Raw genomic sequence first — 144179 nt, forward strand, 5'->3', positions numbered from 1 at the left:
CTCCCGAGTTATCAATCGCATCAGGTTCCACAGACTCAACCACAGGGAACGAAAGAACACAATTTAAATGGTGAATTCAGAAAGTTCATTGACCATTATAGAACATAGAACTGTACAGCACAGTACAGGCCCTTCGGCCCACAATGTTGTGCCGAACTACTCTGAAACTAAGATCAAATCAACCTATTCCCAATCATTCTAGTGCACTCCATGTGCCTATCCAATAACCGCTTGAAAGTTCCTAAAGTGTCCGACTCCACTACCATAGCTGGGAGTGCGTTCCACGCCCCAACCACTCTCTGAGTAAAGAAAATACCTCTGACATCCCTCCTATGTCTTCCACCATGAACCTTATAGTTATGCCAACCTTGTAACAGCTACATCCACCCGAGGAAAAAGTCGCTGAATGTCCATTCTATCTATCCCTCTCTTCATCTTATACACCTCAATGAAGTTACCTCTCATCCTCCTTCACTCCAATGAGAAAAGCCCTAGCTCCCTCAACCTTTCCTCATAAGACCTACCCTCCAATCCAGGCAGCATCCTGGTAAATCTCCTTTGCACCCTTTCCAATGCTTCCACATCCTTCCTATAATGAGGTGACCAGAACTGCACACAATACACCAAATGTGGTCTAACCAAGGTCTTGTTAAAAAGGTAACAAGTCACAAAGATAAAAAGCAAAGCGTCAATTAACCATAATTAGCTGTAATTAACAATAAGAAGAGAAATATTAACTTTTAACGAATGAACAGCCTTCTCACCACCTCTTCACAGACCAGGACATGAAATGAAGTTCCCCATCAGCCCGATTTCCACCGGCGCGCCGTTCGCTTGGCAATGGGATTTCCCATTGAAGCCCCCCCAGGCTGCTTGGAAGCACACAGGTGGGGTGCGCTGCCAGCGGAGAGTTTCGACCAACATGTTCCTACAAGTCCTCACAAGATGGCTTCTCGAGATCCCTCTTTTATACCTTAAAGGAGTTGAAAGTCCACCTTCGTCACTTGTTAGATGTTATGGGCCAGGGTTTAGAGAACCCCAAAGTGTATCATGCGTTCACCTGACCCACAACATTTACTAGATTGTGGTATGTGGAGCACACGGCCCACTCTACAGGGGTGGTACAGCAGAAATGGAAAAGTATTTTTTTTAAAGCAAAACAATGTTTATTCTATGAACTCAAGTTAACCTTTTTAAAACATACAGTGAACATCTTAGCAACCATCAATTCAAATACAACTCCCAAAGAATACAACACTAAGTAATCCTTAATAACTTCCCAAACAGCATCCAGTAGACAAAAGGAACACCTTTTAACAGAAGCACATTAGGTTTACATTCACTACTGAGAACATTTATAATTCTGAATTAACCAAATGATCAAGAGATAGTCTTTTCATAGCAGAGAGATCAGCAGTACACCTGCTCTGTCTGGCTTCAGCTCCAACACTGAAAACGAAACTAAAACACACCCTGCAGCAAACAGCCTAAAACAAAAGTAAAAAGCTGACAGACAGCCCAGCTCCACCCACACTCTGACATCACTGATAAACACCCATTTCTTAAAGGTACATTTCTTAAACACCCATTTCGTAAAGGTACTCTCAACTGACATTGGAATATAGCCAAACGGTCTATAATTTGCCAATAATGAAATATCGGCTAGCCCATTGGCTTTAGCTAATTACTCACGTTGTCTTCGCTTTAAGACAATGGCTTCCCTTAAGCTATATCTCTCATCTTGAGTTCGCCTAAGTGCTGAGCAATAATTAGTTAACGTATCTCTTTGTCATTTATAATTGAAACATCTTGAAAAGAGGTCTATTTGTTCCATTAGTCAAGGATAAAGGAAAGTCGAGGGTTCATGTTATTCCTGCAGCCTGACTGGGAACGCATTACTTTACAATTCTCATAACATATAAGAATTATATTAACATCAAGTGATAAGTGTTCATAATGTAAAAGTCACAAACTCCTTGTGTGTTGTCAACCTAACTAATATGTATATTAAGGAATTATTTATTCTTCTATTGTTTCACAGTTAGGCTGGGCATTTAATCAGTCTGGCTGGTTTCCAATAACCCAGGTTTAGTTTTCAAGATGGACTTTTTTCAATTTAACACACAATGCTAAATAACATGTTAATTCAGACCACAAAATGATAGCCACACGAAGGCTGTTGATTTTGAAACCAACAACAGTGTCTGGTCATTATCACGTTGCTGTTTCTGGAAACTTGCTCAGCTCAAGTTGTCTGCCATGTTTGCTAATTTATACATGGGGGGGGGCACGGTAGCATAGTGGTTAGCACAGTTGCTTCACAGCTTCAAGGTCCCAGGCTCGATTCCCGGCTTGGGTCACTGTCTGTGCGGAGTTTGCACTTTCTCCCCGTGTCTGCGTGGGTTTCCTCCGGGTGCTCTGGTTTCCTCCCACAGCCCAAAGGTGTGCAGGGTAGGTGAATTGGCTGTGCGAAATTGCACTGAGTGTCCAAAATAGGTTGGGTTGTGGTTACTGGGATAGGGTTGGGGTGTGGGCTTAGGTAGGGTGCTCTTTCCAAGGGCCGTGCAGACTCGATGGGCCGAATAGCCTCCTTCTGCACTGTAAATTCCATGATTCTATGATACCAGTGACTGCACTTCAGAAGTACTTGAGTGATATAAAGCACTTTGAGTTAACATCGGGTTGCGAAAGGTGCTCTCCAAATGCAAGAATTTTTTTTCAAGCAGCCAGAACTGAAACTGTGGTTGAATGTGTATAGAGACAGACAGATTGGATGGTGGGGATAACAAAGGGCGTTAAAGCGCTGTTCTCTATGGTCAGGAAATAGTGCTGTTTAGAGGAAAGCAAAATCACCAACCCCTTATCTGAGAGGAAGATGGGTTCATTGGTGGAGATAGAGGAGATTATTCCAGCTCGGTTATCTTTCGCGCAACAACTGTGAGCAAGAACTGACTGTGAACTTTTGCGCTCAATATTTGCAGACGAGCCAGGCTGTACAAAACAGATTGCAAAACTTGATAACTTCAGAAGCAGCCTCCAATGGCCAGAATGTATGCTTGCAACTGGTGGCCTCAATCTCAAAGTGATTTGGCTGAAGGTGATATATGGACTCATCGAATTTTTCAACAGAGAGCGAGAGGCCATTCAGCCCACCTGGCCTATACTGATTCATTGGGAAGAGCTATCAACTAGTCCCATGCCTTGTTCTTCTCTTCCCCATACCCCCTTTCCCCCTGCCCCCTTGGCCCGGCAAATGTTGTCTTTTCAAGGGCCTGGCCAATTTATTTTTGGAAGCCAGCACTGAATCTATTTCTATCATCTCTTCAGACAAAATATTCCAGTTCACAATAAGTCTCTTCATTATTCATGGTATGTGGGAGTCGCTGGCTGGACCAGTATTTAATTGCCCAACCCGAATTGCCCTTGAAATGAATGGTTTGCTGGGCCGTTTTAGAGGGCATCGAAGAGTCAACCACCTTGGTGAGGATCACAGGTCGGCCGAACAGGTAAGAATGGCGGATGTTTCTTTCCTAAAGGGCACTAAATTGGCACACCACTCGTCACATCCTGCCAACCCTGGAGAAGACTCATTTATGCCAACTTTCTGTTTTCTGTTAGCCAGCGACTCTTCAACCCATGTTAAAGTGTCACCCCCCCCCTACACCATGAGCTTTTATTTTCCGTAATTGCCTTTGTTGTGCCACCTTATCAAATGCCTTCTGGAAATCTAAGTCCAGTTCATCCACAGCACATGAAGCTCCTTCAAAGGACCCCACTCAATTGGTCAAACATGATTTCCCTTTTACCCATGCCGACTCTGCTTGATTTCCTTGAATCTTTTCAAGTGCCCCGCTATAACTTGTTTAATAATGGCTTCTGACATTTTCCTGTTACGTCACCCTGGACAAGGGCGGGGTCAATTCCAGCCCCACCTGCCCCAGAATCACAACACGAGCGACTTAACCCAATAATTCCTGTAAAAATTCCCGAAGTCGTTGGCCCTTGGCTGCCCAGTAATTACAGTCACCAGGTTTGTAACTTGAAACGCAATTACTTTTTATTTACAACATGAATAATGAGGAAATATGCAGTAAATGCAACTGGATAACAAGCTAACCCTTTTACTGACTCACCTCCTACCCACACGCACAAGACAGGCTGATGTTCGGCTTACCTGTAGTTTCCTGCATTCTGGCTCTCTCCATTTTCGAATAAAGGAGTCACATTATATGCCTTCAAATCGAATGGAACTTTTCCCAAAGCTCTGGAATTTTGGAAAATTAAAGCCAATGCATCAACTATCCCTCTAGGTATTTCTTTCAAGACTTTAGGGTAAAGGACACCTGGACCCCAGGCTTAGTCAGCCCGCACCCCCAACAATTTGCCCAGTACCACTTCCCTGGTGATTGTAATTTTTCTGAGTTCCTCCCTCCCTTCCAGTTCCTGATTTATAGCTATTTCTGGGATGTTACTTGCATTGTCTATAGTGAAGACAGATGCAAAATACACGATGAATTCATCCCCTATTTCCCTACTTTCCATTATCAATTCTCTTGACTCACTTTCTATAGGACCAACACTCACTTTGTTAATTCTTTACTTGTCGAAATAGCAAAAGAAATTCTTATCACCTGTCATTATGTTACTAGTGAGCTTTCTCTTGCACTCTAATTCCCCAAGGCTTCTCAAAGTGCTTCAAATGAATGTTAACAAACATAATTTCCCAATCAAGCCACCTAAGGAGCTATCAGGAGCGGTAACCAAAAGTTCACCCAGAAAGTTAGGTTTTAAACAATGTCCTAAAGGAGGAAAGAGGTCAAGAGGTCAAGAACAAAGACCAATACAGAACAAGAACAGGCCCTTCGGCCTTCCAAGTCTGCGCTGATCATGTGTCCTATCTACCGCCTGCATCCTTCTATACCCCCGTGGTTCATGTGTCTATCGAGCTAAGTGTTAAAGGTCGCTAACATACCTGCCTCAACCACCTCACTTGGCAGTGAATTCCAGGCCACCACCACCCTCTGTGTAAAAAAACTTTCCCCGCACATCTCCACTGAACATTTCCCCCCTCACCTTCAGCTTTTGTCCCCTTGTAATTTTCAATTCCGCCCTGGGAAAAAGCCTCCAACTGTTCATTCTATCTGTACCGCCATCTTTCTAGGGAGAACAATCCCAGTTTATTCAATCTCTCCCCATAGCTAATACCCTCTATACCAGGCAACATCCTGGTTAACCTTTTCTGTACTCTCTCCAATCCTCAGAAGTCACTCACATCCTTCTGGTAGTGTGGTGACCAGAATTGGACACAGTATTCCAAATGTGGCCGACCAATGTTCTATGTAACTGTAACATAATTAGTCTGGAAATTCTAAAACTGAAGAGCTGGACAAGTTAAGGCATGGCCGGCCATCGATGGTGGAGTGATTAAAGTTGGGAATGATCAAGAGGCCAGGATTGGAGCAGCAAAGACATCCCGGCGGGTTGGAGGTTACAGAGATAGTGAGAGGGTGAACCCGGGGAGAGAGATAAAAAGGAGGGTGCAAATTTTAACCTTGAGACTAGCCCAGGGGCCAATGTATTTCCGGGGTAAATGGGGCACCGACCAGGTGAAAAGGACAAATGATGCGCAACATCAGAAAAAGGGTATTTATTGCGCATATAGGACATTCTTACAAAAAAAGTGCCCAGTCCATCACGCAAACCAGCCTCCCATCCATTGACTCTGTCTATAATTCCCAATGCCTCAGAAAGGCAGCCAGCATAATTAAGGACCCCACGCACCCGGGACATACTCTCTTCCACCTTCTTCCGTCAGGAAAAAGACCCCAAAGTTTGAGGTCACGTACCAACCGACTCAAGAACAGCCTCTTCCCTGCTGCCATCAGACTTTTGAATGGACCTACCTCGTATTAAGTTGATCTTTTCTCTACACCTTGCTATAACTGTAACATTATACTCTGCAGTCTCTCCTTCCTTCCCTATGTACGGTTATGTATTGTTTGTACAGCATGCAAGAAACAATACTTTTCACTGCATACAATAATAAATCAAATCAAATTTTTAAAAAAGTGATGCGGCACAGGGTGAATTGTTCTCGATAAGCAGAGAAATTAAAATTAAAGTGAGACTTTGGCAGGTCATCAACTCAGAGGTCCTGGAACGTGATAATTCCATCAGCAAACACTCACTGGAAGCCAACAATGTTGGCTCGAACACCGTGGTCAGATTGATAATGGCCGCACACTCAAAGACTTCGGCATGGGAACGGGTCGCTTAGTTATGACTTCCTGGGCTGTCCATACATCCGCTGCTGAGACGCTGTTGCAAGGGCGCCTACTAGTATGGTATGAGGATGACGGACATTAGCGCTGTGAATGAGCCTGGAGACAGCAGTAGGGGACAGCAGTAGACAGTCTTCAAAGGCCTCAATTGGTATTTCAGGTATCGTAGATATATTTTGTAACAGGGGGTACCTTCCATATAAACCATGTGTGTTTGGTAATTCATACATCTTAATTGCGTGAGAGTAGAGTTGTTCTGTTTCTGTGTATTAGTCTTGATTTAATAAATAGTCTTTAATAATTGTTACACGATGACTGGGTTATTTATTCTCACTGGAATTTCACTTGTGTCCTCACACCAAAACAAAACAAAGCTCCACCCCCCCACAAACCGCTCTTCCAAGCTGGGATACCCTCACCAATATCATCAGCGTGTTTCTTGACAGCTGACACTGACAGCCGTGTCCTCTGCCGGCGAACTGTTTAGATTCACAGAACCTCTACAGTTCAGAAAGAGGCCACTCGGCCCATTGAGTCTGCACCAACCCTCTGAAAGAGCACCCTACCTAGATCACACCCCAACCCTTTCCCCGTAACCCAGTAACCCCAGCTAACCTTTCGGACACGAAGGGGCAATTTAGCATGGCCAATCCACCTAACTTGCACATCTTTGGACTGTGGGAGGAAACCGGAGCACCCGGAGGAAACCCGCGCAGACACGGGGAGGACGTGCAGACTCCACACTGAGGCCAGAATTGAATTGGGGTCCCTGGCACTGTGAGGCAGAAATGCTGACCTCTGTGCCACCGTGATGCCCCTCTGCAAGGGCACCCAGGCTCAGCAAGGGCAGAAAGCTCAGTAGGCAGAGAAGGGGGCCCAGAGAATGAAGGGCCAGAGAATAGTGCACTGTCTCAGCTAACTAACCGCCTTCCTCTGCAGAAAATGGGGTGGCGAGCGTGGCTGGTCACCCACACCAGCCGATGCTTAAAAGAGAGCTTGTCGACCACGGCAGTGCAAATGAGATGGAAGGCTGTCAGTATTAAGTTGGCGGAGCCACATTCTTTGTGGTTTGAAAGACAGAAAAAACACGTCCGTCACAAAACGTACACCACCAATCATAACTGAGCGCATATGAATATCTAAACTTGAACACCGTACCACAGCACCACCACACTTGAGCTTGGCAGTCGGTTTCACTTCCTGAGGCAGAGCGAAGCATCAGGTCGAGGTGGTGTAGGGAAGCTCAGTTCCGAACCGTGGTTTCAAACGCAGCGTGTGACCATCGAGTTTGAGACGATGGTGTTGCTGCTGTCGGCATGTTTGATTTGTTTTATCTTACGCAGTTCCACATTCATGGTGTCCAATCAATCCTATTTCTTGCGGGGTAATGTCATGATATTCAGGGAAACATCATGGTGCAAACATACATACATACTGATGGACAGATCAACGGACCAATCAATACACACACAACACCACAGCCAATCACAGGCAAGAGCATACGCACTATAAAACGGGGAACACGACACTTCCCGCTCATTCCAGCAGGAGACAGCTCAGGGCACAGAGCTCACAGCAAGCGACTCAGACATCCACCATGTGCTGAGTGCTTCTCCTAGTTAGTGTTAGGGATAGGTCCACAGATTCAAGGGTAATGAACGAACCACAGTAACCAGTTTACCATTGTAAATATTGTTAGTAATAAAACTGAGTTGTACCATCCGCAACCGTATTGGTTCGTCTGTGTAGCAGAGCACCCAACACGACAGGTAAGTGCGCCATGTATGAGATGCAAAGTCCGATTGTGGTAGCCCCTGCTGCCTCTACCTCTCCTCTCTTTCTTTCTTCTTCTGTCTCCGTTATTCTGACCTTTTCATGGATCGTCGATCCATTGATTTCTCTTCTCCATCTCTAATCGTTCTTGAAGTTTTGACTATTCCAGTTGTTGGGAATATGAGACGGGAAATAGTAAAATCGCTGATTCTATTTTATCGCTGTCTCTCCTTCTGAAACCAAGCCAGTGCTTTTGTTTCATTTGTTTCCGTAGCTGGTCTTTCCCGGAACAGATCGCTCGTCTGTTTCCGTGGGCTTCTAGCTTGATGTGGCGCCACTCGACATCCTGCGTGGTTGACCAGGAATCTCTCCCACTCTCAGTGCCAGCCATTGGCGTGATCGAAACAGGTTGGCACTCAAACCGCTTGCCCGTGTTGTGAACCCACCTTCCTTGACCATCAAGCCCTGGGGTGGCATGAACCTGGAGCGTCTGGCTCTGAGGAAGGGATGTTAACACACAGCGCCACACGACCTCCACCATAATTCTGCACTCATATGTTACTACGTGATCTTTTCTTGTCAGTGTGCAGACAACTTTGTGGCATTTGGCATCACTATTTAGGATTACTGTATTGGTTGGCGTAGTGGGGTGATTTTCATGGGATTCCCCAGCTGGCTATTTGGATGTTACTGAGCAGATATTAGGATTGCATGTCCCCCTGGGGATTTTTCCGTAATTCTTGGCGGCCACTTCATGGCAACATGGATGGGCACCAAGATCTGTCTGGTGGAGGGGCAGCGGAGGGGGAAAGGAGATTGATAATGGAGACAGAATTGAGGGAAAGTGTGGGAGAAATTACGGAACGGTAATAATAATAATAATCTTCATTAGTGTCACAAGTAGGCTTACATCAACACTGCAATGAAGTTACTGTGAAAATCCCCCAGTCGCCACACTCTAGCGTCTGTTCGGGAACACGGAGGGAGAATTCAGATTGTCCAATTCACCTAACGAACACCGCTTTGCGGGACATGTGTGAGGAAACCGGAGCACCCGGATGTGGTAGTCACCACTGTTGTATTGTATGTACCGCATAAGAGGGGTATTATGGTAAGGCCCCTGTACTACAGGTACGGGGGTAGATCCCTGCCTGTTGGCTCCACCCAGTAGGCGGAGTATAAATGTGTGTGCTCTCCGAGCTGCAGCCAGTTCGGCAGCTGCTGTAGGAGGCCACACACCTCTGTGTAATAAAGCCTCGATTACTCTCTACTCTCGTCTCGCCGTAATTGATAGTGCATCACCGGAGGAAACCCACGCAGACACGGGGAGAACGTGCAGACTCCGCACAGACAAGCCGGGAACCCGGGTCCCTGGCGCTGTGAAACAACAGTGCTAACCGCTGTGCTGGTAACGAGAACAGATGAAGAAAAAGCTGATTGAAGTGGACCAAAGAGGGAAGTGTCAAAGGGGGCAAGGAGCAATAAGGGAAGAACGCAGAAAGAAAACGTGGCGGAGAGCAGAAAGGAGAGGAGGGCTGAGAAAGAGCAGGCAGGGGAGAAGAGAACTCAAATCAAGAAGAGCAGATTCAAAACAGGGGGAAAGAGCAGCAATGAGACACAAGCGGATTGCGGGAGGACCTCTTCCAGTTGGGCTCATCAAATCGTGGCACTAGATGAGAAAATTGCTCCAGAAAATATCAGGAAAAGTGTAGAATGTTTCAGTCTTCCTTAGCATCAATTAGGGAAATATTCAGAAAAACATGAAAACCCCAGGAAGCAGGAGCGTGACAGGACTTACATAGGAGCAGGGAGGAGGTGCAGTAACATTTTTATGCTTCCATTTGGTAATGTTGCCCGGTCTAATCCTCCCAAACAACTCTGGCTCTGACTCACCTGATAGACACAGATGTGCATTCGTCCCCAACATTGAGTCAAAGGTTGAAGTAAACTCTGCTCAAAAACCACAATAGAGTCACTGGCTGATTCTCTCTCTTTTAATTGAATTGTAAAGTGCGTGTTGGGTGAAAGTCGCCCAAAGTTTGTAATCATTGAATTTAAGAAGTGATTGCACAGAATTCCTACAGTGCAAAATGGCCCCCTTGTGGTGGAAGCCTTGTGGTGCTGTGGGTTAGCATCCGTGCCTTTGAGTTTGCACTGACCCTCTGAAAGGGTCAGACCCCCCCCCCACTACCCTATCCCCATAACCCAGTAACCCCACCTGACCTTTTGAACACCAAGGGGCAATTTAGCACGGCCAATCCACCTAATCCGCACATCTTTGGACTTGTGGGTGGAAACCGGAGCACCCGGAGGAAACCCACGCAGACACGGGCAGAATGTGCAGACTCCGCACGGGCAGTGACCCAAGGCCGGAATCGAACCCGGGACCCTGGTGCTGTGAGGCAGCAGTGCTAACCACTGTGCCACCGTGCTGCCCTATTGCTGATGGTGGTCCCCATATTGTTTCTTGTCCTTTTCCTGGAGGGCCACAGTTTACCGCATCTCCACTTGGCCTTGAATCCACTGAGAAGGCTATTTTAGAGTGTCATGATATTCAGACACACACATAATGATATACAGGCAGGCACAGACAAGCAGCTAATGGACACAGAGAACAGGACATGACCAATAAGCAGGCAGGACACTCAGGGGTGGGATCTGACAATAAAAGACATGAGGTACTCACACTCCGCCTTTTCCGCTGATGAACATCTCGAGAGTCAGTCAAGGGTGTTGTTACAATCTCACACCTCCAGCACGTGGCTAAGAGCTAGTCTGGTTCAGTCAGACAGAGTGACCACACTTAAGTTAGCAGAGAGTCAAACTCACAGAGAACTGTGCTAACTGTGCTATTAGTTCAGTAAACCTGATTGAACTAAGTTCAAGGTCTGGAGTATCTTTCTGATCGAAGCTGCATCCAGTTGCAGCCTGTGTTTTCCCAGTGTACCGAACACGACATGATACCAGGAGACTACTAATTTAAGGTCGCTTACCTCAGTTTGTTCCGTGACGACCAGCAAATGTATCCCGGCACCATGGAGAAGATTCAGGCTCCTCACCAGCTCAGGAACTCTGGCAATCTCAGTGACAACTGGCGGGCATTCAAGCAAAAGTTTCTGCTGTACATCGCAGCCTCAGACCTCGAGGGTGCGTCTGATGCAAGAAGGATCGCGCTTCTCCGCTCAACAGCGGGTGATCAAGCCATCCAACTCTTCAAGTCGTTTAACTTCACCGAAGGCCAGGACAAGACAAAGTTTCACACCATCCTGGACAAGTTCGATAGTTACTGTGACGTGGACACCAATGAAATCTTTGAGTGCTACACATTCAAACAAAGTCTTCAAGGTAAAGATGAATCTTTCAATGCCTTCTTAACTAACCTCCGCCTGCTAGTGTTGTCCTGCAACTTTGGTAATATTGTTGACTCCATGATCAGAGACCAAACCGTGTTTGGAGTTCACTCTGATCCTCTGAGAAAGCAGCTCTTAAAAATCAAGCACATGACCCTGCCAGTCGCGATTGAAACATGCACAGTGCATGAGCACTCAAAAAATCGGTATTCCCAATATAAATCGGCTGAAAATGAGAAACTTACCTCCCACGAGGCAGAGAGTGTGCAGGCCATCTCCCGGATGCAGCGCCTCAGCATTGAAGACAGCGGCCATCTCGCGCGCTTTTCCTCGGAGCCCCACGCATGCGCGATGCGAACGGGATAACGAAGCTGCCGACACCCACACTGCGCAGACGTCTGCCGACCGCACTGCGCATGTGCGACGACATATACTGCGTCACGACGCCGATGTCATGACGTGCCTGAACTGCGGCAACGCCCACTTAAAGGGACACTGCCCTGCAAGAGGCAGGTGATGTGCCACACCTAACTCATCTCGCATTCAGTCCATCCTCGCTGTGGATTCGGGGGACGAATGGCGTGCGGTGATGCAGGCCAACCGCTGCTCCAGCCAGTTCAAGCTGGACACAGGTGCTTCTGCCAACCTCCTCTCACAGGCAGACTTCAAACGCATCAAGAAGCCCCCCAAGGTCCTTCCAGCAGCCTGCCAGCTCCTGGACTATAACGGTAATGCCATCACGGCACTGGGGCCCTGCCATCTACTCGTCTCCAACCGGAGCACCCATGCACAGCTAAGGTTTGAAATTGTCAAGCTGGACAGGGCATCCCTACTGGGCGCGCATGCCTGCAAAATCTGGTGCAGCGGGTTTATTCAACGACTTACTCCAAAGTGGATCTTCAAGCTGGCATCGCTCAGTATCCAGATGTGTTTGACGGGATGGGCACTTTGCCATATCGGTACAAGATCCTAATGCGACCTGATGCCACGCCTGTGGTCCACGCACCACGCCGCTTCCCGGCTCCGCTGAAGGAGCGCCTGAAGGAACAGCTCACTGAGCTGCAGCAGCAGGGGATTATTTCCAGGGTAACTGAACTGACTGACTGGGTCAGCTCGACGGTATATGTTAAAAAACCCTCTGGAGACCTGCGCATTTGCATTGATCCCAAGGATCTCAACCGGAATAGAAAACGGGAACACTACCCCATCCCGAAGCGAGAGGAACTCACCAGTGAGATGGCACACGCCCGGTTTTTCACGAAGTTAGATGCGTCACATGGATTCTGGCAAATCCAGCTGGATGAGTCCAGCAGAAGGCTCTGCACCTTCAACACACCGTTTGGCAGGTACTGCTATAACCGTATGCCGTTCGGCATCGTCTCGGCATCGGAGATATTTCATTGCATCATGGAGCAGATGATGGAGGGCATCAAAGGGGTTCTTGTGTACGTGGACGACATCATCATATGGTCTACGACCCCTGAAGAGCATATTTCCTGTCTCCAGCAGGTATTCCGCCGTGTCCACGCCAATGGCCTGAAGCTGAACAGGGCCAAATGTTGCTTTGGCATGTCGACACTCAAGTTCCTAGGAGACCAGATCTCTCAGCAGGGCGTGCGCCCCGACACAGACAAGGTCAAGGCCATCGCAGCCATGAAGGTCCCGGAAGACAAGAAGGCGGTATTGCGCTTCCTGGGCATGGTCAATTTTCTGGGCAAGTTCATCCCAAACATGGCCTCACACACCATGGCCCTACGAAACCTAGTGAAGAAGTCCACTGCCTTCGAGTGGAAGACGGCCCATCAGGCAGAGTGGTTGGAGCTGAAAGCCAAGCTCACCACTGCACCCGTATTGGCGTTTTTCGACCCAGATAGGGAAACGAAAATCTCGACAGATGCGAGCCAGGATGGCATCGGTGCGGTCCTGCTGCAATGCGATGACACCTCATCCTGGGCACCGGTTGCCTACGCAGCAAGGGCAATGACGTCCACCGAAGAAAGGTAGGCACAAATCGAGAAGGAATGCCTCGGCCTCCTCACTGGCACTCTCAAGTTTCACGACTATGTCTACGGCCTGCCGACATTCACAGTCGAGACGGATCACAGGCCCCTGGTCCACATTATCCACAGGAACTTAATGAATGACGCCTCGGTTGCAGCGCATCCTCCTCAAACTCAGAAGGTACGACTTTGACCTGGTCTACACGCCTGGCAAGGAGCTCATCATTGCCGATACACTGTCCCGCTCCATCACCGTACCTAGTGAACCACTGAACGTCATCCGGCAAACTGAGTCACAGGTTGAGTCACAGATGCAGCTGTGTGCTAGCACCCTCCCGGCATCTGATGAGAAGGTGATTCATATCCGTGAGGAGACAGCCAAAGACCCCCTCTTGCAGCGTGTTTTGCAACACCTAGCCAATGGCTGGCAAAAAGGGCAGTGCCCTCAATTTTTCAATGTAAAGGGCGACCTGACAGTGGGTGATGGTATCCTCCTCAAACTGGACCGGATGGTGCTCCGGCAAATCCTGGGTGTGGAAAAGTGCAGACGCAGAGCCAGGCAGGTTGTCTACTGGCCAGGGATCAGCCAGGACATCGCGAACATGGTCCTTAACTGTGCGACCTGTCAACGCTTCCAGCCAGTGCAGAGTAAGGAGACACTTCAGCAGCATGAAATCGAAACCTTTCCGTGGCCCAAGGTTGGCATCGACCTCTTTCATGCAAATGTTAATCATTGATTACTTTTCCAATTACCCTGAAGTCGTGAAGCTCTCAGACCTCACATCTCGGACCGTCATCAAGGCCTATAAGGAGACGTTCTCCAGGCATGGTATCCCACTCACTGTCATGAGTGACAATGGCCCGTGCTTCAGCAGCCATGAATGGTCTCTGTTTGCCCAGTCGTATCAGTTCAAACACGTCACTTCCAGCCCACACTATCCGCAGTCAAACGGAAAAGTTGAGAAAGGGGTGCACACAGTGAAGCAACTCAGCTGCAAGGCCGCGGATTCTGCGTCTGACACTCACCTCGCGCTGCTTGCGTACAGGGCGACCCCACTGTCCACTGGCATGTCGCCGGCTCAACTCCTGATGAACAGGAATCTGCGAACGACACTTCCAGCCATACACTTGCCCAACCTGGATCACCTCCCGGTGCTGCAGAAGGTGCAGCAACTCCGAGACCGGCAGAAACAGGGCGATGATTCTCATGCCACCGATTTGCCCATGTTATCCCCGTCAGACACTGTTCGGGTCAAGATCCCTGATGGAGGCTGGTCAGCTCCAGCCGTCATTGTTCGACAGGCTGCCCCCCGCTCGTATGTTGTGCTTCTGGCTGATGGTTCTGTTGTGCGAAACAGACGAGCACTGCGCAAAGTTGCCTGCCCGCAACCACATTCTTCTCCGTTTCCTTCTGTTGTTTTGCCACCTCCTGATACCTCGACTCACGAGGCCACCAGTCCGGCTTCAATCCCGCCTGTTAAGGTGCCGTCGTCCCCACTACCACCTCTCCGGCGGTCGACCAGGATCAGACGCAAGCCCCAGAGACTGGACTTATGAACATTTGTTCTGTTTGCTTTGTTCTGTGTTCTCGCATTAGACAGCTGTCTTCACATGTACATATGTTCACATCCACTGCATGTATACATGTTAATATTGGCCGTTAATACGTTCACTGATGTCATCCAAACATAAAAAAAGGGAGATGTCATGATATGCAGACACACACATAATGATATACAGACAATCAGCGAACGGACACAGAGAACAGGACATGACCAAGCAGGCAGGACACTCAGAGGTGGTATCTCACTATAAATGACACGAGGTACTCACACTTCGCCTCTTTCCACTGATGAACATCTAGAGAGTCGGTCAAGGGTGTTGTTACAATCTCACACCTCCAGCACGTGGCTAAGAGTTAGTCTGGTTCAGTCAGACCGAGTAACCACACTTAAGTTAGCAGAGAGTCGAACTCACAGAGAACTGTGCTAACTGTGCTATTCGTTCAATAAACCTGATTGAACTAACTTCAAGGTCTGGAGTATCTTTCTGATCTAAGCTGCATCCTGTTGCAGCCAGTGTTAGACCAGTGTACCTAACACGACAGGACCCTGGCGCTGTGAAGCAACTGTGCTAACCACTGTACTACCGTGCCGCCCGTATCACCACACGCGCAATCACATGAGCTTTAATTTATCATATTAATCTGCTATTGAGATCTTGTCGAAGGCCTTCTGAAAGTCCAAATAGTAAGTTGCATTGTACTTAACGCTACTGTAATTATCTTCAACAAATCCCTGAGAGAGTGGCAATTGATAACATCAACTTCACAATCATCGTGTTCAGTAGGAAGACGTTTGACTCATCTCATCAAAACCCTGCATATTATCCATTTTGTGGCTGTTTACGTATGAACCTATCGTCAAGACGCTGCCCCCTCACCCCTTCAGATCAAAACAACCTTCTGAATTAAAACAAAATGCCTCCCACTTATCCACTGTCACTTTTGCCTGTTATCCTCAACATGTGCCCTCTGAACGCCAATCCTCCCACCACTGGACACGGTCCCACCCCTTCCATGTTGCAAAAACCTTTCATCATCTTGGGCAAGTCTGCTCAATTTGTAATCCTAGTTTTTGACCAACATTCTCTGTGAAATTATGACCTCACATCCCTCGAGTGGTACCTGGACCTTGTCGATGTATCAGCATGACCATTCTCATCGAATTCCTACAGGACAGCTGGAGGCCCTGCAACCCATCAAGTCTTCCCTGAGCTCAGAAAAAGCACCCTACCTACCCGCCGTAACCCCGTAATCCCACCTAACCTGCGCACCTTTGGACACTAAGGGGCAATTTTAGCGTGGCCAATCAACCTAACCTGCACATCTTTGGAGGAAACCCAGAGGAAACCCACGCACCATTGGGGAGAACGTGCAAACTCCACCCAGTCACCCGTTGTCGGAATCGAACCTGGGTCCCTGGCATCGTAGGACAGCAGTGCTAACCACCGCGCCGCCCTGCCGCTTATGAAGATTGACATTTGCAGAGACTGGCTTTACTTCATGTTTTGTCACCGCTGACGCAGTCCCTCTGGCACAAAGAGGAATGGATCCATTAAATCGTCCCTGATGACTGATCTTCCTGTCTTGTGTTCACAGGATCTCCCAAAGCTGTTTGAGATTGACGTCATCACCTACATCAGATCAAGCATCTCGCTGGTGTGTCTGTTCCTGGCGATTGCCACGTTTGACACTTGCAACTCCATTCAAGACACAAGGCGGACCATCCACATTAGCCTGTGCCTGAGTTTGTTTGTCGCTAATTTAGTCGCCTTGTTGGAATTTCACGAACGGAAAATCGGGTAAGAAATCCTATGATGGTTCATTCCATGTCCACATGGGGAAGGGAGGTGGCAGAATATGCTACACTGTCCTTTTATGTCCCTTACAGTCTTGTCAGACACCCAATCTCACCAGGCCGTCAATGGGGAAGAAATGGCGGTATTCTTAGATAAAATACTCCTGTTCTGAAAGCTTGACTTCATTGATCAAGACAATGGATATAAGCTATTACTTGGACCTGCTGTAGTAACAGCCCCATCTCATGGCCAATTGTCATAACTTCAAGCCATGTGATCGTCCCTTAAATCGTTTGACAATCTGTGGTTCCGGGGTATATTTTATACCTATTGCAGTAACGTTAGAGAAGCCTGGATTAAGGTTTATATTTGCTGCAGTAATATTATTAAAGAACCTAGGTTAAGGATCCCAGACTGTGTGTCTGCTTAAACTGTAATTAAGGAGTGGTAAAAGGTCAGGTCAAGATTTATTCCAACCATTTACTTGTTTACATGTAGAGCGCTAATGGAACATTGTGATGATTTCTGGAGATCCCCTGGAGAGTAGATAATTTATGAAGGATTGTATTTAGTCTTAGGTAAGCAGGTCATGTGACATCTTAATGGGATACAATTATCGGGAGGCGACAGGTCTGTCTGTAGTTTTGCAGTAGATTTTTAAGTTGAACAGCAGTTTGGCCAAATGCTTTGAGGTTGAGCAGAAATGTACTTGAAGTTAATTTTGGTTTTGAACGGATCTCTCTCTCTCCAAAAGTCTCTGCACAGCTAAGCAAGTGATTTGTTCGTTAACTTTATTTATGAGTGGCATTTGAACTGTATTGGGTTGCTTAATTGGGCGTGGTAGCAGGTATAGATAGTAAGTTCAAGTTTTTCCTTTTGTTTAAGAACTGTTTCACTGATAATTGTAAAGCTATTTCTTTTGTTAATTCTGTGTTTGCGCTAAAGTTTCTTTTAACATAAAAGATAACTTGTTGGTCAGAACCATTACCCCTGGGGTGAAGTATCCTTTCCTCACAGTTTTACAAATTTTTAAAAAAATGTTTGGGGTTCTCATCTTATACACTGACAAATGTCGGGGCCTGATTTGGTATCCTAACACATTCTCGCCTGCACTGATCTCAGAGAGGGTGACAATCAGATGGCGGAATGTAACATCAGTCTCCCCAATCTGGAGGGGACCCTAATTTTCCCTGCCTGATCAACAGCCTCTTTCCATGAAAGCTTCAGGCAGTTTACATGGGGTGAAGTTAGAACCCTGAAATTTCAACACATGGAATTTTTAAGATTCATTTATGGGATGTCAGCTTTGCTGGCTGGACCAGCATTTATTGTCCATCTCTAATTGCCCTTGAATGAGTGGCCCAGATAGGCCATTTCAGAGGGACAGTTATGAGTCAATGAAATTGCAGAGGATCTGGAGTCACGTATACAAAGAACAAAGAACAAAGAAATGTACAGCACAGGAACAGGCCCTTCGGCCCTCCAAGCCCGTGCCGACCATGCTGCCCGACTAAACTACAATCTTCTACACTTCCTGGGTCCGTATCCTTCTATTCCCATCCTATTCATATATTTGTCAAGATGCCCCTTAAATGTCCCTATCGTCCCTGCTTCCACTACCTCCTCCGGTAGTGAGTTCCAGGCACCCACTACCCTCTGCGTAAAAAACTTGCCTCGTACATCTACTCTAAACCTTGCCCCTCTCACCTTAAACCTATGCCCCCTAGTAATTGACCCCTCTACCCTGGGGAAAAGCCTCTGACTATCCACTCTGTCTATGCCCCTCATAATTTTGTATACCTCTATCAGGTCGCCCCTCAACCTCCTTCGTTCCAGTGAGAACAAACCGAGTTTATTCAATCGCTCCTCATAGATTATGCCCTCCATACCAGGCAACATTCTGGTAAATCTCTTCTGCACCCTCTCTAAAGCCTCCACATCCTTCTGGTAGTGTGGCGACCAGAATTGAACACTATACTCCAAGTGTGGCCTAACTAAGGTTCTATACAGCTGCAACATGACTTGCCAATTCTTATACTCAATGCCCCGGCCAATGAAGGCAAGCATGCCGTATGCCTTCTTGACTACCTTCTCCACCTGTGTTGCCCCTTTCAATGACCTGTGGACCTGTACTCCTAGATCTCTTTGACTTTCAATACTCTTGAGGGTTCTACCATTCACTGTATATTCCCTACCTGCATTAGCCCTTCCAAAATGCATTACCTCACATTTGTCCGGATTAAACTCCATCTGCCATCTCTCCGCCCAAGTCTCCAGACAATCTAAATCCTGCTGTATCCTCAGACAGTCCTCATCGCTATCCGCAATTCCACCAACCTTTGTGTCGTCTGCAAACTTACTAATCAGACCAGTTACATTTTCCTCCAAATCATTTATATATACTACAAACAGCAAAGGTCCCAACACTGATCCCTGTGGAACACCACTGGTCACAGCCCTCCAATTAGAAAAGCATCCCTCCATTGCTACCCTCTGCCTTCTATGGCCTAGCCAGTTCTGTATCCACCTTGCCAGTTCACCCCTGATCCTGTGTGACTTCACCTTTTGTACTAGTCTACCATGAGGGACCTTGTCAAAGGCCTTACTGAAGTCCATATAGACAACATCTACTGCCCTACCTGCATCAATCATCTTAGTGACCTCCTCGAAAAACTCTATCAAGTTAGTGAGACACGACCTCCCCTTCACAAAACCGTGCTGCCTCTCACTAATACGTCCATTTGCTTCCAAATGGGAGTAGATCCTGTCTCGAAGAATTATCTCCAGTAATTTCCCTACCACTGAAGTAAGGCTCACCGGCCTGTAGTTCCCGGGATTATCCTTGCTACCCTTCTTAAACAGAGGAACAACATTGGCTATTCTCCAGTCCTCCGGGACATCCCCTGAAGACAGCGAGGATCCAAAGATTTCTGTCACGGCCTCAGCAATTTCCTCTCCAGCCTCCTTCAGTATTCTGGGGTAGATCCCATCAGGCCCTGGGGACTTATCTACCTTAATATTTTTTAAGACACCCAACACCTCGTCTTTTTGGATCACAATGTGACCCAGGCTATCTGCACCCCTTTCTCCAGACTCAACATCTACCAATTCCTTCTCTTTGGTGAATACTGATGCAAAGTATTCATTTAGTACCTCGCCCATTTCCTCTGGCTCCACACATAGATTCCCTTGCCTATCCTTCAGTGGGCCAACCCTTTCCCTGGCTACCCTCTTGCTTTTTATGTACGTGTAAAAAGCCTTGGGATTTTCCTTAACCCTATTTGCCAATGACTTTTCATGACCCCTTCTAGCCCTCCTGACTCCTTGCTTAAGTTCCTTCCTACTTTCCTTATATGCCACACAGGCTTCGTCTGTTCCCAGCCTTTTAGCCCTGACAAATGCCTCCTTTTTCTTTTTGACGAGGCCTACAATATCACTCGTCATCCAAGGTTCCCGAAAATTGCCGTATTTATCTTTCTTCCTCACAGGAACATGCCTGTCCTGTATTCCTTTCAACTGACACTTGAAAGCCTCCCACATGTCAGATGTTGATTTGCCCTCAAACATCCGCCCCCAATCTATGTTCTTCAGTTCCCGCCTAATATTGTTAGAATTAGCCTTCCCCCAATTTAGCACATTCATCCTCGGACCACTCTTATCCTTGTCCACCAGTACTTTAAAACTTACTGAATTGTGGTCACTGTTACCGAAATGCTCCCCTACTGAAACATCTACCACCTGGCTGGGCTCATTCCCCAATACCAGGTCCAGTACCGCCCCTTCCCTAGTTGGACTGTTTACATATTGTTTTAAGAAGCCCTCCTGGATGCTCCTTACAAACTCCGCCCCGTCTAAGCCCCTGGCACTAAGTGAGTCCCAGTCAATATTGGGGAAGTTGAAGTCTCCCATCACCACAACCCTGTTGTTTTTACTCTTTTCCAAAATCTGTCTACCTATCTGCTCCTCTATCTCCCGCTGGCTGTTGGGAGGCCTGTAGTATACCCCCAACATTGTGACTGCACCCTTCTTATTCCTGATCTCTACCCATATAGCCTCACTGCCCTCTGAGGTGTCCTCTCGCAGTATAGCTGTGATATTCTCCCGAACAAGTAGCGCAACTCCGCCTCCCCTTTTACATCCCCCTCTATCCCGCCTGAAACATCTAAATCCTGGAACATTTAGCTGCCAATCCTGCCCTTCCCTCAACCAGGTCTCTGAAATGGCAACAACATCATAGTTCCAAGTAGTAATCCAAGCTCTAAGTTCATCTGCCTTACCCGTAATGCTCCTTGCATTAAAACATATGCACTTCAGGCCACCAGACCCGCTGTGTTCAGCAACTTCTCCCCGTCTGCTCTGCCCCAGAGCCACACTGTCCCTATTCCCTAGTTCTCCCTCAATGCTCTCACCTTCTGACCTATTGCTCCCGTGCCCACCCCTCTGCCATACTAGTTTAAACCCTCCCGTGTGACACTAGCAAACCTCGCGGCCAGGATATTTATGCCTCTCCGGTTTAGATGCAACCCGTTCATCTTATACAGGTCACACCTGCCCCGGAAGAGCTCCCAGTGGTCCAGATAACGGAAACCCTCCCTCCTACACCAGCTGTTTAGCCACGTGTTTGTCTGCTCTATCTTCCTATTTCTAGCCTCACTGGCACAGGGAGTAATCCCGAGATTACAACCCTCGAGGTCCTGTCTTTTAACTTTCTGCCTAGCTCCCTGAACTCCTGCTGCAGGACCTCATGCCCCTTCCTGCCTATGTCGTTAGTACCAATATGTACAACGACCTCTGCCTGTTTGCCCTCCCCCTTCAGGATTCCCTCTACCCGTTCGGAGACATCCTGGACCCTGGCACCAGGGAGGCAACATACCATCCTGGAGTCTCTTTCACGTCCACAGAAGCGCCTATCTGTGCCCCTGACTATAGAGTCCCCTATTACTATTACTCTTCTGCGCTTTGACCCTCCCTTCTGAACATCAGAGCCAGCCGTGGTGCCACTGCTCTGGCTGCTGCTGTTTTCCCCTGATAGGCTTTCCCCCCCGACAGTATCCAAAGGGGTATATCTGTTCGAGAGGGGGACAACCACAGGGGATTCCTGCACTGACTGCCTGCCCTTTCTGGTGGTCACCCATTTCTCTGCCTGCACCTTGGGTGTGACCACATTTAAATAATTGCGATCTATGACGCTTTCCGCCACCTGCATGCTCCCAAGTGCATCCAATTGCTGCTCCAACCGAACCATGCGGTCTGTGAGGAGCTGCAGTTGGGTGCACTTTCTGCAGATGAAGCCATCCGGGATGCTGGAAGCCTCCCGGACCTGCCACATCTCACAGTCAGAGCACAGCACCCCTCTAACTGACATTGTGTCAATTAATTAAAATTAAAATTTGTCTTTTTTTTTAAATACTTTTTTTTTAAATTGCAAAGTTACTGTCAACTATCTGTTTCCTAGCACTAGATTTCTAATAGAAATGCGATAGCTAACTATAATACTCTCCGATCTCTGGCTTAGATATCCTCTAAATTATAATTAAGTTATGATGTTTAATTAGTTCCCAAATACTCAAATTTTTTTTTAAAATTTAGGTTAGAATCCCAACCAGCCACTCTGGCCACAGCTTTTCTGTGATGTCACTTCAGTTTCCCCCCGACACACACAATTTGAAAAAAGGTATAAAAGTAAAAATAAGTAAAAATCACTTACTTACCTTCTTACCTTCTGAGTGTCTGAGATGTTCTCAGGTTCTCTCGCTGACAGAGACTGCTCCTCCACCTCAGAACCTTGACCTGCACAATGCTAATAATATAATAATAATATAATATGGCACTTACCTTACACCAATGGGTCTTATTATTAGGTTAGAGGAGGAGGGCGGGTGGGAGACACTACACCTGTAGTGTCTCGGGTTTCCTCTCCACCAGAATTTATTGGTTGGGGGGGGGGGGGGGGGGGGGACTTGCCAGAGGTCGAACTTCCGGTTCCCGCCTGATATAAAAACAAATAAAACAGAAAAGAAGAACAGACACGGGACCAGGCAAGGCTTTTTAAATTCACTACTCACCTCCCAGAAGGCCCCTGCGCGCCGCTGCCGCCGAAATCCAAAGGGCTGCTCCTGTAAAGGTAAGGTTTTTAAATACACTACTCACCTCCCAGAAGGCCCCTGCGCACCGCTGCCGCCGAAATCCGAAGGGCTGCTCCTGTAAAGGTAAGAGCTTTTAAATTCACTACTCACCTCCAAGAAGGCCCCTGCGCACCGCTGCCGCCGAAATCCAAAGGGCTGCTCCTGTAAAGGTAAGGTTTTTAAATTCACTACTCACCTCCCAGAAGGCCCCTGCGCACCGCTGCCGCCGAAATCCAAAGGGCTGCTCCTGTAAAGGTAAGAGCTTTTAAACTCACTACTCACCTCCCAGAAGGCCCCTGCGCACCGCTGCCGCCGAAATCCAAAGGGCTGCTCCTGTAAAGGTAAGAGCTTTTAAACTCACTACTCACCTCCCAGAAGGCCCCTGCGCACCGCTGCCGCCGAAATCCAAAGGGCTGCCCCTGTAAAGGTAAGGTTTTTAAATTCACTACTCATCTCCAAGAAGGCCCCTGCGCACCGCTGCCGCCGAAATCCAAAGGGCTGCTCCTGTAAAGGTAAGGTTTTTAAATTCACTACTCACCTGGTAGTGTTCAGTCTCTTTTGGCCCCGGCGCACCGGCACTCTCTTGGCCTCGGCTTACGCACCACGACCAGAAGACAAGTTCAAGACCAACGATCGCTGCCAGATGGATGAGCCCAGCAGAAACAAAGTCGCTTCTCCAGACCCAGCCACGCAAGATCCGGACAAAGGCCTTGTTCCTCTGCATAAAGCCGGGTTCCTGAAGTTAAGTACAGGTTGTTGTAGTGTTAGGTGCAATTTAGCTTGTAGTGTTTTATGTTGCATGTCGAAGTAATTCTTGTGTGTAAATACACCATCATTCAACTTGAACTAACTAACTGGTTGTTTGGTCTTTGATCGATATCCGGTAAAACCTTGTGGTGGTATCATTTGATACCTGGCAACTCTGAAAAGCAATATCATCATCAATAACTATCAGTATCCAGTTAAAAAGAGCAACATTATTGGCGTCTCCGGTGCGAATTGGCAACACAAGCCCCCTGAGAATCCGATATGTCTCAATAAGGTCGCCTCCCATTCTTCTAAACTCCAATGAGCAGAGGCCCCTTCCTACACAACCTCTCCTCATAAGAAAATCCCTCCGGACCAGGGATCAACCTCCTGAGCCTTCTCTGGACTGTCTCCAGTTCCAATATATCTTTCCTAAAGGTAAGGGGACCAAAACTGTTCACAGTATTCCATGTGTGGTCTAACTACTGCCTTGTATAGTTTCAGCAGGGCTTCCCTATTTTTATGCTCCAATTCCCTTGGCTTGGGTTAGGTGAGAAAGGTGACGTGAAGTGGGTTCCTGAGGCCTTCCATCTAGGGCAACATCAGAGGAAAAGAAGCCATGCCTGCTTTTTAAGGCACCAACTGCCATAAAACAGATAAATATAAAGGTGCCAGACACTTTGGGAAGCCAGGGAGAAAATAAATGTGTAAGTTTAGTCGGCAGGATTAAGGTTGGGGGAGGGGGATGGTTTGGAAAACAGGCGTTCTTCGGAGGGAAATTGGGTAGTCATAATGGGGAGGGTCAGGTGGACATTGTGAGAGTAGTGGTGGGCTTGGGAGGTCGGGGGGGGGGGGTATGCGGAGGGTTGGGTGGTCAGTGGGGACATCGTACGGTTCGGGGGAACCAGGAGGTCAGTTGGGGGTAAGATGGATTGGGGGCGGGTTGGGTGGTCGGTGAGGCGATATGATGGGTCGTGGTGGGGTCGGTCAGGTGGTCATTTGGGTGTTGACGGGGTAGTAGTGGGTTGTGGGCATAGTTAGGGTGCCCGGAGGGTAGTTGGAGGATTTGAGAGGATAGTCAAGAAAGGATGGAGATTCAGTCAAGGGTGGGAGGGGTTACAAGTCAGAGGATCCAGTGGGAGCTAAGGGGGTAAATAGAATAGTTGCCGAGGAGTTAGAAGTGATTTTAATTCTGCTAATTTTTCCTAGCCAGCTGGTAAGATAGTAGGAACCGTCTGACGTTTCTGATTTAAATCGGAGTTTTGGATAATTTGCGGTACATGGCGATTGCCCATTGGCAGTTTGAACTTCCCAGGAAATTCCCGTACAGTCCTTGTGTAGAGATTTCCAGAGAGTCCACCAGCACATTGCCTGCGGTAGCTCCAGGATATGAACAGTTCGGAGATCAGAGGATATGTGCCTGGGTTATTAATGGTGTGCCAAGTTCATAGTTACTCCTGAACAGCCTCTCTGGCCCTGCCACTCATATTTTATTCTTGCGAGATGTCCATTTTCTCACTGTGATATTTGTAAAACATCTTTTAAAAATTTTCTGACGCAATTTTAGATTCTACTTTAATCCGACGGGCTACTTCCCAATCTTTATTTCACTCCGCAAAATTTTGATGGAAATGAAACCATGTGGTGCTTTTTGTTTCCTGGTTTGCTGTCTGTTAGAATACTTCAATTTGATTGGCTGCCTATCCTGATTGATGACAGCACTGCTGTTGGATGCCTGGAGATCCACTTGACTTGGCACTCGTTTCAAACTAACATTATGAAGAGGAGAAAGTCACGGCACAGAGACCTTTGTGGGAAGTTTTCAGCAGGGATACTGTCGCAGTGACCACAGGATCCAGACCGCAATGTACTTTTGCTTGTGTAATCAAGTGTTTAATTAGTGGTGTAACATCCATATGTATTATATGACAACACAACTTGAGTAATGGAGGTGTAATAATCCAATCACTATGTATTCCGACCTGTAATATCTCACAACATTAAATTAAAAAAAAAAAAATTTAGAGCACCCAATTCTTTTTTTCCAATTAAGGGGCAATTTAGCGTGGCCAATCCACCGACCCTGCACATCTCTTTGGGTTGCGGGGTGAGACGCACGCAGACTTGGGAGAATGTGCAAACTCCGCACAGAAAGTGACCCAGGGCCAGGATCGAACCCGGATCCTTGGCGTCGTGAGGCAGCAGTGCTAATACCTGCGCCACCCTGCCGACCTCTCACACCATTAAATAATAATGTTTGAAGTTCAGGCAATATATTTGCCCCTTACGTAGTCATGTAATTCAGCACGGTAGCATGGTCGCATTGTGGATAGCACAATTGCTTCACAGCTCCAGGGTCCCAGGTTCGATTCCGGCTTGGGTCACTGTCTGTGCGGAGTCTGCACATCCTCCCCGTGTGTGCGTGGGTTTCCTCTGGGTGCTCCGGTTTCCTCCCACAGTCCAAAGATGTGCAGGTTAGGTGGTCTGGCCATGATAAATTGCCATTAGTGTCCAAAATTGCCCTTAGTGTTGGGTGGGGTTACTGGGTTATGGAGATAGGGTGGAGGTGTTGACCTTAGGTAGGGTGCTCTTTCCAAGAGCCGGTGCAGACTCGATGGGCCGAATGGCCTCCTTCTGCACTGTAAATTCTATGAAGACCTCTATGAAGTAATCTGTCTGATGAAGGTGCAATTATATAAAATAGTAATGACACAAAATTTAGATGAAATCTATATTTATTCCATTCCACGAGCATAGTGTACATCTTTAGCATTTGTGTTTACAGTTTATACTTTAATAAAGAATCTCCTATCATACAAATATACATTAGTACGAATATTTAATCTCATTCTCACAGTACTAGATTCTTTCATATTTACACCATCTTTATCTTTTAATTTCCCGTTTGTCTTCGCTGCAGTTGCTGTTGGGAAAAGTCAATTTTTACATCACCTATGATTATCTCTCCATGGGTCACAGATTAATTCCGCCTTCCTTTATTCCTGCCTTCCTCTCTTTGCTTCCCTCCCTTGGTCTCCCTCTTTGCCACCGCGTTGACCTGCACCCAATGTCTCACTTTTCATGTTAATACCCCTTGATTCATTCAGCCCCAAGAACTATATCTCATTAATTCTCAAAATTACACAATGTTTTGATCTCAACTACTTTCTGCGGTAGCGAATTCCACCGATTCACCACTCTCTGGGTGAAGAAGTTTCTCCTCACCTCAGTCCTAAAAGGTTTACCCCTTCATCCACAAACCATAACATCCCCCCCCCCCCACCGCCCCACCCCCCGTTCTGGGCTCCCCCACCATCGGGAACATTCTTTCTGAATCTACTCTGTCTAACAATTTTAGAAGTTTCTATGAGATCCCCTCTCATTCTCCTAGACTCCAATGAACATAGTCCGAACCGAATTAGTCTCTCCTCATATGACAGTCTGGTTAGATTCCCGAGTCTTGTGTCCTTAGCAGTGTTGGAAGTGTGTGTGTTAATGGAAGAAGGAATCTTAGGAATGTAAGACTTAGGGGCAGGTGGAGGCCATTGGGCCCTTCGAGCCTGCTCCGCCATTCGATAAGATCATGGCTGATCAAGTTGTGGCCTCAACCCCACTTTCCTGTCTCCACCCCCCACCCCCACCCCATAACCCTTGACTCTGCCTTAAACAAATTTGATGACAGCCTCCACTGCTTTGTGCGGAATGAGAGAAGAAACATTCTCTTTATCTCTGTCTTAAAAAGGAAACCATTTCTTCTTCAACGTATCCCCTGGTTCTAGTCTCCCACAGAAGTGGAGAGATCCTCACAGGAGCTACCCTTCAAATCCCTTCCAGATCTTATATGCTTCAATTATTCTTCACAGGAGGAGCATCAGGCACCAGTTATGATGTATTCTTCAGTTGAATAGTATTGGGTATTATGGGACCAAAGTGGGTAATGACCCAACTCAATTGCTCAGTAGGCCTGAATGGGTAAATAGCCAACATCCTTTCCTATCCTGGAGGTCCTGTGGCGTAGTGGGTTAGCATCCCTGATTCTGAGCCAGGAGCTCCGGGTTCGAATCCCATCCCAGGACATGACGGCCAAAGAAGATGCGTTCATAACGCGACCAAACAGCTTGAGTGTGTCAACCTGCAAAATGCTTCCAACAAGTCAATGGCTGGCGGTAGGGGCAGGAGAGACTCCCGGTCCGCCACGCTTGGTGTGGAGTGGCGCCCCTCGGGCTATAAGCCTCTGGCGACAAGTTAGTGATCTGCCCCGGGAATAACTAGCTATGGAAACGGACAGAGGTCTTCCTTACTGCACCGCTCGGGGAGGGGAGGGAATGGGAATTGGATTATTCTCTTCAGTAGCCTTACAGATGAATATTGGATGTTTTACAAGGGCCTCCTGCTGCCTCTGTCATCAGCCATCCACTTGACCCGGGCGCGAAAACAAAGAACTTTTTATTGTTGATTCTCAGGACCTGGGCATCGCTGGAAAGGTTATAATTTATGAAATGGAAATGAAAATCACTTATTGTCACAAGTCGGTTTCAATGAAGTTACTGTGAAAAGCCCCTAGTCACCACATTCCGGCGCCTGTTCGGGGAGGCTGGTACGGGAATTGAACCGTGCTGCTGGCCTGCCTTGGTCTGCTTTCAAAGCCAGCGATTTAGCCCAGTGTGCTAAACCAGCCCCTCGTTTATCGCCCATGTCTTGGTGTTCTGAGAAGATTGTTGTGGGTCTTCACCGTGAGCCAGACTGGGTAAGAGTGGCTCCCTAAATGCCCACCTTTGACCAACTGGGTTCTAGGACAGCTCGAGAGCTTCATCTCGCTTTAACCGTTATTTCCAGATGTTCCAGTCTGTGGACTCTTGCTCTCCAGATTATTGGTCCAGGCAGTGGGTGCAGGGATACACCAGGGAATTGGTCCGCCTCATTCAGTCACCACCCCCAACCATCCAACCCCAGGGATCTGAATTCAATTCGGCAGAGAGAGAGAGAGAGAGTTTAAACCCCTCGAAAGCTAACTGCGCCGCCGTATCTTGCCATCGGTGAGTACTAAATGGAAAATTACCCTTTATAAGTTTTCACACATCAAAAAAAAAACATTTAAAAAGGCACAGAATGAGAAGGGAAATCATGATCCTTAGTTACAGAGTTTAGAGCAATACAGACGTTGACAATCTTTAAAATTCATCAGAAGAACAAATTTACATTGACACGGTGATAATCTGAGGACGCTCCATCACGCTTTTCAGACAATAAGGTACTTTTGAAATTGCAGTCACCGCTGGAATGAAGTCAACCCTGCAACCAATTTACGCACAGCAAGACACCGCCGCCTCTCCCCCCCCCCCCACCACACGAAAAAAAAAACAATGGAGTATGTCTGATGTGAGATATTGGTTGCGGGATGGTCAAGGCTCCTAGGAGAGCTCACTGTGATTGGTGAGGTAGCTGATCTCGTGCCACGTCCACGTTTGGGCCTTGGCGATTCTCTAAAATGAGCAGCGCTGCAGAGAACGAGAGTGGAAGAAAGGAACGCTGTGTAACATGAGCTGGCGCATTACAGAGCACCACCCCCCCCCCCCCCCCCCCCCCGCGCCGCCGTGCTCAGTGAGCGTGTGGCAGCATGCGATAGAAACCTGCAGTCGCGGAGGTGTTGACTGAGGCGTGGTGTGAAGATGAAGCACAACAAGTCCCCCGCTGCATCATGGGACTGTGCCAGACGTCGTGGACTCTGTTTCTTGGACACTTCTCTTCCCCTGAGAAAAGAAAAGTACAGGCGCCAAGTTAGATGAGGAAAGTCATTCTCGACTTCTAGAAGCAATGCCCATTTTAAAATCACTCAGAGGTCAGCCGTGGATAGAAGTGTCCGTTGTGCTTCAATAAGAACCAACCTTGCCTCTGAGTGGCAAGATTGTGATTGGAAAAGAATTTATAACTCAGAGACCTGAGCTTGGAAATCTAGACTGACACTTCCAGTGCAGTAATAAGGGATTGTTGCACTGTCTGAGGTACTGCACTGTCTGAGGTACTGCACTGTCAGAGGTACTGCACTGTCTGAGATGCTGCACTGTCTGAGGTGCTGCACTGTCTGAGGTGCTGCACTGTCTGAGGTACTGCACTGTCTGAGGTGCTGCACTGTCTGTGGTACTGCACTGTCTGAGGTACTGCACTGTCTGTGGTACTGCACTGTCTGAGGTACTGCACTGTCAGAGGTACTGCACTGTCTGTGGTACTGCACTGTCTGAGGTACTGCACTGTCAGAGGTGCTGCACTGTCTGTGGTACTGCACTGTCTGAGGTACTGCACTGTCTGTGGTACTGCACTGACTGAGGTACTGCACTGTCTGTGGTACTGCACTGTCTGAGGTACTGCACTGACTGAGGTACTGCACTGTCTGAGGTGCTGCACTGTCTGTGGTACTGCACTGTCTGTGGTACTGCACTGTCAGAGGTACTGCACTGTCTGTGGTGCTGCACTGTCTGAGGTACTGCACTGTCTGAAGTGCTGCACTGTCTGAGGTGCTGCACTGTCTGTGGTACTGCACTGTCTGAGGTACTGCACTGTCTGTGGTACTGCACTGTCTGAGGTACTGCACTGTCTGTGGTACTGCACTGTCTGAGGTACTGCACTGTCTGAAGTGCTGCACTGTCTGAGGTACTGCACTGACTGAGGTACTGCACTGTCTGAGGTGCTGCACTGTCTGAGGTACTGCACTGTCTGAGGTGCTGCACTGTCTGTGGTACTGCACTGTCTGAGGTACTGCACTGTCTGAGGTACTGCACTGTCTGAGGTGCTGCACTGTCTGTGGTACTGCACTGTCTGAGGTACTGCACTGACTGAGGTACTGCACTGTCTGAGGTGCTGCACTGTCTGAGGTACTGCACTGTCTGAGGTACTGCACTGTCTGATGGACTGCACTGTCTGAGGTGCTGCACTGTCTGTGGTACTGCACTGTCTGAGGTACTGCACTGTCTGTGGTACTGCACTGTCTGAGGTACTGCACTGTCTGTGGTACTGCACTGTCTGAGGTACTGCACTGTCTGAAGTGCTGCACTGTCTGTGGTGCTGCACTGTCTGAGGTACTGCACTGTCTGAAGTGCTGCACTGTCTGAGGTGCTGCACTGTCTGTGGTACTGCACTGTCTGAGGTACTGCACTGTCTGTGGTACTGCACTGTCTGAGGTACTGCACTGTCTGTGGTACTGCACTGTCTGAGGTACTGCACTGTCGGTGGTACTGCACTGTCGGTGGTACTGCACTGTCTGAGGTACTGCACTGTCTGAGGTGCTGCACTGTCTGTGGTACTGCACTGTCTGAGGTACTGCACTGTCTGTGGTACTGCACTGTCTGAGGTACTGCACTGTCTGTGGTACTGCACTGTCTGAGGTACTGCACTGTCTGAAGTGCTGCACTGTCTGAGGTGCTGCACTGTCTGTGGTACTGCACTGTCTGAGGTACTGCACTGTCAGAGGTACTGCACTGTCTGAGGTACTGCACTGTCTGAAGTGCTGCACTGTCTGAGGTGCTGCACTGTCTGTGGTACTGCACTGTCTGAGGTACTGCACTGCCTGAGGTGCTGCACTGTCTGAGGTACTGCACTGTATGAGGTACTGCACTGTCAGAGGTACTGCACTGTCTGAGGTACTGCACTGTATGAGGTACTGCACTGTCAGAGGTACTGCACTGCCTGAGATGCTGCACTGTCAGAGGTACTGCACTGTCTGAGGTACTGCACTGTCTGAGGTACTGCACTGTCTGAGATGCTGCACTGTCTGAGGTGCTGCACTGTCTGAGATGCTGCACTGTCAGAGGTACTGCACTGTCTGAGGTGCTGCACTGTCTGAGGTACTGCACTGTCTGAGATGCTGCACTGTCAGAGGTACTGCACTGTGTGAGGTGCTGCACTGTCAGAGGTACTGCACTGTCTGAGGTACTGCACTGTCTGAGGTACTGCACTGTCTGAGATGCTGCACTGTCTCAGGTGCTGCACTGTCAGAGGTACTGCACTGTCTGAGGTGCTGCACTGTCAGAGGTACTGCACTGTGTGAGGTGCTGCACTGTCAGAGGTACTGCACTGTCTGAGGTACTGCACTGTCTGAGGTACTGCACTGCCTGAGGTACTGCACTGTCTGAGGTGCTGCACTGTCTGAGGTCCTGCACTGTCTGAGGTACTGCACTGTCAGAGGTACTGCACTGCCTGAGGTGCTGCACTGTCTGAGGTACTGCACTGTCTTATGGACTGCACTGTCTGAGGTGCTGCACTGTCTGAGGTACTGCACTGTCTGAGGTACTGCACTGCCTGAGGTGCTGCACTGTCTGAGGTACTGCACTGTCTTATGGACTGCACTGTCTGAGGTGCTGCACTGCCTGAGGTACTGCACTGCCTGAGGTGCTGCACTGTCTGAGGTGCTGCACTGCCTGAGGTACTGCACTGTCTGAGGTGCTGCACTGTCTGAGGTGCTGCACTGTCTGAGGTGCTGCACTGTCTGAGGTACTGCACTGTCTGAGGTACTGCACTGTCTGAGGTGCTGCACTGTCTGAGGTGCTGCACTGCCTGAGGTACTGCACTGTCTGAGGTGCTGCACTGTCTGAGGTGCTGCACTGTCTGAGGTGCTGCACTGTCTGAGGTACTGCACTGTCTGAGGTACTGCACTGTCTGAGGTGCTGCACTGTCTGAGGTGCTGCACTGCCTGAGGTACTGCACTGTCTGAGGTGCTGCACTGCCTGAGGTACTGCACTGTCTGAGGTGCTGCACTGTCTGAGGTGCTGCACTGTCTGAGGTGCTGCACTGTCTGAGGTACTGCACTGTCTGAGGTACTGCACTGTCTGAGGTGCTGCACTGCCTGAGGTACTGCACTGCCTGAGGTACTGCACTGCCTGAGGTACTGCACTGTCTGAGGTGCTGCACTGCCTGAGGTACTGCACTGCCTGAGGTACTGCACTGCCTGAGGTACTGCACTGTCTGAGGTGCTGCACTGTCTGAGGTACTGCACTGCCTGAGGTACTGCACTGTCTTATGGACTGCACTGCCTGAGGTACTGCACTGTCTGAGGTGCTGCACTGCCTGAGGTACTGCACTGCCTGAGGTACTGCACTGTCTGAGGTGCTGCACTGTCTGAGGTGCTGCACTGTCTGAGGTACTGCACTGTCTGAGGTGCTGTACTGTCTGAGGTGCTGCACTGTCTGAGTGCTGCACTGTCTGAGGTCCTGCACTGTTTGATGTGCTGCACTGTCTGAGGTGCTGCACTGTCTGAGGTGCTGCACTGTCTGAGGTGCTGCACAGTCTGAGGTGCTGCACTGTCTGAGGTGCTGCACTGTCTGAGGTGCTGCAAGGTTTGAGGTGCTGCACTGTCTGAGGTGCTGCACTGTCAGAAATGCTGCACTGTCTGAGGTGCTGCACTGTTTGAGGTGCTGCACTGTCTGAGGTGCGGCACTGTCTGAGCTGCTGCACTGTCTGAGGTCCACCACTGTCTGAGGTGCTGCACTGTTTGAGGTGCTGCACTTTTTGAGGTGCTGAACTGTCTGAGGTCCTGCACTGTCTGAGGAACTGCACTTTCTGAGGAACTGCACTGTCTGAGGTACTGCACTCTCTGAGATCCTGCACTGTCTGAGCTGCAGCACTGTCTGAGGTCTTGCACTGTCTGAGGTGCTGCACTGTCTGAGGTCCTGCACTGTCTGAGGTCCTGTACTGTCTGAGGTGCTGCACTGTCTGAGGTGCTGCACTGTCGGAGATGCAGCACTGTCGGAAATGTTGCACTGTCTGAGGTGCTGCACTGTCTGAGGTCCTGCACTGTTTGATGTGCTGCACTATCTGAGATGCTGCACTGTCTGAGGTGCTGCACTGTTTGATGTGCTGCACTGTCTGAGGTGCTGCACTGTCTGAGGTGCTGCATTGTCTGAGGTGCTGCACTGTCTGAGGTCCTGCACTGTCAGAGATGCTGCACTGTCTGAGGTGCTGCACTGTTTGAGGTGCTGCACTGTCTGAGATGCTGCACTGTCTGAGGTCCACCACTGTCTGAGGTGCTGCACTGTCAGAGATGCTGCACTGTCTGAGGTGCTGCACTGTTTGAGGTGCTGCACTGTCTGAGGTGCTGCACTGTCAGAGATGCTGCACTGTCAGAGATGCTGCACTGTCTGAGGCACTGCACTGTTTGAGGTGCTGCACTGTCTGAGGTGCTGCACTGTCTGAGGTCCAGCACTGTCTGAGCTGCTGCACTGTCTGAGGTCCACCACTGTCTGAGGTGCTGCACTGTCTGAGGTCCTCCACTGTTTGAGGTGCTGCACTTTTTGAGGTGCTGCACTGTCTGAGGTACTGCACTGTCTGAGGTACTGCATTGTCTGAGGTGCTGCACTGTCTGAGGTACTGCACTGTCCAAGATGCTGCACTGTCTGAGGTGCTGCACTCTCTGCGGTGCTGCACTGTCTGAGGGGCTGCACTGTCTGAGGTACTGCACTGTCTGAGGTACTGAACTGTCCAAGATGCTGCACTGTCTGAGGTGCTGCACTGTCTGAGGTACTGCACTGTTTGAGGTGCTGCACTGTTTGTGGTGCTGCACTGTCTGAGGTACTGCACTGTCCAAGATGCTGCACTGTCTGAGGTGCTGCACTGTCTGAGGTACTGCACTGTTTGAGGTACTGCACTGTTTGAGGTGCTGCATTGTCTGAGATGCTGCACTGTCTGAGGTCCTCCACTGTTTGAGGTGCTGCACTGTTGAGTTGCTGCAATGTCTGAGGTGCTGCACTGTCTGATGTCCTGCACTGTCAGAGATGCTGCACTGTCTGAGCTGCTGCACTGTCTGAGGTCCTCCACTGTCTGAGGTACTGCACTGTCTGAGGTGCTGCACTGTCTGAGGTCCTCCACTGTCTGAGGTACTGCACTGTCTGAGGTGCTGCACTGTCCAAGACGCTGCAATGTCTGAGGTGCTGCACTGTCTGAGGTGCTGCACTGTCTGAGCTGCTGCACTGTCTGAGGACCTGCACTGTCAGAGATGCTGCACTGTCTGAGGTGCTGCACTGTTTGAGGTGCTGCACTCTCTGAGGTGCTGCACTGTCTGAGGTGCTGCACTGTCTGAGGTCCTGCACTGTCTGAGGTCCTGCACTGTCTGAAGTGCTGCACTGTCTGAGGTCCTGCACTGTCAGAGATGCTGCACTGTCTGAGGTGCTGCACTTTCTGAGGTACTGCACTGTCTGAGGTGCTGCATTGTCTGAGGTGCTGCACTGTCTGAGGTCCTGCACTGTCTGAAGTGCTGCACTGTCTGAGGTACTGCACTTCCTGAGGTGCAGCACTGTCTGAGGTACTGCACTCTCTGAGATCCTGCCCTGTCTGAGGTCCTGCACTGTCTGAGGTGCAGCACTGTCTGAGGTCTTGCACTGTCTGAGGTGCTGCACTGTCTGAGGTCCTGCACTGTTTGATGTGCTGCACTGTCTGAGATGCTGCACTGTCTGAGGTGCTGCACTGTCTGAGGTGCTGCACAGTCTGAGGTGCTGCACTGTCTGAGGTGCTGCACTGTCTGAGGTGCTGCACTGTTTGAGGTGCTGCACTGTCTGATGTCCTGCACTATCTGAGGTGCTGCATTGTCTGAGGTGCTGCACTGTCTGAGGTGCTGCACTGTGTGAGGTACTGCACTGTCTGAGGTACTGCACTGTCCAAGATGCTGCACTGTCTGAGGTGCTGCACTCTCTGCGGTGCTGCACTGTCTGAGGGGCTGCACTGTCTGAGGTACTGCACTCTCTGCGGTGCTGCACTGTCTGAGGGGCTGCACTGTCTGAGGTACTGCACTGTCCAAGAAGCTGCACTGTCTGAGGTGCTGCACTGTCTGAGGTACTGCACTGTTTGAGGTGCTGCACTGTTTGTGGTGCTGCACTGTCTGAGGTGCTGCACTGTCTGAGGTACTGCACTGTCTGAGGTGCTGCACTCTCTGCGGTGCTGCACTGTCTGAGGGGCTGCACTGTCTGAGGTACAGCACTGTCCAAGAAGCTGCACTGTCTGAGGTGCTGCACTGTCTGAGGTACTGCACTGTTTGAGGTGCTGCACTGTTTGTGGTGCTGCACTGTCTGAGGTGCTGCACTGTCTGAGGTCCTGCACTGTCTGAGATGCTGCACTGTCTGAGGTCCTCCACTGTTTGAGGTGCTGCACTGTTGAGTTGCTGCACGGTCTGAGGTGCTGCACTGTCTGAGGTCCTGCACTGTCAGAGATGCTGCACTGTCTGAGCTGCTGCACTGTCTGAGGTCCTCCACTGTCTGAGGTACTGCACTGTCTGAGGTGCTGCACTGTCCAAGACGCTGCACTGTCTGAGGTGCTGCACTGTCTGAGGTGCTGCACTATCTGAGCTGCTGCACTGTCTGAGGACCTGCACTGTCTGAGGACCTGCACTGTCAGAGATGCTGCACTGTCTGAGGTGCTGCACTGTTTGAGGTGCTGCACTCTCTGAGGTGCTGCACTGTCTGAGGTGCTGCACTGTCTGAGGTCCTGCACTGTCTGAGGTCCTGCACTGTCTGAAGTGCTGCACTGTCTGAGGTCCTGCACTGTCAGAGATGCTGCACTGTCTGAGGTGCTGCACTGTCTGAGGTACTGCACTGTCTGAGGTGCTGCACTGTCTGAGGTCCTGCACTGTCTGAAGTGCTGCCCTGTCTGAGGTACTGCACTTTCTGAGGTGCAGCACTGTCTGAGGTACTGCACTCTCTGAGATCCTGCACTGTCTGAGGTCCTGCACTGTCTGAGGTGCAGCACTGTCTGAGGTCTTGCACTGTCTGAGTTGCTGCACTGTCTGAGGTCCTGCACTGTCTGAGGTGCTGCACAGTCTGAGGTGCTGCACCGTCTGAGGTGCTGCAAGGTTTGAGGTGCTGCACTGTCTGAGGTGCTGCACTGTCTGAGGTGGTGCACTGTTTGAGGTGCTGCACTGTCTGAGGTCCTGCAGTGTCAGAGATGCTGCCCTGTTTGAGGCGCTGCACTGTCTGAGGTACTGCACTGTTTGAGGTGCTGCCCTGTCTGAGGTGCTGCACTGTCTGAGGTCCTGCACTGTCAGAGATGCTGCACTGTCTGAGGTGCTGCACTGTTTGAGGTGCTGCACTGTCTGAGGTGCTGCACTGTCTGAGGTCCTGCACTGTTTGAGGTGCAGCACTGTCTGAGGTCCTGCACTGTCTGAGCTGCTGACCTGTCTGAGGTGCTGCACTTTTTGAGGTGCTGCACTGTCTGAGGTACTGCACTGTCCAAGATGCTGCACTGTCTGAGGTGCTGCACTGTCTGAGGTACTGCACTGTCTGAGGTCCTCCACTGTTTGAGGTGCTGCACTGTTTGTGGTGCTGCACTGTCTGAGGTGCTGCACTGTCTGAGGTGCTGCACTGTCTGAGGTGCTGCACTCTCTGAGGTGCTGCACTCTCTGAGGTGCTGCACTGTCTGAGGTCCTGCATTGTCTGAGCTGCTGCATTGTCTGAGGTGCTGCGCTGTCGGAGATGCAGCCCTGTTGGAGATGCAGCACTGTCGGAAATGTTGCACTGTCTGAGGTGCTGCACTGTCTGAGGTGCTGCACTGTGTGAGGTACTGCACTGTCTGAGCTGCGGCACTGTCCAAGATGATGCACTGTCTGAGGTGCTGCACTGTCTGCGGTCCTGCACTGTCTGAGGTGCTGCACTGTCTGAGGTGCTGCACTGTCTGAGGTCCTGCACTGTCAGAGATGCTGCACTGTCTGAGGTGCTGCACTGTCTGAGGTCCTGCACTGTCTGAAGTGCTGCACTGTCTGAGGTGCTGCACTTTCTGAGGTGCAGCACTGTCTGAGGTACTGCACTCTCTGAGATCCTGCACTGTCTGAGGTGCAGCACTGTCTGAGGTCTTGCACTGTCTGAGGTGCTGCACTGTCTGAGGTCCTGCACTGTCTGAGGTCCTGCACTGTCTGAGGTGCTGCACTGTCTGAGGTACTGCACTGTCTGAGGTGCTGCACTGTCGGCAGTGCTGCACGGTCTGAGGTGCTGCATTGTCTGAGGTGCTGCACTGTCGGAGATGCTGCACTGTCGGAGATGTAGCACTGTCGGAAATGTTGCACTGTCTGAGTGCTGCACTGTCTGAGGTCCTGCACTGTTTGATGTGCTGCACTGTCTGAGGTGCTGCACTCTCTGAGGTGCTGCACTGTCTGAGGTGCTGCACTGTCTGAGGTGCTGCACTGTCTGAGGTACTGCACTGTTTGAGGTGCTGCACTGTCTGAGGTGCTGCTCTGTCTGAGGTCCTGCACTGTCAGAGATGCTGCACTGTCTGAGGTCCACCACTGTCTGAGGTGCTGCACTGTCAGAGATGCTGCACTGTCTGAGGTGCTGCACTGTCTGAGGTGCTGCAAGGTTTGAGGTGCTGCACTGTCTGAGGTGCTGCACTGTCAGAGATGCTGCACTGTCTGAGGTCCACCACTGTCTGAGGTGCTGCACTGTCTGAGGTGCTGCACTGTTTGAGGTACTGCACTGTCTGAGGTGCTGCACTGTCTGAGGTGCTGCACTGTCAGAGATGCTGCACTGTTTGAGGTCCTGCACTGTTTGAGGTGCTGCACTGTCTGAGGTGCTGCACTGTCTGAGGTGCTGCACTGTCAGAGATGCTGCACTGTTTCAGGTCCTGCACTGTTTGAGGTGCTGCACTGTCTGAGGTCCTGCACTGTCTGAGCTGCTGCACTGTCTGAGGTCCACCACTGTCTGAGGTGCTGCACTGTTTGAGGTGCTGCACTTTTTGAGGTGCTGCACTGTCTGAGGTCCTGCACTGTCTGAAGTGCTGCACTGTCTGAGGTACTGCACTTTCTGAGGTGCAGCACTGTCTGAGGTACTGCACTCTCTGAGATCCTGCACTGTCTGAGCTCCAGCACTGTCTGAGGTCTTGCACTGTCTGAGGTGCGGCACTGTCTGAGGTCCTGCACTGTCTGAGGTCCTGCACTGTCTGAGGTCCTGCACTGTCTGAGGTCCTGCACTGTCTGAGGTGCTGCATTGTCTGAGGTGCTGCACTGTCGGAGATGCAGCACTGTCGGAAATGTTGCACTGTCTGAGGTGCTGCACTGTCTGAGGTCCTGCACTGTTTGATGTGCTGCACTGTCTGAGGTGCTGCACTGTCTGAGGTGCTGCACAGTCTGAGGTGCTGCACTGTCTGAGGTACTGCACTGTCTGAGGTGCTGCAAGGTTTGAGGTGCTGCACTGTCTGAGGTGCTGCACTGTCTGAGGTCCTGCACTGTCAGAGATGCTGCACTGTCTGAGGTCCACCACTGTCTGAGGTGCTGCACTGTCAGAGATGCTGCACTGTCTGAGGTGCTGCACTGTCTGAGGTGCTGCACTGTCTGAGGTGCTGCACTGTCTGACGTCCTGCACTGTCAGAGATGCTGCACTGTCTGAGGTACTGCATTGTTTGAGGTGCTGCACTGTCTGAGGTGCTGCACTGTCTGAGGTCCTGCACTGTCAGAGATGCTGCACTGTTTGAGGTGCTGCACTGTTTGAGGTGCTGCACTGTCTGAGGTGCTGCACTGTCTGACGTCCTGCACTGTCAGAGATGCTGCACTGTCTGAGGTACTGCATTGTTTGAGGTGCTGCACTGTCTGAGGTCCTGCACTGTCAGAGATGCTGCACTGTCTGAGGTGCTGCACTGTCTGACGTCCTGCACTGTCAGAGATGCTGCACTGTCTGAGGTACTGCATTGTTTGAGGTGCTGCACTGTCTGAGGTGCTGCACTGTCTGAGGTCCTGCACTGTTTGAGGTGCAGCACTGTTTGAGGTGCAGCACTGTCTGAGGTCCTGCACTGTCTGAGCTGCTGCACTGTCTGAGGTCCACCACTGTTTGAGGTGCAGCACTGTCTGAGGTCCTGTACTGTCTGAGCTGCTGCACTGTCTGAGGCCCACCACTGTCTGAGGTGCTGCACTATCCAAGATGCTGCACTGTCTGAGGTGCTGCACTGTTTGAGGTGCTGCACTTTTTGAGGTGCTGCACTGTCTGAGGTACTGCACTGTCTGAGGTACTGCATTGTCTGAGGTGCTGCACTGTCTGAGGTACTGCACTGTCCAAGATGCTGCACTGTCTGAGGTGCTGCACTCTCTGCGGTGCTGCACTGTCTGAGGTGCTGCACTGTCTGAGGTACTGCACTGTCTGAGGTGCTGCACTGTCTGAGGTCCTGCACTGTCTGAGATGCTGCACTGTCTGTGGTGCTGCACTGTCTGAGGTCCTCCACTGTTTGAGGTGCTGCACTGTTGAGTTGCTGCACTGTCTGAGGTGCTGCACTGTCTGAGGTCCTGCACTGTCAGAGATGCTGCACTGTCTGAGCTGCTGCACTGTCTGAGGTCCTCCACTGTCTGAGGTGCTGCACTGTCTGAGGTACTGCACTGTCTGAGGTCCTGCACTGTTTGATGTGCTGCACTGTCAGAGATGCTGCACTGTCTGAGGTCCACCACTGTCTGAGGTGCTGCACTGTCTGAGGTGCTGCACTGTTTGAGCTGCTGCACTGTCTGAGGTCCTGCACTGTCAGAGATGCTGCATTGTCTGAGGTGCTGCACTGTCTGAGGTCCTGCACTGTCAGAGATGCTGCACTGTCTGAGGTGCTGCACTGTTTGAGGTGCTGCACTTTTTGAGGTGCTGCACTGTCTGAGGTACTGCGCTGTCTGAGGTACTGCACTGTCTGAGGTGCTGCACTGTCTGAGGTACTGCACTGTCCAAGATACTGCACTGTCTGAGGTACTGCACTGTCTGAGGTGCTGCACTGTCTGAGGTCCTGCACTGTTTGAGGTGCTGCACTGTCTGAGGTCCTCCACTGTTTGAGGTGCTGCACTGTCTGAGGTGCTGCACTGTCTGAGGTGCTGCACTGTCTGAGGTCCTGCACTGTCTGAGGTCCTGCACTGTCAGAGATGCTGCACTGTCTGAGCTGCTGCACTGTCTGAGGTCCTCCACTGTCTGAGGTACTGCACTGTCTGAGGTGCTGCACTGTCCAAGACGCTGCACTGTCTGAGGTGCTGCACTGTCTGAGGTGCTGCACTGTCTGAGGTCCTCCACTGTCTGAGGTGCTGCACTGTCTGAGGTGCTGCACTGTCGGCAGTGCTGCACGGTCTGAGGTGCTGCACTGTCTGAGGTGCTGCACTGTCTGAGGTGCTGTCCTGTCTGAGATGCTGCACTGTCTGAGATGCTGCACTGTCTGAGGTGCTGCACTCTCTGAGGTGCTGCACTGTCTCAGGAGCTCCACTGTTTGAGGTGCTGCACTGTTTGAGGTGCTGCACTGTTTGTGGTGCTGCACTGTCTGAGGTGCTGCACTGTCTGAGGTCCTGCACTGTCTGAGATGCTGCACTGTCTGAGGTCCTCCACTGTTTGAGGTGCTGCACTGTCTGAGGTCCTCCACTGTTTGAGGTGCTGCACTGTTGAGGTGCTGTACTGTCTGAGGTGCTGCACTGTCTGAGGTGCTGCACTGTCTGAGCTGCTGCACTGTCTGAGCTCCTGCACTGTCAGAGATGCTGCACTGTCTGAGGTGCTGCACTGTTTGAGGTGCTGCACTGTCTGAGGTGCTGCACTGTCTGAGGTACTGCACTGTTTGAGGTGCTGCCCTGTCTGAGGTGCTGCACTGTTTGAGCTGCTGCACTGTCTGAGGTGCTGCACTGTCTGAGGTCCTGCACTGTCTGAGCTGCTGCACTGTCTGAGGTCCACCACTGTCTGAGGTGCTGCACTATCCAAGATGCTGCACTGTCTGAGGTGCTGCACTGTTTGAGATGCTGCACTTTTTGAGGTGCTGCACTGTCTGAGGTACTGCACTGTCTGAGGTACTGCACTGTCTGAGGTACTGCACTGTCCAAGATGCTGCACTGTCTGAGGTGCTGCATTGTCTGAGGTACTGCACTGTCTGAGGTGCTGCACTGTCTGAGGTACTGCACTGTCCAAGATGCTGCACTGTCTGAGGTGCTGCACTGTCTGAGGTACTGCACTGTTTGAGGTGCTGCACTGTTTGTGGTGCTGCACTGTCTGAGGTGCTGCACTGCCTGAGGTACTGCGCTGTCTGAGATGCTGCACTGTTTGTGGTGCTGCACTGTCTGAGGTGCTGCACTGCCTGAGGTACTGCGCTGTCTGAGATGCTGCACTGTCTGAGGTGCTGCACTGTCTGAGGTACTGCACTGTTTGAGGTGCTGCACTGTTTGTGGTGCTGCACTGTCTGTGGTACTGCACTGTCTGAGGTCCTGCACTGTCTGAGATGCTGCACTGTCTGAGGTCCTCCACTGTTTGAGGTGCTGCACTGTCTGAGGTCCTCCACTGTTTGAGGTGCTGCACTGTTGAGGTGCTGCACTGTCTGAGGTGCTGCACTGTCTGAGGTCCTGCACTGTCAGAGATGCTGCACTGTCCAAGACATTGCACTGTCTGAGGTGCTGCACTGTCTGAGGTGCTGCACTGTCTGAGCTGCTGCACTGTCAGAGATGCTGCACTGTCTGAGGTGCTGCACTGTCTGAGGTGCTGCACTGTCTGAGGTGCTGCACTGTCTGAGGTCCTGCACTGTCAGAGATGCTGCACTGTCTGAGGTGCTGCACTGTCTGAGGTACTGCACTGTCTGAGGTGCTGCACTGTCTGAAGTCCTGCACTGTCTGAGTGCTGCACTGTCTGAGGTACTGCACTTTCTGAGGTGCAGCACTGTCTGAGGTACTGCACTCTCTGAGATCCTGCACTGTCTGAAATCCTGCACTGTCTGAGTTGCAGCACTGTCTGAGGTCTTGCACTATCTGAGGTGCTGCACTGTCTGAGGTCCTGCACTGTCTGAGGTGCTGCACTGTCTGAAGTGCTGCACTGTCTGAGGTGCTGCACTCTCTGAGGTGCTGCACTCTCTGAGGTGCTGCACTCTCTGAGGTGCTGCACTGTCTGAGGTACTGCACTGTCTGAGGTACTGCACTGTCTGAGGTACTGCACTCTCTGAGATCCTGCATTGTCTGAGGTCCTGCGCTGTCTGAGGTCCTGCACTGTCTGAGGAGCAGCACTGTCTGATGTCCTGCACTATCTGAGGTGCTGCATTGTCTGAGGTGCTGCACTGTCGGAGATGCTGCACTGTTGGAGATGCAGCACTGTTGGAAATGTTGCACTGTCTGAGGAGCTGCACTGTCTGAGGTGCTGCACTGTGTGAGGTACTGCACTGTGTGAGCTTCGGCACTGTCCAAGATGCTGCACTGTCTGAGGTGCTGCACTGTCTGAGGTCCTGCACTGTCTGAGGTGCTGCACTGTCTGAGGTGCTGCACTGTCTGAGGTCCTGCACTGTCGGAGATGCTGCACTGTCTGAGGTCCTCCACTGTTTGAGGTGCTGCACTGTCTGAGGTACTGCACTGTTTGAGGTGCTGCACTGTCTGAGGTGCTGCACTGTCTGAGGTCCTGCACTGTCTGAGGTGCTGCACTGTCTGAGGTCCTCCACTGTCTGAGGTGCTGCACTGTCTGAGGTCCTCCACTGTCTGAGGTGCTGCACTGTCTGAGGTGCTGCACTGTCTGAGGTCCTGCACTGTCTGAGGTGCTGCACTGTCTGAGGTCCTCCACTGTCTGAGGTGCTGCACTGTCTGAGGTCCTCCACTGTCTGAGGTGCTGCACTGTCTGAGGTCCTGCACTGTCTGAGGTCCTGCACTGTCTGAGGTCCTCCACTGTTTGAGGTACTGCACTGTCAGTGATGCTGCACTGTCTGAGGTGCTGCACTGTTTGAGGTGCTGCACTGTTTGAGGTGCTGCACTGTCTGAGGTGCTGCACTGTCTGAGGTCCTGCACTGTCTGAGGTACTGCACTGTCAGTGATGCTGCACTGTCTGAGGTGCTGCACTGTTTGAGGTGCTGCACTGTTTGAGGTGCTGCACTGTTTGAGGTGCTGCACTCTGTGAGATGCTGCACTGTCTGAGGTCCTGCACTGTCTGAAGTGCAGCACTGTCTGAGGTGCTGCACTTTCTGAGGTGCAGCACTGTCTGAGGTACTGCACTCTGTGAGATGCTGCACTGTCTGAGGTCCTGCACTGTCTGAAGTGCAGCACTGTCTGAGGTGCTGCACTGTCTGAGGTGCTGCACTGTCTGAGGTGCTGCACTGTTTGAGGTGCTGCACAGTCTGAGGTGCTGCATTGTCTGAGGTGCTGCACTGTCGGAGATGCTGCACTGTCGGAGATGCAGCACTGTCGGAAATGTTGCACTGTCTGAGGTGCTGCACTGTCTGAGGTCCTGCACTGTTTGATGTGCTGCACTGTCAGAGATGCTGCACTGTCTGAGGTCCACCACTGTCTGAGGTGCTGCACTGTCAGAGATGCTGCACTGTCTGAGGTGCCGCACTGTTTGAGGTGCTGCACTGTCTGAGGTCGTGCACTGTCAGAGATGCTGCACTGTCTGAGGTCCTGCACTGTCTGAGGTCCACCACTGTCTGAGGTGCTGCACTGTCTGAGGTGCTGCACTGTCTGAGGTCCTGCACTGTCAGAGATGCTGCACTGTCTGAGGTGCTGCACTGTTTGAGGTGCTGCACTGTCTGAGGTCCCGCACTGTCAGAGATGCTGCACTGTCTGAGGTACTGCACTGTTTGAGGTGCTGCACTTTTTGAGGTGCTGCACTGTCTGAGGTACTGCACTGTCTGAGGTGCTGCACTGTCTGAGGTACTGCACTGTTTGAGGTGCTGCACTCTCTGAGGTGCTGCACTGTCTGAGGTGCTGCACTGTTTGAGCTGCTGCACTGTCTGAGGCCCTCCACTGTCTGAGGTACTGCACTGTCCAAGATACTGCACTGTCTGAGGTACTGCACTGTTTGAGGTGCTGCACTTTTTGAGGTGCTGCACTGTCTGAGGTACTGCCTGTTTGAGGGGCTGCACTGTCTGAGGTACTGCACTGTCTGAGGTACTGCACTGTCTGAGGTGCTGCACTGTCTGAGGTGCTGCACTGTCTGAGGTGCTGCACTGTCTGAGGTCCTGCACTGTCTGAGGTACTGCACTGTCTGAGGTCCTGCACTGTCTGAGGTCCTGCACTGTCAGAGATGCTGCACTGTTTGAGCTGCTGCACTGTCTGAGGCCCTCCACTGTCTGAGGTGCTGCACTGTCCAAGACGCTGCACTGTCTGAGGTGCTGCACTGTCTGAGGTGCTGCACTGTCTGAGGTCCTCCACTGTCTCAGGTGCTGTACTGTCTGAGGTACTGCACTGTGCAAGATGCTGCACTGTCTGAGGTGCTGCACTGTCTGAGGTGCTGCACTGTCTGAGGTGCTGCACTGTCTGAGGTGCTGCACTGTCAGAGATGCTGCACTGTCTGAGGTGCTGCACTGTCTGAGGTGCTGCACTCTCTGAGGTGCTGCACTCTCTGAGGTGCTGCACTGTCTGAGGTACTGCACTGTCTGAGGTACTGCACTGTCTGAGGTACTGCACTCTCTGAGATCCTGCATTGTCTGAGGTCCTGCGCTGTCTGAGGTCCTGCACTGTCTGAGGAGCAGCACTGTCTGATGTCCTGCACTATCTGAGGTGCTGCATTGTCTGAGGTGCTGCACTGTCGGAGATGCTGCACTGTTGGAGATGCAGCACTGTTGGAAATGTTGCACTGTCTGAGGAGCTGCACTGTCTGAGGTGCTGCACTGTGTGAGGTACTGCACTGTGTGAGCTTCGGCACTGTCCAAGATGCTGCACTGTCTGAGGTGCTGCACTGTCTGAGGTCCTGCACTGTCTGAGGTGCTGCACTGTCTGAGGTGCTGCACTGTCTGAGGTCCTGCACTGTCGGAGATGCTGCACTGTCTGAGGTCCTCCACTGTTTGAGGTGCTGCACTGTCTGAGGTACTGCACTGTTTGAGGTGCTGCACTGTCTGAGGTGCTGCACTGTCTGAGGTCCTGCACTGTCTGAGGTGCTGCACTGTCTGAGGTCCTCCACTGTCTGAGGTGCTGCACTGTCTGAGGTCCTCCACTGTCTGAGGTGCTGCACTGTCTGAGGTGCTGCACTGTCTGAGGTCCTGCACTGTCTGAGGTGCTGCACTGTCTGAGGTCCTCCACTGTCTGAGGTGCTGCACTGTCTGAGGTCCTCCACTGTCTGAGGTGCTGCACTGTCTGAGGTCCTGCACTGTCTGAGGTCCTGCACTGTCTGAGGTCCTCCACTGTTTGAGGTACTGCACTGTCAGTGATGCTGCACTGTCTGAGGTGCTGCACTGTTTGAGGTGCTGCACTGTTTGAGGTGCTGCACTGTCTGAGGTGCTGCACTGTCTGAGGTCCTGCACTGTCTGAGGTACTGCACTGTCAGTGATGCTGCACTGTCTGAGGTGCTGCACTGTTTGAGGTGCTGCACTGTTTGAGGTGCTGCACTGTTTGAGGTGCTGCACTCTGTGAGATGCTGCACTGTCTGAGGTCCTGCACTGTCTGAAGTGCAGCACTGTCTGAGGTGCTGCACTTTCTGAGGTGCAGCACTGTCTGAGGTACTGCACTCTGTGAGATGCTGCACTGTCTGAGGTCCTGCACTGTCTGAAGTGCAGCACTGTCTGAGGTGCTGCACTGTCTGAGGTGCTGCACTGTCTGAGGTGCTGCACTGTTTGAGGTGCTGCACAGTCTGAGGTGCTGCATTGTCTGAGGTGCTGCACTGTCGGAGATGCTGCACTGTCGGAGATGCAGCACTGTCGGAAATGTTGCACTGTCTGAGGTGCTGCACTGTCTGAGGTCCTGCACTGTTTGATGTGCTGCACTGTCAGAGATGCTGCACTGTCTGAGGTCCACCACTGTCTGAGGTGCTGCACTGTCAGAGATGCTGCACTGTCTGAGGTGCCGCACTGTTTGAGGTGCTGCACTGTCTGAGGTCGTGCACTGTCAGAGATGCTGCACTGTCTGAGGTCCTGCACTGTCTGAGGTCCACCACTGTCTGAGGTGCTGCACTGTCTGAGGTGCTGCACTGTCTGAGGTCCTGCACTGTCAGAGATGCTGCACTGTCTGAGGTGCTGCACTGTTTGAGGTGCTGCACTGTCTGAGGTCCCGCACTGTCAGAGATGCTGCACTGTCTGAGGTACTGCACTGTTTGAGGTGCTGCACTTTTTGAGGTGCTGCACTGTCTGAGGTACTGCACTGTCTGAGGTGCTGCACTGTCTGAGGTACTGCACTGTTTGAGGTGCTGCACTCTCTGAGGTGCTGCACTGTCTGAGGTGCTGCACTGTTTGAGCTGCTGCACTGTCTGAGGCCCTCCACTGTCTGAGGTACTGCACTGTCCAAGATACTGCACTGTCTGAGGTACTGCACTGTTTGAGGTGCTGCACTTTTTGAGGTGCTGCACTGTCTGAGGTACTGCCTGTTTGAGGGGCTGCACTGTCTGAGGTACTGCACTGTCTGAGGTACTGCACTGTCTGAGGTGCTGCACTGTCTGAGGTGCTGCACTGTCTGAGGTGCTGCACTGTCTGAGGTCCTGCACTGTCTGAGGTACTGCACTGTCTGAGGTCCTGCACTGTCTGAGGTCCTGCACTGTCAGAGATGCTGCACTGTTTGAGCTGCTGCACTGTCTGAGGCCCTCCACTGTCTGAGGTGCTGCACTGTCCAAGACGCTGCACTGTCTGAGGTGCTGCACTGTCTGAGGTGCTGCACTGTCTGAGGTCCTCCACTGTCTCAGGTGCTGTACTGTCTGAGGTACTGCACTGTGCAAGATGCTGCACTGTCTGAGGTGCTGCACTGTCTGAGGTGCTGCACTGTCTGAGGTGCTGCACTGTCTGAGGTGCTGCACTGTCAGAGATGCTGCACTGTCTGAGGTGCTGCACTGTCTGAGGTGCTGCACTGTCTGAGGTCCTGCACTGTTTGAGGTGCTGCACTGTCTGAGGTGCTGCACTCTCTGAGGTGCTGCACTGTCTCAGGAGCTCCACTGTTTGAGGTGCTGCACTGTCTGTGGTGCTGCACTGTCTGAGGTGCTGTACTGTCTGAGATGCTGCACTGTCTGAGGTACTGCACTGTTTGAGGTGCTGCACTGTCTGAGGTCCTGCACTGTCAGAGATGCTGCACTGTCTGAGGTCCTCCACTGTCTGAGGTGCTGCACTGTGTGAGGTGCTGCACTGTCTGAGGTACAGCACTGTCTAAGGTGCTGCACTGTCTGAGGTGCTGCACTGTCTGAGATGCTGTGGTTTGGGTCAGATAAGTGTGGCACAGTGGTACAGTGGTTAGCACTGCTGCCTTACCGCACCTGTGGCCCGGGTTCAATTCCTGCCTCGGGTGACTGTGTGGAATTTGCACTTTCTCCCCATGTCTGCATGGGTTTCCTACAGGTGCTCCGGTTTTCCCCCACAGTCACAATAATTTGATCGAGGGGCATGTGTGTTACCACCTGATGCCACAATAATAGCAACAAATTAATATAACCGTGAACTTCCAGAGTCACTTTTCAACAGTGTCTGATTTTGTCAAGAATGTTAATTTCGGGCACCTTCCTGTCAAATATAACTTATCAGGATGTCCCGATCTGGGATGAGTTATATGGAAACTGTTGGCTAAATTTGTTGAGGGACAAAGGCAGGATGTCCTAGCTGTGGTATTATAATAGCTGTAAGTACAGCCGTGGTTAATGAAATGTCTAGAGAAGCCACCAGAGGGAGCTACAGTATGTAAGGCATTGATGTTAAGGCATTGATGCTAAGCCTTGTGGGAGAATGCAGTGCCGGAGTTAGCTGGAGACAGACAGAAGTATTGATAGTGTGAGTGAGAGCAGATCATAGTTTATAACAGTATTAAGATTTGTTGTGGACAAGTGTAGTTTATATTTTAACATCAACTGTGTATTATTTGGAAGTACGTGTCGAATCCAAATGAGTAGTGTTAATAAATTTATAGCTCTGTTTAAATTCAAGCTATTTTGTGGTCTTTGTGAACACGATACCAACCATCCTGAATTAAGCGACACAAAGAACACCACACCAGCTTTTCACACAAGTTTCAGTGTACGGCTCATTGGATTTGGTAATCTGGGGCCTGGGAGTCGACCAAATGGTATGGAGATTTTACCTGGCTGAATGATGTTCGAAAGCTGGAGTTGGAAACCGGTCTCCATACATGTGATTTCCTGAAACACTTCGCCAAACACCGACCATAGGCGTCTCTCACCTATTAAAAGAAAAGATGAACAGGGTTTGTAGCTGATCTATACGGTGGCACAGTGGTTAGCACTGCTGTCTCACAGCACCAGGGATCCGGGTTCAATTCCAAGCTCATCTGACTGTCTGTGTGGAGTCTGCACGTTCTCCCCATGTCTGCGCGGGTTTCCTCCAGGTGCTCCGGTTCCCTCCCACAGTCGAAAGATGTGCAGGTTGGGTGGATTGGCCACGCTAAATTGCGCCCTTAGTGTCCAAAGATGTGCAGGTTAGGTGGGGCTACGGGGAAATGGTGGGGGAGTGGGCCTAGGAAGGGCGCTCTTTCGGAGGGTCAGTTCAAACCCGATGGACCAAATGGCCTCCTTCTGCAGTGTTGGGATTCTATGAAAAATAAAGTAAGTGAATCGAGGGAAGGGTGGACCTCCTGGTCTATAAAATAATGAGGGGCATAGATAAGGTAGATAGTCAACATCTTTTCCCAAAGGTAGGGGAGTCTAAAAACTAGAGGGCATAGGTTTAAGGTGAGAGGGGAGAGATTCAGAAGGGCCCAGAGGGGCAATTTCTTCACTCAGAGGGTAGTGAGTGTCTGGAATGGGCTGCCAGAGGTAGTAGTAGAAGCGGGTACAATTGTGTCTTTCAAAAAGCATTTAGATGGTTACATGGGTAAGATGGGTATAGAGGGTTATGGGCCAAGTGCGGGCAACTGGGACTAGCTTAATGGTAAAAAACTGGGCGGCATGGACTGGTTGGGCCGAAGGGCCTGTTTCCATGCTGTAAACTTCTATGATTCTATGATTCTATGATCCAGACCCAGTGCGAACAGTCTCAATTTCAATGCTGGTCATTATTGAATTAGTTTATCTTGGGGCATCACTGGGGGAGGAAACCTATCCACGTGCCTTACCCACCAAATTTTCAAGGACAAATAACAACACCTGCCTTTAATGCTGCTTCATAGGACAATTACCAGAAAAAATCTGACCCCAAACAGGGAGACATTAAAATGGGTGAGCAAATGCTAGGTCACAGAGTTGGATTTCAAGAGGAAAGCAGGAAAGATAATGGTGGTGGTGGTGGTGGGGATTTGGTGGGGATGAAGGGGGGGCTGTTTGAGATAGCTTGTTGATGGTAGTTGGGCTCTGTTGACTGTGCTCGGGGAAGGAATGTTCTACAGGGTTCTATTTTCTGATCCAGCGCCCTCTGCTGGAAGAATGCAGATGTTGCACACTAGCTGAACCTTCGGCAAGGAGCCTCCCAACATGGAATGTACAGCAGAGAGCCAGGATCCTTGCTTCACCACTCCCCGAGTAAAGAGGTCCCCCCTGAATTAATGACTTGATTTATGAGCAACCGTTTTATGTTGGTAACGCCAGCAGCTGCTGCCAAGGCTTGAAAATGAAGACAGAGCATTGGACTGCACTGACATATATCCCTGGAAAAGAGAGCGACCAAGGTTTCCTGCTGTCTCTTTTCCCGGGTGGGTGTGGCGACGAGGACATAAAATCTTGTGAGGTGCCCACGTCGCGTTTCACACTGATGTGAAAGCGTTGATTGTCCCCCCCCCTCCTCCCCGGCAGTGACGGAATGCGATTCTCGACATTCAACACCGGGAACGTCACTTCCATACATTAGTGTAGAATTATCAGGTCTCTCCGCCCGGGATCATTCCCCCCACACCGCCCCCTTTCCCCCCCCAACGATCCTGTGAGAAAGTCCCTTCATGTCGGAGCGAAGGCTGGACAGCGTGAAATCCGACTGATCTCCCGAGGCGCGTGTAGTGATCTCTATATGTGCATGTACACAAGGAGTTAATGTGTAATCAGTAGCACCACATGATCACTAGAGGGGCGGACCAACAGGGGTATAAAAGGCAACCACATTGGGTCTCTCTCTCTCTCTGCTATCACACTGTGAGCAGGGCGATAGCAGACTAGTTCAGATGGCGAGTTGAGTTACGTATAGTTACCGTAGTTAGATCTTGTTAACCTTATCACTAGTATCAAAGTTAAACTAAAGAACTCATGTAAATATTGTTGGAGTTACTCAATAAACCTTTTGTTACGACTGGACGAGTTTGAATCTTCTTCATTGAGATTCAGAAGACCTCATCACTAACCAAGGATTGAGTAGCACATGTTACCGACCACGCAGGTAACACAACAGCGCGTACCTGGTGAGCCGACCTCCCAGAGGAGCTTGGGGCGGGGGGGGGGGTGGTCATGTCCTGACACTGCCGGGGAAGGGGGGGGGGGGAATTATGCGGGAGCAATCAGAAAGCCTGACCCACTAGCATGACACCGTGGGACCCATCCCTTGCCATTTTCTGTTCTATGTCCTGTGGAGAAATCCATTGGTGCCGGTGGCTTCAACACCACTTTTCCCGCCCGTTAGCAGCTTTTGCCAAATTTGGGCAACATCCCGCTTCAGGAAAGCACCACGGGTGCACGATTAAGGTACCAGGTTGGGTGGACGAACACGTGAAGCAAACGGAGACAAACCTTCTTATACATCAGGCAGTGCATGATGAAGATGAACATTCCCTGGAAGCTGTTCAATATGGTGAAGATGTACATCATTGGAATGGTTGCTTCCTGGATGTAAAAGGCCCCAAAAATCCAGGTAGAGCCCAGGATGACTGACTGACCAATGGCCGTCAGGGTAAATACTCTGAAAAAACAATGATCACAATTTTCAGAGTCCCAGCACGGCAATAGACTAAACAACAACACAGCAGCAGTGTTTAATAGTAATACCTGAAATATGAAGATCTTTATGATAATGGAAGCAATTTTGCGGTGGACAGTTTATCACATCAGGCATAACTGGATTAAACAACAACAAAGAACAAAGAAATGTACAGCACAGGAACAGGCCCTTCGTCCCTCCAAGCCCGTGCCGACCATTCTGCCCGACTAAACTACAATCTTCTACACTTCCTGGGTCCGTATCCTTCTAAAGAACTGTGAGTCTTTACCTGGTTCCGAAAACACTCTGGACGGGATTCTGCATTCCCACAGCCGGCCAATGGGGGTCCCCATTGTGGTCACCCCGGGTAACCCGCGGGTGTGGGTGCGCTGCCGGCAGAATGGAGGCTCCACCGATGGAGAATTCCGCTGTATGCCAATAGGCAGCTCAATATTCCAGCCCCATGCTGACCATTCCATTGCTTGTGAGTTTCCACTTGTGGGATCATTGAACCATAGAATTGCTACAGTGCAGAAGGGGGCCCATTCGGTCCATCAAGCCTGCACCGACCCACTGAAAGAGCACCCTTACCGAGGCCAACTCCCCTGCTCTATCCCCGTAACCCCACCTAACCTGCACATCCCTGGACACTTAGGGGCAATTTAGCACGGCCAATCCACCGAACCTGCACATCTTTGGACTGTGGGAGGAAACCGGAGCACCCGGAGGAAACCCACGCACACACGGGGAGGATGTGCAGACTCCACACAGCCGGCCACCCGAGGCCGAAATCGAGCCCTGGTTCCTGGCGCTGTGAGACAGCAGTGCTAACCACCGTGGCACTGTGCAGCCGCTCCAGCAGCACGGTAGCACAGTGGTTAGCACTGTTGCTTCCTAGCTCCAGGGTTCCAGGTACGATTCCGGCTTGGGTCACTGCCTGTGCGGAGTCTGCACGTTCTTCCCGTGTCTGCGTGGGTTTCCTCCGGGTGCTCCGTTTTCCTCCCACAAGCCCGAAAGACGTTGCTGTTAGGTAATTAGGTAATCAGGCATTCTGAATTCTCCCTCAGTGTACCGAACAGGCACTGGGATGTGGCGACTAGGGGCTTTTCACAGAAACTTCATTGCAGTGTAAAAACAACCTGGGTACAGGCTTGCTCCCTGTGCACCCGAACCGGAAGTTCTAAGACCCACGTTTGGTATCGATTAGTCATTACTTTGTGACATACATTTCCCAGTATTTTAAATCTTAGTGTCCTGCGTGATGAACATAGAACATAGAACATACTGTGCAGAAGGAGGCCAGTCGGCCCATCGAGTCTGCACCGACCCACTTAAGCCCTCATTTCCACCCTATCCCCTGAGCCCTTCACCAATTTAATACGAAGCGACTAAGATGTTAAGACGCACTTATTAACGCGTCTGTTTTAGTTCCATGTCAGCCAATGGCCCCAGTCCAGTTTAGGCGGCGAATGCGTTTATGCAGCATCTTTCACAACCCCAGGACGGCCCAAACCGTTTTGCAGCCAATGAGGTACTCTCTGAGGTGTAGTCACTGGTGTCACATCGGAACAGCGGCGGCCAATTTGAGCAGAGCAAGATCCCGCAAACAGCAATGCGACAATGGGGCAGATGCTCTTGTGTTTTTTTCTTTGACTGTGAACTTGGCCGAGGGATGAATGTTGGCCGGGACACTGAGGAGAGCTTCCCTGTCCTTCGTTGAATCAGTTCCCCTACGTCCGCCTGAGAGGGCAGACTGGGCCTCTGTTTAACGTCGCGTCTAAAAGAGTCAAGTTTAGTCAAGTTGGCTACAAATCATTTACCTGTGCTTCTTCCTGTCAGCCATCATGTTTGACAACTCCACTTTCAATCTCATTAATGTTTTGAAGAGGAAGAGAAAATTGATCTGCAATTTAAATTAAAGATGACACATGATATCGGACATCTTTAAAAAAACGGCAGTGCTCAAATGGTTAAACAGGCCTTGATGGTCAATGTTTTTATTTTTTCCAGCCCAGTGTCAGCCCCCTGTATATGCTGAGTTAGCTGAGCTTAACTCAGAGATGGTTGGTTCTTCAACTGGGTCTTAGCATTCCTGGTTAGGGGAAGAATGCATCCCCTACGACTCCCCGGTCATTATCCCAACTCCCATCCAGAAGGGAATATGCATGGATATAGAATAAGGATAAGATTGGGAGAAGATTGGCTTTGGGTGAGCAACTTAACGTAGGTCTTGCGGCGCAGTGGGTTAGCACCCCTGCCGTCCCTGGCTGCGTGCCAGAAATTCCAGGTTCGAGTCCCACCCCAGATCTTGATGGCCGAGGAAGGTGCGTTCGTAACTAGGCCAAGGGCCAAGTTTCAACCTGTGGGGTTGAGTTTCAATCAATAAAATCCTTCCAAATTCACCAATGGCTGGCGGTAAGAGCAGTAGTGACTCCTGGTCAGCCACGTTTGATGTGGAGTGGTGCTCTTCAAGGTATAAGCCCCCGGTGACACCCTAGCGATTGCCACACTTGTAAGCTTGATTCAACAGAAATTCGGAGTCAAGATGGCCACCAGCTCTTGTCCCTCTACCAAAACCAATCCATCTCTCCCTCCACCTGCCCTCCCCACCTGCGCCTCCACATACACTCCCTCCATCCTCCCTCCCTCTACCTCCCACTCTCTTTATTATAGCTAGCTCTGAGGCACAAAATGGAACATCTCTTTGATGCAACCAAGTATCTGATCAATATTTTGTTAAACTTACAATGCTGATCACCAGGGCAGGCACATAAAAACTGCAGACAAAGCAATTCTTCGTGTCAAGCCAACACCTGTGGTGAAAAGATAAAAGGTGGTTAAAACTGGTCATGTTTATAGAATCACATAATACCTACAGTGCAGAAGGAGGCCATTCGGCCCTTCGAGTCTGCACCGGCCTTCCAAAAGAGCACCCTATCCAGGTCCACTCCCCTGCCCATCCTGCCTCATCCCTGTAACCTAACCTGCACTTCCCTGGACATGAAGGGGCAATTTAGCGTGGCCAATTCACCTAACCTGTACTTCTTTGGGCTGTGGGAGGAAACCGGAGCGCCCGGAAGAAACCCGCGCACACACGGGGAGAACGTGCAGACTCCGCACAGACAGTGACCCAAGGCCAGACACGGACTCAGGTCCCTGGCGATGTGAGGCGGCGGTGCTAACCACTAAGTCGCCCAGTGTCATTGGGATTGCGTCAGGCAGTGTTAGATTACATCACATCAATCCCAGTTAACGGCCCCTGTGACCTTGGCGAGATCCCATTGACCAATTCCACTGGTTCCCTGAGTTCCACCAGAGTGAATCAAGAATTTTCAAATCCTTCATTGCCGCACACCCATCCCACTTGGGGAATCTACTTCAGCCACAGGGGCTGGACAGGGTCGATGTTGAGAGGTTGTTTCCCCTTGTGGGAGAGTCTAGGACCAGAGGGCATAATCTCAGAGTAAAGGGGTCGTCCATTTAAGACAAAGATGAGGAGGGATTTCTTCTCTCAGAGGGGAGTGAATCTTTGGGACATCGCAGGTACCGGAGATGCTGGAGGGCAAGGGGGCTGATGTCTTGGCCTTCGCCTCTCGGATCGCCCGGTGACGAATACTTTTGAATTGGAGTTGGGCCACACCGCCGTGGGCCACAGCTTGGTTGGGAGACTAGAACGGGTTGGAGAAAGTCAAATTTGCCCTAAGGAGGTACGGTGGAAGCCATTCATGGCTTTGTTTGAGGAGCTGTTTGTAAAAGGGGGGGGGGGGTGCGGGAAGGGGGGAGTAAATGGGGGAACTGTACTAAACGTATACCCTGTTGGATGTTCAGGTTGTATTGAACGTGTTTGGATTAAAATACCTTTTTTAAAAAACAATTATTCGTCCTCTGAAAATGCCTTCCGGAATCCCATTCAGTAGCTTTATGACCATGAGGGGGAAAAAAACAACAATCACGAAGGAAATGCCACCACCGTCTTTTGAAGGCAGCCGAGGGTGAGTAGTATGTCCGTTCTTGGAGAATTGTGCACAGTTTTGGTCCCCTTATTAGAGGAAAGATGTAGTGGCATTGGAGGCAGTTCAGAGGAGGTTTACTAGGTTGATTCCAGAGGTGAGGGGTTCGTCGTATGAGGAGAGATTGAACAGTTTAGGCCTGTACTCTCTCGAGTTTAGAGGAATGAGGGGAGATCTAATTGAGGTATACAAGATGATCAAAGGCATGGATAAAGTAGACGTGGAGCGGATGCTTCCTCTTGGGGGGCATTCTAGAACGAGAGGTCATGGTGTTAAGATAAGAGGTAGCAAATTTAAAACAGAGATGAGGAGAAACTATTTCTCCCAAAGGGTTGTCAATATAAGGAATTCACTATCCCAGAGTGCGGTGGATGTTTGGGCGGTAGCATAGTGGTTAGCACCGTGGCTTCGCAGCGCCGGGGTCCCAGGTTCGATTCCCGGCTTGGGTCACTGTCTGTGCGGAGTCTGCACCTTCTCCCCGTGTGTGCGTAGGTTTCCCCCGGGTGCTCCGGCTTCCTCCCACGAGTCTAAAGACGTGCAGGCGAGGTGGATTGGCCGTGCTAAATTGCCCTTAGTGTCCAAAAAGGTTAGGAGGGGTTATTGGGTTACGGGGATAGGGTGGAAGTCAGGGCTTAAATGGGTCGGTGCAGAATCGATGGGCTGAATGGCCTCCTTCTGCACTGTATGTTCTATCTTCTATGACAGTGAGTAGGTTTAAGGAGGAGTTAGACAGATTTTTAATTGGTAATGGGTTGAAGGGTTATGGAAAAAGGGCAAAATTTGGCCGCAGGAGCCCGGCCCCATGGACAGGAGGGATCAGTCATTGCGTGCCGTCCCTTGCTACGAAGTAGTGCTTCTGTCTGGGGATTGGGTGGGGCTGCCATGCTCTTCCTCTTGGCCCATTGGTTGGCTATTTGACTTCAGTATATCCTACGTGCAAAATAGCCAATTGGGTTCACCGACCAGAGGCTGGCTGGAGCCTGGGGTACCAATCCGCAGCGAGGAATCAATACTTACCATCGGCTAATGAGGGGTTTGTAACATAAAAGCAATGGATCAACAATTGCGTCCCAAGTCAGATGTGTCGTTCGTAAGAAGACACTTAAGAATGTACACTCACTGCGATTTGGTGCCATATCCTTCGTGATTGATCGCTGCCGAAACCCCCACGATCAGAAGCGGAACCCCGTAGCCAATCCAGTAAATGAACTTCTCGAAAGGAACCTTGGGGGCAAAGACCACCTGCACCATCAGGTAAAGCTGGATTCCTTCCAGAAACATCCAGGTGAACACTGACAGAAAGGAGTAGTGGAGAATGGCTGCGATAAATCCACACAGAACCTAAACAGAAACCGTCAGAGTGTTAATCCAGTGCACCAGCGCTGGAATGTGCAACACATGTGTCATGACGTGCAGACACACACATAATGATATACAGGCAGGCACGGACAAGCAGCTAATGGACACAGAGAACAGGGCATGACCAATAAGCAGGCAGGACACTCAGGGGTGGTATCTCACTATAAAAGACACGAGGCACTCACACTCCGTCTCTTTCCACTGATGAACATCTACAGAGTGAGTCAGGGTGTATGTACAGTATCACACCTCCAGCACGTGGCTAAGAGCTAATCTGGTTCAGTCAGACAGAGTAACCACACTTAAGTTAGCAGAGAGTCGAACTCACAGAGAACTGTGCTAACTGTGCTATTAGTTCAATAAACTTGACTGAACTAACTTCAAGGTCTGGAGTATCTTTCTGATCTAAGCTGCATCTAGTTGCAGCCAGTGTTAGACCAGTGTACCTAACACGACAGCACGAGGGAAGGATTTGCCTTCGCGCGGCACATCTCGTGACCGCAGAGCGTCCTGAAGCGCTTGACGGCCGTCGAGGTACTTCTGAAATGTACCGCTGCTGTAATGCAGGAAACGCAGTCGCCATTTTGCCCACAGCAAGGTGGCACAGAGGGCGAGGTGATAACGGGCCGGCCATCAGTTTCAGTGACGTTGGCTGAGTGGTAAAGAGGGATTCCGAGGTCAACCTCCCCCCTTCGCCTTGCGGATGGCGTCATGGCAGCTTGTACCTCCACCCGGAAGGATTGCTCTGCTTCATTCACAAGACTGCACCTCTGACAGCGCAGCGCAGCACTCCTTCAGTACTGCACTGGAAAGTCAGCTGAGAGTTTGAGCTGAGGTTTTTGGAGCAGGACATCTGAAGAAGGTGGGAAGGGAGGAACTGGACTCGGCCACTCGGCCCCTCGAAGATGTTCTGCCACTCAATGCGACCACAGCTCATTTGTACCTTAACTCAATCCCCGGACATTGGTTCCAGATCCCTGATCACTGTTGTGTTAGGAAACGATTAATTGTGTGGGAAAGAGTTGCACTTGTCAGAGGTGAAGCCTTTTTGTGAAGAGGTTTTTCCTTCTATCCGGAATGGCCTGGCTTTGATTTATATGTTCGTCACTGAACAATAATTAAGGCCCAGGGTGGCAGCAGGAGGTCCCGGGTATGGGGGGCAAGCACAAAAATAATAATCTTCAGGCCTTGGGTGAGGATGTGGTATTATCAGGTATTGCAGTACCCAAGAGGCTGAAGTTCCATTGGTTAAACCTGGGGGTTTACCATTGGCTGTATAGTATGCAGCTCTGCCCTGATAGGCGGGGTATAAGAGTCAGTGCCGTCCCAGCAGCCCTCATTCTGTACCTGAGCTGCTGGGGAACAGTTCTAGTCTGTTAAAGCCTTCAGTTATGTTACAACCTTGTTTTAATGGTTATTGATCGTGCATCAGAGGATTCTCGTGACCACACGAGATGGTGTCCATAAGAAGTCCCCCTCTTAACTTTGGGCAACCTCCCCCTCCTTTAAGGTCTAGTAACCACAGATCCTCCTCCCATCCCACCCTCTCAGTCCCTCCCCCGATACCCATCCCCTACTATCCACCTCCCCCCGACACCCCCTCACCAGTCTCTCCCCCGGCACCCCGATCCCCTACTATCCATCTCTGCCCCCGTCCTCCCCATCCCCGCCCAAAGCTCTTTCCCCCCCCCTCCCTGCCCTGAGACCCCCAAAACTGACCTCTTCCTAGAATCCAGCCCTTGTGGGTGCTTCCTACCGGCGGGGGTGGGGGTCTTCCAGTCCCACCAATGGTTACCCCCGCCCCCCCACCCCCTCCATGAGCAGCATGTCCCTCTGAGGTACGGCGGACGATCACGCAAAAAGGCCGTAGTCATCAGTGGGACTGGAAGATGCCACAGTGGCCAATAGCAAGCTTCCTCCACCATCGGGAAACATGCCACGAGGGGAGGGTGGGGCAGAAAATCGCGCCCCCCCCACCCATGGAGCTGAAATAGTTAATCACCTCTGCCACTTTGTCAAAAGTTCCTGTTTAATTGCAATTGCTCACCTATTTGTAAAATAAATGGTTTAGCAATTTGCACTCAAAGGGACTTAAGCCAAACGTGTTAATGAGTAACTAATGTGCAGAGGCCTGGGGGAGGAAATGAACAATTAAGAAGTGGTAACCATAACATTTTATGGTCAGTCGTAAGTCCAGGGACATGAATATAGGCCCTGTTCGAGTTAGAGTCTGGGCAACTTCCAGACAGTCCTTCAAACCTCGATAATCAAACTTTATATTCATTCCAGTCAGTAAAGATGCTTCAAGTGCCCTTGAGCTTATAAATGGAGGCACAGAGGACGTAAGCGAGCAAGTGCAGAAAACCACTACGAAACCGGGCCTTGCCCAGCTGTAGCATTGAGTCCAACGCTAGGTGTCGACCCTTTAGAAAGCATGCCAGCTCATAGAGAGGGGCTACAGAAAGGACTGGGGCTGCCAACGGCGATGAAATGCATTCCTCGCGATTCAGGGGAGGTGGTGGCATAGTGGCATTGTCACTGGGCTAGTAGTGGACCCAGGGTAATGCTCCGGGGATCCAGGTTCGAACCCCACCACAGCAGATGGTGGAAATTGGGTTCAATAAAAAGAAATCTGGAATTGAAGGACTAATGATGACCACAAAACCATTGCCGATTGTCATAAAAAACCCACTGGTTCACTAATGCCCTTCAGGGAAGGAAATCTGCCGTCCTGACCCAAACTGGCCTACACATGACTCCAGACTCACAGCAAAGTGGTTGACTCTTAAATGCCCTCTGAATGTGGAAGGGCAATTAGGGGTGTGAATCAAATGCTGGCCTTGCCAACGATGCCCAAATCCCACGAATGAATAAGGGGGAAAATACAGGTCTTCCCCACCCACTCTCCAGCCAATAGACGGCCAACACATCCCTTGCGAATTGGAAAGCAACATTACCCAATTGGATGATATCCCCCCCTCCCCCAACCCCCCCCTCCCCCCCACCCCTCCACCCCGCCGCCCCATGTCCTTTTCAATATTTCTACAGCTGCTAAAGAGGAACGTTCAATGAAAATGACAAAAAAAATGTCCTGAAGATCTTGGGTTGGATTCTCCGCCGTCGGAGTTCTCTGTTGTGCCGGCAGCTCGGAGGGGGGGGAGGGTCCCGATGGCATGGGGCTGCCCCACAATGGGAAACCCTATTTGCCAGCTGGTGAAACGGAGAATCCTGACGGCATGTCGCGCCCCGGAATACATAGAATCATAGAATTTACAGTGCAGAAGGAGGCCATTTGGCCCATCGAGTCTGCACCAGCTCTTGGAAAGAGCACCCTACCCAGGCCCACATCTCCACCCTATCCTCATAACCCAGTAACCCCACCCAACACTAAGGGCAATTTTGGACACTAAGGGCAATTTATCACGGCCAATCTACCTAACCCGCACACCTTTGGACTGTGGGAGGAAACCGGAGCACCCGGAGGAAACCCACGCAGACACGGGGGAGAACGTGCAGAGACTCCGCACCGACAGTGACCCAAGCTGGGAATCGAACCTGGGACCCTGGAGCCGTGAAGCAACTGTGCTAACCACTGTGCTACCGCGCTGCCCCTTATTCCTCCAGGGTTGTGTGCGCAGCAGAGCTTGGACAAGATCTGCAATTCTTGGAAACTCCAGGCCAAACCTCGAGGGGTTGGCAACCCTAGAGGAGATTTATCCCAAGGGGACCAGACAATTCAGCGGCCTGGAAAGACTGGAGAAAGTGGTATTTTTTTCCTTTAAGCAGAAAAAAATCAAGGGTTGGGGGGGGAGCTTTTGAAATAATGAAGTATTTTGATGGGGTAAATAATAAGAAGGTGTTTCCAATGCGGTAGGATGTGATAACCAAAGCTTGCAGATTTGTGGTAATTTCTCCAGAAGCCAGGGAGACATGCTTGTATTTACACAGCGAGTGGTTGTAATCTGGAACGTGGTGAAAGCAGAATCGAGAGTAACGAGGAATTGGGTAAATGTTTGAAAAGGAAAAAAGAAAAAAAAATTGCAGGGCCGCGGGGAAAGAGGAGGGGGATTGGGACCGAGGGGGAGAAAATCTCAGAGACTTTCAAAGGGCTGGCACAGGCACGAGGGGCCGATTGGCCTCATTTTCTTCTTTACTCCATGGTACAGCTGCACCACAGTGAGGGCGCACAGCTGACTGATGCTATTTCCCTTCCGCGCGTTGTCACGGACCGGATGATCTTCAGGAGTCCTTACCCGATACTCCGTCTGCGAAATTCCGATCAGGAAGACCAGATCGGCGACAAACAAGCTCAGGCACAGGTGAATGTGGATGGTCCGCCTTAACCCTGTCACAGACTGGCAAGTGACAAAGGTGGCAATTGCCAGCAGCAGGCACACCAGCGAGATGCTCAATCCAACGTACGTGATGACAGTAACCTCAAACACGTCTGGAAGATCCTGTGGACACAATGCAGGAAGATCAGGCATCAGGATTACTAAATGAGTCCATTCTTCTTCGTACCTGTGGGAGAAGTGTTAGTGGTAAACCAAACACACAGCTAAGGAAGTGACCACGCCAGGAAATCCTGATGAAACGAAAGTTGTGTGTGGCACAGAATCGCTCCCGTTCGAAGTGTGTCATTGGCACAGTTGCACTGTGGTCAACACATTAAGGGAAGATAGTGGTGAAGACTCTGGACCAGTGATCCAGGGACCCCAGGTAATGCTCTGGGGACCTGGGTTCGAAGTCCACTGTGGCAGATGGTGAATTCAATAAAGAAATCATAGATCATAGAATTTACAGTGCAGAAGGAGGCCATTCGGCCCATCGAGTCTGCACCGGCTCTTGGAAAGAGCACCCTACCCAAGGTTAACACCTGTTGTCGATAGTGTGGAAGGATGTAGCAGGTTACAGAGGGATATAGATAAGCTGCAGAGCTGGGCCGAGAGGTGGCAAATGGAGTTTAATGTAGAGAAGTGTGAGGTGATTCACTTTGGAAGGAATAACAGGAATGCGGAATATTTGGCTAATGGTAAAGTTCTTGAAAGTGTGGATGAGCAGAGGGATCTAGGTGTCCATGTACATAGATCCCTGAAAGTTGCCACCCAGGTTGATAGGGTTGTGAAGAAGGCCTATGGAGTGTTGGCCTTTATTGGTAGAGGGATTGAGTTCCGGAGTCGGGAGGTCATGTTGCAGCTGTACAGAACTCTGGTACGGCCGCATTTGGAGTATTGCGTACAGTTCTGGTCATCGCATTATAGGAAGGACGTGGAGGCTTTGGAGCGGGTGCAGAGGAGATTTACCAGGATGTTGCCTGGTATGGAGGGAAAATCTTATGAGGAAAGGCTGATGGACTTGAGGTTGTTTTCGTTGGAGAGAAGAAGGTTAAGAGGAGACTTAATAGAGGCATACAAAATGATCAGGGGGTTGGATAGGGTGGACAGTGAGAGCCTTCTCCCGCGGATGGATATGGCTGGCACGAGGGGACATAACTTTAAACTGAGGGGTAATAGATATAGGACAGAGGTCAGAGGTAGGTTCTTTACGCAAAGAGTAGTGAGGCCGTGGAATGCCCTACCTGCTACAGTAGTGAACTCGCCAACATTGAGGGCATTTAAAAGTTTATTGGATAAACATATGGATGATAATGGCATAGTGTAGGTTAGATGGCTTTTGTTTCGGTGCAACATCGTGGGCCGAAGGGCCTGTACTGCGCTGTATTGCTCTATGTTCTATGTTCTATGTTCTATCCCCATAACCCAGTAACCCCACCCAACACTAAGGGCAATTTTGGACACTAAGGGCAATTTATCATGGCCAATCCACCTAACCTGCACATCTTTGGACTGTGGGAGAAAACCAGAGCACCCGGAGGAAACCCACGCAGGCACGGGGAGGACGTGCAGACTCCGCGCAGACAGTGACCCAAGCCGGAATCGAACCTGGGACCCTGGAGCTGTGAAGCAATTGTGCTACCCACAATGCTACCGTGCTGCCCTAAATCTGGAATTAAAAGTGTAACAATGACCGTGAATGTTGTAAAAACCCGTTCCTTTTGTAAATATCCTTTAGGGAAGGAAATCCACCACCCTTACCTGGTCTGGCCTGCATGTGACCCCAGTTGGTTGGCTGAAGGTGATTAGAGGTGGGTACGAAATGCTGGCCTCGCCAGCGAGACAAACACCCCATGACTTAATTTTAAACAAACACTTCCACTCTTTAGGGCATTGGTGGGAAACTTAGGCTGGTGAGTGGGCCGCATGAGAGTCCCTCCTTCATCTCAATGGGCCGTGAGATTGAAATCAGGCTTGTTCACTCACCGTGGCCCCATGAATAAGATTAAATATATTTAATACACGTCAAATCTTTCACAGGGTGTTATATAGAATGCTTAATCGTTTGCTTCTCAATAGAACATGTAATCAACCTCAAATGGTAAAAACAACAGAAATATTTACACTATGGCCAAGGTGGGAGCGCATGGCTCTGACAGTCAACGACAGGGCCTCTGACAGGGCTGATTGGGCTAAACAGCTGGCTGGTAAAGCAGAACAAGGCCGGCAGCGCGGGGGAATCACTTCAGCCAGACCGATAGGAAAAATAACTACACGGATGGAAATCAGCAGAATGTGGACAACGGTCAACAAAATGTCTCGTGAGGCCCACACTCAGAACCCAGATGGGCCCCACATGGCCCGCCCCCAGGCCACAGATTGCGACCTTTGATCTAGGGTGCGGTGCGCTATTATAATTACATTCTTTGCGCCATCAAATGGCATTTGGGGGCAGCACGGTGGCGCAGTGGGTTAGCCCTGTTGCCTCACGGCGCCGAGGTCCCAGGTTCGATCCCGGCTCTGGGTCACTGTCCGTGTGGAGTTTGCACGTTCTCCCAGTGTCTGCGTGGGTTTCACCCCCACAACCCAAACGATGGGCAGGGTAGGTGAATTGGCCACGCTAAATTGCCCCTTAATTGGAAAAAATGAATTGGGTACTCTAAATTATTATTTTAAAAAAATGACATTTGAATTGAACCACCAGGGGCGGGATTCTCCGACTCCCCGCCGGGTGGGGGAATCGCCGGGGGTCGGCGTGAATCACACCCCCGCCGTCCTCCTAATTCTCCCGCCCCCCAAAAACCGGCCCGGCGTGAGTCGCGCCGCCCGCCTCGGAGAATGGCGGGGTCCAGCGCGACCCAGTGGGCCCCGGGGCTGCCCAAATTCTCCGGCCCGCGATGGGCTGAAGTCCCGCCCGTCTTTTGCCGGTCCCGCCGGCGTAAATTGGAGTAGGTCCCTTACCGGCGGGACCTGGCGGCGCGGGCGGGCTCCGGGGTTCTTGGGGGGGGGGGGCGGGGGGCGGGGGGGGATCTGGCCCCGGGAGGTGCCCCCACGGTGGCCTGGCCCGCGATCGGGGCCCACTGCTCTGCGGGCGGGCCGTGGGGGCACTCTATCCTCCCGCACCGGAGGCCGTGGTCCTCCGCTTCCCGGTGCGGAAGCAAACCCCTCTGTGCATGCGCGGGGATGACGCCGGCACGCGCTGGTGCTCCCGCGCATGCGCTGACTCGCGCCGGCCGGCGGAGGCCCTTCGGCGCCGGTTGCCGTGGTGCCAAGCCCCTTTCCCGCCGGCCGGCGGGGAGCCAACCACTCCGGGGTGGGCCTAGCCCCTGAAGGTGCGGAGGATTCCGCACATCTGGGGCGGCCCGACGCCGGAGTGGTTCACGCCACTCTGTCCCGCTGGGACCCCCCGCCCCGCCGGGTAGGGGTGAATCCCGTCCCAGAAAACCTGCATAACTAACGTAATAACAGCTAGGCCTTTTTGGGTGACATCAGGAAAACACTCCTTCATGCAAAAAGAACTCTGGAACACTCTTTCCCCAAAAAGCTTTGCAGCTCGGGGGAATCAATTGAAAATGTTAAATCTGATACCCATAGATTTTGTTTGTTGGGTAAGGGTGTTAAGGGACCTGGAACCAAGGCAGGTGGATTGTGTTAAAATGAAGATCAGCCATGATCAAATTGAATGGCGGAACAGATTCTCTGTCACTCTCTTCCCCAGAGAGCGGTGGGGGTGGGGGTCAATGAATATTATCAAGGCAGAGAGATAGATTGCTGACTAACAGGGAGTCAAAGGTTACCGGGGTAGGGCAAGAATGAGAAGTTGAGGCCACAACCAGATCAGCCTTGGTCTCATTAACGGCAGGACAGACTCGATACCTTCCAATGGAAATACCTTCCATTTGTTAACACTGCCTGTACGCTTCGTTTTGACGTATGTCTCCCTCCGTGTTTCCTCCTGATTTTTTTCCAACCTCGCCAGCCCCTCACAGCTGCTCGGCCTCTCTTAGCCTTCTTCAGAACCCACTCTTACAATCCTGCCGCCTTCGACGGGACCAGGCTTATGCAGCGAATCATCCCGAACATACATACCTTCAGAGCCAGCAGTACAGCAAAGCTGGAAAGGTGAAGCGTCCTGCACACGGTATGTGTTTCGTTCGAGTTCGCCAACTCGCAGCCTTTGGGAGACCAGAACTTTCCTTGCGCTGTCCGATTCCAGTAGGCACACAATATTCTTGAATTGTCTTTATTTGCCTGTAGAAAAGACAAGGGACGCTTTCAGGAAAAATACATCCCATTCTCAACATCCCTTAGTTCCCTTCATTAGGCGTCCGCCATGATAGGACGAATGGCCTAATTCTGCTCCGACATCTTATGAACTTATGATTGTATTTATGGCCCATTATGGCGTATCTGTTCCCAGATCACAGAGGTAGTTTTCTCGAAGTACCCGAAGAAGTGCAGGGTAGGTGGTTTGACCACGCTAAATTGTCCTTTCATTGGAAAAATAAAAAATAAAAACATTGGCCCAAACATTCTTTTCCCACCATGCATGGCTATTGATAAATGATTCAGGTTCCAGGTGATCGAGTCTAAGGGCTGGATTTTCCCCTCTCGGCACTGAGTAAACAGGCAAGGTGGGGGCAGGGGGGAGGGAAAACAAATCATGAGGCGCGGTGGAGCCACTAACCCATCGCCCACCATTTTCCCTGGATCGGAAAAAATGGCGGGCTGTGCCCAGACCCACACATAAAGTGGCGTAGGGTTGACCATTTAAGTGCCTATTCTAAACGCTGTTTTCCTGAAGGTTGCTATTTTTGTCAAGGCGTTCGGGTTCCTGAAAGCTGTGCGATATCATACCAGGTCAAAGGGGCTGGTTTAGCACAGTGGGCTAAACAACTGGCTTGCAATGCAGAACAATGCCAGCAGCACGGGTTCAATTCCCGTACCGGCCTCCCCGAACAGGCGCCGGAATGTGGCGACTGGGGGCTTTTCACAGTAACTTAATTGAAGCCTACTTGTGACAATAAGTTATTATTATTGTGAACCTTGCGGGAAGCCGATTGTAGAGTTGGAATATATTTTAACTGGTAATTTTGAAATATATTGCTAACTTCACCTGAACTAATTAGATGCTGTTTGAAAAGTTAAATATATTAATATTGCAGTGATTGATCACAGCTATCTGTCCTTAAAGGCATTCAATTAGTCAGCATTGTGTAAGGATTCAGATGCTTTAAAGTATTTTATCCAGTGGATATCATCCTCTTTTGAATTCGACAATATGGAAAATCAGATATTAATGTGTTTGGGGGGGGGGTTATTAAGTTTGATGTTCACATTGATCTAATGTTGAGCCTTAGAAGCACTTTTTTAGCACCCACTATGTACAGAACCAATGTGTTGCACTGGCAAGTCTTTTAAATATTCATGAAATAAAGAAATCAGCTGTTCCAACCCCCCTAAAAATGTTCCTTTTAAAATCTAATTCAATCAAACAGTTATTTATACTCCCATTGGAAAAACCTTGAATCCACTTAACATCCCTAAAAATGACCAAATAAACAAACAGGCATTGAAAAAAATAATTTAAGGAGAGATGAATTTATTACAAGCTCACAAAACTGTCAGCGAAACTAACTGTCCTATTCGCAGCTGTATTCTGTGATCCGAGGAACAATTTTGAATCATACCATTAATCAATGAACATCGCGAAATGGTGTCTCACGAACCTTGGTATGACTGAAGGTGAAGGTTACTGCATGGGTGCGAAAGGTTCTCAACTTGCTATTTATCACTGCTGTTAATACAGCTGAATTCAGCACCATCCTCGGTGGAATAGGTTTAGCGATTTCCTCTTCCACTTCAGTGTTATTGCCCAAAATGTTTGCCATGTTTTTGTGAACAATTAAGGCAACGGTAGGAATCCGTCTACCTGTTCCGCAAAAAAAAACGAGAGCGAGAAAACAAAGGTCAATTATAATTGTCGCACCAAACTAAGTTTCACTGTCAACCCCTTGGTTATTATCACGATGTGTTGTTTCTAAAAACATTGCGCCGTAGGAATTTTGACCTGAAAAGGCCTCAGTTTACAACACACCCAAAAGATGTTCCTAGCAACAAGGCACTCCACTGGAAGTGTCAATAGAGACTTGGCCACTGGGGTGGGAGTTGAACCTCTGACATTCTGGATCAAAGGTAAGTGCTACCCACTGAGCTACTTTGATAACAATTGGTCATTTTCAATCAGGAGGGGGTGGTGACTTGGTGGCAATGTCACTGGGCTACTAATCCAGAGGCCCAGGCTAATACCCTTGGGGACATGGGTTCAAATCCCACCAGAGCAGCTGGTGGAATTTAAGCACAGTTAACACAAAGCTAATCTCAACAATGGTGACCATGAGACCATTGATTGTTGCTAAGAATCCATCTGGTTCACTAATGCCCTTTAGGGAAGGACATCGGCCTGCCTTCCCCTGTCTGGTCTACATGTGACTCCAGACCCCCAAAAATGTGGTTGATTCTCAAATGCCCTCTGCAATGGCCACTCAGTTCACGTGCAATTAGGGATGGGCCACAAGCCTTGGCCTTTGTCACCAACGTTCACACCCCATGAAAGAATAAATAAAACCAGATATACCCTGGACGAAAGGCCTGAGGGAAAACAGGAATCTTGGTAAAGAATGTGGGCAGTGGTAAGCCTTTTCTACTCTTTCTACCCACATTTTCTACTTCACCAACATTTGGAGAATTCGAGCTGCAGTCAAGGCCTGGAAGCCAGTGTTAGGTCCTTTAGGAAAGAGCCTGAGGCCTACTCCAGGAACGGGCAAAGGACACCCCGTAATTGTTCTATCCCACTACGGTGTGTGGCGCACTTCCAGATGGGGCTGTGTGCGCACTTCCTCCCCACCAATTTGGGGCCTTAGGCAGCCATGTAGTGCCTGAAAAAGGTTCACCAGGTGGCTCAATTTTTCAATTGAATTCCATTTAACTTGGGTTTTTTGTGACGCAGCGCCCCTGTTAACCTATCAGAGGTAGACATTGCAGCAGTTATTAATGATATCTTACCAGATGCCGGGCCAGCAAATACAATTGGATCAACTTCCATGGAGTTCCCCTCTGCCGATATCCTTATGGGCCTTTGAGGCTTCCTTTGACGCCTTATTACGATTTCTAAAAATTCAAGAGTTGACTGTTAATTCCTGCTGTTCCAGCTCCTATTTTCTTACTTAAAGGCCTCAATTCACATCCAAATTTCTCTCCGGCTATCAGCATTGCTGTGAAATAAAATGGTTTAATTCTATTCTATCTCTGCGATCTCTCTTCAGATCCAGGTGGGAAGGCCTTCCTCCCTGTGTGCGTAAAAAGCAGTGCTCAATGTTAGTACGCGTTCATAGAATAATAGTGATGCTTCTTTGACCGCGGGCTCCCTCACTCATAAGGCCGGACCTTGCCAGGGTGGCAGTGGCCCCTGACGGTGGGCCGGGGAGCCAGGGTGAGCCCCCAGTGGGCTCAGCTGATGAGCTGCCATCACGGCTCCATTCCAGGAATGGTGGCCACTGCTGGAACTGCGCCCAGCCGAGAGATGCATTGATCGACTCTGTCCTTGGGATGAGATAACTGGAGTTGGGATCGTCGGGGAGCGGGGGAGGGGAGAGAGATGAGGGGAAGGCGGGGTTGGTAAGAGCAAAGGGGGTTGTTGTCATGGGGTCATCCATTGACACCGAGGGCTTCCTCCGAGGGTCACTGATTGAACCTAATTAGGGGGAGCCCCCATTCCGAGCCCTCAGGAAGCACACTGGGGTTCACCAGGTGGGCTATGCATTCAACAGAGGGCTCACTAAACGCTGAAAAAAAGTCACTGCTGCATTAAGGTGATCCTGGGCCAGGAGGGCCGTCCAACATCTCCCCTGCGGTTGAGAAATGGTGGCAAGAAGGTGATGGCCGTGCCAACTCTGCCCTTCGATCTCTGTGCCTTCTCCCATTCTGCTCACCCAGGTCCCCTTAAATTCGCCCCATAGCCCCACTTGCCTTCCATGGATGGACTTTGTATCAGTCTAATCGCAGGTTCTGACCAAGGTGTTTGAAAAGTTAAAGAGATTTGATAGGGTCCACCCGGAGGATGTAGTGGCAGGAAATCAAGAACAGGCGGAGATAGTCTTCAAATCAAAGAAAAAATCAGGAGAAAAATCAGGAAACATTTTTCATCCAGAAGGGTGGTAAAAATCTCCATCTATCTTCCCCACCCCAAAGGCCCTGAATGCTGTGGGAAGGCTGGAGCTCTTATGATTAAGATAGTAATACTTGTGCTGGGTATGGTGTTAAGGGATACGGAGAAATGGAAGGGAAATGGAGATGGTGCGCAGATCAGTGGTGACCTGATTGAGTGGCAGAGCAGGAACAAGGCGTGGAATGGCGTCCTTCTGTTGCTAATTTGCACAATTCCAGTGCGTATGCGGTTTGGCATGTATGAGCATATATTAAGACATACACTGCACTGCCCCACACTCCATTATGGGGCGTTGATAGTATTGCTACAATGAATGGAGTTTCTCGTTAACTAATAATGGGGAGGGGCGGAATGAGGTGTTGCCTTAATCAGGGATCGGAAAACCATTCGCCCATTACCAGAGTCCAGCATTGACTTTCGTTCTTCACTCCGTTTCGATGGAACTTCGACGAGAGCCATCAGAATATTCTCCGCGTTATCCAGGAACTGAGTACATTTGCCGTCCTTTCCTGATGTCTTGCTGATCCTCGACATGTTCTTGTACAGAGCCTCCATTTGACATGAGCTCATACACTGTTAACAGGATCGAGAAAGGGAGCAGCCATTTTAAAAATGAATATCGACATCGTGGTACACTAAACACTCAATGCAGTGCCAAATATCGGCCTGCCAGCGCATTCAGCGATCGATCTCCTGGTCTGGAAGTCTCCAGCCGTTGGGATTTTCCATTCCTGCCGACAGCACATAGGTTTCCCGATGGTGTGGAGTGGCTTCCATGGGAAATCCCATTGACAAGCCGCGGGAGTGGAGAATCCCGCCTTGAATCTCCACTGCGACATCAACTCAATCTGGCCGCAATTGACCGAACTACTGCAGAGAGAGAGAGTTAGGAAAGGAAGTTGCGGGGAGGACACAAAGAGTTTGCGGAGGGATTATAAACTGGTTTGGTGAGTGGAAAGAAAAATCTGGCAGAGTGTAACTAGGGAAAACTTGAGATTGTCCACTTGGGCAGGACGGTCAGGAGAGCCGAATATTGTTTGAAAGGAAAGAGAATTTGATCACTCTGCCATTTGTGCCTGAGCTTTCAATCGCCCAGCTTTGGAAATCCCTCTCTGAATCTCTTTGCTCCTCTACCTCACTGTCTTCCTGTAAGACACTATTTTAAACCTACCTCTTTGACAAACTTTCGTGTCATCTGCCCTAATACCCCCTCTTGAGGCTTGGTGCCAAATTTCCCTTCATTAAGCTCCTTGGAACATCTTACGATGTGAAAGGTGCCATATAAATACAAGTTGTTGTTGTTTCAGTACGTCCTGGAGCACTTTACTGCCCTTAAGGGGCTTTATATATCTAGTTCTCCCTCATGTTCTATCCTAATCGATATTTATCTCACAACCAGCCCCACAAAAACAGATTTATCTGCCTTTCATCATCTTGCAGCTTGTGGGATCTTTCTGTGCACTAAATGGCTGCCATGATTCCTACTCTTACAGCAGTGACTGCCCTTCGAAGGGACTTCAGCGACAGTAAGCCATTCCCAACTTTGAAAACCTATAATGGGTCCTCACGTAACCGTCCCAATTCCAATTCGAAGGATTCAATTTTATAAGCTTTCCCTCAAAGGTTGGGAGCTTTGTTTCTGAGGCGAGCAGATGACCTGATGTAGGGAGGTCTTTTGGAGCGGCGTCACTGCCCCGGAGCCAGAACTTACGGGTTCGAGTTCCACCTCAGGTTTTGATGGGCAAGGAAGGTGCGTTCGTAACCTGGCCAGGCAGGTTGATTGTGCCAACTGGCAAAATCCTTCCCAACGCACCAATGGCTGGCGGTAAGAGCGGGGGAGACTCCTGGTCAGCCACGATGTGGAGTGACGTCCCTCAAGCTATAAGCCCCTGGCGACAGACGAGTGACCTGCTCCAGGAATTATTAGCTGTGGAAATGGACAAATGTCTGCCTTAGTGACCACTAGGTGCGGGAAGAGAATTGGGATTGGAAAACGTGACGCAGAGGGTCAGCTCAAAGCTGGAACAAATGGGGTGACAGTTGAACATTCTGAATGAAACTCAAAGTCAAAAGAAAGTCCCTCCAGCAACCACCTGTGCCCTCAACACAGCGGAGGCCGTGAAACAGACTCCTAAGACACGTGGTTGCCTCCACCACAGTTGACAGTAAAATCGCCCAAACTGCAGATGACCACAGGCTGCGTTCCCCTTTGAGGGGGGGGAGCTGACTGGAGGTGATTTAACCTGAGGGTCACCACCCCTCAGGCAAGGAGCACGGGTGAGAACCTTCATGAATAACCTCAGCCGGTACGGGAATTGAACCCGCGAGGTTGGCCTCGCTCTGCGTCACGAACCAGCTGTCCGGCCAACCGAGCAAAACCGGCCCCGACAGTTGACAATTGGAGACTACAAGGATAGGCCTAGACTGAGATGGCCAAATGACTCAAAGTTACCAAGCTATGCTGCTGTTTCTGGGATCTTGCTGTGTATTGCAGCGCTGTCTGCACTTCAAAACGACTTCATTGGCTATGAAGTGCTTTGGGCTTGAGATCACGAAAGGCGCTATATAAATGCAAGCTCTTCCTTTGTGTTCCTCTGCGTTTTATACACTTACCATTTGTTCGGATACCATCGAATTGGAAACGCCAACCTCCTTGTTGTTGAAATAGCAATTATATTCACATTCTGGGGGAATAAAGGCACAAGATTAGTGTCATATGGTTCATTCCCGAACTGATCACATATAAATAAATGTCCCATGGTGGCGGTTTCCTGTAAACCCACATTCCATCCCTGAACAATTATTAGCCCCTGAAACCAAAGAGAAAATGCTGGAAAATCTCAGCAGGTCTGGCAGCATCTGGAGGGAGAGAAAAGAGCTAACGTTTCGAGTCCAGATGACTCTTTGTCAAAACTGAGCTTTGAGAAAGGGTCATCTGGACTCGAAACGCTAGCCCCTTTCTCTGTGTGGGTGCATCATTCAGTGTGGAAACAGTGGTCTGATTTTCAATGACCAAATAATGTGTCGATTAAAATTTTTTTTAAAGCTCCCACCTGGCCCCAAATTCGCCTCTAACCCAACCATTTCCAGCTTTATTGGAGGGCAGGACAGGAGGCGGCTGGGAGGCTGGTTTAGCTCAGTGGGCTCGATAGCTGGCTTGTGATGCAGAACAAGGCCAGCAGCGCGAGTTCAATTCTCGTACCGGCTGAGAATTCTGAATTTCCCCTCCGTGGACCCGAACAGGCGCCAGAATGTGACGCCTCGGGGCTTTTCGCAGTAGCTTCATTGAAGCCTACTTGCGACAATAAAAGATTATTATTATTATTACTAGCCCGTGATTCCCTTCCTTTTGGAAGTTGGGCGTCCACAGCTAACTCAAGATTTGCAAATTATGTTTTTTTTTTCACCACTTGTATCACAGTCGGCGATGGAGAGGGCCACTCTGCAATGCACGGCGATCATCGTCAGGCTGGGGAATGGAGGTATCGACAAGCGGCGAATGCCAGTCTGAATTATAAGCAGAGTTTGACTCTGTTTGGAAACGGTTCAAAAAAGAAAATCCAATTTTCTGGACATCTGACGTGTTTCGGAATCCAAAACCAAAATATACAAGTTCGAGAACGGAAATCGTCCTGAGCAACACTTGGGAACTACTTTTAACATAGAATTTACAGTGCAGAAGGAGGCCATTCGGCCCAGCGAGTCTGCACCAGCTCTTGGAAAGAGCACCACACCCAAGGTCAACACCTCCACCCGTTCCCCATAACCCAGTAACCCCACCCAACACTAAGGGCAATTCTGGACACTAAGGGCAGTTTATCATGGCCAATCCACCTACTTGGTCCTCCGAGGATTTGAAATGGCGAGGAGAATGTTAATGAATGTTAACAATGTCTCACGTGAACATATTTTGCTGCTCTCTTTCCCACTTGTCGCGTTGACTACACAGCAATAACCTCCAATCGTGTTCACGCAGGTCGCACCAGTGCCACAGTGTGACCTCTTCATCTTGCACTCGTCCACGTCTGTGAATAAATGATTAAGTTGACCTTTTGTTTAGTCTTTCAGTGGATCACTGTGTGGGTGCATCATGCATTGTGGAAACAGTGGTCTGATTTTCAGTGGCCAAATGATGTGTCGATGAAAACATTTTTTAAAGCTCCCGCCTGGCCTCCAATTCGCCTCTAACCCAACCATTTCCGGCTTTATTGGAGGGCAGGACAGGAGGTGGATGGGTGGCAGGTTGGCGAATTTAACTGGTGTGGCTGGCAGTCTCTCACTCAGCCTGTTTTACAGATTTAACGGTGACCAGCAGGGTTTCCTGGGCTTTGGCAAACCAGACGGCTGAAGGGAGTCAGTAACAGGTGACTTTACAGCGCTACTTGTGGGCCATGAAGAGTAGAACACTGCATTGAAGTTACTGTGAAAATCCCCTCGTCGCCACGCTGCAGCGCCCGTTGGGGTACACAGATGGAGAATTCAGAATGTCCAAATTACCTAAGAGCATGCCTCTCGGGACTTGTGGGAGGAAATCGGAGCACCTTGTAGGAGGAAACCTATGCAGACACGGGGAGAACGTGCAGATTCCACACAGTCATCCGAGGCCGGGAATCGAACCTGGGACTCTGGCGCTGTGAAGCAACAGTGCTAGCCACTGTGCTACCGTGCCGCCGTTAGACCCTGAGACTGGGAATCAAGGATTCGATCTTCTTTCCCCTTCCCCCAGCTTCCAATGGCATTCTCATTGGCAAATCCCATACCATTGATTACCCCGGGAAGGGAAGAGTTGGGGTGTAGGGGAGGCCACTGGGGGTTTCCTTTGCTCCAAAGTTATCAGTCTCAGATACCATATTCGCTTGGTCAAATTCCTTCATTGTCTGAACATTATTATGGAACACCAGCAGTGCAAGTTCTGCAGTGATTCAAAGGGAAAGGCCACTTTGCCAAAGGCAACTGGGCATGAACAATTGAACAAGATCATAAAATATAGGAGCAGAATTAGGCCACTCGGCCCATTCAATCATGGCTGATATGTTTCTCATCCCCATTCTCCTGCCTTCTCCCCATTACCCCTGATCCCCTTATTAATCAAGAACATATCTATCTCTGTCTTAAAGACACTCAGTGATTTGGCCTCCACAGCCTTCTGCGGCAGAGTACCACAGATTCGCCACCCTCTGTTTTCATAGTATCATAGAATTTACAGTGCAGAAGGAGGCCATTCGGCCCATCGAGTCTGCACCGGCTCTTGGAAAGAGCACCCTACCCAAGGTCAACACCGCCACCCTATCCCCATAACCCAGCAACCCCACCCAACACTAAGGACAATTTTTGGATACTAAGGGCAATTTATCATGGCCAATCCACCTAACCTGCACATCTTTGGACTGTGGGAGGAAACCGGAGCACCCGGAGGAAACCCACGCACACACGGGGAGGATGTGCAGACTCCGCACAGACAGTGACCCAAGCCGGAATCGAACCTGGGACCCTGGAGCTGTGAAGCAATTGTGCTATCCACAAGGCTACCGTGCTGCCCATAATGTTTTAAAGGATCGTCCCTTCAGTCTGAGGCTGTGCCCTCGGGTTCTAGTTTCTCCTACTAGTGGAAACATCCTCTCCACGTCCACTCTATCCGGGCCTCCCAGTATCCTGTAAGTTTCAATAAGATCCCCCTTCATCCTTCTAAACTCCAACGAGTACAGACCCAGAGTCCTCAACCTCTCCTCATACGCCAAGCTCTTCATTCCAGGGATAGTTCTTGTGAACCTCCTCTGGACCCTTTCGGTCGAGCGCTTGGCATCGTATGGAAACTCTGGAGCAATATTGACACAAGTCGTCACTGGAACACGCCGATCTTACCTGCACAGTATGCTTGCCCAGTCGTACAGTTGTGATGTGGCAAACATAAACGAAACCCCTGATTGCAGTAGCAGACTGGTCCCCTGACATTTCGACATCTCGAAGCAGGCGGACATTTGTATGAAAGACACACATCAGGAACTGAAAAACATTGACAACAATGATGGGATCATGGGAATGTCTTGCTGCAAAATGCCGGGAATGGCAACAGTCACGTTTCTTTGCTTATTTACAGTAATATTTAGCTAACCATGTGTAGAATTTCCCCAGTGACCTCCTGACCTTGAGTAGGATCTTTTTGATGGAGGATTGGTAGAAACCGGCGGGAAAGGGGGGGTTTGAAGGACTTGCCAAGACATCAGCCAATCTCCTGCCAAAGGAGCGGAGACCACCGCCTATTACCCACAATACCCTCTAATGTCAACATCACATGCTTACATAACCCCTTTTCGCAAACAGGGAAAGTCCCAAGATGCATCACCAGAGTCTTGTTCAATGAAATTCGACGCTTAGCCACATAAAGGTGTAACAGGAGAGATGATCACATGTTTGGTCAAAGAATTAGATTTTGCGGAATTACAGATTTCATAGAATTTACAGTGCAGGAGGAGGCCATTCGGCCCATCGAGTCTGCACCGGCTCTTTGAAAGAGCACATCCTCCCCGTGTGTGCGTGGGTTTCCTCCGGGTGCTCCGGTTTCTTCCCACAGTCCAAAGATGATGTGCAGGTTAGGTGGATTGGCCATGATAAATTGCCCTTAGTGTCCAAAATTGCCCTTGGTGTTGGGTGGGGTTACTGGGTTATGGTGGATAGGGTGGAGGTGTTGACCTTGGGTGGGGTGCTCTTTCCAAGAGCCGGTGCGCACTCGATGGGCCGAATGGCCTCCTTCTGCACTGTAAATTCTATGATTATCTGTGACAATGAGGGTTACATTTCAGATTCCCAGCATGAGCAATATTGGGTCTTTTTGGTGGATATATGGACTGTCAATCGCTGTCATGCCAATTGGTGGTGTATTAACATCACAAGACAATGAGAGTAGAGGGGACACAAGTTCATCACTCTGGCCAAACCCCCAGTGATAATACTGATAATCTTTATTGTCACAAGTAGGCTTACATTAACACCGCAATGAAGTTACTGTGAAAAGCCCCTAGTCGCCACATTCCGGCGCCTGTTCGGGTACACGGAAGGAGAATCCAGAATGTCCAAATTACCTAACGAGCACGTCTTTCTAGACTTGTGGGAGGAAACTGGAGCACCCGGAGGAGACCCACGCACACACGGGAGAACGTGCAGATTCCGCACAGTCACCCAAGGTCGGAATGGAACCTGGGTCCCTGTTGCTGTGAGGCAGCAGTGCTAACCATCATGCCGCCCAACTTTGCTGAATTGATTTAGATGCTTTTGGCTTCACAGCAGTTGACAAAGCAGTTCCCTTTGAAGCCACCAGATGGCGCTGCAGGAAATTATCCCAATCTGAGACGTTGTCAGGAATCGGTGAAGAAAATAGTTGTTGGCCGTTCCATTTGTTAAGTTACAGATTTAGGTTCTTCAAGGTTAGGTGCGGAAAGTGAACCCTCTCCATTTCAGACACCCAAGATTTGAGCATCAAGCGTCCCCGGTTCAGTTTTACAACGTAGAACAGTGGTGGGCGTCCTGCAGCCTGGGGGCCAGAGGAGGGTCATCAGGGTTCCCGAGTGCGGCCCCACAAGATATTTTGTTGCCCACAGGCAGGGTCACCACACTCAGCTGATTTGCGTCCATGTAGTTTTTTCCTACTCTGTGACTAAAATGAGGGGCGGATGAAGTGAGGAGCGAGCTGATTGCTCACTATATTGACCGTGAGAGCCTTGCAGTCCCTCTTGTGTCCAAAGTGCAAATGTTTCTTTTGTTTTTACCATTTGAAAAGGAAGACAGTTCTATTAATATCACAGCGATTTTCTACAACTCATTGCGAAATATTCCCGTACCAGCCTCCCCGAACAGGCGCCGGAATGTGGCGACGAGGGTTTTTTCCCAGGAACTTCATTTGAAGCCGACTTGTGACAATAAGCGATTTTCATTTCATATTCGGCGTGCATTAAATGTATTTTCTTTTCTAATTAAGAGGCAATTTAGCGTGGCCAATCCACCTGCCCTGCACATCTTTTTGGGTTGGGACGGGGGTGGGGGGGCGGGGGGGGGGGGGCGGTGAGACCCACGAAGACACGCGGAGAACGTGCAAACCCGGGATCAAACCCGGGCCCCTGCCGTCGCGAGGCGGCAGTGCTAACCATTGCGCCGCAGCGCTGCCCGGAAATGTATCAATCTTATTCATGGGGTCACGGTTAGTGATACAAGCCCGGTTTCAATCTTGGGGCCCACTAAGATGGAGGGTCACTCAATGAGGAAGCTCCGTCACCTCTGTGCAGCTTTGGCCATGTCTCAGAGGATGGGGTGACCTTTTTCTTTATTTACTTATTCACAGTTTATGAGCACAGGACGAGGGTTTATTAGCTTCCTGCTCCTAATGAGACACGAAAGAAACAGAGCTCGTGCTTCAGTCGATAAAAACAGAAGTGCTGCAGATGCTAGGAATCTGAAATCGAAACAGACCGTCCGAGTAGCAGTTAAGCAGGTCCGGCAACATCTAAACAGAGTTCATGGGCGGGATTCTCCGGCCCCCTGTCGGAGAATCGCCGGGGGCCGGCGTGAATCCCGCCCCCGCCGTGTCACAAATTCTCCGCCACCGGAGATTCGGCGGGGGCGGGAATCGCGCCGCGCCGGTCGGCAGGAATCCCCCGGCGATTCTCCGGCCCGCGATGGGCCTAAGTCCCGCCGCTGTAAACTCTCTTCCGCCGGCGTGGATTAAACCACCTATCTTACCGGCGGGAGCAGGCGGTGCGGGCGGGCTCCGGGGTCCTGGGGGGGGTGCGGGGCGATCTGGCGCTGGGGGGGTGCCCCCACGGTGGCCTGGCCCTCGACCGGGGCCCACCGATCCGCAGGCGGGCATGTGCCGTGGGGGCACTCTTTTCCTTCCACCTTCGCCATGGTCTCCACCATGGCGGAGGCGGAAGAGACCCCATCCACTGCGCATGCGCCGGAATGCCGTCAGCGGCCGCTAACGCTCCCGCGCATGCGCCGCCCGGAGATGTCATTTTCACGCCAGCTGGCGGGGCACCAAAGGCCTTTTCCGCCAGCTGGCGGGGCGGAAATTCATCCGGCGCGGGCCTAGCCCCTTAAGGTTGGGGCTCGGCTCCCCAAGATGCGGAGCATTCCACACCTTTGGGGCGGCGCGATGCCCGACTGATTTGCGCCATTTTGGGCGCCAGTCGGCGGACATCACGCCGATTACGGAGAATCCCGCCCCATGTTCGGAAGAACAGCTGCATGGGTCGGAATTTTCTGGTCCTGCGGAAGGCTGGGTATTCTGCCAGTAGCAAACGGAGTTCTGCCTCTCGCCGCCGGGGAGCACGCAGCTGGGGAAGGAGGGTCGGAGAGCCACCCCCAAGCCCGCGGACAGATTATTTAGTTTGAAGGGTGCTCTGGCGAAACAGGAATCACTCCTGCCAGTAACATCTGCCATTGGCATTGTAGCAGGATCACGTCGTGAACGCATCTTCTGTGGCCATCAAGTGGGCCCAAGCCAGTGCTGTTGGGATTGGCGCCCAGTCCATGGCAAGAACCTACCCAGGTATTATGAGATAGTAATGGTGGTGAGCCACGCTGAAAACTGCTGTGGTCTGTCGAAGCAAATGTTGATACAACTCGAGCGATTGGCCAAATCATTTCGTAAAGCAATGAAGAATAAACCACATTGCTGTGGGCCTGGAATCAATTTTTTCTTTCAGACGTTCATGCGACATGGGTGTCGCTGGCTAACCCTGTCTTTATTACCCATCCCCATTACACCCCCCCCCCCCCCCCCCCCCCCCCGTCTACATCAATGGCTCCGAAGTGGAGATGGTCAATAGCTTTAAGTTCCTGGGGGTCACGATCACCAACTGTCTGTCCTGGTCCACTCACGTTGATGCAACAGTCAAGAAAGCTCAACAATGTCTCTACTTCCTACGGAAGCTAAAGAAATTCGGCATGTCTGCATCGACTCTCACAAACCTCTACAGATATGCCATAGAGAGCATCCTATCCGGCTGCATCACAGCCTGGTATGGCAACTGCTCGGCCCAAGATCGCAAGAAACTGCAGATGTGTGGTGAACTCAGCCCAACGCATCACACAAGCTTGCCACCCCCACGTTGATTCTGTCTACACCTCCCGCTGCCTCAGGAAGGCAGACAGCATTATCAGAGACCCCTCCCACCCAGGCATTGCCTTCTTCCAGACCCTTCCATCAGGCAGAAGGTACAGAAGTCTGAAGACCCGCACATCCAGACATAGGAACAGTTTCTTCCCCACAGCTACAAGACTCCTCAACGACTCTCCCCTTGGACTGATCTGTTCCCTGTAAGAACACTATTCACAATGTCATATGCTGCTCTTGTTTGCCCTTGTTCCGCACTATAACCAATCACTATTTGTTGATGCACCACTGTCAATGTACTAAGAACATAAGAACTGGGAGCAGGAGTAGGCCATCTGGCCCCTCGAGCCTGCCCCGCCATTCAATGAGATCATGGCTGATCTTTTGTGGACTCAGCTCCACTTTCCGGCCTGAACACCATAACCCTTAATCCCTTTATTCTTCAAAAAGCTATCTGTCTTTATCTTAAAAACATTTAATGAAGGAGCCTCTACTGCTTCACTGGGCAAGGAATTCCATAGATTCACAACCCTTTGGGTGAAGAAGTTCCTCCTAAACTCAGTCCTAAATCTACTTCCCCTTATTTTGAGGCTATGCCCCCTAGTTCTGCTTTCACCCGCCAGCGGAAACAACCTGCCCGCATCTATCCTATCTATTCCCTTCATAATTTTATATGTTTCTGTAAGATCCCCCCCTCATCCTCCTAAATTCCAACGAGTACAGTCCCAGTCTACTCAACCTCTCCTCGTAATCCAACCCCTTCAGATCTGGGATTAGCCTAGTGAATCTCCTCTGCACATCGTACTCTGTCGATTATTCTTTTGTCTACTATGTACGTACTGTGTATGTTCCCTTGGCCGCAGAAAAATACTTTTCACTGTACTTCGATACATGTGACAAAAAATATCAATCAAATCACCCCTAATCGCCCCTTGTTCAGGAGGACAATTAGTAGTCAACCACATTGCTGTGGGTCTGGAGTCACATGTAGGCCAGACCGGGTAAGGACGGCAAGTTCCGTCCCTAAAGACGCATTAGTGAACCAGATAGGTTTGTCAAACGATTTGTTCGTTACGTAGTCACCAATGCCGATACTCACCGGATTTAAATTTCCCAGCTGCTGTGGTGGGAATTGAAGCCACACCTCCCGTTTCTTAGGCCTCTGTCGCTCTTCCCACCAGGCTGAAATCGCCACACTCCCGCCCCTCTGGCTGCAGAGTTCCACGGTCGCCGTTCCCCCATCCCGTATGGCAGCCACCGGTGTGGGGCTGGAGAGTGAGCACCACGGAGCTGTTTGACTGTGGGAGGCGTCACGGCCCAGCCCGCCTCTGCCTTCACCCAGGAGCTTCGAGCGTTTCCCTCCCAGCAGGTGTCACTGTACCACAGTGAGGGGAGTGAGAATCCTGGGTTAAACTCACCCACTTCGCCCGGCCACAGTTGTAATGTCTCCCGGTCCAGCCGATTCCATACAGTTCCTGAGGTATTTCGCTCTGTGTTACTGTGGGTGACACAGCAGTGCTTTTCAAACTTTTTTTCCGGGGACCCATTTTTACCAATCGGGCGATCTTCGGGACCCACGCTGCCGACCTTCCCAACCCACCATTTTCACTTACCTTTAATGCGACAGGTGAGCCTGCTTGGTCCTCACGATCTCACTTGCTTTGTCATTCAATGTCAGACTTCTGGATGGGTTGTTCCTCAGAGGTCCTGCAGCTCACACCACCACTGCTTTGTCCTGCCGTGGACTCTCCTGAGCAGCTCTCTCCAGCAGATTCAGTTGTGAGATCCTGGCCTATTTGTGTCTCTGGCCCTTTCCTCCTTAGTCCGAAAAGATCCATCTTCAGTTCTTCACGCAGTCCTGTTGCTTGCTTGCTGGCAGCTACAAAACGAGGAAGCTCCCCTCTGTAATTTCATGCCCAGAGCAGGTGCAGTCAGTGTACTGGGCGCGTGGCCTGGGGCGGGATTCTCCGACCCCCCGCTGGGTCGGAGAATCACCGGGGGGGCGGTGTGAATCCTGCCCCCGCTGGCTGCCGAATTCTCCGGCGACGGGGATTTGGCGGGGGCGGGAATCGCGCTGCGCCGGTCGGCGGCCGCTGGAACCGCCCCCCCCCCCCCCCCGGCGAGTCTCCGGTCCATGATGGGCCGAGTGGCCGCCCGTTTTTGGCCAGTCCTGCCAGCGTATGTTACGACAGGCACTTACCGGCGGGACCTGTTCCACGGGCGGCCTCCGGGGTCCTCAGGGGGGCGCGGGGGGATCTGGCCCCCGGGGGGGGTGCCCCCATGGTGGCCTGGCCTTTGATCGGAGACCACCGATCCGCAGGCAGGCTTGTGCCATGGGGGGACTCTATTCCTCCGCGCCGGCTGGTGTAACGGTCTGCGATGGCGGGCGCGGAGTTGAACCCCCCTGCGCTTGCGCTGGGATGACGCCGGCACACGCTGGCGCTCCCGCGCATGCGCCAACTCGTGCCGGCCGGCGGAGGCCCTTCGCCGCTGGTTGACGTGGCGCCAAGCCCCTTCCGCGCCGGGTGGCGCGGCGCAAGCTACACCGGCGCCGGCCTAGCCCCTGAAGGTGCGGAGGATTCTGCCCCTTCGGGGCGGCCCGACGCCCGAGTGGTTCACGCCGATCCTTAGCGCCAGAGTTGCCGGTTCCCGAAGAATCCCGCCCCTGATCTCTGCCGCCGTACAGAGGAGGCAGTCTGGCCGTCTCGCGTCCCTCCCTACGTACTGCTACATCCGGCTGAGGGGGCACGCATGCGCGGGACGGCAGGCATTCTTGAAAGCCGGTCGCGGCTGGTATTTTTAAAAGCCGAGGGGGGCTGTTGTGCACTTGTTCCTGCGATCGGGAACGCCGTGGCCAATTTCTCTGTGACCCACCCTGAGTTTGAAAATGGCTGCGTTACGGTAACAATGGATAGCCAGGGAGCAAAGCAGTCCGCTGTAAATAAAAACAGAAAATATTCAGCAGGTCTGGCATCATTTGTGGAGAGAAACAGTTAACGTCTCGAGTCTGTATGACCCTTCTGCAGAACTATGTATAATACTTTGTATATTTACCTGTGCAACATGTGCTCACATACAACCATCCCCAGCGCACACACTGCCGAAAACTGCACGCACTGATACTGTGGGGAGACGGGAGTTTTTGTGCTACCTGCCACCTGGAGACGACCCACCATTGGCTGTTGGCAGTGAGTACTACTGGTACCTCTGTTGTCAAGGGTATTGCACTAGGGACGCTGGGTTCCAATCCCACCATGGCAGATGGTGAAATTTGAATCCAATTTTAAAGAAGTTTCTTGATAACCATGAAACCATTGTTGTAAACACCCATCCTTTAGGGAAGGGGCGTGAGGGTGGCACAGTGGTTATCGCTGATACATCACAGCACCACGGACCCGGGTTCAATCCCGGCCTTGGGCGACTGCAAATTCTCCCCGTGTCTGTGTGTTTTTCCTCCGAGTGCTCCGGTTTCCTCCTGCAGTCCAAAGATGTGCAGGTTAGGTGGGGTTGCGGGGATAGGGCCGGGGCCAGGCTTAGGTGGGGTGCTCTTTTAGAGAGTCGATGCAGACTCAATAGGGCAAATGGCCTCTTTCTGCACTGGAGAGATTTTATGAAATCTGCCGTCCTTACCCGGTCTGGCCTGCACATGACTCCAGACCCATAGCAATGTAGTTGACTCTGAAATGTCCTCTGAAATGGTCCACTCAAGTCACTCAGTTCAAGGGCCATTAGGGATGGGCCTACAGTTAGCGATGCCTGCATCAAAAGTCTGGTGTATGTCACATGAAAACGTACTTCATAAAGTCATGATATTAATGGCAAGGGTGCCTTGCGTCATTCAGTGATGACAAAAGAGCTTCGGCAAGTTGAAAAATCAGACTGAAGGACTCATCACTGACGATTGTGGTCAAGTCAAAGGTTAGAAGTTTGACCTGGATATTGTTGAAATGTTGTGAATTACGCTTCAAATGCCATTTAGTTTTGCTTCTCTGATATTCGCAGGCAAAGTTATGAAACTTTGAAGTTGCACAAAGGTTTTGGAAACTGCACCATGAAGTTTATCTCACCTATTACAACTTGAAAGTATTTCCCTGTAAGTTCACCAACCTGCCCCACACATTTTCACACACTATTTAATTTCATTACTCAACCACAAATGATTGAGCACAGCCTTTGACTAATCGTATTGATGCATTCCGTTCAGCAACATTGCTGCACATGTGACTGCACAATCGCTTGGAATCTCTTACATACTGGCTAGTCCATCGTTTGGTAACTGGTGAATAGGCAGGAAACTGGAGCTCGATCTGTCCTCTCTGCAACTCCCTCTCTCTCTCTCTCTCTCTCTCACACACACACACACACACACACACACGTACACAAAACGTTCGCTCTTTTCTCTCCCTACAGATGCTGCCAGACCTGCTGAGATTTTCCAGCATTTTCTCTTTCGTCACAGAAACACATATATATACACATATGCACACATATACATGCACACACCCATATACACACATACGCATATATACACATATGCACATATATACACACTCATGCACACACACACATAATAATAATAATCTTTATTAGTGTCACAAGTAGGCTTACATTAACACTGCAATGAAGTTACTGTGAAAATCCCCTAGTTGCCACATTCCGACGCCTGTTCGGGTACACGGAGGGAGAATTCAGAACGTCCAATTCACCTAACATATACACAGACACACACCTCCACAGACTCACATACATGCACACACAGTTAGACACACATGCACACACACACACAAATACACACACACACACTCTCACATACATGCACAGGCACACATGCATGCACACAAATGGACACAACACACATACATGAATAAGCACACATACACATGCACACAGATGCATACACACACACATGTGCGTACACGCACACTCACATGTACGTACACACACTCACACAAATACAAACCGACACAAACACACACGGCACAAATACAAACACATTCAGACACAAATACACACAAGCCCAAAACACACACACACACACACACCTGTTTGTGCACACACACACTCACACAAATACACACAAGCTCAAAACACACACACACAAACACTCTTTTTCTTCATCTTCGACAGTCCCTCAGGATCGAGGGTGACTTGTTTCCTGCAAATTCCTTCCAACACACTTTTCACTGTACCTCGGTACACGTGACAATTAACAAGTCCAATCCAACACGGCAATGCAGGCGGTAAGAGCGGGAGAGACTCCTAGGCAGCCGGGTTTGATGTGGAGTGACGCCTCTGGCGACAGACTAGCGAACCCGTCCAGGAAAACAAATCTTCCTGTGGCAAGTCTGTGCACCACCCGATGTCAGAGGAGGAAAAGTAACAACGGGGGCTATTACGTCCGAGAGCGTCGACATGATGTCAGTTTAATGTCTCTCCGACACTCCCTGAACGCTGCCCTGGAGTGTCAGCATCAATTTGGTGCTGGGGTTTCAGGAGCAGGATTTGAACCCACAACTTTCAGTCTCAAAGATAGGACTGCAATCAGCCAGGCCAAGGCCAAACTCATTTCGACCTTGAACTTCCAGTTTATTTCCGACGCTTCAAGTTTTTAACAATGAAGAGTCTTTCACCTCACATGTTATTTAATCTCACTTTGCACAGATTGGTGGAGGGGGGGGGGGGGGGGGGGGGGGGCGGAGGGGGGTGCGAGGCGGGTAAATGATGAAATCTCTACAAAATCACGCCTGTGCTTTCCACATCCGTGATGATTCATTTAAGTAGCTGCAGTGTTCAGCAAGTACAAAGGGTCTAACAGCAACTCTGTGCCAGCTTATCTGATTACATAGGGATAACAAGAAGCGTGTTATGATGATATGGTGCCTGCGCCTGTGAGCTACGGATGGAAGGAAATAGCGTCCTTCATAATTGACTGTTACCCAGTGATCCCCCCCCGGGGTTGGCACATGTCTGGACTTCGGACAAAGACTTCAATCTGATCGCCCAGTTGGCAGGCCTGCCTTTGACCCAGGAACTCTGGTTCTGAGTCCCACCCCAGGGACGTAAGCGACGTACGTCCATGACGTGGCCTCACACTTTGGGTGTCAGGTGAAGATTCTTCCAACAGATGCCACAGGGGTGAGAGTGGGGGAGATTCCTGGTCGGCCGAGCGAGGGGGAAGAACACTGCAACCTCTGCCATTGCTCCAGGTTACAATGCACACGTCACAGTGCATGTTGCCGCGGCAATGCGGCCTCCTTGGCTGAACTGTGATGCACTGTTGCCACCACCGTAGTTTAGTGACAGAAATCAGGGCTCACAATTGAAAGTGAAAGCCAATGTTTCTAGAGCTGCGCATGAATCAGATTAGGATTGGTTTGGTTGAATTTGGGGGGGAATAAAATAAAATACCATGCTTTAAGTTCAACCTCAGAGGATCATGGAATCCCGACAGTGCAGAAAGCGGCCATTCGGCCCTTTGAGTCTGCACCGACCCTCCAACAAGCACTCCACTCAGGTCCACTCCCTCGCCCTATCCACGGCCTGTTTGTGTCTCTGGCCCTCTCTTCCTTCGTCCAGAAATACCCACCTTCAGTTCTTCACACAGTCCTGTTGTTTGCTTGCTGGCAACTGCAAAATGGAGGAAGCTCCCCTCAGTAGTTCCTCCCCCAGAGTATGCGACGCCAGTGGACAGGGCGCGTGACCTGCTCTCTGCTGCCGCTTCTGGCGGGAAAGCTGATCAATTAAAAATTTCGGAACAGCGCGCTGACGTACGAGAGAGGCGGTCCACCCCGCTGGGCTCCAGGCCTACGCACTGTTGCACCTGGCTGAGAGGGGCACGCATGGGCGGGACGGCCGGCATTCTGGGAAGCCGGTTGCGGCCGTCGGACCCTTCCTCCCGCGATCGGGAACGCCGTGACCGATGGCTCCGGGGCCCTCTCGACATCCGCCCACGACCCACCCGCGGGTCGCCACCCTGTGTCTGAAAATGGCTGTCACAATCAAACCTTTTTTTAAGCCCTGTTGAAACCGTGTTGCTCCCCCGCCCCCACCCCCATTCAAGGTCAGTCTATCCTTCCTGAGCACAGCAACCTCTGCTTAAACAGTGTAAGGCTAGCTCAGAATTGATCTAAAATGTCTGTTTGCCAGACTGAACTCTGATCACAACGACACTCTGGATTAACATCACAGCAGGGGCAACGATAAAGGCAAAGAAACATTTGGCACCAGGAGGTAACATTAAAAGCAGCAATTATTGAATCAATAGTCAATGTAATTAATATTGCTGTCCCTGGTGCCTGCAATTTTGTTACTGAAGGGATTAGAATTATCCAACAGTGATGCCCTCAACGGTCCCTCATTGAGGGATTTTGTTTTAATCGACCCCCCCACCCCCCAACACAAAGTGTCCCCTTTCTGCCTCAGAATAATTCGGCCAATTCCACCTCGTCCAATCACTGTTGAACAAGGACGGAATGTTGAATGGTTCCGAAGGCATCAGGTGGGGTTTCCAAGCCCTCCCTCACCCTCCCGCCGCTGACCAGGTCTTCCAGTCCCGCCGATGCTTTTTCTTATGCGTCCTTGGGATGTGGGCGTTGCTGGCTGGGTCAGCATTTGGTGCCCATCCCTAATTACCCTGGAACTGAGTGGCTGGGTCGGCCATTCCAGAGGGGGGCAGTGAAGAGCCAACCCCATCCCGTACGTACCCGGTCTGGAGTCACATGTAGGCCAGACCGGGTACGTACGGCAGATTTCCTTCCCTGAAGTGTTGTGTTGTGTACTCTGGGATAACACAGGCTGCAACTGGATGCAGCTTCAACCAAAAGATACTCCAGACCTTGAAGTTAGTTCAATCTGATTTATTTAACCAGTAGCACAGTTAGCACAGTTCTCTGTGAGTTCGACTCTCTGCTAACCTAAGTGTGGTTACTCTGTCTGACTGGACCAGACTAGCTCTTAGCCACGTGCTGGAGGTGTGATACGGTACATACACCCTGACTCACTCTGTAGATGTTCATCAGTGGAAAGAGGCGGAGTGTGAGTGCCTCGTGTCTTTTATAGTGAGATCCCACCCCTGAGTGTCCTGCCTGCTCATTGGTCATGTCCTGTTCTCTGTGTTCATTAGCTGCATGTCTGCATATCATGACATGAAGGACATTAGTGAACCAGCTGGGTTTTTACGACAAGCGGCAATGGTTGCTTGGTCATCATTAGACTTTTAATTCCAGACTTTTGATGAATTCAAATTTCACCACCTTCCGTGGTGGGATTCGAACCCGGGTTCGCAGAGCATTACACTGGGTGTCTGGATTATTAGCCGAGTGACAATACCATCAGCCCCGCCATGTTGCCTTACCTACACAGTGTCCATTCTTCTCTTCTTCTCCGGCTGGGCAGGCGGCCGAGCACTGACCCACAAGAGTGCAGAGTATAAACCCTGGAAGCAAGGTAAAGATCCTCAATTAGAATACATTTGAGACATCGAGAATCAGAGTTAACTTTACACAGGGGTCGCATGGAGACAATTCGCACAGCTCACCGCATATTGCAACTGCTTCAGCCTCATCGGTGTTGCAGAGCGTTTGCCACATTGGAAACCCCTTTGCCTCAAACACCCATTCCTCCCACTGCCACAGCAGCTGTATAGCCACGCAACTTTACACTGCTTATTTTCCTATTTCCACATCAGAGTCCTTTTGTCCCGAATGAGTGAGCTTACCAAACCCTAGGTAGCCTAAGATCACGGTCCTGGATTCTTTCTCTGATGAATGTAGAAATTGCTACATATTACACTTTATATTTTTGGCAGTAATGTTATCAAACATCTGGGTTACGGTTTTTATTTGTTGCAGTGAAATTATTCAAAACCCTAGATTAAAGAATCCACGCAGTGTGTCTGCTAAAGCTGTAATCAAGAAGTCGTAAAAAGTCAGGCCATGATTGATTCTAACAATTTACTTGGTTATAGGTAAAGGGCTAATGGAACATTGTTTTGATAGCTGGAGATTCCATGGAGACGAGATAATGTATGAGGGGAAGATTTCACTCCGGGCTAAGCAGGTCTTGTGATGCCTCACTGGGTTTCATATGAGAAAATTATTGGGTGGAGCCAGGTCTGTCTGTAGATTTGCAGTTTGCCATGGAATTTGAGGCGGACAGGATAGAAGGATTGAAAGTTGAAGAGCAGATTTGCCAAATGCTGTTAGGTAGAGCAGACAGCTCTTGAAAGGAAGTCTCTCCAAATGTCTGCACAGCTGAGCAAGTAAACCTGTTTTGTTAACTTTATTTATAAGTGGCAATTGAGCTATATTGGGTTGCTTAATTGGAGTTAGTAGCAGGCATGGATAATAGGTTTACGTGTTTCCTTGTGTTTAAGAACTGTTTGACAGATAATTGTAAAGCAATTTACTTTGACGTTAATGTGGATAATTGTGTTTGAATTAAAGTTTGTTTCAACATAAAAGATATCTATTGCTCAGAGTGATAGCTCCTGTGGTAAAATATCCTTTCCTCACAGTTTTACAAAGTAAAAAAAAATTGATTGGAGTTCTTGTCTGGTGTCCTCACGAATGTTCGGGTCTGATCCGGTGCCCTAACATTTTCCCCTCGCAAAAAGATGCTTGAGAGCTGATCTAGAATCCATCGAATCCCTGCAGCACAGAAGAAGGCTATTCGGCCCATTGAGCCTGCGCCTACCCTCCAAAAGAGCACCCCACCCAAGGCCACTCTACCACCCCCACCCCCCGTAACCCCGTAACTTAACCTGCACACTAGGGGGAAATTTAGTGCGGCCAATCCACCTAACCTGCACATCTTTGGACTGTGGGAGGAAACGGGAGTACCCGGAGGAAACCCACGCTGTCAGGGGGAGGACGTATCTCCCCAGTGGTATGGTGGCACAGTGGTTAGCACTACTTCTTCACAGAGCCAGGGACACGGGTTCGGTCCCGGCCTTGGGTGACTGTGCGGAGTTTGCACGTTCTCCCCGTGTCTGCATGGGTTTCACTTCCGGTTGCGGCTATGCGGAGCTAAGCTGCATGAATCGGCAGCTCCCGCGAAGACGGACCTTCGGGCTCGATAGCAGAGCCCCAACGGGGCTTTTCACACAGCCAACCCGTGGGAAAGAGAAGAGAGAGGTCCCCCACTAACCTGTATGGACTGGACCCGCAGCGAAACGGCCAAAAAAACGGCACTGGAGCAGTGGGAGAAGAAGGGTAAAATAAATAAAATGGCGGCGGCCGGGGACAAAGAAGAGATGCAAGAATTCATCAAGCGCTGCTTCGAGGAGTTGCGCAAGGGGATGGTGGCGCCTATGTTGGCAATAATTGAAGGACTTGGGGCAACCCATAAAGCCCACGAGGTGAAGATCCAGGAGGTACAGAAAAGAGTCAGTGAGAATGAGGACGAGCTCTTGGGCCTGGCGATGAGAGTGGAGCGGCACGAGGCGCTACACAAGAGGTGGGCGGGAAGACTCGAAGACCTGGAGAACGGGTCGAGGAGAAACAATTTGAGGATCCTGGGTCTCCCAGGAGTGGAGGGGGCCGATGCTGTGGCATATGCGGGCACGATGATCGGGGCGCTGATGGGCGCGGAGGCCCCCCCCGGGGTTGCTGGAGCTGGAAGGGGCGCACCGGGTGCTGGCGAGGAAGCCCAAAGCAAACGAGCCGCCAAGGGCGATGGTGGTGAGATTTCACCGGTTCACAGACAGAGAGAGGGTTCTGAAATGGGCCAAGAAGGAGCGGAGCAGCAAGTGGGACAATGCAGAGATTAGAATATACCCGGACTGGAGCACGGAGGTCGCTAAGCAGAGAGCGGGTTTCAACCGGGCCAAAACCGTGCTGCATCGGAAAGGAGTGAAATTTGGAATGTTGCAGCCAGCGCGACTGTGGGTCACATACAACGGCCAACACCACTACTTCGAAACGCCCGAAGAGGCGTGGACCTTTATATTAACTGAAAAGTTGGACTCTAATTGAGGGTTTGTGAGGGTGGGGGATATTTGAGGGTTGAAGTATGATGGCGGTTGTATATAGGGGCAAGCACGTGCAGGGAATGTTATATGGGCTGGGGACGAGAGACAAGGCCGCAACATCGGGGGGGCGGGGCAGGCTCTGGAAAGCGCGGGGTTTTTCTCCCGCACGCGGGAAGAAAGGTGGGAGGGGGAGTGTAGGAACGTCTACTGATGGGGAGATTCCCACACGGGGGGTCAAAGGGATGGCGGGGTCAGCAGGCGTCAGCTGACTTACGGGAGTGATATGGGGGGAGCAAAAAAGCTAGACAGGGATCTAGCGGGGGGAGGGAAGGGTGGAAGGGCGGGGAGGGGGGAAAGGGGGGGGGGGAAGAGGGTTGCTGCTGCACTGGCCAAAAGGGAATGGGATACAGAAGAGGTGGCCGGGACGGAGGTGAGGGAGGCGCGGACACGGGACTGGCCCAGAAAAGGAGATGGCTAGTTGGCGGGGGGGGTTTGAGAGCCCCTCCAATCCGGCTGATAACGTGAAACGTGAGGGGCCTGAACAGACCGGTGAAGAGGGCTCGAGTGTTCGCGCACTTGAAGGGACTGAAGGCAGACGTGGCTATGCTCCTAAAGACACACCTGAAGGTGGCGGACCAGGTCAGGTTAAGAAGGAGATGGGTAGGACAGGTATTTCACTCGGGACTGGACGCGAAAAACAGAGGGGTGGCAATTCTGGTGGGAAAACATGTGTCATTTGAGGCCAAGACTATCGTAGCGGACAATGGAGGAGATACGTGATGGTGAGTGGTAGGTTGCAAGGGACGTGGGTGGTGTTGGTAAATGTATACACCCCGAACTGGGATGATGCTGGATTTTTGAAGCGCATGTTGGGGCGCATCCCGGACCTGGAGGTAGGAGGACTGATAATGGGAGGGGACATCAATACAGTGCTGGACCCAGCACTGGACCGCTCCAGATCAAGGACGGGAAAGAGGCCGGCGGCGGCCAGGGTGCTCAGGGGGTTTATGGACCAGATGGGGGGAGTGGACCCATGGAGGTTTGCAAGACCGCAGGCAAGGGAAGTTTCTTTCTTCTCCCACATGCACAAGGCATACTCCCGGATAGACTTCTTTGTGCTGGGCAGGGCACTCATCCCGAGGGTGGAGGGGATGGAGTATTCGGCCATAGCCGTTTCGGACCATGCCCCGCACTGGGTGGAAGTGGGGCTGGGAGAGGAAAGGGACCAACGCCCGCTGTGGCGGTTGGATGTGGGACTGTTGGCAGATGAGGTGGTGTGTGGTAAGGTAAGGGGATGTATTGAAAGGTACTTGGAGGCCAACGACAACGGGGAGGTGCGAGTGGGGGTGGTATGGGAGGCGTTGAAGGCGGTGATCAGGGGAGAGCTAATCTCCATCAGGGGTCACAGGGAGAAGACAGAGGGCATGGAAAGGGAGAGGTTAGTGAGGGAGATTTTGCGAGTGGACAGGAGATACGCAGAGGCCCCGGAGGAAAGATTACTTGGGGAAAGACGACGGTTCCAGACGGAGTTTGACCTGTTGACCACAGGGAAGGCGGAGGCAAAGTGAAGGAAGGCGCAGGGGGCGACCTACCAGTATGGGGAAAAGGCTAGTCGGATGCTGGCACACCAGCTCCGTAAGAGGGCGGCAGCGAGGGAAATAGGGGGAGTCAAAGATGGTGGGGGAGCCATGGCCCAGAGTGCAACGGAAATAAACAAGGTATTCAAGGCCTTCTATGAAGAGCTGTACAGATCCCAGCCCCCAGGGGGGGAAGAGGGGATGAGACGATTCCTTGACCAACTGAGGTTCCCGAGGGTGGAGGAGCAAAAGGTGGCTGGTTTGGGGGCACCAATCGGGTTGGAGGAGCTGAGTAAGGGTTTGGGGAGCATGCAGGCGGGGAAGGCCCCGGGGCCGGACGGGTTCCCGGTGGAGTTCTATAGAAAGTATGCGGACCTGTTGGCCCTGCTACTAGTGAGGACCTTTAACGAGGCAAGAGAGGAGGGGTCCCTGCCCCCGACAATGTCGGAGGCGACAATTTCCTTGATTCTGAAGCGAGACAAGGACCCACAGTAATGTGGATCGTACAGGCCGATTTCGCTCCTTAATGTGGACGCTAAACTATTGGCAAAAGTGCTGGCCACGAGGATTGAGGACTGTGTCCCGGGGGGTGATACATGAGGACCAGACGGGATTTGTAAAGGGCAGGCAATTAAACACAAATGTCTTAAACGTGATAATGATGCCATCGGAGGAGGGAGAGGCGGAGATAGTGGCAGCTATGGACGTGGAAAAGGCCTTTGACCGAGTAGAGTGGGAGTACCTCTGGGAGGTGTTGCGTAGGTTTGGGTTCGGGGGAGGGTTTATTAGCTGGGTTAAGCTCCTTTACAGCGCCCCGGTGGCAAGTGTGGTGACGAACCGGCGGAGGTTGGAGTACTTTCGGCTGTACCGAGGAACGAGGCAGGGGTGCCCCCTGTCCCCCCTGTTGTTTGCATTGGCGATCGAACCCTTGGCCATATCACTGAGAGAGTCTAATAAATGGAGGGGGGTGGTCCGCAGGGGAGAAGAGCATCGGGTGTCGCTATACGCAGACGACCTGCTGCTGTACGTGGCGGACCCAATGGAGGGGATGGTGGAGGTCATGCAGACTTTGAGGGAGTTTGGGGAGTTCTCGGGCTATAAGCTCAATGTAGGGAAGAGCGAGCTTTTTGTACTACAGGCAGGGGACCTAGAAAGAGGGATAAGGGACCTACCGCTGAGGAGGGCGGAGGGGAGTTTTCGGTATCTAGGGATCCAGATAGCCAGGAGCTGGGGGGCCCTACACAAACTGAATCTGACGAGGTTGGTGGACTAAATGGAGGTGGACTTTAAAAGATGGGACATGTTGCCGCTCTCGTTGGCGGGTAGAGTGCAGTCGGTAAAAATGGTGGTCCTTCCGAGGTTTTTGTTTGTGTTCCAGTGCCTCCCCATCGTGATCACCAAAGGCTTTTTCAAGAGAGTAGGTAGGAGTATTATGGGGTTTGTGTGGGCGAACAAAACCCCGAGGGTAAGGAGAGGGTTCCTGGAGCGCAGTAGGGACCGAGGAGGGCTGGCGCTGCCAACCCTAGGGAGTTACTACTGGGCAGCAAACGTGGCGATGATCCGTAAGTGGATTATGGAGGGAGAGGGGGCAGCATGTAAGAGGATGAAGATGGCATCCTGCAAAGGAACGAGCCTGGGGGCGCTGGTGACGGCACCGTTGCCGCTCTTGCCATCAAAGTACACCACGAGCCCGGTGGTGGCGGCAACGTTAAGGATCTGGGGCCAGTGGAGACGGCATAGGGGTGCAGTGGGAGCGTCTGTGTGGTCCCCGATCAGAGGTAACCACCGGTTTGTCCCGGGGAAGATGGACGGGGGGGTTCCAGGGCTGGCAGCGGGCGGGATTAGAAGAATGGGGGACCTGTTCATCGACGGGACATTTGCGAGCCTAGGGGCACTGGAGGAGAAGTTTGAGTTACCCCCGGGAAATGCATTCAGATATTTGTAGGTGAGGGCTTTTGTGAGGCGACAGGTCAGGGAATTCCCGCTGCTCCCGACACAGGAAATTCAAGACAGGGTGATCTCGGATGTATGGGTCGGGGAGGGCAAGGTTGCGGCAATACACCAGGAGATGAAAGAAGAGGGGGAAGCGCTAGCAGAAGAGTTGAAGGGTAAATGGGAGGAGGAGCTGGGGGAGGAGACAGAGGAAGGTTTGTGGGCTGATGCCCTGGGTAGGGTTAATTCCTCCTCCTCGTGTGCCAGGCTCAGCCTGATACAATTTAAGGTGGTTCACAGAGCTCACTTGAAGGGGGCGAGGTTGAGTAGGTTCTTTGGGGTAGAGGACAGATGTGGAAGGTGTTCAGGGAGTCCGGCGAACCATGTTCATATGTTTTGGTCATGCCCGGCACTGGAGGGGTTCTGGAGAGGAGTGGCGGGAGCAATATCTCAGGTGGTGAAAGTCCGGGTCAAGCCAAGCTGGGGGCTAGCAATATTTGGAGTAGTGGACGAACCGGGAGTGCAGGAGGCGAAAGAGGCCGGCATTCTGGCCTTTGCGTCCCTAGTAGCCCGGCGAAGGATCTTGCTAATGTGGAAGGAGGCGAAGCCCCCCAGCATGGAGGCCTGGATAAACGATATGGCTGGGTTCATAAAGTTTGAGAGGATTAAGTTTGCCTTAAGGGGGTCTGCGCAGGGGTTCTACAGGCGGTGGCAACCGTTCCTAGACTATCTCGCGGAGCATTAGAGGAAGGTCGGTCCAGCAGCAACCCTGGGGGGGGGGGGGGCGATTTTGTGTTATTTTGTTACGGGGTGGGGGGGGGTTATTGTTTGTAAGGGGAAAAAATTGTTTTGTTTTGTTAAAAAACTTTAATAAATATTTTTTTTTTTGTTAAAGTGTCTGCGTGGGTTTCCTCCTCCGGGTGCTCCGGTTTCCTCCCACAGCCCAAAGGTGTGCAGGTTAGGTGGATTGGCCATGCTAAATTTCCCCTTAGTGTCCAAAGGTCAGATGGGGCTATGGGGATAGAGCGGGGGAGTGAGCTAATATAGGGTGCACTTTAAGAGGGTCGGTGCAGACTCGACTGGCCGAATAGCCTCCTTCGGCAGTGTAGGGATTCTTTGATTCTACGAATGTGCAAACTCCACAGAGACAGTCACCCAAGGCCGGAATCGAACCCGGGTCCCTGGCGCTGTGAGTCAGCAGTGCCAACTACTGTGCCGCCGTGCCACCCTGACAGGGGTCATTAAAATTATGAAGGGATTTGATAGGGTAGTCAAGGAGAACATTCGTGGGGATGTCCATCACTCGGGCCCTCAAAGAGTCATGAATAAATCCAGGAGGGAATCAAGGAGAAATTTACTCTACCCTGAGCAGCACGATGGGTGTGCATGTGCAGCATGGAATGCAGTGTTTCAGGAAAGTGGCTCACTGCCACCATCTTGTTGAGGGCAGTTAGCGATGAGCAATGCATGCTGGTCGGGCCAGCGAAGCCCACATCCCATGAATGAGTAAACAAAAAACCTCAAAGTGTGGCTAGAATGTGGCTCCTGCTGCCCACATGGGTTGTTTGAAGTGAATAAATATAGTCTTGTTTAAGAGGAATCTAGGTAGGTTCACGTGTGGAGGGGGAGTGGGGAGGGGAGGAATAGAAGGATATCCTGAGAAGCTGAGGTAAAGTATAGATAGTGAGAAACCTGGGACGACATTCTCCGACCCCCCGCCGGGTTGGAGAATCGCCGGGGGCTGCCGTGAATCCCGCCCCCGCTGGTTGCCGAAGTCTCCGGCACCGGATATTCGGCGGGGGCGGGAATCGGGCCGCGCCGGTTGGCGGGCCCCCCCCCGCTCGATTCTCCGGCCCAGATGGGCCGATGTCCCGCCGATAAATTGCCTGTCCCGCCGGCGTAGATTAAACCACCTTTTGAACGGCGGGACAAGGCGGCGTGGGCGGGCTCCGGGGTCCTGGGGGGGGGCGCGGGGCGAACTGGCCCCGGGGGGTGCCCCCACGGTGGCCTGGCCCGCGATCGGGGCCCACCGATCCGCGGGTAGGCCTGTGCCGTGGGGGCACTCTTTCCCTTCCGCCTCCGCCACGGTCTCCACCATGGCGAAGGCGGAAGAGACTCCCTCCACTGCGCATGCGTGGGAAACTGTCAGCGGCCGCTGACGCTCCCGCGCATGCGCCGCCTGGAGATGTCATTTCCCCGCCAGCTGGCGGGGCAACAAAGGCCTTTTCCGCCAGCTGGCGGGGCGGAAATTCCTCCGGGGTCGGCCTAGCCCCTCAATGTCGGGGCTCGGCCCCCAAAAATGCGGAGCATTCCGCACCTTTGGGGCGGCGCGATGCCCGTCTGATTGGTGCCGTTTTGGGCGCCAGTCGGCGGACATCCTGCCGTTTCGGGAGAATTTCGCCCCAGGTTCCTCTGGTAAAACCACTGGAAAAAAATTGTTCGTTCGCGGATTGAGGCAGGTGGCCGTTTAATGTGAGGAGTTTGTGGGAGTCCTTCTTCATGAGCTGCAACAGTCCCTTCGAGATTTCGACTCTGGACCGTAAGGCCGATGTGTGGTTCTGTGTCTTGGAGGTGGTAGCGTTCTGTCTGCACTGGATGGCCTTGTCCTCTTAGTTGATGGGAGGTCACGGGTTGGTGTTATGTTTCCTGTTTTTTTCTCTTGGGTGACGCTCTTGGGTTCTGTGGCTCTAGAGAAGATGACTGTGCTGCAGAAAGGCCTCAGCTAGATTAGTAGCGGTGACCACTCTTCGGGGCTGTGTGTTCTGTGGTAAGTTAAAGTGCAAGGCCTCGGAGAGGTTGCAGCACCTGAGCTGAAGTGCTTGCATTGGTGTGGTGCTGAATTGAAATCACCTCTGTCATAATATACACCAGTATATCATGGTGCAGACCCCCCACACACTGATGGACACACAGTGGGACCAATCAACACACACAACACCGCAGCCAATCACCAGTGAGAGCACATGCACTAGAAAGACAGGGGGCATCAGAGTTCCCGCTCATTCGAGTAGCAGCTAGCTAGGAGGACAGAGCTCACAGCCTGCAACACAGACGTTCACCATGTGCTGAGTGCATCGACTGGTGAGGACAAGGCAAAGGTCTTTATTTAAAGCTAGTATCGTATTTACCCACAGTTCAAGTATGTTTAAATAGTTAACCTTTTAATAAAATAGTGTTGCACTACTTCAAGTGTTGGTGACCTGTATGTGATCCAGAACACCCAACACATCAACCTCCACGTTCCCCATCAAAATCGACATTCCAATGTCACTGTGAGGTGGTACCGATCCAAGGTTGAATTGCAGGCTTTGACTCAGTACCAAACAACTGTTGGATACTATGTTCAGAGGTTTAAATAAAAACAGAAATTATCTGTACTGCTTTAAGACCTTCAGACGAAGGAGCAGAAGTAGGCCATTCAGGCCATCGAGTCTGCTCCGCCATTCAATGAGATCGTGACTGATCTGATGTGATAATCCTCAACTCCATTTTCACATCTTATCCCCATAACCCTCGATTCCCTCACTGATTAAAAATCTGCCTATCTCAGCCTTGAACATACTTAACGACCCGGTCTCTACAGCTCTCTGCGGTAAAGAATCCCACAGATTCACTCCCCTCTGAGAGAAGAAATTGCTCCTCATCTCGGTCTAAAATGGGCGACCCTTTACTCAGAGATTATACCCTCTGGATTTAGACTCTCCCACAAGGGGAAACAAACTCTCAGCACCTACCCTGTCCAGCCCTCTGAGAATTCCAAATATCTCAATAAGGTCACGTCTCATTCTTGTGCAATGCCGCACAGTGGTTAGCACTGTTGCTTCACAGAGCCAGGGTCCCAGGATCAATTCCCGGCTTGGGTCACTGTCTCTGCGGAGTCTGCACGTTCTCCCCGTGGTCTGCGTGGGTTTCGTCCGGGTGCTCCGGTTTCCTCCCACAGGTCCCGAAAGACGTGCTGTTAGGTTAATTGGACATTCTGAATTCTCCCTCTGTGTACCCGAACAGGCGCCGGAGTGTGGTGACTAGGGGCTTTTTACCGTAACTTCATTGCAGTGTTAATGTAAACCTACTTGTGACAGTAATAAAGATTATTATTATTTTTCAAATCATTTTTCACGGGACTTGGGTGTGGCTGGCGGGCCAGCATTTATTGCCCATCCCTAATTGCCCTTCAGAAGGTGGCGGTGAGCTACCTTCCTGAACCGTTGTTGTCCCTGAGGTGTAGGTACACCCACAGTGCTGTTAGGGAGAGAGTTCCAGAATTTTGACCCAGTGACCGTGAAGGAACGGCAATATTTTTCCAAGACAGGATGGTGAGTGACTTGGAGGGGAACCTCCAGGTGCTGGGGTTCCCAGGTAATCTGCCGCTCTTGTCTTTCTAGATGGTAGTGGGCGTGGCTAGTGACGGTTGAGGCTCCAGCATTCATTCCATCCCATGGCTGACTCTCTCCCGTTCTTGCGGCTGGCACTGGCGTGTGTTGGATAGAGTGGGAGGTTGGTACTCAAACCTGTTTGGCCGTGTCAAGAAGGCACCTTCCTCGGCCATCAAGTCCTGGAGTGGGACTCGAACCAGGAGCTGCTGGCTCCAAATCAGGGGCGTTAACCCACTGACACCACAGCGTATCCCACATTCAGGAAGGCCCTCTTCTACACTGCCAGGTTTTTAAAATCATGCTTAAGAGTTGATTGCAAACGCAAGCATTTCCAGTCTTTATCTAAGTTTTGATGCACAGGTTTTCTACAAACCTACCAAAGCCACCTGTGACTTCAGTTACTGTGAGCATGGCGGCTCAGTTCGTTGTGGCATCATAAATGGTTATCTGTTCGCATACCAGAAGCCAGCTGTGTTAAGCGGGCGGCTGTGATCTTATCATGATCTCACTCCAGAGTACAGTGTGGGCGGAAAGTATTGATCCAAAGTGGCAAGTGTTCAGGAAATGTCAAGTTGTTCTTGTTTTTAGATTTTTCCAATTTAGGGGCAATTTAGCGTTTGCCAATCCACCTATCTTGCACATCTTTTTGGGTTGTGGGAGTGAGACCCACGCAGACACGGGGAGAATGGGTGATGCGGGGGCCGGGATCGAACCCGGGCCCTCGCCGCCGTGAGGCTGCAGCGCCAACCACTGCGCCGCCGTCTCGCCCCCTACGTCAGCTCGTTTTGGTGATGAGAAAGTCGACATTCAAACGTCAATAACGAGAGCTCAGAAGAAATGTATAGGAATAAGATATCGAAGCAGAGGTAGGACATTCAGCCCATCGAGTGCGATAATTCTGATGAGGCCTTGAAAAATGTTACCTGAATAATTTAGCTACAGCAATTTATGCTAACTGATACTCAAAGAGAGGCCTTAAGAACATAGAACATAGAAAATACAGCACAGAACAGGCCCTTCGTCCCACGATGTTGTGCCAAACTTTTGTCCTAGATTAAGAACAAATTAATCTACACCCCACCATTCTACTGTAATCCATGTACCTATCCAATAGCCGCTTGAAGGTCCCTAACATTTCCGACTCAACTACTTCCACAGGCAGTGCATTCCATGCCCCCAACTCGAATCTAAGGTGTCTCAGCACAGTACCCAACTCTCCTGCAGTTGTCTGATGTGGCAGGTACCGCACGGGGTTAGATACAGAGTAAAGCTCCCTCTACACTGTCCCCATCAAACACTGCCAGGACAGGTACAGCATGGGGTTAGATACAGAGTAAAGCTCCCTCTATACTGTCCCCATCAAACACTCCCAGGACAGGTACAGCACGGGGTTAGATACAGAGTAAAGCTCCCTCGACACTGTCCCCATCAAACACTCCCAGGACAAGTACAGCACGGGATTAGATACAGAGTAAAACTCCCTCTACACTGTCCCCATCAAACACTCCCAGGACAGGTACAGCATGGGGTTAGATACAGAGTAAAGCTCCCTCGACACTGTCCCCATCAAACACTCCCAGGACAGGTACAGCACGGTGTTAGATACAGAGTAAAACTCCCTCTACACTGTCCCCATCAAACAATCCCAGGACAGGTACAGCACGGGGTTAGATACAGAGTAAAACTCCCTCTACACTGTCCCCATCAAACAATCCCAGGACAGGTACAGCACGGGCTTAGATATAGAGTAAAGCTCCCTCTACACTGTCCCCATCAAACACTCCCAGGGAGGGTACAGCACGGGGTTAGATACAGAATAAAGCTCCCTCTACACTGAAACAACAAATATCCAAGGCATAAAGTTGAAGTACAAAGGTCAATGCAATATCTTCCGATACATTCTGCCGACTCCTGTCAGGTTCTGAAGCGATTGGCTCCAGTTGCCGAGACAATATATACTTTTATGACGTTCAATGTATTGCCAACCTTTGTTCTTTCAGCCAGTTCCTAGAAATGTTCACAGCTCTAATCATTGCAGTAAAACAATAACAAAAAAGCATGAACAAGGTGGGGGAGGGTGATCCAGGGATGTTTGGGATGTAATCCCCATCTTCGGTGTTTTTATTTCCTCATCCTCAACCGAATTGAAGATAAATTTCTTCACCCAGAGGGTGGAGAGTCTTTGGACTTATCTACCCCGGAGTTCCCAGCAGACCCAATCACTGAGGTTATTCAAGACGGAGATTGACAGGTTATTACATTTGAAGGTTATCGAGGGATAGTGGGAGTAATGTGGGAAGGTGGGCTTGAGGTAGTATCATAGAACCATTGAATCCCTACAGTGCTGAAGGAGGCCATTCGGCCCATCAAGTCTGCGCCGACCCCCTGAAAAAGGATCCAGGCTCCCCCCTCTCTGTGCAGCCCCGTCGCATTGATCGTATTGAATGACAGAGCACATTTGAAGGGGATTACAGAGACTGGGAGGGGATTACAGAGACAGGGAGGAGTTAACAGAGATAGAGAGGGTGTCATGATATTCAGATAAACATCATGGTGCAAACACACATACACACTGATGGACAGATCAACGGACCAATCAACACACACGCAACATCACAGCCAATCACCAGTGAGAGCACACGCACTATAAAACGGGGAACACCACAGTTCCCGCTCATTCCAGCAGGAGACAGCTCAGGGCATAGAGCTCACAGCGTACCACTCAGACATGCACCATGTGCTGAGTGCCTCTCTAAGATAGTGTTCGGGCTGCGTCCACAGGTTAAAACGAACCACAGTCATATGTTTACAGATGTTGTTATTGATAGTAATAAAACAGAGTTGTACCATCTGCAACCGTGTTGGTTCGTCTGTATAGCGGAACACCCAACACGACAGAGGGTGTGACAGATGTCGTGTTAATCACCCTGGGGTAACACGGACTGCAACTGGATGCAGTTGTACTTGAAAGTAGACTCCAAACTTTGATGTTATTTCAATACGCTTTATTGAACTTGTTAAGCAGGGCACACAGTTTGCTGTGGGTTTGACACTCTACTAATCTAAGCGTGCTTACTACAACTAACTAGACCAGACTAGCTCTGAGCCACGTGTAGAAGGTGCTATATGATGTATACACCCTGACTGTCACTACAGTTGTCACCAGTGGAAAGAGGCAGAGTATTGATGGCTCGTGTGTTTTATAGTGGGAGACCATCTTCTAGTGTTCTGCCTGGTGATTGGTTGTGTTCTGTCCTGTGTGTTGATTGGCTGTACTGGGTGTCTGTCACTGCCTGTCTGTATCTCATTGTGTGCATGTGTGCATATCATGACAACAGAGACACGGAGGGGCTTACAGAGATAGGGAGGAGATAAGAGAGACAGGGAGGGGATTACAGAGACAGGGAGGAGGTTACAGAGACTGGGAGGAGGTTACAGAGACTGGGAGGAGATTACAGAGACTGGGTGGAGACTACAGAGAGTGGGAGGAGATTACAGAGACTGGGAGGAGATTACAGAGACTGGGAGGAGATTAGAGAGACAGGGAGGAGATTACAGGCACTGGGAGGAGATTACAGAGACTGGGAGGAGGTTACAGAGACTGGGAGGAGGTTACAGAGACTGGGTGGAGACTACAGAGAGTGGGAGGAGATTACAGAGACTGGGAGGAGATTACAGAGACTGGGAGGAGATTACAGAGACAGGGAGGAGATTACAGAGACTGGGAGGAGATTACAGAGACTGGGAGGAGGTTACAGAGACTGGGAGGAGATTACAGACACTGGGAGGAGATTACAGAGACTGTGAGGAGATTACAGAGACTGGGAGGAGGTTACACAGACTGTGAGGAGGTTACAAAGACTGGGAGGAGATTACAGAGACTGTGAGGAGATTACAGAGACTGGGGGGAGATTACAGAGACTGGGAGGAAATTACAGAGACTGGGAGGAGATTACAGACACTGGGAGGAGATTACAGAGACAGGGAGGAGATTACAGAGACTGGGAGGAGATTACAGAGACTGGGAGGAGATTACAGAGACTGGGAGGAGATTACAGAGACTGGGAGGAGATTACAGAGACAGGGAGGAGATCACAGAGACAGGGAGGAGATTACAGAGACTGGGAGGAGATTACAGAGACAGGGAGGAGATTACAGAGACTGGGAGGAGATTACAGAGACAGGGAGGAGATTACAGAGACTGGGAGGAGTTTACAGAGACTGGGAGGAGATTACAAAGACAGGGAGGGGATTACGGAGACTGGGAGGAGATTACGGAGACAGGGAGGGGATTACAGAGTCTCTGTAACCTCCTCCAAGTCTCTGTAATCTCCTCCTAGTCTCTGTAACCTCCTCCAAGTCTCTGTAATCTCCTCCCAGTCTCTGTAACCTCCTCCCACTCTCTGTAATCTCCTCCCAGTCTCTGCGAGGTGCACAATGAATGCAAGTTTTTTTACTTCAAAGCAAGCCTGTTTATGTCGGGTGAGTCAGTCAGTCGGTCAGCAATGGATTGTGACGATCCTGTCTGCAGTGGAAGATAAAACAATGGTTTTGAAGTCTTGTTGAATGAGACACGAAGCGATGCATTGTTACTGTCCATGAGCTCAGTCAGTTCTACAACAATAGGGATGTGGTGCTGTTGAATCAGTTACTCAGCCATGGGTTGTGACATCTCGGGGGTCCTTCAGCGATGGAGCGAGCTGGATTTGCTCAGTCCCAGGGCATGCCAGCAATACGACGTGCTCAAACTACCCATTGCACACAACATGAACAATATGATTCATATCAGCATCAGATTTAGAAGAATGGAAACTTAAAATAACTTCTGGGAGGTGCTGATAAGGCAAATGATAAAGCAATACTCAAATTTCACTTCTGCTGGGAATGACACAGTTTCCTAATGTGCGGTCAAGCGAGATCTAATAGTGAGACCGCTCCCCTTTTCGAATAATTATGGTCAGCTGCACAGTGCAAGTAAATTCTAATGTGTTTGCAGTATAGCTTTTGATCTGTGAAACCCTTGTGTTCTCTTTATTTAGACTGGAATATGACCTGTACTCATGGTTATGTAGGCTGGCATCTGCTGTGAGCAATGAACGGACAATCATTGCCAAGTGTTTGTAAGGATTCCGCATGCGCATTGACTTCCTGAGGGCAACTTTCCCTCTGTCAGTCGGCGCCATGCCCTCCACAGAGCATCCGAGAGCTCAATGCACAGGGCAAGTCAGTGTACCTCAGCCAATCAGACTGCGGCGGCGTTAATGAGCAGCGCAGAGTCTATAGCACCAAGTGTCTCTGAGAATGACAGATTCAGTGTTGAACCAGGTACAGAAAGTGAAATAAGGAGAGGGGAAGAAATGGAATGGGCGGGATTCTCGGTTGTCCAACGGCGATATCGTAATCGGTGATTGGGCGGAGAATCCCCGTTTACGAGCAAATCGGGGGCGGCGCCTGTTTTTTGAATGCTCCGCCCCTCCGAAACGGCATCATCGAGGAGCACGACTGCAGCAGATCGTCGCTGTGCGCACGCCCGGCCGCGAATCCGGTAATTCTCCAGCCGTGCGTTTTAAGTGGCGCGGGTGCTAACCCCTCACCGGTCGGAGGATTGTGCTGGGGCCTCGCGATTGTTTTGGCGGAAAACCAGACACTTCCTCCGGCCATAGCCTCAATATCGGAGAATCCAGCCCAAGGAAGGGACGGCGGTAAAAGAGACAGGAAAAATCAGAAACCGAAGAACGTAGTTGAATTACTTTTGACCTCCAAAAACAATGAAAGGCTGAAAGAGTGAGACTCCACACTTGCAAAAGCTCTTTTCGCGCAATGTTGTGCTTTGATAATGATTAATGCTTACCATGCTGTTAACAGGATACTTAAATAGAAGTGGACAGACCGAAATATTTCGGCTGAGTTCAGTCGCTATCCAAGAGGTAGACTAATTTGAAATAATTGGCTGGCTCTTTCAATAAGCCAAATGGTCTCTTTCATTAATATAAGAAACATTTAACAAGATGATATTGTTTCTTCTTGCATTCAGTGCATCTTTACTGAAGTGCAAAGTAATGAACAAGCACAGCTCTTTCTACCAAAAATAGAGCATTTAAGACACTGTAACTAGCTAATTTAAATGTGATGCTAATACAACTAAGCAACAATATTCCTTTCTTGCAACTTGGGTGGCAAGTAATATTTATGCCACACAAGTGCCAGGCAATGACCATCTCCAACAAAAGAGAATTGAACGATCGCCCCTTGACATTCAAAGGCATTACCATCACTGAATCGCCACGATCAACTTCCTGGGGTCATAATTGACCAGAAACTTAACTGGACCAGCCAGATTAGTACCGCGCTACAACTGCAGGTCAGAGGCTGGGAATCCAGCAGCAAGTAACTCACCTCCTAACTCTGCATAGCCGATGCACCACCTACAAGACACAAGTCAGGAGTGTGATGGAATACCCTCCATTTGCCTTGAAGAGTTCAGCTCCAACAACACTCAAGAAGCTCGACACCAGCCAGGACAAAACAGCCCCGCTTGATTGGCACCCCATCCACAAACATTCACTCCCTCCACTGCTGACGAACGGTGGCACCCGTCTATACCATCAACAAGATGCACTGCAGCAACTCACTAAGGCTTTTTCAATGTCACCTTCCAAACCCACGACCGCTACCACTGGGAAGGATAAGGGCAGCAGACACCTGGGAACACCCCCACCTAGCAGTTCCTCTCCAAGCCACTCAGCATCCCGACTTGGAAATATATCGGCCGTTCCTTCCCTGTTGCGGGGTCAAAATCCTGGAATTCCCTCCCTAACAGCACTGTGGGGGTGCCTACACCACATCGACAGCAGTGGGTTCAAGAAAGCAGCTCACCATCACCTTCTCACGGGCAACTGGGTATGGGCATAAACGTTGTCTTAGCCAGCGGTGCCCACATTCTATGAATAGATTAAAAACAATTCCCACTCTCCCCAAATCCCCATGTAGACCTCCTTTCCTCTAGTGTCTTTCCCACTCTAACCCCCGGCACTAGCTCGTCTCGCAATGCGTTGTTAGTTCAATACTGAGACCGAGAGAGGGTTTGTTGGCTCCACCAAAAAAGGGTCAGATAGGGTTGGGCCTCAAGGCCAATTTTTCCTGATAGTTTTTCCACCTGTAGTCAGGGCACGCTGGACAGCCGACACCCCGGGAGCAACTCCCTGCAGTCCTAAAACGCTGCACGCCATTTTTATGGCTGTAGGTATTTTCAGTATAAAATACAGCACAAGTAATTCGAACAAGTGGTTCCCCTTCTGTTGTCCTCACCCTTTCCAGTGAGCCTTAAGAGGCAGTGAAGCAGCTGTAAGTGGGCCAATTATGACGTAATTTACTGTGCGGGGAACCCATGGGATGGGGGGTGGGGGGATGCTGCTTTTAAACCCTGTCCAGAAATAGGCTGAAATTCTCCAGCCATCCACACCAGTGGGATCTTCCAATCCTGCCGACAGTGATCTCCTGGCGGCAGAGGGTGGGAACAACAGGAAAATCCGTTGACATCGGCGGGGTTGGAAGATTCCGCCACGGGCAAATGGTGGGCCATTCCAACAAGGCAAAACATGCCATTGGGGGGGACTGGGGGGGGGGGCGAAGATTCTCTCCGATAGTCCATTCTTCCGTCACTTAAGGAAGGATGTTGAGAGCTGAAACAGGGGGCCGAGGAGGTTTACTAAAATGAAATGAAATGAAAATCGCTTCTTGTCATAGAATTTGTCATAGAATTTACAGTACAGAAGGAGGCCATTCGGCCCATCGAGTCTGCACCAGCTTTTGGAAAGAGCACCCTACCCAAGGTCAACACTGCCACCCTATCCCCATAACCCAGTAACCCCACCCAACACTAAGGGCAATTTTGGACACTAAGGGCAATTTATCATGGCCAATCCACCTAACCTGCACATCTTTGGGCTGTGGGAGGAAACCGGAGCACCCGGAGGAAACCCACGCACACACGGGGAGGATGTGCAAACTCCGCACAGACAGTGACCCAAGCCAGAATCGAACCTGGGACCCTGGAGCTGTGAAGCAATTGTGCTATCCACAAGGCTACCGTGCTGCCCCTAAAGTCACAAGTAGGCTTCAAATGAAGTTACTGTGAAAAGCCCCTAGTCGCCACATTCCGGCGCCTGTTCGGGGAGGCTGGTACGGGAATCGAACCGTGCTGCTGGCCTGCCTGGGTCTGCTTTCAAAGCCAGCGATTTAGCCCAGTGTGCTAAACCAGCCCCAAAATTATACCGGAGATGAAAGATTTCACCATTGTGAAGAGACTGAAGAGGCTGAAGAGGCCAGAGTCGTTCCCCTTCGAGCAGAGAGTTGTTCACCATCGGGAAAGATTCTCGACAAAATAAACAAGTAAAAAGTGCGACCAGTGCTAAAAAGGACGGTAACCAACGGTGTCAGGTTGGGCAAAAGGGAACTGCTTTTTTTACTCGGTGAGTGGTAATAATTGGAAATAAAAACAGGAAATGCTGGAAAGACCCCACTGGTCGGACAGCCATCTGTGACGAGAGATACAGAAGTTAATGTTTTGAGTCTGTACGACGCTTCCTGAGAGCAGAAGATCGGATGCGGTCAGATGGATTTTCTTATGTTTAAGAGGGGTTGGAGCAGAGGGAGCAAGTTGGAAAGTCAGAGATAGCTGGGAGCTGGGAGAGGAAGCGACAACTGTGAGTAGGGGACGAGGCAGAGGAAGTGTTCATGGCAGTGTGAAGGACTGAAGAAGATGCTGATAGCGGCATAGAGGGAAGGCAGCAGAAGGTGCCGCTGAGCTTTCCCAGCATTTTCATAGCATCTACAGTGCAGAAGGAGGCCATTCGGCCCATCGAGTCTGCACCGGCCCTTGGAAAGAGCTCCCGATCTAAGCCCCACCATCACCCTATCCCCGTAACCCAGTAACCCCACCTAACCTTTTTGGACACTAAGGGTCAATTTAGCACGGCCAATCCACTTAACCTGCACATCTTTGGACTGTGGGAGGAAACCGGAGCACCCGGAGGAAACCCACGCAGACACGGGGAGAACGTGCAGACTCGCACAGACAGTGGCCCAAGCCGGGAATCGAACCGGGGACCCTGGAGCTGTGAAGCAACCGTGCTAACCACTGTGCTACCGTGCTGCCCAGCCGTCGGCAGTATTTTCCTTTAATTATGGGAATAATCGGATTTGGGTGGTGTAAGGTGATTCAATCACAACTTTTAAGAGATAATTTAATAACTATCCGAAGTGCAAACCTTTGCAGAGCTACTATCAAAGAGCAGCAGAGTGGGACGAATTGAATAGCTCTTTCAAAGAGTCAGCATGCGCACAATGGGCCGAGCGGCCATCTCCCCCCCCCCCCCCCCCGCCCCGAGCAGGCAGGCAGTGTAGTTTAATGTCACATCTGAAAGGCGGCCTCTCCGACGGCGAGGCACTCCCTCAGTACGGCACTGGGGTACCAGCCCTGAGTTTGGTGCTCAAGCCCCCTGGAATGGGGAGAAAACAAAGAACCTCGGGCTGGATTCACCGTCTTTGTGCCCAAGTGCGGAGGATCTTTGGCGTTTTACGGCAAAAGAATCGGCGCCCGCTCCTCACCGATGCTGTGACCGGTGAGGGGCTAGCAACCGCGCCGCGTAACCCCCCCCCCACCGGCCCCCACGATAAAACGGCTGGAGAATGGGCGGGTCCGTGGCCAGGCATGCTCACGGCGATGACCTGCAGCGGTCGCGTCGTAAAACATGGCGCCGGCCGTGCGCGGACTCGTCCTGCCAGATAGTCCCCCCCTGGCCACCCTCACCAGTCCCCTCAGCCCTCGCGGAATCCCCCCCCCCCCCCCCCCCCCGGCCAGCAGCACGGCTCCCGCCCGACTGTGGCAGCGCTGGGCCCAGTCCGCAGCCGCCACGCCGGGTTCCCGACCGCTCAGACCACGTGTCGGCCGCGCGCGGTCGGGAACTCGGCCCATCGGGGGAGGGCCTTCAGGCGCTGCGCTAACGTTGTCCCAACAGCATGCGGCACGCACCGCGGTGGCGCCGTTTCGGAGGGGGGCGCAGCATACAAAACGTGCGTCCGACAGCCTCGATTTCGGCGTCGGAAGGGATTCTCCGCCCGAATGCCGATTACGAAATTGGCGTCGGGGAACGGCGAACCCCGCCCCTTGTGACTGGGAGCCGAGAGTGCGACCATAGGAGCTGCCTGACACTGCCCAACTAGCAGCCAAGTCAGGAACTCAGCCCCTGAACCGCACCCAACTTTGAAACTTGGCTGAGGGGGCGGCACTCTCACCGAGAGTCCTTCCATTTCCTAGAAATGTCAGTTTTGCCCAGAAATAGGCAAACATGAACATGTTTGTCAGGCCGTCGTTATCGGCAACGCAACGGCTGTGGGTTCAGGAAGCCCTGGTGGTGTTTTCTGATAGGCACGTGATCGAGCATCAAAACAAATAGCTGACTCTTGCTATCTGCCTAGGCTGGTGGCGGGGGGGTAGGACGGCACACTGTGGACCGCTTGAGGGCTTGACCTCTATCAGCTGAGTGCAGTGCTTCATGGTGTGTTTGATAGGGCCCAACACAGCGTAACCTTGAGGCGGGGACGGACTGGGTGGCAGCACTGGGACTCTGGGTTAGACTCTGAATGCTACTGATAGCAATTGTCCTAAAACTCTGAGCGGATGTGGGGGGAGAACACAACCCCCCTCAACCCCACAACCCCAGAGAAATGTCTTTAGAAAGCTGCAGCGAATGGAACAGATGGGAAATCAATAACTACATTTGAACTAATTTACAGCGTATATATTTGGATTCGACAGCGCAGGGAAGGGGAAACAAATCTGGCGGGACTTGGGGAATGAAATGAAAATCGCTTATTGTCACAAGTACGCTTCAAATGAAGGGGCGGTTTAGCACAGGGCTAAATCGCTGGCTTTGAAAGCAGACCAGCAGCACGGTTCAATTTCCGGAACAGCCTCCCCGAATAGGCGCCGGAATGTGGTGACTAGGGGCTTTTCACAGTAACTTCATTGAAGCCTACTTGTGACAATAAGCGATTTTCATTCATTTTCATTTCATTTCAAGTTACTGTGAAAAACCCCTAGTCGCCACATTCCGGCGCCTGTTCGGGGAGGCTGGTACGGGAATTGAACTGTGCTGCTGGCCTGCCTTGGTCTGCTTTCAAAGCCAGCGATTTAGCCCTGTGCTAAACAGCGCAGCAGGAGTGGGACTGAGCAGCCACTGACTTGATGGGCCGAACGATCTCCTTCTGTGTTGTGTGATCCAAGGCTTACCTGCTGTCAATGTTTGACCCGAACATTGCCAGGAGTTTTGGAGTTTAATTCGCCCAAGCTTAGATTATGTAGCAGTCGGATTACCAGCGTAGCCACGCTTTCACCCCCTCACCTGGGCTACAGTGACTGACGGAGGGCAGGCCCTGATGTAACACTCAGAATGAAACTGATAGACGAGGGCACTTCACTCCCAGTAAGAGCGAAACGCATGTTGTACCTACTGCACATCCTGGACCAGCTGTAGGTGATAATTAGCTCAAATTATTTCTGCTAACCAACCCCCCATCCCCACAGATAGTTGCTAAATCCAAGCTGTTAACTTTTGATCACGGACTTTTAAAGACCAATCAGTCGTGGGACGTGGGTGTCGCATTTATTGCCCACCCCTAATTGCCCCAGAACTGAGCGGCTTGCTCGGCCATTACAGGGTTGACCTGCTATGGATCTGGAGTCGCTGTGGTCGTGACGGAAGCGCAACAGCCAACCCGTGCACAGGGAGATCCCACAGGCAGCAGTGCCAACCCTGGGCAGAGACTCTGCGCTCGTGACGTTGGTGGAGGGTGGGTGCGGTGGTCAGGAATTTCCCCGCTCTTCTTTCACATTGCATCACGGGATCATTCTCACTCATCTCGGAGGTCTGGTGGAGCGGTGGCACTGCCCTTGCCGCTGGAACGGGCGCTCCCGGGTTCAAACCCCGCACAGGACACGTCGGCCACGGGAGGGACGCCCATTACCCAGTCCAACGGGCTAATAATCAACTCGGGAATCCCTTGTGCAGCAAACGCTAAAAAAAAAGAGATTTGCATTCATCTCCGAGGGGAATGTTAGGGTAGCCAACTGTGACTAAATGTATTCCTGGAGGTTTCACTGTATGACTTGCCCCCACCCTCTGTCTATTAGTCAGCCAACACAGCCAACCTTGTGATGCACGGCCTTCCTTCGCCAATTGGAATAAATAAAGACTCATTGCCCAATTGGATGATGTCAGCCAAGGAGCTCTCCTTCTACCCCCTCCCACCCTTCATTTTCACTCTCTTTCCATCTGCCAAATCGAAATATTCAAGTGGGGCGACAAAAGAGGAACAAACATTTTTTTTTAAATTTAGTGTACCCAATTCATTTTTTCCAATTAAGGGGCAATTTAGCGCGGCCAATCCACCTACCCTGCACATCTTTGGGTTGTGGGGACGAAACCCACGCAGACACGGGGAGAATGTGCAAACTCCACACGGATAGCGACCCAGAGCCGGGATCGAACCTGGGACCTCGGCGCCGTGAGGCTGCAGGGCTAACCCACTGCTCCACCGTGCTGCCCGAGGAACAAACATTTTAATGGCCCGATTATAATTCTCTTTCCCTCCAGGGTCGCACACAGCGGCAGTGTCCCGGAGATCGACCTCCAATTCCTGGAGACTCCAGGTGGAGGGATGGAATTCTGCGGGTGGCAGGCAGGGCCTCGGACGAGCACCTCGCCTGGAAGCCAGCACCTCAGACAGTGCCGCAGCCCTGCGCAGGGAGTGCCGACCGGCATCTGGCGAGCCCTCACCCACCATTAAACTCCCTTTCCCCACTGGCGGCTGCTGATTGGCCAGTCGTGCTTTCCCGGCCTCCTCCCTTGGCGTTTTCTTTATTAAATCTCAGATTCCTAGTCGTCACTTTTCGGTGTGCTTGTCGGCGATGGAGCGAACGCTAGCAATGTTTAATTGCCCGCCTCTGCTCCATCCGAGTGCCCCTTGGCCGATCCGGAGGTCGCTCTGGGGTTAAATGTTGCTCGGCGAGGGAATGTTGCGCGTTAGGGCGTGCTGGTAAACCTCCAGTTTCAGTCCAGGGCTCAGAAGCGCATGAAAGGACTTTGCATTCCTGCCCTCAATTCAAATGCTTCCAACAGCTTGAAGCGTGACTTCCCGGGCTACAGTGACACAATCCGAGGGAAATGAATGGGAACAATAGATCCCTGGCAGCGAGTCACAAGCTGGAATCCATGCGAGGGAGGATTGGATGATCTCGTAGTCACAGAGAGCAAGCTTTAGTCTGACTGCCTGTTGCTCAGCTCAGGGTTTGCATATTAACTGGGGCCATTATTCTGGCTCTTTGTCTAGTTCAGCGCACAGTGTTATGTATTCGGCTATCTGGGATTGCCACCAGCACAAAATGAACCGCGAGCTTGGGCTGTGACTTCTTAATGCAGGTTTCTGGGGAAATAATTATTACTTGTTCTGCAAATCCTGAGTTTGCCCTGTAGCACTGTGGCTGAATCTACTCCCTCATTTCTTTCACATTGACTGAAACCCCTCGCTATTTACACACACACACACACATCACCTGCATCCTACCTCCGACCAAAAACCTAACTGCTCCAACTATCGATGGAATCCCTAAAGTGCAGAAGGAGGCCATTCGGCCCACTGAGTCTGCACCGACCCTCTGAAAGAGCACTCCGCCCAGGCCCACTAGCCTGCCCTATCCCCGTAACCCCACCTAACCTTTGGACACTAAGGGGGCAATTTTAACACGGCCAATCCACCTAACCTGCACATCTTTGGACTGTGGGAGGAAACCAGAGCACCCGGAGGAAACCCACGCACACACGGGGAGAGAACGTGCAGACTCCGCACAGTCACCCAAGGTCGGCATCGAACCCGGGTCCCTGGCGCTGTGAGGCAGCAGTGCTAACCACTGTACCACCTTGCCGCCACACCACTGTGCCACCTTTCCAATATTTAAACATTCCACTCGTCGTTCCACTGATCGCACTGCCGTAGTTTAAGATGCAGCTTGTTGGTGCTTTGATGATAATAATAATCGCTTATTGTCACAAGTAGGGTTCAATGAAGTTACTGTGAAAAGCCCCTAGTCGCCACATTTCGGCGGGTACGGGAATTGAACCCGCGCTGCTGCCTTGCTCTGCATTACAAGCCAGCTGTTTAGTCCACTGTGCTAAACCAGCCCCAGTTATTGTTGGGTGAATGCATACGTGGTACAGACCAATAAGGATCTGGATCAGAGCCTTATACAGACACTTGTAGCGCAGAAACAGATACTTCAGTCCAGCTGGTCAATGCCAGGGTTTGTGACTCCTTACAGATTCCTACAGAACACTGCAAGGCCTGGATAGAGTGGGCGTGGAGAGGATGTTTCCACTGGGTAGGAGAGACTAGAACCCGAGGGCACCGCCTCAGACTGAAGGGGCGAGCCTTTAAAACAGAGATGAGGAGGAATTTCTTCAGCCAGAGGGTGGTGAATCTGTGGAACTCTTTGCCGCAGAAGGCTGTGGAGGCCAATTCACTGAGTGTCTTTAAGACAGAGATAGATAGGTTCTTGATTAATAAGGGGATCAGGGGTTATGGGGAGAAGGCAGGAGTATGGGGATGAGAAATTATTGAATGGCGGAGCAGGCTCGATGGGCCGAATGGCCTAAAGCTGCTCCTATCTGCTCCTAAATGGCCTAAATCTGCTCCTACCGGCAGCACGGTAGCATTGTGGATAGCACAATTGCTTCACAGGCTCCAGGGTCCCAGGTTCGATTCCGGCTTGGGTCACTGTCTGTGCGGAGTCTGCACATCCTCCCCGTGTGTGCGTGGGTTTCCTCCGGGTGCTCCGGTTTCCTCCCACAGTCCAAAGATGTGCAGGTTAGGTGGATTGGCCGTGCGAAATTGCCCTTAGTGACCAAAATTGCCCATAGTGTTGGGTGGGGTTGCTGGGTTATGGGGATAGGGTGGAGGTGTGGACCTTGGGTAGGGTGCTCTTTCCAAGAGCCAGTGCAGACACGATGGGCCGAATGGCTTCCTTCTGCACTGTAAATTCTATTCTATGAAATCTCTTATAATCTTACCTCACCTCACCTCCTCAGCAAGTCCTATTCCTTTCTCCCTCACGTTTCTGCCTACATTCCTCCTCAAGTACTTCATCATCTTCTCTCTGTGGTAGCGAGTTCCACAATCTAACTACCTTCTGGCTAAACGCTTCTCCTGAATCCTTGACGGGCGACTCTTGTGTTTGTCGCCCCGAGTTGTGTTCTTGCTCCAATCAAACCCTTTCATGATCTGAAAGGCTGTGTTAAGTTGACTGATCCCGGGCTATCAGTACAGAGACCACAAAACTGGCTCTTGATGTGACTGGATTAGAAAGAGGACATTGTGAACCGCTCCGAACCGCCACCCAGCCATTCCTGTTGGGAAAGGTGCACATGGAGGTATCAAATAATGACAGAACCCGGCCTCAGTCATGATATTCTGCTTCACCAACAGCGTTCCCTCCATCACATGTGGGATGTTCGCTGATGGTTGCACAGTGCTCAATACCATTCACAATTCCGTCAATAAGACACGGTAGCATTGTGGATAGCACAATTGCTGCACAGCTCCAGGGTCCCAGGTTCGATTCCCGGCTCGGGTCACTATCTGTGCGGAGTCTGCACGTTCTCCCCTATGTGTGCGTGGGTTTCCTCCGGGTGCTCCGGTTTCCTCCCACAGTCCAAAGATGTGCAGGTTAGGTGGATTGGCCATGCTAAATTGCCCTTAGTGTCCGAAATTGCCCTTGGTGGTGGGTGGGGTTACTGGGTTGTGGGGATAGGGTGGAGGTGTTGAGCTTGGGTAGGGTGCTCTTTCCAAGAGCCGGTGCAGACTCGATGGGCCGAATGGCCTCCTTCTGCACTGTAAATTCTATGTAAAAAAAAAAGACAGCCCAAAATCCCGCACATAGGTCAAGAGTGGGCTAACCAACTGGCAAAATAAATTTCACTCCACTCAGACGATGGACCGTCTCCCATAATAGTGTACCTCTTCGCAATGTTCAACGGCATGGCTACGAGAGCAGGTGAGAGGCTGAGAACTCGGCAGTGCATGACTAACCCTCCTCCTGACTCCCCAAGTCCCCCTCCATGCGGCACAAGGCAGGGATGCGGCGGTAATACGTCCCCCTACGTCTGGAAATGGTGCAGTCCCGGCAGCATCCCAGACGCTCGGCGCTATCCAGGAAGAAAGGGCCTCTGTTTGATCAGCAGCTCTCGCAGAGCCTCTGGCCCTCCCCGTTAGCGGCAGCCAGTACCGTCCGCTGACTGGGCGGCATCAGGGCACCGACGCTTCCTCACGGAACGCGAAACGCCATCCCCCTCTCGGTTCCCCTGAAGGTCGCATTCCAGGCAGCACGGTGGCGCAGTGGGTTAGCATTGCTGCCTCACGGCGCCGGGATCCCAGGTTCGATCCCGGCTCTGGGTCACTGTCCGTGTGGAGTTTGCACATTCTCCCCGTGTTTGCGTGGGTTTCGCCCCCACAACCCAAAAGATGTGCAGGGGAGGTGGGTTGGCCACGTTAAATTGCCCCTTAATTGGAAAATATGAACTGGGCACTCTAAATTTATAAAAAAAGATTGCATTCCATCCTGACCTGAGCATAGAGATAGGCCATTTGGCCTATCATTTCTGGACTGGTTCTCCGGCATGAGCAATTTACTTAGTGTCTCTCTGCTGCCTTCTCCCTGTAACCCTCCTTCTTCAGATGACAGTGTAATTCCCTTTCGAACGCTTCGATTGAACTGATGGAACGGGGTGGAATTCCACCGCGCAGGATTTGCCAGAAGTGACAAGCGCTCAGGTGGAAATGTGACACGTAGCGACAGGGCGCCTGACCTATTGCGGCGGAACCAATGATCGCTGCCGCCTGTCTCACTTTCGCACCACGTGCATTCACGGTCGAATTCAAAACAAAGCATCGCGGCTCGGCTCTCTGATGCGGTGACCTGCCACGAATTGTTGGCACCTGACCTTTCGACTCAGTGTTGGAAATTTCTGCCCTGATTTCTGTCTATTGGCTTGAGTCAGATCGGTAGCTGCATGGCCGGACTGTGCCCAGGCATCATTCACAAACAACAGGAAGCATGAACACGGCATTATTGCTTTCATGGCATTCTACAAAACGGGGCCTTTCCCTGCGCTCCCATATCAGCCCGTGCTGCCTGCCACCTTCCTCTTCCTGTGGCATTCATGTATTTCCTGATCGTTCCTTTCACATCGAGAAAAGAACACACTGTTCCACACTTTCCTGGGCCTGTTTATACGTTAATGTTTAATCCTGTAACTGAGTTTATTTACATCTTCATCCCGCCGTCTTTTCCTCCCTGTTTTCATCCTGTCCATCACCGTCTCCTCCCCTCTCTGTGCCTTCCATCTTTCCTGCTTTTTCTCTGCCTCCTTTTTCTGGTCTCACCTTCAGTCTCTCTTTTTTTTTGCTCTGTCCCTCCTTTCTTCCCCTCTTTCCCGGTTAGTCGAGTCTTTCCGTCCTTCTCTCCATCTCTATTTCCCAGATTACTTTCTTTTAATTGGCTTTTTCACCGCTTTTTCTCTTACTCCTTCTCTCATTTGCCTGTCCAGGTGCGTGTGTGTGGTGTGTGCGTGTGTGTGCGTGTGTGTGGTGTGTGAGTGCATGTGGTTTGTGTGTGTTTGTGTGTGAGTGCGTGTGGTGTGCGTGCCAGTTTGTGTGCGTGTCAGTGTGAACGTTTGTGTATGTATGTTAATGTGTGTGTGTCAGTGTGTGTATGTCAGTGCGTGAGTGTTTGTGCGAATGTGTGTGTGCATGAGTGTGTGTCAGTGTGTTTGCATGTGTGAGTGCGTGAGCGTACGTGTGTGTGAGTGTGTGCGTGTCAGTGTGGGTGTGTGCAAGTGTGCGTGTATAAGTACGTGTGTTAGTGTGTGTGTGTCTGTGTGTATGAGTGTGAGTGTGTCTGTGTCCGTGTGTGTGTGTGTCAGTGTGTGTGAGTGTGAGTGTGTGTGAGTGTGTGTGTCTGTGTCAGTGTGAGTGTGTGTGAGTGTGAGTGAGTGTGTGTGTGTGTGTCTGTGTCAGTGTGAGTGTGAGTGTGTGTGAGTGTGTGTGTGTGTCTGTGTCAGTGTGAGTGTCTGTCAGTGTGAGTGTGTGTGAGTGTGTGTGCGTCAGTGTCAGTGTCAGTGTGTGAGTGTCTGTGTCAGTGTGAGTGTGTGTGTGAGTGAGTGTGTTTGTGTGTGTCAGTGCGAGTGTGTCAATGAGTGTGCCTGTGTCAGTGAGTGTGTCAGTGAGTGTGTCAGTGTGTGTGTGTGCTGGGTGTTTTTATGTATCTCAGTGGCTAACAGTTTTGTTTTCTGAGTCACAAGGTTGTACATTTCAATCTCACTCCTGGATTGCTGTTTGAAATGTAGCCTGGTACCTAAATCCGGGGGGTGTCTAAATCCGGAGGGTGTCTAAATCCGGAGGGTGCCGAAATCCGGGGGGTGCCGAAATCCGGAGGCTGCCTAAATCCGGAGGGTGCCGAAATCCGGAGGGTGCCGAAATCCGGAGGGTGCCGAAATCTGGAGGGTGCCTAAATCCTGAGGGTGTCTAAATCCGGAGGGTGTCTAAATCCGGAGGGGGCCGAAATCCGGAGGGTGCCAAAATCCGGAGGGTGCTGAAATCCGGAGGGTGCCTAAATCCGGAGGGTGTCTAAATCCGGAGGGTGTCTAAATCCGGAGGGGGCCGAAATCCGGAGGGTGCCTAAATCCGGAGGGTGCCAAAATCCGGAGGGTGCTGAAATCCGGAGGGTGCTGAAATCCGGAGGGTGTCGAAATCTGGAGGGTGCCTAAATCCGGAGGGTGTCTAAATCCGGAGGGTGCCGAAATCCGGAGGGGGCCGAAATCCGGAGGGGGCCGAAATCCGGAGGGTGCCTAAATCCGGAGGGTGCCAAAATCCGGAGGGTGCCGAAATCCGGAGGGTGCCTAAATCCGGAGGGTGCTGAAATCCGGAGGGTGCCTAAATCCGGAGGGTGCCTAAATCCGGAGGGTGCCAAAATCCGGAGGGTGCTGAAATCCGGAGGGTGCCTAAATCCGGAGGGTGTCTAAATCCGGAGGGTGTCTAAATCCGGAGGGGGCCGAAATCCGGAGGGTGCCTAAATCCGGAGGGTGCCAAAATCCGGAGGGTGCTGAAATCCGGAGGGTGCCTAAATCCGGAGGGTGCCGAAATCCGGAGGGTGCTGAAATCCGGAGGGTGCCTAAATCCGGAGGGTGTCTAAATCCGGGGGGTGCCGAAATCCGGAGGGTGCCAAAATGCTGAGTGTGCCGAAATCCGGAGGGTGCCGAAATCCTGAGGGTGTCTAAATCCTGAGGGGGCCTAAATCCTGAGGGTGCCTAAATCCGGAGGGTGCCTAAATCCTGAGGGTGCCTAAATCCGGAGGGTGTCTAAATCCGGAGGGTGTCTAAATCCGGAGGGTGCCGAAATCCTGAGGGTGCCTAAATCCTGAGGGTGCCTAAATCCTGAGCGTGCCTAAATCCGGAGGGTGCCTAAATCCTGAGGGTGTCTAAATCCTGAGGGTGCCTAAATCCGGAGGGTGCCTAAATCCTGAGGGTGCCTAAATCCTGAGGGTGCCTAAATCCGGAGGGTGCCTAAATCCGGAGGGTGCCTAAATCCTGAGGGTGCCTAAATCCTGAGGGTGCCTAAATCCGGAGGGTGTCTAAATCCGGAGGGTGTCTAAATCCGGAGGGTGCCGAAATCCTGAGGGTGCCTAACTGTCTAAATCCGGAGGGTGCCACACCACCTGATCCTCTGTAAAAGCCACGGAATGTCGTAGCTGTGAAAGGTGCTATAAAAATACAAGTCCTTCTTTCTCACATCTATCCACTGAAATCATTGACATGGTTTGAAAAAAAAAGCCCCCAAGGAAAATTAGCATGGTTGATGTTTGCATGAGCTGTTTGGAGCAAACCCCAGGACGCCATCCCCCCCACCCCCCCCCCCCCCCAGCCTCAGCCTCTGCTGCCACTCGATGAGGAAGTGCCCAGCAGCGTTGGCAGCCTTGCCCACACTGAAGGGAAAGGTGTCTCCACACTCGGGCTACGAGCACTGGCAATGGAAACAACACACATTGTCGCATCGTCACACTGAACGCTTAGCTCCCAGTCTGACAGATGCACCGACTGGAATAGTTAAAACTCCCAAGAATTGGAAATCCATCGAGCAATAATTCATCGAGACCGGAGAGGCAGAAGGAGAAAGGGTGACAGAGAGAGAGAGAGAGAGAGGGATTGACCGAGCAGTGACTCACAATTGGACTTTTCTTGTCGACTTACCCAGAACAGGGAATATATTGGGTTGCATGAATGAAAGGTGGCTCCTACTCTTCGGATGAAACAGCAGGATTCCTGGAGAACGGTAAAAGTGCCCTCTCCCACACTGTGGCCACACACGGCTGATAAACTGCTGCCCTCTCCCACACTGTGGCCACACACGGCTGATGAACTGCTGCCCTCTCCCACACTGTGGCCACACACGGCTGATGGACTGCCGTCCTCTGTACTGCCCTCACACAGTTCTCCTGCGACTGATTGCTGCCCTGCGTGACTGGCAGCACTGAGCAGGCAGCAAGACTCATGTGTTTTTGAAACTCTACTCCCTCTCTGTTCGAACCAATGACGAGCCTCAAAGGGGGAGGAGACCGAATGGCATTTCTCGTCGGCTGCTGCAGTTACAAATTAAATAATGAGTCACCGTTTATTTTGGCCGTACCTCTAATTTCTTCTGCGCTGTTGTGGATTTCCCTCGACAACTTTAAAAGCGGCAATGCTCAGATGCTGTAACAAGTGAATACAAAGTCACTCACGCTGTTCCTCGGTTGTCCCTCACTGCTCAGTGCTGGCAACTGCACATAGAATTTAAAGTGATTGTCAAAAGAACCATAGGTAGCATGAGGTAAAATTGTTCGATGCAGCAAGTAGGTACGATCTCATCCGACAGACAATAGAACAATAGAACATTACAGCGCAGTACAGGCCCTTCGATCCTCGATGTTGCTCCGACCTGTGAAACCACTCTAAAGCCCACCTACACTATTCCCTTATCGTCCGTATGTCTATCCAATGACCATTTGAATGCCCTTAATGTTGGCGAGTCCACTACTGTTGCAGGCAGGGCATTCCACACCCTTACTACTCTCTGAGTAAAGAACCTACCTCTGACATCTGTCTTATATCTATCTCCCCTCAATTTAAAGCTATGTCCCCTCGTGCTAGACATCACCATCCGAGGAAAAAGGCTCTCACTGTCCACCCTATCCAATCCTCTGATCACCTTGACAACGCCGTGCTCCCCCTGAACTGCCCCTGGACCATTATAATACCCTTATCTGAGGAAGGATGCTCTTGTTCTAGCGAGAGTGCGGCGAAGGTTGACCAGACTGATTCCTGGGATGGCGGGACCGGTGTATGAGGAGAGATCGAATCGGTATTCATTGGAGTTCAGAAGAATGAGGGAGGGAATCTCATAGGAACCTGTAAAATTCTAACAGGACGAGACAGGGGAGGTGCAGGGAGGATGTTCCCGATGGTGGGTGTGTCCAGAACCAGGGGTCACAGTCTGAGGATACGGGACATTTAGGACTGAGATGAGGAGACATTTCTTCACCCAGAGAGTGGTTGGCCTGTGGAATTTGCTACCACAGGAAGTAGTTGAGGCCAAAATAAAAAGCATTTAGATGTAACACTTGGAGTGAAGGGGATCAAAGGATATGGGGGGAAGGCGGGATTAGGCTATTGAGTTGGATGATTGGCCATGATCATAATGAATGGCGGAGCGGGCTCAAAGGGCCGAATGGCCTCCTCCTGCTCCTATCTTCTATGTTTGGTCTGTACGTGGGACTTGAACCCAAAACATGATGGCACAGAATCAGAAGTACCAACTGAGCCACAACACTTTACTGTGCAGTAAATGTTCTATGCTGTAGAGTCGGGATATTTTTTCACAGAGTGAGGATAATTTGGACAATGGGGGTAATGTAATAATGGAGAAAATGGATCAGCCACATCCGATAGATCCTTCCCCTTTCAATCCATTGAATTCATTTAATGATTCCATAATAGGGGCAGATAGTGGTGCAATGGTAATGCAGAGACCCAGGCCAGTGCCTGGGGACATGTCTTCGAATCCCGCCAGGGCAGAGGGTTGAATATGGTTAGCGCCGCTGCCTCATGGCGCCAGGGACACGGGTTTGATTCCGACCCTGGGTGACTGAGTGGAGTTTGCACCTTCTCCCCGTGTCTGCGTGGGTTTCCTCCCGGCATTCCGGTTTCCTCCCACAGTCCAAAGGTGTGCAGGCTAGGTGGGGTTGCAGGGTTAACGGGATAGTATGGGGGAGTGCGCCTAGGCTAGGTGCGCATATGCGATGGGCCAAATGGTCTCTTTCGGCACTGTAGGGATTCTATGGATTTGAAATCCAATTAATAAAATCTTGAATTGAAATTGGTCTCAGCAAACGTGGATCATGAACATATCATCGACTGCAAAAGCCCATTATGTTCACGAATGTCCTTTCGGGTAGGAAATCAGCCCTCCTTACCTGGCCTGGCCGACATGTGACTCCAGATGCACAGCAATGTGGTTGACTCTGAAATGGTCCCAAAACAGAAACACACCGGGCCTTGGCGACGCCTGTGGAGTGAAAGAAACGGGAGGCCTGGGGGGGGGGGGGGGGGGTCAAATTTCCCGGCCTTCCCCACCGGCCGAATCCTCTGGTCCCGCCGATGGCGATCACCCTCCCTCCCCCCCACCCCCCAGGCCAGTGGCGCGCACCTCCTATGAAAGAATGAGGTGAGCTGACCGATTTCTGTTTTCTCCACATTGGAGTCGGTTCCTGCCTAATCCACGATTAAAAATTCCAAGGAATCCCCTGCAATTAAAACAGGATATGCTACACATTACTGGCACTGCTCATTTGACGCCTTATTGAGCTGGAGGCACTGGGAGTGATGGGGGGTAAAAGAAAAGGGAATAAGGCTTGAGGTTGCTCCAAACAGGGACGTGATCAGCCTCCTGTTAGACCCACCACCCCGGTTTAGAGCTCTGCTGGTTCGTTTTGTGCTCTCAGCTTGTCGTGAAGGCACTGACAAAATAGGCTCTTGTGTTCCACTGTCGAAAGACCTCCAGATGGGAGCCAATCCAGTTGAGTGTTCTTTGAGGATGAACGTCCTGTTTAACTCGGGACGCACGGTGGCATGGTGGTTAGAACCGCTGCCCCACAGTGCCGGGAACCGGGTTCGATTCCAGCCTTGGGTGACTGTCTGTGTGGCATTTGTACGTCCTCCCCGTATCTGCGTGGGTTTCCTCCGGGTGCTCCGGTTTCCTCCCACAGTCCAAAGATGTGCAGGTTAGGTGGACTGGCCATACTAAATTGCCCCTTAGTGTCCAAAAGTTAGGTGAGTTTACTGGGTTGGGGGATAGGCCGGGGGAAAGGGCCTAGGTAGGGTGCTCGTTCAGACAGTCGGTGCAGACACAATGGGCCGAATGGCCTCCTTCTGCACTGTAGGGATTCTATGGAATATACAGGATTCTATTACACAGTCTGTCACAGCGGCTATACCTTCCGGGAAGAGCAGATGAGTTATTTGAAGGCAAGCATGACGTAGCATTTTTGCAGGATGGCTTTCACAACCGCCATTTCACTGAGAGCTCTTCACGGCCACGGAAGCGTGTCGTCCGCAGCCAGTGCTGCAATGTTGCACAAAGCCTTCACAAACAGATCCTGGGGGTTGTGTTAGCACTGCTGCCTCACGCCGCCGAGGACCCGGCGTTCGATCCCGGTCCCAGGTCACCGTCCGTATGGAGTTTGCACGTTCGCCCCGTGTCTGTGTGGCTCTCGCCCCCACAACCCAAAAAGATGTGCAGGGTAGGTGGATTGGCCCATCTAAAATTGTCCCTCAATTGGGAAAAAAAAGAATGGGGCACTCTAAATTTATTTTAAAAAAAGATCATGGGGTCGTAAAAACGGGAGCAGGGGTAGCCCATTCGGCCCATCGAGCCTGTTCGCCATTGGTTGATCTGGTTGCCGCCTCAACTCCACCTTCCGACCTGTCACCTCTAACCCTTAACTCTCTTGTATAACTGCGCCTTGGATGTACTTACTGATCCAGCTCTCCGTGGAAGAGATCAACAACTCTCTGCGGGAGGGAATTCCCCCTCATCTCCGCCTTAAGCGGAAGAGCCCATGGTTGGGAATCTCCAGGCCTGCTCTCCCTGTGTGGTGGGTTTTTGCCCAGCAGAGGTGGCTGCAGAGGGCATCTTCCAGTCCCATCAAAGTCAATGGTCGCCGGCCCCGCCACACCGAGGAACCCATTGTAGGGAGGGGTTCCCCTTTGTGAGGACCAGATGATCCCACAGTCGGGAAGGGTCGGAAAATCCCAGGGTCTTTCTTTCTCAATGAGGTGGACCTTTGTTGAGAGCTATGAAATATTTCCATAAATGTCCGACAATGTTTCCCTTCTGTCTTACCAATTGACCTATTTTTCCCAATTCTACTTTAGCCAATTCTGGCAGGGATTTTACTATAGTGCCAGGCGGGTTCGGTGACAGGATAGAAAGATACCGCGAGAAGGCCACGTCGGCAAGAAAGCTTGCTGCGATTGGCCTCTCCCCCCCATCAGTGGCGGGCCGTATTTCCATTCAACGTTGGGAACCTTGGACGCGATTCTCCGACCCCCCCACCGGGTCGGAGAATCGCCGGGGGCTGGCGTGAATCCTGCCCCCGCCGGTTGCCGAATTCTCCGGCACCGGATATTCGGCGGGGGTGGGAATCGCGCCGCGCCGTTTGGCGGGCCCCCCCCCCCCAGCGATTCTCTGGCCCGGATGGGCCGAAGTCCCGCCGCTGTCAACCCACGCCAGCCGGCGTGGATTCAACCACCTTTGGGACGGCGGCGCGGGCGGGCTCCGGGGTCCTGGGGGGGGGGGGGGGGCGCGGGGCGATCTGGCCCCGGGTGGGGGCGGCCCCCACGGTGGCCTGACCCGCGATCGGGGCCCACCGATCCGCGGGCGGGCCTGTGCCGTGGGGGCACTCTTTTCCTTCCGCCTTCGCCACGGTCTCCACCATGGCGGAGGCGGAAGAGACTCCCTCCACTGCGCATGCGCGGGGATGCCGTGAGCGGCCGCTGACGCTCCCGCGCATGCGCCGCCCGGAGATGTAATTTCCGCGCCAGCTGGCGGGTCACCAAAGGCCTTTTCCGCCAGCTGGCGGGGCGGAAATCAGTCCGGCGCGGGCCTAGCCCCTTAAGGTTGGGGCTTGGCCCCTCAAGATGCGGAGTATTCCGCACCTTTGGGTTGGCGCGATGCCCGACTGATTTGCGCCGTTTTTGGCGCCGGTCGGCGGACATCGCGCCGATATTGGAGAATCCCGCCCCTTATTCTAATACATTCGCATCTCGCTCTGAGGCCCATAGGCCGGAATCATGCCCACACCCCCGCAAAAAAAATCCATCAATGGCGGTGCGATGTCAGAATGGCGGGAAACATGGCTGGACTCGAAAGGAGTCGGCCTGGCGAGCAGGGGAGGTCAGAGGCGAGCGGGGCCATTGCAGAGTGGCTCCGTGTCGTAAGGGGGCTGATTCAGGGGCGACCAGCCTCTGACCCAAGGGAGACTGAGGTAACATTGGAAAGGTACCAGAGGCCTAGTTAGGGGGAGGCAGAGGTGGGGGGGGGGGGGGGGTGTTGACTGCAGGGTACCATGCAGAGGACCCTGGGAAGACTGGGCTGAAGACTCCAGCGTACCAAGGGGAAGACTCCACTCCAGGGTGTGGGAGGCCTTATCAGGGGAGACCGACGGAAGATTCCAGGGCACTGTGGTACTAATTGGGAGACACCAGGGGGGGGAGGCTCAGGGAAGACCAGGAGGTTGACTCGGGGATATTGGGGAGTTAACTTTTGGGGAGACCTGGGGGTTGACTTGGAGGAGGAGACCCGGGGGTGGGGGGAAGGGGGGGGGTGGGGGAAGAGAGGGGGTGGGGGTGCGGGGTGTGAGGAGAGCGATGGGAATTGACTCAGGCGAGACCAGGGTATGACTTAGGAGAAACTTGGATCTGACTTGGGAGAAATCAGGGTGTTTACTTGGGGGAGGCTGGCTCTACCTCGGGGAGACGGTTTGGGGGGGGGGGGGTTTAACGAGGGGGAGACAGGATGGAAGACTGTCAGTGTGAAAAGCACCGTTCTTGAGGATGTCTTCTGCTACTGGGCCACAGGTTTCTTAGAAAGGCCTCAGAGGGAAGAGAATTCTAGGGCAGTGCGATAGGTCATCGGGCAGTCATCGCAGATTGATGGTTCTCCTCAAATCTGGTGGGGAGGCAACACTTCTGGAAGCAGGATGTTGACAAGGGCAATGCCAATGGAAAAACTAGTCAGTGATCATTATCCCATTGCGGTTGAGACCGTTCAGTGAGAACTCAATAAACGTGCCTGGGGGCAGCACGGTAGCACAGAAGTTAGCACTGTTGCTTCACAGTGCCAGGGTCCCAGGTTCGATTCCTGGCTTGGGTCACTGTCTGTGTGGAGTCTCTACGTTCTCCCTGTGTCTGCGTGGGCTTCTTCCGGGTGCTCCTCTTTCCTCCCACAAGTACCGAAAGACGTGCTGTTAGGTAATTTGGACATTCTGAATTCTCCCTCTGTACCCAAGCAGGCGCCGGAATGTGGCGACTAGGGGATTTTCATAGTAACTTCATTGCAGTGTCAATGTAAGCCTGCTTGTGACAATAAAGATATAAAAATGGAGTCCAAATACTCACGCAATTATGCCCACTCAAGGATCACTTATGGGTGTGAGTGTCACTGATTGCTGCTCAGCATTTAACCCTGGGTGCACTGATTTCCAAAATCACCGAATGTCATGGTATGCTTGTACCATTGGCTGACTTGGAAAGCAAATACATTCCCTTAGATGGTTGGCAAAGGCACACTGCCTGAGGAGAGCACTCGTAACCCCTGGCTCTGTACTGAGGTGTGCATTGACAATCGCACCCCATAAACCAGGTTGAGTGCATGGCTTGGGAACAATGTTTGCACCTGAGATGACAGCTCAATATGCAGTAGAGTGACAGTGGAATCATGGTACTGTCACCGGGCCACTAATCTAGAGCATTGCCCCAAGGACCTGGATTCAAATCCTGAACGAGAGGGCCTAGATTTAAGATCATTGCCATAAAAACTAATGGAGACATGAATGGAAAGCTTTTCCCGCAACGCGCTAGCATCCGGAACGCGCTGCTTGAGAGTGTGGGGCAGGTGCATTTAATCGAGGTATTCAAGACGGAATTGAATTATTATCTGAAGTGCAAGAACATCCAGGTGGCAGGGCGGCACAGCGGTTAGCACCACTGCCTCACAGCGCCAGGGACCCCGGTTCGATCCCGACCTCGGGTGACCGTCTGTGTGGAGTTTGCACGTTCTCCCCGTGTCTGCGTTGGTCTCCTCCGGGTGCTCCGGTTTCCTCCCACAGTCCAAAGACGTGCGGGTTAGGTGGATTGGCCACGTCAAATTACCCCTCAGTGTCAAAAAGGTGGGGGTTGCGGGAGGATAGGATGGGGGCGTGGCCCTGGGTGGGGTGCTCCATCGGAGGGTCGGTGCAGACTTGATGGGCCGAATGGCCTTCTTCTACACTGTAGGGATTCTATGATCCGGGGTGAAGGTGGGACAATGGCACTCGGTGCATGTCTATCTGTATATATGTGTGTGTGTGTGTGTACCCGCGTTGACGTGTGCGTGAATCTGAGTATTTGTGTGAGTGCGTGTGGGAGTGTTTCAATGCTGGGTAAGGGTTACTTGGGGTTGAATGACTGGCTTTCAGTCTCCAAATACCAACTGGAAAATTATCATGAGGCATTGACCAGGGCCACTCGACGTGAGTCGGGGAAATGTCTTTCCAAGAACACAGACATGGTTTACAAGAAATGAAAGTACTATTATCCGTGCCCCAGTCAAATCATAAAATCTGCAGATCCACAGCAGAACCCCGAAGGTGAAGCCAGACCAGACCCCTCCAAGCTCCACGCACTATGGTTTGTGAGTGTGAGCTGAGGAAGGTGATAAAAGTTTTGTGTGGCACCCTGTACCAGGCAGCTCCAAGCTAGACTCAGACGCGGAGACCCGCAGATTGTCCGAATGTAGCCTGAGCTCAGCGAGGAGTTACGACAGCTCAATCTGGTTCTGTGAGAAGGGAAGTGGTTTTGAGCGGATAAGAAGCAGGTAGTTTGCCAATCAGACCGCTGGCAGGAGGCAGACAGCACGTCACAGGTTTTTCCTAATCACGGAGAATTATGTCCTCCCTCGCTGGAACCGGGAACTGCTGTCGGCGTGCGGCAGTTAGGCCAGCCCTAAAAGATGGTGCGGGGAAAGTACGCATGGAGGTGGGTGTCAGGTGTGGAGGTGGAGAGTCGTGGGGACGGGGGAGGATAAGGTGGTGGGGAGGGGTGGTTGGGTGCCACGCAGTTGCTGCTGCGAGGTTGGGAAGCCCCAGGTTCCTCTTGTGCCCTGCGCGGCTGCACTCTAGCACTCCTTATAAGCTGGGGTTTCCGACACCTGCAGGCAGCCTGACGGACAGGCTGCGGGCCTATCAAACCAGAAGCCTGTTTTATAGGCCGAAGCCTCCAAAAGCTGGGGATTCCGACACCTGCAGGCGGCCGAACTGACAGGCTGCGGGCCTATCAAACCAGAAGCCTGTTTTATAGGCCGAAGCCTCCAAAGGCAGGGGACACGAGGGTGATCAGGGGTGTGGGGGGGGGGGGGGGGGGGTGTGGGGTGGTGGTGGAGGGTGGTTCTGATATTGTGCCGAGGGGTGTCTTTCATGTGGTCAGCACATTGGTCCTGGAGCAAACATCTCTGCTCCTCCTGGCCCACAAACAGTGCTGTAAATGCACTCACCTCATGGATTCAGCCCATTCCAGCTGTTGTTCTGTCAAAGGCCTGGGGAACATTGCCACTTGTGGTTAGGAATATGGATGAATGCAAAAATGGTGACACACAGCCTCAATATAAAATATAAGTGACCAACTTCCTTCCCACGTGCAGGTTGACCACCTGACCTCACTCCAACTCCGTTAAAATTGGAACTGGGCAGATTTGATTCTTGTTCTAAACTTTCTTTGCACTTTAACCTCTGACATGACCCCCAAACCCAGTCATTTCTGGGAGTATAGATTCGGCGCTGGGTTTCTCAAAAACGACTCAAGGGCTTTGGGTTTCCGCGAGTTTTGGAAAGATGCTGTAGAAATGTAACTGTTTCTACTTCTCCCTGTGGAAGGCAGGTATCCACATTCTCAAGAGTTAACTTGTCTCAGATGGCCACACTTGCGGCGGCCAAGGTATTAGTGTTCCCCCCCCCTTGTTGCGATATGAGTGAACCCTATTGGACTGATTCGCACGGGAAGCCTATGCATGTGAAATGCCTGAATAGCCACTGATAGCCCGGGAGCAGCATCATTGCCACCGAGAGCCACGCAGACCATAGTTGTACCGCACAGATTGCACTCGGCCAATTTCTACTTGAGTTGCGTGGCTCAGTTGTTACCATTGGTCTCTCAGTTAAGCTCAGAGACAATTCGACCATGGTTCCTGCTGCCCTTTTAATATGCTAGAAGCGAAGCTCAGCAAGAAAGACATTTATATCCCTGTCTATGCTCCCTGTGACCAGACCATATCTTATCAGCATTTCTGAGAGGGAGAAGAGTGTGGTTAATGTCTACTCAGTCCATGAAAGGAAAATAAAAAGAACTAACCGTTTACCTTGCCTGCCCTGGTCAAGTCGCTGCTGAACGGTCCTGGGCACCAAAGAGTTGGCACATTCAGAGTCCCAAAGTTACTTCCTTCCATGTGGATGAAATTCTTTTTGGAGGGGGCTGGGGGGGGGGGGCGCGTTTCACAGGTGCAAAACAGCCTGTCTCTCCCGGCCTCACTCAACATCTAACATGGCTGACCAGGAGACGTTCCCACTCCACATCAAACATGGCTGACCCGGAAACTCTCCCACTCCACATCAAACATGGCTGACCAGGAGCATCTCCCACTCCACATCAAACATGGCTGACCAGGAGCATCTCCCACTCCATATCAAACATGGCTGACCAGGAGCCTCTCCCACTCCACATCCAACATGGCTGATCAGAGACACTACCACTCTCATTCCATATCAAACATGGCTGACCAGGAGACTCTCCCACTCTCATTCCACATCAAACATGGCTGACCAGGGGCCTCTCCCACTCCACATCAAACATGGCTGACCAGGGGACTCTCCCACTCCACATCAAACATGGCTGATCAGAGATACTCCCACTCCACATCCAACATGGCTGATCAGAGACACTCCCACTCCACATCAAACATAGCTGACCAGGGGACTCTCCCACTCTCATTCCACATCAAACATGGCTGACCAGGAGCATCTCCCACTCCACATCAAACATGGCTGACCAGGAAACTCTCCCACTCCACATCAAACATGGCTGACCAGGAAACTCTCCCACTCCACATCAAACATGGCTGACCAGGGGACTCTCCCACTCCACATCAAACATGGCTGACCAGGAAACTCTCCCACTCCACATCAAACATGGCTGACCAGGAAACTCTCCCATTCAACATCAAACATGGCTGACCAGGAACCTCTCCCACTCCACATCAAACATGGCTGACCAGGAAACTCTCCCACTCCACATCAAACATGGCTGATCAGTGGCACTCCCACTCCACATCAAACATGGCTGACCAGTAGACTCTCCCACTCCACATCAAACATGGCTGACCCGGCAACTCTGCCACTCCACATCAAACATGGCTGACCAGGGGACTCTCCCACTCCACATCAAACATGGCTGACCAGGGGACTCTCCCACGCCACATCAAACATGGCTGACCCGTAAACTCTCCCACTCCACATCAAACATGGCTGACCCGGAAACTCTCCCACTCCACATCAAACATGGCTGACCAGGAGACTCTCCCACTCCACGTCAAACATGGCTGACCAGGAAACTCTCCCACGCCACATCAAACATGGCTGACCAGGAGCCTCTCCCACACCACGTCAAATATGGCTGACCAGGAAACTCTCCCACGCCACATCAAACATGGCTGACCAGGAGACTCTCCCACTCCACATCAAACATGGCTGACCAGGAGCCTCTCCCACTCCACATCAAACATGGCTGACCAGGGGACTCTCCCACTCCACATCAAACCTGGCTGATCAGAGACACTCCCACTCCACGTCAAACATGGCTGACCAGGAAACTCTCCCACGCCACATCAAACATGGCTGACCAGGAGACTCTCCCACTCCACATCAAATATGGCTGACCAGGAGCCTCTCCCACACCACATCAAACATGGCTGACCAGGGGACTCTCCCACTCCACATCAAACATGGCTGATCAGAGACTCTCCCACTCCACATCAAACATGGCTGACCAGGAGCCTCTCCCACTCCACATCAAACATGGCTGACCAGGGGACTCTCCCACTCCACATCAAACATGGCTGACCAGGAAACTCTCCCACTCCACGTCAAACATGGCTGACCAGGAAACTCTCCCACGCCACATCAAACATGGCTGACCAGGAACCTCTCCCACTCCACATCAAACATGGCTGACCAGGGGACTCTCCCACTCCACATCAAACATGGCTGACCAGGAGACTCTCAAACTTCCGCTCCACATCAAACATGGCTGACCAGGAGACACTCCCACTCCACATCAAACATGGCTGATCAGGGACACTCCCACTCCACATCAAACATGGCTGATCAGAGACACTCCCACTCCACATCAAACATGGCTGACCCGGAGACTCTCCCATTCCACATCAAACATGGCTGACCAGGGGACTCTCCCATTCCACATCAAACATGGCTGACCAGGGGACTCTCCCACTCCACATCAAACATGGCTGATCAGGGACACTCCCACTCCACATCAAACATGGCTGATCAGAGACTCTCCCACTCCACATCAAACATGGCTGACCAGGAGCCTCCCCCACTCGACATCAAACATGGCTGACCAGGGGACTCTCCCACTCCACATCAAACATGGCTGACCAGGAAACTCTCCCACTCCACGTCAAACATGGCTGACCAGGAAACTCTCCCACGCCACATCAAACATGGCTGACCAGGAACCTCTCCAACTCCACATCAAACATGGCTGACCAGGAGATTCTCCCATTCCACATCAAACATGGCTGATCAGGGACACTCCCACTCCATATCAAACATGGCTGACCAGGAACCTCTCCCACTCCACATCAAACATGGCTGACCAGGGGACTCTCCCACTCCACATCAAACATAGCTGACCAGGAGTCTCTCAAACTCCCGCTCCACATCAAACATGGCTGACCAGGAGACACTCCCACTCCACATCAAACATGGCTGATCAGGGACACTCCCACTCCACATCAAACATGGCTGATCAGAGACACTCCCACTCCACATCAAACATGGCTGACCAGGAGCATCTCCCACTCCACATCAAACATGGCTGACCAGGAAACTCTCCCACTCCACATCAAACATGGCTGACCAGGAAACTCTCCCACTCCACATCAAACATGGCTGACCAGGGGACTCTCCCACTCCACATCAAACATGGCTGACCAGGAAACTCTCCCACTCCACATCAAACATGGCTGACCAGGAAACTCTCCCATTCAACATCAAACATGGCTGACCAGGAACCTCTCCCACTCCACATCAAACATGGCTGACCAGGAAACTCTCCCACTCCACATCAAACATGGCTGATCAGTGGCACTCCCACTCCACATCAAACATGGCTGACCAGTAGACTCTCCCACTCCACATCAAACATGGCTGACCCGGCAACTCTGCCACTCCACATCAAACATGGCTGACCAGGGGACTCTCCCACTCCACATCAAACATGGCTGACCAGGGGACTCTCCCACGCCACATCAAACATGGCTGACCCGTAAACTCTCCCACTCCACATCAAACATGGCTGACCCGGAAACTCTCCCACTCCACATCAAACATGGCTGACCAGGAGACTCTCCCACTCCACGTCAAACATGGCTGACCAGGAAACTCTCCCACGCCACATCAAACATGGCTGACCAGGAGCCTCTCCCACACCACGTCAAATATGGCTGACCAGGAAACTCTCCCACGCCACATCAAACATGGCTGACCAGGAGACTCTCCCACTCCACATCAAACATGGCTGACCAGGAGCCTCTCCCACTCCACATCAAACATGGCTGACCAGGGGACTCTCCCACTCCACATCAAACCTGGCTGATCAGAGACACTCCCACTCCACGTCAAACATGGCTGACCAGGAAACTCTCCCACGCCACATCAAACATGGCTGACCAGGAGACTCTCCCACTCCACATCAAACATGGCTGACCAGGAGCCTCTCCCACACCACATCAAACATGGCTGACCAGGGGACTCTCCCACTCCACATCAAACATGGCTGATCAGAGACTCTCCCACTCCACATCAAACATGGCTGACCAGGAGCCTCTCCCACTCCACATCAAACATGGCTGACCAGGGGACTCTCCCACTCCACATCAAACATGGCTGACCAGGAAACTCTCCCACTCCACGTCAAACATGGCTGACCAGGAAACTCTCCCACGCCACATCAAACATGGCTGACCAGGAACCTCTCCCACTCCACATCAAACATGGCTGACCAGGGGACTCTCCCACTCCACATCAAACATGGCTGACCAGGAGACTCTCAAACTTCCACTCCACATCAAACATGGCTGACCAGGAGACACTCCCACTCCACATCAAACATGGCTGATCAGGGACACTCCCACTCCACATCAAACATGGCTGATCAGAGACACTCCCACTCCACATCAAACACGGCTGACCCGGAGACTCTCCCATTCCACATCAAACATGGCTGACCAGGGGACTCTCCCATTCCACATCAAACATGGCTGACCAGGGGACTCTCCCACTCCACATCAAACATGGCTGATCAGGGACACTCCCACTCCACATCAAACATGGCTGATCAGAGACTCTCCCACTCCACATCAAACATGGCTGACCAGGAGCCTCCCCCACTCGACATCAAACATGGCTGACCAGGGGACTCTCCCACTCCACATCAAACATGGCTGACCAGGAAACTCTCCCACTCCACGTCAAACATGGCTGACCAGGAAACTCTCCCACGCCACATCAAACATGGCTGACCAGGAACCTCTCCAACTCCACATCAAACATGGCTGACCAGGAGATTCTCCCATTCCACATCAAACATGGCTGATCAGGGACACTCCCACTCCATATCAAACATGGCTGACCAGGAACCTCTCCCACTCCACATCAAACATGGCTGACCAGGGGACTCTCCCACTCCACATCAAACATAGCTGACCAGGAGTCTCTCAAACTCCCGCTCCACATCAAACATGGCTGACCAGGAGACACTCCCACTCCACATCAAACATGGCTGATCAGGGACACTCCCACTCCACATCAAACATGGCTGATCAGAGACACTCCCACTCCACATCAAACATGGCTGACCCGGAGACTCTCCCACTCCACATCAAACATGGCTGACCCGGAGACTCTCCCATTCCACATCAAACATGGCTGACCAGGAACCTCTCCCACTCCACATCAAACATGGCTGACCAGGAACCTCTCCCACTCCACATCAAACATGGCTGCCCAGGGGACTCTCCCACTCCACATCAAACATGGCTGACCAGGAGCCTCTCCCACTCCACATCAAACATGGCTGACCAGGAACCTCTCCCACTCCACATCAAACATGGCTGACCAGGAGACTCTCCCACTCCACATCAAACATGGCTGCCCAGGGGACTCTCCCACTCCACATCAAAAATGGCTGACCAGGAGCCACTCCCACTCCACGTCAAACATGGCTGACCAGGAAACTCTCCCACGCCACATCAAACATGGCTGACCAGGAGACTCTCCCACTCCACATCAAACATGGCTGACCAGGAGCCTCTCCCACTCCACATTGTGGTGTTGGGTGTTCTGACACACAGATGAGCCAACACAGTTGCATATGGTACAACGCTTCTTTATTTAAACTTACTATTTACAGTTTGGTCTTTGCACTCTGCACGTGGGGGGCTCCCTGCTTGTGGTGTTTTAACAGCTCTTTCTTGCTCCCTTCTCCCCAGACCTACTGACCACCAGGTGTCGTGCTCGTGCTTTTTATGTGGTTGGTGTTCTTGTCTGTGATTGGTTGTGGTGTTGTGTACTCTGATTTGCCTGTTAGTGTGTCCATCATGATGTGTGTGTTTGAATATCATGACATCCCCCCTTTTTACAAAGATATGTGCCTACGTGGTAATAAATATGATCGTGACGTGAGTGCATCTAAGAGTGTGCGTGTGTGTGTGCCGTGTGCAGCATGTGCATATGACGGAACTATGTACATGGGGCGATGTCGGGTGCGTCACATGAATCAAGTTGTACCATAACATAACAGAAATGCGAACGAGAGAAGAAGAAAAAAACTTGAACAGTTGTCCAGTCAGACGACATCTGGAACGATAAACAACAACAGGTTATCATGTAAAATTGTGCAACTTGTTAAACATATGAACTGTATTATAAGTCCAGTCTAATGGGCTTGCGACGAATTCGGGTTGACCGCCTCAAGGGTGGATCAAGAACCACCGGCTGCTGTGCAGGCATGGCCATGGGTGGCGATGGAAAGGGCGTGATGTGCGGCAGCTCCACAAAGTCATCCTCGGAAGCCTGTTGAGGATCTGGCGTGCTGTGTGGCTGTGAGCGTGGAAGTCGGCGAAGGGCGCGCCGATTGCGGCGACGCACGGAACCATCCGGCATGCGAACCAGGAACGAGCGGGGAGCCACTTGTCGGAGGACTTCGGCCGGTGCTGACCAGCCACCATACGGTTAATGGACGCGTACTTTGTCTCCGGAGGACAGGGGGGGCAGGTCCGTCGCTCGTGTGTCGTACCGACCTTTCTGGCGATCACGCTGCAGTTGCATGTTCCGAAGAACCGCCTCATGGTCTGTTGTCGGTGCCAGGACGGAAGGTACCGTCGTCCTGAGGGAGCGACCCATTAGTAGCTGCGCTGGCGAGAGGCCCGTGGATAACGGGGCCGATCGATAGGCCAGCAAGGCAAGGTTAAAGTCCGATCCGGCATCAGCCGCCTTGCACAGGAGCCGCTTGGCGATGTGGACACCCTTTTCAGCCTTCCCGTTCGATTGTGGATGCAGAGGGCTGGATGTCACATGAGTGAAACCATATGCTGCGGCAAAGGACGACCATTCACGGCTGGCAAAACAAGGTCCATTGTCTGACATGACAGTCCTTGGAATGCCATGGCGAGCAAACGTTTCCTTGCAGGCCCCAATGACTGCGGACGACGTCAGATCATGGAGAGGCATGACTTCCGGGTAGTTTGAGAAGTAGTCTATAATAACAATGTAATCTCTGCCGAGCGCGTGAAATAGGTCAACACCCAACTTCGCCCAGGGGGACGTCACCATCTCGTGTGGTAGAAGTGTTTCCGGAGGTTGCGCCGGCTGAAACCTCTGACAGGTTGTGCAGTTGAGCACCATGTTGGCTATGTCTTCATTAATACCCGGCCAATATACCGCCTCCCGGGCCCTTCGTCTGCATTTTTCGACGCCCAAGTGGCCTTCGTGTAGTTGATGAAGAATCATCTGGCGCACGCTGTGCGGAATAACGATCCTGTGCGATTTCATAAGGACCCCGTCTATATTGGTGAGATCATCTCGCACATTATAAAACTGGGGGCACTGCCCTTTTAGCCACCCTTCCGTCATGTGGCGCATCACTCGCTGCAGAAGGGGGTCAGTCGCCGTCTCTGCGCGTATGTGGGCCAGACTAGGATCATCAGCTGGCAGATTTGCTGCTGTCAGAGTCACGTGTGCCTCAATTTGACGCACGAACCCCTCTGCATCTGGTGGTGTGCTCACTGCTCGGGAAAGAGTGTCCGCCACGATGAGTTCCTTCCCCGGAGTGTAGATCAGTTCAAAATCGTACCTCCTGAATTTAAGTAAGATGCGCTGGAGGCGAGGAGTCATGTCGTTCAGGTCTTTGTTAATGATGTTGACCAGGGGGCGGTGGTCAGTTTCGACCGTGAATCGTGGCAGGCCATACACATAGTCGTGGAACTTGTCCAGTCCAGTTAACAAGCCCAGGCATTCTTTTTCGATTTGCGCGTAGCGCTGTTCGGTAGGGGTCATGGCTCGTGAGGCATACGCAACCGGGGCCCATGATGACGTGCTGTCTTTTTGCAGGAGTACCGCTCCAATACCAGATTGGCTGGCGTCTGTTGAGATCTTTGTAGGGCGAGTCGTGTCAAAGAAGGCCAGCACTGGTGCCGTGACCAGTTTGTGCTTGAGCTCCTCCCATTCCCGCTGATGCGATTGGTGCCAGTTGAATTCCGTCGATTTTTTTACGAGATGGCGCATATTTGTTGTATGAGAAGCCAGGTTGGGAATGAACTTCCCAAGGAAGTTGACCATGCCCAGGAATCTTAAGACAGCCTTCTTGTCAGCCGGTCGTGGCATGGCTGTGATGGCGCTAACCTTGTCTGCATCGGGACGGACCCCGGACCTTGAGATGTGGTCCCCGAGGAATTTCAGCTCCGTCTGGCCGAAGGCACACTTCGCACGGTTGAGACGCAGGCCATTTTGTCGTATGCGGGTAAAGACACGTCGTAGACGATGCATGTGTTCCTGCGGAGTGGTGGACCAAATGATGATATCGTCCACATATACACGTACCCCTTCGATGCCTTCCATCATCTGCTCCATAATGCGGTGGAATACTTCAGATGCCGAAATGATGCCGAATGGCATCCGGTTGTAGCAGAATCTGCCAAAAGGGGTGTTGAATGTGCATAGTCTTCGGCTGGCCGGGTCCAGTTGGATCTGCCAGAATCCTTTGGACGCATCCAATTTACTGAATATCTTGGCTCGCGCCATCTCGCTGGTGAGGTCTTCTCGTTTCGGGATGGGATAGTGTTCCCGCATGATGTTGTTATTCAGATCTTTTGGATCTATACATATACGGAGCTCGCCAGAGGGCTTCTTTACACAGACCATGGAGCTGACCCATGGCGTGGGCTCCGTGACCTTGGATAGGACCCCTTGGTCCTGAAGAATCTGCAGTTGTGCCTTGAGGCGGTCTTTGAGAGGCGCAGGAACCCTGCGAGGTGCGTGAACGACAGGATGGCGTCCGGTCTGAGTCGAATCTTGTACGTGTGTGGCAATGTCCCCATGCCTTCAAAAACCTCCTGGTTGTGAGCGAGGAGGGAATGGAGATTTGCGTGGAACTCAGCATCCGGGAAGTCGGATATCTCATCTGGAGAGAGAGACATAATGCGCTGTACCAGGTGAAGGACCTTACACGCCTGTGCGCCCAGTAACGAGTCCTTTGATGAGCCAACAACTTCGAAGGGGAGTGTGGCCGTGTACCTCTTGTGAGTCACCTGTAGCTGGCAAGATCCTATGGACGGGATGACGTTCCCGTTATAGTCAACCATCTTAAGCCGGGATGGTGTGATGGGTGGTTTGACCTTCATGGCCTGGACTGCAGAGTAAGCAATCAGGTTGGCGGATGCGCCAGTGTCCAGGCGGAAGGCGACGCGCGATCGGTTGACCGTCAGGGTGGCACACCACTCATCGGCTGGATTGATGGCATTGACCTTGTTGACATCAATGACGGAAACTCGGAAGGCATCCTGGTCATCTGCATCACTTAACTGGAAGTCTTGATGCGTGGGCTGGACGGTCCTGACTCGTCTGCGAGATTGTCGGGGATGCGCCGGATCCATGGGTTGAGCCGAACGACAGCGGGCTGCGTAGTGGCCCATCATGGCACATCTGTGGCACTGTCGGTTTTTTGCAGGACATTGCCCTTTTAAGTGTAGACCTCCACAATTGCTGCACGTCATGACGTCACGGCGTTCGTTGCGCCACTGCGCATGCGCAGTGCGATCTTGCGGTGGGCGCGCCTGCGCAGTGCGTCCCTCGTTGTGGCCGTTATTTTTGGCGCGCACCTGCGCGGGAGACCGCGAAAAGCGCGGGAAGCGGCCGCTGTCGTCCGGGCCGTGGGTCGGGAAGTAATCGACGGCCTGGATGCGTTCGACGTCGTGGGCAGCCTGGCTTGCCGATTCAACGGCTGGGGACCCCCTCCGTGCCAACTCGGATGCCTGAAATCGGGCAAAACGGCAGGTAGCATTTTCATGGAGGACACAGGCTTCCACAGCAGACGCTAAGGTGAGGCTTTTCATTTTAAGAAGCTGCTGGTGTAGGCCACTAGAGGCAACGCCAAAAACAATCTGGTCCCTGATCATGGACTCTGTAGTGGTGCCGTAACCGCAGGACTGCGCTAGAATCCGGAGGTGCGTCAAAAAGGGTTGAAAAAGCTCCTCCTTACCTTGCAGGCGTTGCTGAAAGATGTATCTTTCAAAACTTTCATTTACTTCAACTTGAAAGTGCTGGTCCAGTTTGAGGATGACCGTGTCATATTTGGCCTGGTTTTCGCCTTCTTCGAACACCAGTGAGTTAAAGACATCGGTTGCGTGCGGGCCTGCGTAGAAGAGGAGCATTGCAATCTTCGAGTCATCCGAGACATTCTGTTTTTCGGTGGCACGGATGTACAGGTCAAATCGCTGCCTGTAGAGCTTCCAGTTGGTGCCTAGGTTCCCTGTGACTTGTATCGGCTGCGGTTTGCCGGTGTGGTCCATGTCCAGAATGGCAGGTTAGTAGGCAGGTATCGATCCACTCCTGTACCATGTGGTGTTGGGTGTTCTGACACACAGATGAGCCAACACAGTTGCATATGGTACAACGCTTCTTTATTTAAACTTACTATTTACAGTTTGGTCTTTGCACTCTGCACGTGGGGGGCTCCCTGCTTGTGGTGTTTTAACAGCTCTTTCTTGCTCCCTTCTCCCCAGACCTACTGACCACCAGGTGTCGTGCTCGTGCTTTTTATGTGGTTGGTGTTCTTGTCTGTGATTGGTTGTGGTGTTGTGTACTCTGATTTGCCTGTTAGTGTGTCCATCATGATGTGTGTGTTTGAATATCATGACACACATCAAACATGGCTGACCAGGGGACTCTCCCACTCCACATCAAACATGGCTGATCAGAGACTCTCCCACTCCACATCAAACATGGCTGACCAGGAGCCTCTCCCACTCCACATCAAACATAGCTGACCAGGGGACTCTCCCACTCCACATCAAACATGGCTGACCAGGAAACTCTCCCACTCCACGTCAAACATGGCTGACCAGGAAACTCTCCCACGCCACATCAAACATGGCTGACCAGGAACCTCTCCCACTCCACGTCAAACATGGCTGACCAGGAGATTCTCCCATTCCACATCAAACATGGCTGATCAGGGACACTCCCACTCCACATCAAACATGGCTTACCAGGAACCTCTCCCACTCCACATCAAACATGGCTGACCAGGGGACTCTCCCACTCCACATCAAACATGGCTGACCAGGAGACTCTCAAACTTCCACTCCACATCAAACATGGCTGACCAGGAGACACTCCCACTCCACATCAAACATGGCTGATCAGGGACACTCCCACTCCACATCAAACATGGCTGATCAGAGACACTCCCACTCCACATCAAACATGGCTGACCCGGAGACTCTCCCATTCCACATCAAACATGGCTGACCAGGGGACTCTTCCATTCCACATCAAACATGGCTGACCAGGGGACTCTCCCACTCCACATCAAACATGGCTGATCAGGGACACTCCCACTCCACATCAAACATGGCTGATCAGAGACTCTCCCACTCCACATCAAACATGGCTGACCAGGAGCCTCTCCCACCCCACATCAAACATGGCTGACCAGGGGACTCTCCCACTCCACATCAAACATGGCTGACCAGGAAACTCTCCCACTCCACGTCAAACATGGCTGACCAGGAAACTCTCCCACACCACATCAAACATGGCTAACCAGGAACCTCTCCCACTCCACATCAAACATGGCTGACCAGGAGATTCTCCCATTCCACATCAAACATGGCTGATCAGGGACACTCCCACTCCATATCAAACATGGCTGACCAGAAACCTCTCCCACTCCACATCAAACATGGCTGTCCAGGGGACTCTCCCACTCCACATCAAACATGGCTGACCAGGAGTCTCTCAAACTCCCGCTCCACATCAAACATGGCTGACCAGGAGACACTCCCACTCCACATCAAACATGGCTGATCAGGGACACTCCCACTCCACATCAAACATGGCTGATCAGAGACACTTCCACTCCACATCAAACATGGCTGACCCGGAGACTCTCCCATTCCACATCAAACATGGCTGACCAGGGGACTCTTCCATTCCACATCAAACATGGCTGACCAGGGGACTCTCCCACTCCACATCAAACATGGCTGATCAGGGACACTCCCACTCCACATCAAACATGGCTGATCAGAGACTCTCCCACTCCACATCAAACATGGCTGACCAGGAGCCTCTCCCACCCCACATCAAACATGGCTGACCAGGGGACTCTCCCACTCCACATCAAACATGGCTGACCAGGAAACTCTCCCACTCCACGTCAAACATGGCTGACCAGGAAACTCTCCCACACCACATCAAACATGGCTAACCAGGAACCTCTCCCACTCCACATCAAACATGGCTGACCAGGAGATTCTCCCATTCCACATCAAACATGGCTGATCAGGGACACTCCCACTCCATATCAAACATGGCTGACCAGGAACCTCTCCCACTCCACATCAAACATGGCTGTCCAGGGGACTCTCCCACTCCACATCAAACATGGCTGACCAGGAGTCTCTCAAACTCCCGCTCCACATCAAACATGGCTGACCAGGAGACACTCCCACTCCACATCAAACATGGCTGATCAGGGACACTCCCACTCCACATCAAACATGGCTGATCAGAGACACTTCCACTCCACATCAAACATGGCTGACCCGGAGACTCTCCCATTCCACATCAAACATGGCAGACCAGGGGACTCTCCCACTCCACATCAAACATGGCTGACCAGGGGACTCTCCCACTCCACATCAAACATGGCTGATCAGGGACACTCCCACAACACATCAAACATGGCTGACCCGGAGATTCTCCCACTCCACATCAAACATGGCTGACCCGGAGACTCTCCCACTCCACATCAAACATGGCTGACCCGGAGACTCTCCCATTCCACATCAAACATGGCTGACCAGGAACCTCTCCCACTCCACATGAAACATGGCTGACCAGGAACCTCTCCCACTCCACATCAAACATGGCTGCCCAGGGGACTCTCCCACTCCACATCAAACATGGCTGACCAGGAGCCTCTCCCACTCCACATCAAACATGGCTGACCAGGAACCTCTCCCACTCCACATCAAACATGGCTGACCAGGAGCCTCTCCCACTCCACATCAAACATGGCTGCCCAGGGGACTCTCCCACTCCACATCAAACATGGCTGATCAGGGACACTCCCATTCCACATCAAACATGGCTGACCAGGAACCTCTCCCACTCCACATCAAACATGGCTGACCAGGAACCTCTCCCACTCCACATCAATCATGGCTGCCCAGGGGACTCTCCCACTCCACATCAAACATGGCTGCCCAGGAACCTCTCCCACTCCACATCAAACATGGCTGCCCAGGGGACTCTCCCACTCCACATCAAACATGGCTGACCAGGAGCCTCTCCCACTCCACATCAAACATGGCTGACCAGGAACCTCTCCCACTCCACATCAAACATGGCTGACCAGGAGCCTCTCCCACTCCACATCAAACATGGCTGCCCAGGGGACTCTCCCACTCCACATCAAACATGGCTGATCAGGGACACTCCCATTCCACATCAAACATGGCTGACCAGGAACCTCTCCCACTCCACATCAAACATGGCTGACCAGGAACCTCTCCCACTCCACATCAATCATGGTTGCCCAGGGGACTCTCCCACTCCACATCAAACATGGCTGCCCAGGAACCTCTCCCACTCCACATCAAACATGGCTGACCAGGGGACTCTCCCATTCCACATCAAACATGGCTGACCCGGAGACTGTCCCACTCCACATCAAATTGACTGGCCTCTATAGTCAAGGCCTTAATCTAGCCTGATAGGGGAATGTATTTATGGAGCCAGAAAGTAGATGGTGACTGATAAAGAATGGAGTAGGAAATGAAGCATTAAAATTATCCATTAGTTTTCATATTTTTCAGACAAAGCACAGGGCATTTTCATTAAAGATAATTTGAGCTATCAATACCAGAAGTGTGATTAAGATTTGCATGTTGTCAGCTCAACAAAGTTTCTTTGACAAGAATGGATGTCATGAGCCCTGGTCAAGGCAGGAGGTGTAAGTTTTTATCCCAATGGTAACACAGGTTACATTGCTGCCTTCCCACTGCAATTCGGCATTTTTGTTTGTCAATTTTGTGCCTGTTGGGACGAGAGCCTTTACTCAGGACAGGTACAGCACAGTAAAATGGGGTGCTACCCTCTCCGCACTCCTCATCACAGGTTAGATACAGAATAAAGCTCCCTCTACACTGTCCCCATCAAACACTCCCAGGACAGGGAAAGCGCGGGGTTGCATACAGAGTCAAGCTCCCTCTACACTGTCCCCAACAAACACTCCCAGGACAGGTACAGCACGGGGCTAGATACAGAGTAAAGCTCCCTCCACACTGTCCCCATCAAACACTCCCAGGACCTGTACAGTACGCGCTTAGATAGAGAGTAAAGCTCACTCTACACTGTCCCCATCAAACACTCCCAGGACAGGTACAGCACGGGGTTAGATACAGAGTAAAGCTCCCTCCACACTGTCCCCATCAAACACTCCCAGGACCTGTACAGCATGGGCTTAGATAGAGAGTAAAGCTCACTCTACACTGTCCCCATCAAACACTCCCAGGACCTGTACAGCACGGGCTTAGATAGAGAGTAAAGCTCACTCTACACTGTCCCCATCAAACACTCCCAGGACAGGTACAGCACGGGGTTGCATACAGAGTCAAGCTCCCTCTACACTGTCCCCATCAAACACTAACAGGATAGGTACAGCACGGGGTTAGATACAGAATAACGCTCCCTCTACACTGTCCCCATCAAACACTCCCAGGACAGGTACAGCACGGGGTTAGATACAGAGTAAAGCTCCCTCCACACTGTCCCCATCAAACACTCCCAGGACCTGTACAGCACGGGCTTAGATAGAGAGTAAAGCTCACTCTACACTGTCCCCATCAAACACTCCCAGGACAGGTACAGCACGGGGTTGCATACAGAGTCAAGCTCCCTCTACACTGTCCCCATCAAACACTAACAGGACAGGTACAACACGGGGTTAGATACAGAATAACGCTCCCTCTACACTGTCCCCATCAAACACTCCCAGGACAGGTACAGCACGGGGTTAGATACAGAGTAAAGCTCCCTCCACACTGTCCCCATCAAACACTCCCAGGACCTTTACAGCACGGGCTTAGATAGAGAGTAAAGCTCACTCTACACTGTCCCCATCAAACACTCCCAGGACAGGTACAGCACGGGGTTGCATACAGAGTCAAGCTCCCTCTACACTGTCCCCATCAAACACTAACAGGACAGGTACAACACGGGGTTAGATACAGAATAACGCTCCCTCTACACTGTCCCCATCAAACACTCCCAGGACAGGTACAGCACGGGGTTAGATACAGAGTAAAGCTCCCTCCACACTGTCCCCATCAAACACTCCCAGGACCTGTACAGCACGGGCTTAGATAGAGAGTAAAGCTCACTCTACACTGTCCCCATCAAACACTCCCAGGACAGGTACAGCACGGGGTTGGATACAGAGTAAAGCTCCATCTACACTGTCCCCATCAAACACTCCCAGGACAGGTATAGGACGGGGTTAGATACAGAATAACGCTCCCTCTACACTGTCCCCATCAAACACTCCCAGGACAGGTACAGCACGGGGTTAGATACAGAGTAAAGCTCCCTCTACACTGTCCCCATCAAACACTCCCAGGACAGGTACAGCACGGGATTAGATACAGAGTAAAGCTCCCTCCACACTGTCCCCATCAAACACTCCCAGGACAGGTACAGCACGGGGTTAGATACAGAGTAAAGCTCCATCTACACTGCCCCCATCAAACAATCCTAGGACAGGTACAGCACGGGGTTAGATACAGAGTAAAGCTCCCTCTACACTGTCCCCATCAAACACTCCCAGGACAGGTACAGCACGGGGTTAGATACAGAGTAACGCTCCCTCTACACTGTCCCCATCAAACACTCCCAGGACAGGTACAGCACGGGGTTAGATACAGAGTAAAGCTCCCTCTACACTGTCCCCATCAAACACTCCCAGGACAGGTACAGCACGGGGTTGGATACAGAGTAAAGCTCCCTCTACACTGTCCCCATCAAACACTCCCAGGACAGGTATAGGACGGGGTTAGATACAGAATAACGCTCCCTCTACACTGTCCCCATCAAACACTCCCAGGACAGGTACAGCACGGGGTTAGATACAGAGTAAAGCTCCCTCTACACTGTCCCCATCAAACACTCCCAGGACAGGTACAGCACGGGATTAGATACAGAGTAAAGCTCCCTCCACACTGTCCCCATCAAACACTCCCAGGACAGGTACAGCACGGGGTTAGATACAGAGTAAAGCTCCATCTACACTGCCCCCATCAAACAATCCTAGGACAGGTACAGCACGGGGTTAGATACAGAGTAAAGCTCCCTCTACACTGTCCCCATCAAACACTCCCAGGACAGGTACAGCACGGGGTTAGATACAGAGTAAAGCTCCCTCTACACTGTCCCCATCAAACACTCCCAGGACAGGTA

The 144179-nt window shown here is 51.4% G+C and overlaps 1 protein-coding gene across 1 annotated transcript; it reads right to left on the minus strand.

The window, feature by feature from the left end:
• Positions 1–29213: 29213 nt before the first annotated feature.
• On the minus strand, positions 29214–118879 carry LOC140403318 (adhesion G protein-coupled receptor E3-like). Its single transcript, XM_072491165.1, has 16 exons — positions 118546–118879; positions 87691–87771; positions 75095–75235; positions 73132–73257; positions 71846–71916; positions 69631–69805; positions 68071–68175; positions 66735–66937; positions 65095–65256; positions 60925–61128; positions 56433–56653; positions 54049–54115; positions 53123–53205; positions 51116–51284; positions 48532–48630; positions 29214–29386 (listed from the first exon to the last, which is right to left on the minus strand). Exons 1-16 carry the CDS (start codon positions 118571–118573, stop codon positions 29333–29335), a joined length of 1989 nt encoding a protein of 662 aa, XP_072347266.1. The 5' UTR covers positions 118574–118879; the 3' UTR covers positions 29214–29332.
• Between the last annotated feature and the right edge of the window lie 25300 nt (positions 118880–144179).

Source organism: Scyliorhinus torazame, chromosome 27, assembly GCF_047496885.1.
Source record: "Scyliorhinus torazame isolate Kashiwa2021f chromosome 27, sScyTor2.1, whole genome shotgun sequence".
NCBI lineage: Eukaryota > Metazoa > Chordata > Chondrichthyes > Carcharhiniformes > Scyliorhinidae > Scyliorhinus > Scyliorhinus torazame.

Bases quoted from the DNA above. Each gene is read 5' to 3' on its own strand.
- LOC140403318 (XM_072491165.1), bottom strand. From the start codon at position 118,573: ATGCAACCCAATATATTCCCTGTTCTGG. The intron at 87,772-118,545 runs GTAAGTCGACAA...CCTTGCTTCCAG, and splicing joins CAATATATTCCCTGTTCTGG to GGTTTATACTCTGCACTCTT. The intron at 56,654-60,924 runs GTAAGGACTCCT...GTTTCTGTTTAG, and splicing joins TTTCGCAGACGGAGTATCGG to GTTCTGTGTGGATTTATCGC.